Below are 144,179 nucleotides of genomic sequence, written 5' to 3'. Positions count from 1 at the left end.
TGCCACCTGGTGACAGCCAGGTGTTCTTAGATTACAGATCAATTACTCGGGAAATATGCAATATCCTGATAAACCCAACCCACAAATACAAGCGAGGAACCCCCACTTTAAAGAAAACGGAATTATCAGGAAGTGTTGGCCAGCCTTTAATTGGTCCCTGTCCTGATGATTTTAGGAACCTGAGTGAAAAAAGAGTCCCTTTTAACAACAAACTCAAACGCTGAATGCTTAGTTTGCTGTGACCCACTCAACCATCACGGACCCATTCATTTATTTTATACCTTATCTTTTTCCAAACATTATTTGAAGCAGATGTAACAAAGCCGAGAGCCACTCCTTTGTTACTGTAAGACAGACAATACCTTTTACCGTGTTGAGTGAGAGAAGAGGGCGGAGGACGGAAAAGAGGAAGAAAGAGAAGCTAGAATAACTGACAAGTAACTAAGAGGAAAAGAAGAGAGAAAATACCGTCCCCATCCAGCAAGGTCCCGTGTACTAAGCAAACCATCCTTTCTATTTTTCTTTGGCTCTGTTCTGAAAAGGCTTCTGCTGAGCGCCATCGATTGGGAAACTGGGCTACGGTCCCCCTGCCAGGCAGAATTCATCAAGGCTGCTCCAGTACTCACGGGAGCTGGTTTTCTGGCCTTGATAGAGCAGGATCCCAGCAGGATCTTTGCAGGAGCCGGTTTGGGCCTAAGTGTGCCCCTAGGAGAGGGGAAACTGAAGTCAGATCAAAGAAAGGAGGGCGGAGTTGAGATTCACTTCCTCTCCCTACTGCTGGCCACGGAGCTGGCCCTGGGGCCTTGCCCACGCCCGGTTCATTGGAACCCCGCCCGGTTCAATCAGCCAGCCAATCAATTGACCGGTAGGTCTGTCTTCACTGAGCGCTTCTTAAGGTGTCCTGGGGAACACAACCACACTGTGGGGCTTGACCACTGCCTTGAGGCCTGTACTAGAGAGAAAACATTGTCAGATACTTTACGAAGTAGCCACTCTTTTTTTTTTTTTTAATGTTTATTTTTGAGAGAGAGCGGGGCAGAGCGCCAGCGGGGGAGGGGCAGAGAGAGAAGGAGACAACAGAATCCGAAGCCGGCTCAGGGCTCCGAGCTGTCAGCCCAGAGCCCGACGCCCAGATGAAACCCACAAACCCGTGAGGTCATGACCTGAGCCGAAGTCGGACGCTTAACCGACTGAGCCCCCCGGGCGCCCCACAAAGTAGCCACTCTTGAAAGCTGACCACTGGTTTGAAATATTAAAGGACGGAAGGAGGGGCAGGGTGTGACTGTCCCCACGGATTGAGCTTGTTAGGAGAGCTGGCTCAGGGTAGGTAGTTAACATTCGAGCGTTCTGAAATAAAAACTTTGGAAAGCCAACTAACTCTTCCTCTTTAGGAGAAACGGAAAGAAACCAGCAAGGCAAGTAGTGTCTGAGGGGTGGACCCTGAGAAGGGCAGAGTTGTGCGCTCTGAGGTTTCAGGGGACAGAAAAGCCACTGTCGGCAGAGGTCACGGTGGGGGGAGGGGGGGAGCAGAAAGCACGTTTGGGGCACAGAGTCGGGGGCCCAGGCTGGCCAGGGCCGAGCCCGCCCCGCATTTTGGGCCTGGGAAAAGTAAGAGCGCTGTCTGTAGGCGTGCGACGCTGTTAGCTCACATTTGTATGGTGTTCAGTATGCACGTATAGTGTGTTAACTGTGGATCCTCGCAATCCTCTAAGGTAGCTACCGTTTTACAGACAGGGAAACTGGCATAGGGAGAGCTTAACTAGCTCAAGGTCACCCAGCAAGCAGATGGTAGGGCTGACACGTGAACCCAGCATCCTGGCTCCCAGACTCTGAATCCTTAGCGCCTGTGTGAGGCTGTCTCCATCAGCATAATAGAGAAAGGGAGCCAGTGTGTGGAGAAGAGGAAGCTCCCAGCCAATTGGTGATGCCTCCTGGGGCTCCTGAGAGTAAGGCCTACTTGCAGAGGCCGGGATGCCTGAGTCGCCTTTCCGGGCTATCTGACCCTACCCTGTCTGTTGTCGAGGAGGAGGGGGAGCCACTGGAAGGTGACCATTTGGTTTGTTTCTGAGCAGGTCTCTAGGACAAGGTTAATTGTGTGTGTGTGTGTGTGTGTGTGTGTGTGTGTGTATTTACACACGAATATAAAGATGAAAGATATAGGAGACAGATACAGATGGAGAATGGATATATAAACATGTACGTATACATATGTACATATCAGCGGGATATCATCCCTTCTCTCTCGGCTAATAACAAAGGCAGAAGTCATTATGCTGAGCTGATCATGACCAGTCAGAGCATGCTTTTTGTCCACAGAAAAATCAATTGGTCTGAACCAACAGAGAAGAGGAACAGGACAGTCTAAGTGACGAAACCCACTTCTGCAAAAGCTTATACCGTGTAGTTACTCATTTCACCTTTATTTTTTAATTTTTATTTTTTTAACGCTTATTTATTTTGGGTTGGGGGGAGGGGCAGACAGAGGGGAGACAGGGGATCCAAACCGGACTCTGCGCTGACAGCAGAGAGCCGGACGTGGGGCTTGAACCCCTCGAACTGCGTGATCAGGACCTCAGAGGACGTCAGACGCTTAACGGACTGAGCCACCGAGGCGCCCCTACTCGTTTAACCTTTGAAATAACCCCATGACATAGGTATTGCTGTCATATCTAGTTTTTACACGCTGGCACATTTCCCATGGACGAAAGCCTTTTTGGTTAACGCATGCCTCCAGTAGAAAGAGGCCCGGGCCAAGAATCAGGACACAGGACTTGCAGATCCCCCTCTGCCACTGACGAGCATGTGAACGTTGCGTCTTGGCCTGCTCATCCGTACGGTGAAAGCAGGGGCGGAAGCACAGCACTGCTAAGGCTCCTTTGTGCTAAGGCTCTGTGGTTCCATCACTGCTGCCGGGACCCCATCTCTCCGTTGGCTTCCTGGGCTCAGGCTGGCTGTGCAGCTTCTGCCCCACGCTGTCCCTCTTCCCTGCAGCCACAGGCTGGCGGCTCCTCTCCCATCTCAGGGCCTTCGGTGAGCATCTGCCGTTGCCTTCCTGCTTCTTGGCGTGGAGCTGGGGAAGGAGGTGGCCCCTCGCGGTACCTGGCCAAAAGGCAGGGCTCTTCCCTCTCTGACGGAGGAAGGGGAGGGAGGACAGCAGATGGTGAGCAGAGCTGCTCCGCTCCCGGGCCCTGGGTGGCCGTCATCTGCCACTCTCACTCTGGCTCTGGTCTCCCTTGGCTGGCAGCATGCACCCTGCAGCCCAGGCAGTCAGTCAAGTGCCCTTTAGAGACGAAGGGCACTGAGACTCGGTTTTATACGTCCCATCGCTTTTGCTTTTGGAACTGCCCTGTTCATTTAGTGGAATGAGGAAATTCAGATTCTTGTCGGCGTCCGGTGCTCTCTGGCACTGGGTCAGGATCAAAGAGGCTCGCTGGCCCTCTGCCCTGCGTCCAGGTGTCACAGGCCTGCGCGGCAGGGCAGAGTTTACTTTGAGGACTTACCAGAATGATGTGGGCACGGAGAGAGCCACAGCCTGGACTCTGGGACCCGGTGGTTCAGGGTTTTCCTGCCCCTCTCAGGGACCAGAATGTGAAATGGGAGTAGGATGGAGCAGGTGACCTCTGGGGCTCGTTCCAGTTCTCCGTCCCCTTCCTCTACCTCCGAGTTCGTCCATCACAGCCCGTGGGCCAAGGCCAGCGAGCTGTCTGTTTTTGTAAATAAAGTTTTATTGGAACGCAGCCACGCCCATTTGTGGTAGCCGCTTTCACGCTGCAGAGATGAATAGTTACAACAGAGCTCATAGGTGGCCCACAAAGCCTAAAATATTTACCGCTGGGACCTTCACAGAAAAAAGTCTGCAAGCCTCGCTCTCCATAGCAATCGTAACAGTCATAGGGCTGAGTGGGTTGGAAATGCCTGCTGCTCTCCTCCTAGCTGAGGCAGTGTGATAATAATCCAGGTCTCTTGTGGCCAGAGGTGTTCCAGAGCTCGGAACCGTTCAGATTTTAGCACACAGGTACGTAATAAATAGTGTATTATGTGTCACCCACCGTGGGGTTTGAGGCAGCGTGCCAAAATCAAACACGTTAATTTTTTCTGTAGTGAAATACGTACATGGGATACATAAGATTATTAATTCGAGCCAGGTTTCTTTCACCCAATACGTCAGGTCAGGTCAGATGTGACTGCCAAATGAGTTACAAAAATCACTTTTTGTTCTTAGCGCGTCAGGGATGCCAGAATCAACACATTGTGCTGTAATTCTAACACTTCGTTGGGCGGTTGGTAGCGGGGGGTGGGGCAGGACCATAGCCCCAGAGAAGGGAATATGATTATCCTATTTGATGAGATTAGGAAACAGACTCAGAAAAGGCACACGGCCAAGGTTACCCAGACAGTGAAGGACTGAGCCCAGATTCAAGCCTAGAGTTTTCTTCAAAGTCTAATCCTAGCCTCCTATAAGAACTAGAATTAATCCCTGCAAGCCACCTTTCATGAGGCCTTCCCTAAGATCTCCTCCTCTTCCTCCTCCTCCCCTGCCTCCTCCTCCTCCTCCCCCTCCTCCTTCCCTTCCTTCTTCTTCCTCCTCCTCCTCCTCCAAATCCAGCACTTAATTCTCTGCTACATGGTACAGCTGTGCCTGGGTGGTCTCCTCATCTCTTGGAGGCAGGGTGAATTCTGTGAATTCTGTCTTTTCTTATCTCCTCCACAGTGATCAGCACTGGGCTGAGTGCTCCGCACAGCTGTCACTGGAAGAACATCTGGGCTAGGACTCCACTTTCTGACCCTCAGGGGGGCACGGAACGAGGGAGGTGAAAATTGCCAGGTGCGTGGCTTGGAGGAGGGCGGACACAGGAGCGTACTCTACTTGCCTCCCGTGAAACCTTCACACCCCTTAACGGGAGTGGCCAGATTTGGAGGTGCATGACGTGGAATCGAAGCATGCCTGTGTCGTATTTGGTAAACCGTGAAATGTCACGGGGAAGCTGTATGCGTAAAATACAGTTACTGCACGCAGACGCCTCAACGGTCAAGGGCAGCCAGCGGTCAAAGGTGATTGCCCTGCCATGGTTGGTATCAGCAAGGAGGACAAAGTCAGAGTCTGCATTTAGGAAAAGCCTTCGGGTACATCTGTGGGCTGAGTGCTTCTGTGGATAATGCAGATGAATATGTGAGTTTTGAAATGATCACGAGTCTGTCTGATCATCTATCACCTACAAAGATGATCTGGGGGCAACTCACCCTTTCTCTACTGCTGTGAAGTCTAACCTTTCATGAGGGGGGTGGGGACCTGGGCAACAGCCCCACAGTCTTTATCATGATCAGCCATCATCATTGCCAGGGAAAGTTACTGAAATGCCTGCTTATGTACGATGTTTGGCTAAAGCCCTGTCCGGGATAGGACCTGAGTCCTCATTGCCACACTCGTGGTCTTGCGGTCCCTCCCATTTCGGCCGACCTCTAGGACACCACGTTGGGTGGCGGACAAAGCACAGCTCCGGGAATCAGGCCAACCAGCGTGTGGATCCTGACTCTGCCACTTAGTAGCTCTCTGGCTGTTAGCAAATTACTCACCTTCCCCGAGTTGTAGATTCTCATCTAGAAAAAGGGTTGTTAATAATATCTCTCAGAGTTGTGAGATATAATGAGATATCCACTACCGGGGGCGCCTGGGTGGCTCAGTCGCTTGGGCATCCACCTTCGGCTCAAGCCACGATCTCGCGGTTCAAGGGGTTCAAGCCCCATGTTGGGGGATCTGTGCTGACAGCTCAGAGCCTGGAGCCTGCTTCGGGTTCTGTGTCTCCCTCTCTCTCTCTGCCCCTCCCCCCCTTGTGCTCTGTCTCCCTCTCTCTCTCTCTCTCAACAATAAATAAACATTAAAAAAGAAAAAAGAGATCCACTATCAAATATTTGTATAAGCAAATCTTAAGTCCCACCCCTTCCTACTGCTCTCTGCCCTCCTAAGGCAAACAGTAACCTAGACCAGGGAAGGCATAGACGGAGCACACATCGTGCCCACACCCTTCCAGCCCATATGGCAGGCATCAGTAATTAACGACTGCACTGGGCTCAGTCCTGCTAAGCTTACATAAAGCCCTAAATCTTCAACCCAGGGTTCCAAGCTGCACATCCAGTTTCTGAACCACGTTCTGTGCAACTCATTTGGTTCCTCCCTTAATAGTAGGGGAGTCCCAATTTGGGGGACTATCGGGAGACCCACTAGAGATCTATTTCCATAAGGAGCAAAGGAGCCTCCTGGGAAAGAATTTATCCTAAGAGAAGAGAGAAGGGAGTCACGGAGGTTCGATTTAAGGATAATGGCCCAGTGTGCGGGGGGAGGGCGATGTGGATCCTATCGCTCAGAATGACCTCTGCCCAGCCCCACTGGACTGATGGCTGAGCCCTTTTGTGTAGGAAGGCTACAAAAACCCCAGCAGCTTCACAACGATGGTCATGGGTCCTAATGGTCTAAGAGAGCTGCCACTTTGGAGTCAGCAGCTGCTGCCCCAGTGGGAAGAAACACTGTCTCCAGGTTGGACACCTATGCTGGGTGTTAGGCGTGGACAGGTGTTGGGCACGAGTGCCTTCGGCACAAATATGAGAGAGTACCAGCAGCGGGGACCTGGGTGGCGCCCCCAGTGCACCAGGCTTTGCCAGGCACCTTCTGTGGCTGCCGTACGCACCACTGGTGGTAACCAAAGACCTCAGTTCAGCAAGGCAGAACAGAGAGGCAGGCTGCTGTCAGGTGCCCTGCGGCCCCCATGAACACAACGGGTCACCCACTGGGAACCCCCAGAAGTACGTGGAAGGAAGTTTGAGGTGCCACAGAATGGGTAGGAGGCACCAGATAGACATTTTAAAAATTGTGTTCTTAGAGATCCCCTCCAGCCCAGCCCCTGGTGACCTAGGAAGCCTACAGAGCTGGTGCGTGATCTCGAGGCATCATGCATCTTACACTATTTTTTTTTTTTTTTTTTTGAGAAGTATTCTTTTCATGAGCATCTGGTATAGACACCGGAGGCAGTCGCTGGATTTTATGCCTCATGCTGTCTTAGGTAGTCTCTAGAACAAGCTGACGTGAGAGTAGGCCCTCAAGAAAGGCTGGTCAAAGGAATGAATAAAGGAGTAATGGGATGGATGGATGGATGGATGGATGGACGGATGGAGTACCATTCCTGGGTGCCAGGATTGATGGTCCCCTCTCGCCAATCTTTATTTGCCTTTTGTTTTTCTCCCTACTGCCTCTCGCTTTACCTTCCTCCAACACGGGCCTTGCCTCCTTAGTTTTTATTAGTTTTTATCACGTGCGTCTTTGTCTCCGTTGTGAGCTTACCTCTCAGGCCTTCACCGTCCTGAGATCAGAATGAAAGGCTGGGTCAATTCTCCATTAATTAATTAATTAATTAAGTCAATAACTATTTATTGAGCTCCCGCTGTTCCTCCATCCATTCATTCAGGCACTTGACAAGACACATATTGAGCCCTGGCGGTGAGTCTGAAGCGGTGCCAGGAGCTAACCCAGGGGGAAGCAGAAAGATCGAAACAAGATCCTGCTCTCTGGAGTCCAACAATCTACAAGACAAAGCCGAGAGGAACCAGAAACCTCTGGCTCCATGGACCCTCATCAGTTGCCTACCATTTAGGGTGCAGGGGGCAGCCGACCCGCCATATTGCTTTGCCCCTTGCCCACTTGCTAACTGCCTGCTGTGGCCGCATAATTAATACAGCAGATCCAGAGACAGCCGGGCCCTCTCTCCTCATTACCTCCCCGCACCTTGCTCCCCACATCGTCGTGGAGCTCAGAGGGAGAAGCATTGGCCTGCCTCCTTGAAGCTGGTCCCTGGGCGATGGCCCACACCTCCCAGCAGCAGCCTGTGCGCCCCGCGCAATGGTTCCCCTATCCCAGTGCCACTCAGAAACTGAGCTCAAGTTGACCCACTTTGTCCGGACTGCAGAAGTTACAGAGCTCAGGATCATCCCAAGTCATCTTTTGAGCCGCGGCCTTTCCGATGTTGGGATTATAGCTATGATGTTCCTTTTCAGGATTTTCTTTTTGAGAGTAAGTACTTCCAATTCCTCAACTTTTCCAAATTCAAATACGACCTCTAGCAATCCTGGCGAGCTTTCTCTGGACAGACTCTAGTTTTCCTATAGACTTCCCAAAATGTGCTTTCTTCCCAAACTGACTACTACAAAGAGGTCTGCCCAGCAGCTGAGGTCAGCTGGGCTACAGCCGTGTCTCAAGCGACCACTACCCTCCTACTCGTGCACCCTAAATTCACATTAACCACTTCTTCGCATACTATTAGCTCTTATTGAATGGACAGCCAGCTCAAAGTACCCAGTCTTCTCGACCTGGGAAATAGATAGAGTTGTAGGCTAAGGTTAAACCGTAAGAATTATCTAGCAGTCCAAGCCACTAATTTTACAGGTCACTGAGGCCCAGAGAGGTCAAGTGACTCACAGCTTCTGTAGAACCAGGGCAGAGCGGGGACCTCTAATTCCCGATCTCCTGCTCTTTCCCTGCCGTATCAGACTGCCTCCTGGCTGGCTGTCATCTCAGGATCTCCCGCTTTCAAGTCAGTTTTTCCTCATTCAGTGTTTTGTGCTATTGGGTTTTTAAACCCAGCACAGGAGCCTGGCTTTGGTTCTTTTGGGTTTCGTCTCATTCCTTTCGTGCAATCTGCCTAGGTAATTTCCAGCCGTGATTTGGTGATGCATTGCTACGGCCGGTCCTCCCAGCCTCGTGTGGGAAGTTCCTCTAGCTCTGGATGCTTTTCATTTGTGTCCTCTTCCAGCTGGTTCCACCAGCGGCTTGGCGGAGAAGACGCCCTGCCCGAAGCCAGACTCTCCAGGAGCTTCCTTCTCCCCTCACCCACCTGCTGGGCTCTTGCCCTCCTGGTAAGTTTCTTCTCCAGCCATTTGCCTCTCCTGCTGTATATTAGGACCCCCACGACTCCGTTTCAGGCTCTCCTCCCAGCATGGAACTGAGGGGGAAATATGGAAAGCAGAGTTTTGTTTTATTTTGTGAAATTGCTGTTTCTGAGAGTCCATGTGTTACATATAGTAAGAAAAATCCCCAGACCAGGCATGACCCAGACACTGGTTCCTATCACTTTATTTTTCTCTCCTAGTTTTCTCATCTGTATAATGGGAGAATACAGAAACTCTGCTAGCTGCTATGCTAGGGACTTTTACAGTTTGCATGTAGTTTAATCGTCACCACTAGCCTGCACAGCAGGCAATATCCCCATGTCATAGAAGAGAAAACTGAGGCCAGAGAAGTTTATTTACCAAGGCTCATCCAGTTAGTAAATGGCAGTGTTTCCTCCCTCCCCTGTTCTCCCTTGTTGAATAATTGTGCAAATCAAGTGATTTGGTAATGAATGAAAAGCTGCCTTAAAAAGTATAAAGCACTTTGTAAATATAAGGGAGTATACTTTTTTTTTAATTTTTTTTTTTAACATTTATTTATTTTTGAGAGACAGAGCATGAGCTGGGGAGGGGCAAAGAGAGAGAAGGAGACACAGAATCTGAAGCAGGCTGCAGGCTCTGAGCAAGCTGTCAGCACAGAGCCTGATGCGGGGCTCGAACCCACAAACTGTAAGATCATGACCTGAGCCGAAGTCGGATGCTCAACCGAGGATGCTCAACCGACTGAGCCACCCAGGCGCCCCAGGGAGTATTCTTTTAAAAAAATTTTTTTGAACATTTGTTTATTTTTGAGAGAGAGAGAGAGAGAGAGAGAGAGACAGAATGTGAGCAGAGGAGGGGCAGAGAGAGGGAGACACACAATCCAGGGCAGGATCCAGGATCCCAGCTGTCAACAGAGAGCCCAATGCGGGCCTCGAACCCATGAACCGCAAGATCATGACCTGAGCCGAAGTCAGACACTTAACTGACTGAGCCACCCAGGTGCCCCAAGGGACTATTCTTAAAATACTGAGGTGCCTCACTTGCTTTCTTCCCTTCTCCTTTTCTGTCACCTCCCTAAAAAGTAAGCAGCTGCCGTTGGTCCAGACCTATCTAAAGAAATGTCATAAAACCATTTTTCAAAATGTCAAATGCCTGTGTACTTTAGCCCAAAGTAATTAAGCCCTTTTATTTTCACCAAGTCACAATGCAGAACCCTGGGAGCTTCCAGAATGTGCCCTTTCTCCTCCATCCTGAACTAATGGAAATCAAGGCTGAAGGCTGAGCTTGCAGGGATGCCCACGAGAGCCCTTTAGTGTCACCGAGGCCTGGCCTGACATTGGCGGGTCTCCAGCAGTGACCACAGAGTGCTAAATAATAACAAGGGTGAATTATTTATCCAGGGGCCAATGACTCATGATGGCATAGTCCACTTCTGGCAGAGTGCCAGCGTCCCAAGGTCCCCCGGTCCAAGGTGATTGGATGCCAGAGGCAGGACTGAAGCCCTGGTCTCTAGACCACCCTCCCCACTTCCTCCTGCCAACCTACCTCGTGCACAGCAGGCAGAGCAAGAGCATCGTGCCTGGAGGGGCAACTAACATTTCAGTGACATGATTGCATGTTTACGCTGAGCTAGATATTTGTGCATATACTTTCCCATTTCATCTCCACAGCAACGCTTATCGTCTCTATTCTCCCTGATAAAGAAATTGACACTCATGCTTTGGGGTTACGCAGTTGGCAAAGGGAAGAGCCAGAATGGGAGTCGGGTCTGACTTATCGCTAGGATACCATGTGGGCTCTCTCTTAGAATTCCTCCTACCTGACAATTAGCTTTAAAGACCCAATTTAAGAAGTTTATGTGTACCAAGCACAGTCTGGGGGAACGATGGATGCTCCACATGGTATTTAAGACCCTCCGCGATCTGGTCCCACCCCAGCTGCTCCTTATGGCAGACAAAGTGGCTTCCATCATTAGAATCACCTGGAAACTTTAAAATTCAGATTCTTGGATCCCATCCCTAGTTTATTGTAATCATAATATTTGGCGCTGGGATCCTGGAATCTGTTTTTGTTTTTGTTTTAAGTTTTATTTGTTTACTTTGGGAGCGGGAGATCAGGGGGAGTGGCAGAGAGGGAGAAAGAGAATCCCACAGTCTCCAAGCTATCAGCGGGGGCCCGACACAGGGCTCGATCTCACGAACCATGAGATCATGACCTGAGCCGAAATTAAGAGTCAGACGCTTCACCAGCTGAGTCACCCAGATGCCCCAGGAATCTGTTTCTAAGCCTCCCATGTGATTATAGTGACTGGTTGGTTTCGAAACCATTGTCTTACACAAACCTTCCCTTTAGTCCCTCTCGAAATTGCCACCTATAATCCCATTTCTGTGACTTGGCTCGACATCACAGACTTCACTTAGATTGGCTCTTCTCTATTTCTACCCATCATGCCTTTAACTCAGCTCACACTCTGTCACCTCTCTGAAGACCTTGACCACCACAGTTTCCAGGAATGGCCCGCTTACCTGTATTCCAGGAATACCTTTGACCCTCAGCTGTTACATATATTAGTTAAGATGTAAGTTTTGCAACGGTAACGGTGACCCGGAGTCACATTTCTGCCTCATTTAACACGTAGAAATATATGTCTGTCTTCCTTAGCAGTGCAAGAATGATCAGTACTGTGGTGGCCCCAGGGCATCAGGGACACACAAGACTGCTATCTTTTCCCTCATTCTTAGCATAGTGCCTTCATTCACGTGGCCCAAGACGGCTCATCGCTCTGCTTCTATTCCAGCCAGTGGGAGACAGGAAAATGAGTGAAGGGAGAGCAGTGACCTGGAGGTTGCCCAGAACATTCTGATCACGTCCCACTGTCTAGAGCTCAATCACATGCCCGCACTTAGCTGCAACAAAGCTTGAGACGTTTAACTTTATTCTGTGTCGCTACCTAGCCAGTTAAACTTGGGAGTTCTATTAATTGCGTGAGTGAGAAGGGGGAGTAGATATTGGGGAACAAAGTAGCACGTTTGTAATTTTCTCTTTGCGTCCGTGTTCCCAGCTGGACTCTAAGCTCTGGGAGAACTGGGGCCCTGACGTACACCCGTGCGTGATCCTTCCAGGCGTCTAGCGTGTGGGAGGCACGAGATGAGTGCCTCTGGTTGGCGAGATGGGCTGGAGGATTGACAAAGTTCTGGGCTGTAAGTCATATTTCTAGTTTTGCTCTTCGTATTTTAGGGAAAGTTTCCTAACCTCTCTGGGCTTCAGTTTCATAGAACTGTAAAACTTAGTTGCAAGGCACTTCAGAGATTATCTAGGCCAACCCTCTCATTTAATTTTATTTTCTGTTTTAGGGAGAGAGAGGGAGAGTTGCGGAGACGGTCAGAGGGAGAGAGAGAAAAGGTATCTCGTATCCAGAAAATGGGTACAAGGGACAAAGGACCTCCATGCCCTCTTCCAACTCAGAAACGCTGATGCACATACAGAGTCACATCTCCACCCCTCCATCAAATTAAGTACAAACTGGCCCCAACTGGACCCACGGCCCCCTCGCCCCCCGCTGATGTTACCACATGCGGCAGCAGCTTCCGCAGTCATCCGAGAGGCAGAAATGTTCAGAGTTTGGGGTGCCAGGGTCATCTAAGAAGCTAAACCAGTTGGGGGAAAGCAAGGGAGAGAGACTTGGGTGACCCAGCTACCTGGTCACAAGCAGCAAAGTTCCCGGTGAGCTTCTTCTGGAAGGACGCAGCTCTAGGTGCCACGCGGCGGCCGCCCTCAGGGCATCAGGAATCCAGGTCGCACGCGGTTAAACAGCAGTGGAGACGGGCGTGTGTAACATTAAACAGAAGAAATGTCACAGGGCGAACTGGCCGTAATAATAATAAGAGCTTCCATTTATTGCTCAGCTGCAGTGCGCTCCCCACTCTGTGATAGGTATTTATTTTATAGGCTTGATCTCATTAAATTCTCACGACAAGCTTCTGGGATTACTGAAGGTCATACAGCTGGTAAGTGGTGATTAATTGTCGGAGGAGTAGTGTGAAGACAGTAAATTATGGGGCCGTTCAGGAGACAAGCCTGTGGATAGAGTGGTCTGGGAGGGTTCTGTGGGGGAGGAGGGAGTTAAGGGAGACCCTGAGGGTGGGTGGGGTCTGTGGAAGGGGAGGAAAGGGGAAGGTGAGTGCGAGTGGCAAAGGCAGCAAATGTCCGGGGAACATCGAGTAAACAAATTTGCAGGAAAGGTGTGGGAGTAAGTAAACACACGCAACCAAATTTGGAATTAGGGAGCTGGGTTGGGGGGAGAGGGTGGGGGGGGTAGTGGTTGGGGGGTGGGAGGATGAGGCAACCCGTGATCATCCTTGGAGGAGGGGTTGAAAAGCCAGGCGGAAGCCCCGTGGCTCACACTGAAACAGAAACGAGAACATAAAGTGATGGAAAATTGTAAAGGCAATTTGCGTCCAGTGCCTTGTAAAAAAGTATATATCCTTCCGTCCAGAAATCTCCCTTCTAGGATTTCACCTAAAGAAAATTTCAGAGACAGCGTGAAAGCTGGAAAGCACTTGATGTCGAGTGATGGGGGAGTCATTGGATGCACTTTGCCACATACAAGGGGACTAAACGTTACATGGCTTCCACAAAACACAGAATGTATAATAATATCACATAATGTCAAGTAAAGAAGCAGAATGCGAATCAATAGTACAGAAGTTCTTCATTTTTAATTATATATCTTTATTTTTATTTTTTTGAATTACATGGGAATTTACTTGTACAAATTTATATATATACAGATATACACATATATACATATATGTGTATATATGTATACATATGTATATATGTGTATATATGTATACATATATGTATATATGTGTGTACATGTGTATATATATATATGTGTGTATATATGTACATGTGTATATATATATATGACAAAATCAAGTGTGTGTATGCATACGTGTGTGTGCATGAGGACACATACTCACACAAGAAAAAACACTGGAAGGAAAGACACCCAGCATATCTCCTGTGATTATCATTGCGGTATGGGGATACGGGCGATTTAATTTTTTCTTTACACTTTTCTATTTTTACCAAGTTTTCTTCAGAGAACATGCGCTTTTATGGTAATAAAATGCTCATTTTTTAATCTTTTAAAATTTTAAAATCCCTGTTCTCTGCCATGAAGCCCTGTAATAAACATCTTGCTTTGCCTTTAAAGATAATTCATTGTCTCTTCCTTGCGTATGCAGACACTAATATTCCAACCGAATGATCGTTCAGTGATTACCGCATCCGTAGATTTTTTTTTTTTTTTGAAGGTTTATTTAAACCTGATACTCCTGGGTCCCCATGGAAAGCTCCCAGCTCCGTGGATCAGAAACACTAAAGTCTCCCATTAATGTTCTCTGTAGCCATTTAGATAAATTGTCTTCCCCAGAGCCATAAATCCTAAATGAACGACACCCTTATTTCAGGGGACAAGCACCAAAGCCTCTTTCAAACCCAGTGATTTATGAATCTGTGGCTTTCAGAATGTCAGGGGTCCTTCATCAATACCCACAGGGCCTTTCCAGGTAGAGGAACATATCACGGCAGATGGAAAGACATTACTGTATTCAGGTCAATAGTTTTCACCTTTATCCTTCCTGCTTGGTTTGGTTTGGGGGTTTATTAATTTTTTTCCCTTCCATCGAAATAGTTGAGGTATTAGCTGAGTAAGAGAAGCCGTGCATTAAATGTGACTTGATCAGAGTGCCAGCCTACCTTTGCCCTCACTGCTTTCAGGGACAACACAGAGGTTAATAGCCAAGAGAGGACCCCACGCGCTCAACCACAGCGCAGCACCCCATCCCCAAGTGACAATTAGGAGCTCTCCGGGAGCACCAAAGATGGGTGATCAAACAGAGCTTCACCCGCACCCCGGCGGACCTCTGCGTTAGCTCGGCTCTCCATTCATCACTGAGCTGACAGCCTGCACAGCTCGATGCAGAACATGCCTCTCAGTCTTTCTGTGTTACCCGACGAAATGATCTATGCTCCTCGGACCGAGTGGGAGAGGAGCAGGGGAGGGAACGGGGGAAATGAAATAGGCTTGTCTTTGGCATGCTTGGGCAACAGCTCAGAGTGTCTGCCCCAGACTTGAAAAGAAATATCGCAGAATGATCTTGCTCGTCCCTGCTTGCGACTTTCTGGCTCTCAGGCAAGGATGGTCCTGCCTTAAATAGTTCTCTTTGGGGAGGCAGCGTGACAAATTGGAGCGAGCACATAGCTGGCTGGGTGACTGGGGACGAGCCGCTCTGGGCCGGTGATTTTTCATCCAGAGAACAATAGGTTGGATGAGAACAGGGGTTTTCAAACCGGGTTCCTCAATGTCTTACTGGTCCACGGTGGTGCCGTAGAAGCTGCAAGGGCAGGGAGCAGGGGAGGTAAGCGAGTGCCAGGCACGGCCACTTCATGTAAGTTTTTTTTTTTTTTTAATTTTTTTAATGTTTGTTTATTTATTTATTTATTTATTTTGAGAGACGGCGCATGAGCGGGGGAGGGACAGAGAGAGAGGGAGACGCAGAATCCGAAGCAGGTTCCAGGCTCCCAGCTGTCAGCACAGAGCCTGACGTGGGGCTCGAACTCACCCACCGTGAGATCATGACCTGAGTTGAAGTCGGACACTTAACTGACTAAGCCACCCAGTTGCCTCCACGTAAGCTTATTGAATTTGATCTGTAGGCTACTTGAAAATGTGCAGAGAATGATCTTACATACTGATCTAATGCGGTCACAACTTCATGAGGCAGCCAGGACAGATTTTACCTCCCATTCCAAGTTATTATTGCTGCACAAACCACCCCAAAACTTGATAACATGAGACAACCATCTTATTATGTTCACAAATTCTTTGGGTCAGGATTTCAGACAGGCGCGATGAGAAATGTTTTTCTCTGCTCCGTGGTGTCTGGGACCCCAGCTGGAAAGGCTTGAAGGCTGACCGGGCGGGAGGGGGGGGGTGGTGTCTCAATGGCTAACGGCTAGACTCCTCTGGATGTATCTTCACTCACATCTGTCTATGGACTGAGCACCTACCTACACATGGCCTTTCTCTGTGGTTTGTGTCGCATGGGCGTGCTTAAGCTTCCTCACACAATGGCAGCTGAGGTCAAAGAGCTGGTGTCCCGAGTGCAAGGTTTTTAGAATAATCTAGACTCAGAAGTCATGAAATGCTGCTTCTGTGCTCTACTGGTTGAGGCGGTCCCAGGGTTTCAACCACGGTTAAAAAAGAGGACAAGAAGGGATCGAAAGGGAGATAATATTGTGGCCATCTTTGGAAAATACAGTCTGCCGAGCCTTCTTCGTTTGAAAGATGAAGAGACCAAGAAATGGTACACATCTCCTCAGGGCAGAGTTTATTAAGCCAATTCCTTCAGATTTGCAGTCCTATTTACCACGCTGCTTTCGGCTCGGGGTTTTATCTTTCTGAATTAACTGGTCACTACTTTCGTGAATAGACTTGATTCAAATATGAAGCCTCATCGTGGTAATGGGTGACTAGCCCAGAAGAACAATATCTTCTAGTGGATGAAACATTTGGTCTCATCTGTTCTCGGAAAACTGGAATGGAAAACGTACATAAATCCCATTAAAGGTAAAAGGCTAGCCTTCAGCCCAGCATCTGAAGCATAACCGGTACTTTGCAAAAGATTGTGTTGTTGTGTTTTAATGAATCAACATTTGATTTTAAATCCTTCCCAAAGTCAAGGCTGTATAAACAATTCTCTTAGGTGGCTTTGATGCTTCGATCGTTCCTACTTGGAGCTTACTTTTCTCTTCATCCATTCTCACAATACCTAAGTGTATTTACTTCCAACTTACCAGTGAGAAAAATGAGGGCTGAGAGACTAAGAGCCAAGGAGACAGGGTGAAATCTGAGGAAAGAATTAGATGTTGGGGGCAGTCGCAAAACAGAAAAATTTTTCTTCGATCCAGCAGCCATCTTTTGGGATGTGACAATGCCTGGTCCTACGCTCCACACAGAGACAAGTGATGGTCCCAGCCGTCGAAAGCCCCTCAGCCTAAAGGGAGAGATCCCTAAAACAATCAGCACTGACACAGAGCCTGAACAAAAATGCTCACGGAACATGGAGGAAGCAGCAACAGGCACTGCCTGGTAGATTGGAAGCCTTCACAGGGGAGACAACATTTAACCTGGCCTAGGAGGGAGACTTAAGAGCTGTCCAGACAGAGATTGTGGGGTGTGAAAAGTTCCGAACATGGGGAATACACGTAGGAGCACAGAGACATAACAGGCCATGATGTGTCTTGAAAAAAGGAGGTATCTGGTCAGTGTTGGAGGAGGACAGGTGTGAAAGATGGCCAGACAAGCGGGGAGATAAGTGGAGGTCACCTTGTAAAGGAGTACCATTAGCATCCCTTGCTATCCTCCTTCCTGTGAGCTTCCTTTTCCTCGTAGTTCTACCCCAGTTCTGAGATCCTGCTCTCTGCCTCTCCATAATTAAAATCTGCCCTGGGAAGTGCCTGCTATCAGTCATACACACTATAGTATAAATGAGATTATCTATTGCCTATAAGTCAATGTGTTGTTTCTTAGAGAGGTTGTTTTTTTTTTTTTTTTTTTTCTTGTTAAACATTTTATTTCAGGAGTGCCTGGGTGGCTTAGTCGGTTGAGCACCTGACTTCGGCTCAGGTCATGATCTCAACAGTTCGTGAGTTCGAGTCCCACGCATTGGGCTCGCTGCTGTCAGTGTGGAGCCTGCTTCAGATCCTCTGTCCCTCTCTCGCTCTCTGCCCCTCCCCTGCTTGCGCCCTTTCCCTCAAAAATAAGTAAACGTTAAAAAAAAAAAAAAAAGAAAGAAATTGTATTTCAGCGTTTAAAACAAAAGGTTGTGTCTTTCTTGTTTGAAAGAACGTCGTGGAGATAATTCCCAGTCCAGTGAAATCCCAGCCTAAGAGTCTTATGGAGAAACACATCTGCCACTCTTCACCAGAGTCAGAATCCTGGACTGAACTAACCATTTGCCCAGCTCAGTGTGCCTGCACCATCCCTGGTATCTGGGTGTTTGAGCTCCCTTGGTATTCTGGATGAGAGCTCCATTATCCCAAGAGCTGCCAACCATTTCTCCCAATAAAATACAGCGTGCCCCACAATGATCAACCTGTGGAACTCTTACCCTTCACATATGGCAAGTCAAACTCCTAGACATGTGGCAAAATGTAAATGTTAACAGTCTCATAGCTCATTGCCTATAAAAACTCTTTTACGGCATCTAAGTAACCGGTGATTGTCCAGTGCCTACAGTTGGAGTGGTGATCCGACTTCTTACTAGCTGAATGAGGTGAGGGCTGGTTATTTACACGAGAGCAGGGAGGTTAGAGCGATGCTCAGGGAAAGCCAGGTTTCACCACCGTGCTGACACCATTGATTCACGGTGCCGCCAGGGACGAATGAGCGTGTTTCCTTGGGTGACTGGTTTCCTTCCCTTGTTGATTGCTGGCAGGTACTGCCTGACCGGCTGGCTCATCGGTGCCCCTTCTCATCTCCCACTTGTTGCCGTCCTTGAAGTCTACCTGACCTGGTATCAGCAGGCAGTTGACTGATCCTTAAGCTCTGTTCTTGCTGCTTTTTCTCAGATTCTTCTTCTAACTTCCTGTTCCCACTGTCTCTCACTGCCTGATCCCATAGATGGCTTCCTCACTCTTTTCTCACTTCCTGAGTTCTGGCTGCCTGATCTCCCACAGAGCTCAGTGCCTTTTCTCCAGGCTCTGCTGTCCTCTGACTGGTTGCCAAGTCCCCTTTGTGTCCCCCACTAAGCACAGCAGTACCCAGTCCCTCCCCAGATAGCATCACCCCCAGAAGACTGCCATTGAGTCGCCCTTGCTGTGGCCATCGCTTCTATTTCTCTCATGTCCCTGGGCCAGGACACAACTTCTTGCCTTGTTCTCCCACGTCCAAGCCTCTCTGCCTTGTGCTGCGGTCCTCGTCACCAGGCCTATGTCTTATCCTTGCTCAAACTCCTGCCCTGCCCGACTCCTTTCGAAATGTTCCACTTCGTTCCTTCGGAATGAAGGCCCCGTCTTGCCCTCCCTGTGCTAACCAGGTCCCAGAGGCTGGAGTCCAGTGGGAGCCCAAGTCTTTGGATCCCAAAGTGTCTCTCTTATTATACTCAGCAAATGAGTATATGGCTATGGCTGAGTATATGGCTATGGCTATGGCTATGAGTATATGGCTATGGCTGCTAAATCACTTTGAAGGCCCTGATCTGGAATCTGACCTTTTTCCTGTCCACCTTATTTTTCTGGCCACTGCACTTCGTTCCCCGCATACACTTCCTGCTGCCATCTGTCACTGGGTCTGTCCAGAAACCTGCCATATATCATCAGTCAGTGCCAGGGTGGGCCAACTGCTGTGACAAACAACCCCAAATCTCAGTAGCTTAGGACTGAACAGGTTTATTCCTCACTCACATCAGCTCAAGTGTTGACAGTCTACCGAATGGCAGCTCAGGACCGCTCCTTCCATCCGGTGCCCCTCCATCTTCCAGGCCCTTGGAATTTTTAACTGGTTCCTCTGTGTCCAGCCAGCCAGGGAAGGGAAGGAGGAGAGATAGCAAAGGATATCTCAGGAGATTTTAGGGCCTGACCAAGAAGTGGTGTTCATTGCTTCTGCCCTTCATATTGGCTACAACTTCCTCCTGGTTGCACCTAGAAAGTGAAATCCTCCCGTGCGCCAGGAGAAAATGGAATCAAGCAGCATTGTCTCAGCTACGCAGTGGGGACAGCTGTTTTCTAAGGGCCATCCCCTCCCCGTCCAGTTTATCATTCCGTCCAAAGCCTAAGGAGGACTGGACTCCTCAGAAGACATCTCGGAGATGACGGAAAACATGGACAAGGGCTTTCCCCTCGCCTCTAGAAGAGCACAAGGTAGATCCCAGCAGGGGAGGCCTCCCTGCAGAGAACCTCAGGCCCCATATCATCTTGCAAATTGGGCTCTTTTTGACAAGTGCCAGCCTTTCATTTCTTCCAAGAAAAATTCTCTTTCCCCTCCTGGGGACTTGTTCACAGAAGAGATACTCAAGCGATAGGTGCTTCGCAAATATCTAGATGGAGGGAAAAAAAATGGCACGAAGCATAATTTAGACAAAACAATGTAGATTGCCATGGAAACAATCTTTAGAACACACTGGGGAGAAGGAATCATTGTTCACATGGTTCGTATTTTGCAGAGTTATCCAATCACCAAATTCAATTCTGGACCTTTGTGATGGAAAAACAGCTATTTTGAGTTGCTGCTGAGGCATTTCACAGTATGACAACCCTGCTCATACCCAGAGTCTCGATATTTAGTTAGGAACCAGAGCTTAGGATTCCTCCCCCAAGTTTCCTTGGCAGATTCCTGCCCTCCTGCTTCACTCTGCTCTGCTCTGCCCCCCCCGGGGAGTTGAGCCCGTGAAAACTTAGTGGCCTTCACCCCAACTGCCTTATAAGTAACAGGTGCTTGCTACCCTGCTCTCTCATTTCCCACTCGCTCTTGACCTGGGCCCCCACAGCTGTCCTTCCCCTCAGCAGGTCATACCCGCATAGTCTAAACTCAGTATTCTGGCTCTGGCTTCGCAGCACAACTTTTCAATCAGGCTACCTTCAAGGTGCCGGGTTGTTACAACCACAGAGCTCATGGCTGGTTTTCAGGGAGCCTTTTCTCACCCATCTAACAATCTTTAATGAAGATAATGCTTTAATTAAGGCAACTTACGGTCTCCCTGTTGGTTAATTTGAAATCAGTGAAAGGTCAAGTTACCATTAACACGGTGCATTTACTAAGCTCTTCCAGAAGGATTTTTATTCTGACAGCAGAGGCTTATAAGAATATGGCGAAAATATACCTTTAGTGGAAATGTGAACAAGGAAGGTGGGAGGTTCCTCTTTTGTATCGCATGAAAAGGAAGAAAGAAACCATCCTTAATTACCGAAAAACAGTTTGTCTCAGACTCTTCTGCCCCAACATATGTGGGAAAAGTGTCTATAGGTGTGGATGATTCTTGGTCAGTAACAATGATTCAATATCAAATGCTTAAAGAAATACTCTAGGGGTTGCTAACGAACAGGTGCTACTAAAGAAACGTCAGAAGAAAGGCAATGGCTTCTGCAAGTGAGACCTTAGATGTAGAGTCGCCACAGTGCAGGTGCTGAGTCTCCAGCTCGCAGGCATGGAAATGCAATGTCTGTCACGGTTATCTGCTTGCTTGGCTCACAGGGCTCGGTCCCAGCCCATTCCCCAAGCACCCGGCCTTCCTGGGGAAAGGTTGGGTGTCCTCCTCATTGGAAGGCAAAGCCGTACTCTAAGCTTCTGGTCCCAGGAATGAGCTGGATCACAAGCCATGCTCCGTGCATGCTTCTGGACTTCTAGAGAATAGACTTGTCTCTCTTGTCTCCTTTCCTTTCCCCTGGTCTTTCGAATGCATCACATGTGTGGATTCAGGGAGAGAAGAGCCAACGTGCTTGCCTGAAATAGATGCCAAGCCTTGGTGGAATTATGAAGTTTATTTCTTCCTTTCTTCCATTTCTTCCTACAAACATTTGTTGAGCGTGTACTAGGCATTCTCTCTGATGCCTCCAGTGTTTCTTTTTTGTATCTGTCTCCCCCTCTGTGACTTTTCTGCTTCCTGCTTTCCTTCCTCCTGTCCTCTCCCTCTCTTTGACCTCAAAAACCATCCCCAGGGAAGTTCAGCTATCAGTCGTTTGCACCTTCGCGCAAATGTGCTTCTCTTCCTGGAGGAATTAGCATTTGACATTTGATCTTTCCTTGTTGTATCAAATGGTTGCCTGTTCATGAAACTTTCAACATCAGTTTGCAAGCAGGGGAGATACTTGCAAAGTCGAAGACCTTCTGCAAAACCTTAGAGTTGTCTCCCCCCCCCCCCCCCCCCCCCCCCCCGCCTAGTGACCACCCACTTGGAAAATGCATGGGGTTGGTCCTTTCCTTGGCCCCTTTTTATGATCAAGTCAGAGAACGGAATTGACTGATCTCAGAAAAACATGCTAACACGGCTCTCAGGATAAAGCTCCAAATCCTTTTCACAGCACGTAAGACCCTGCATGGTAAAGCCTCCTGCTCAACCCTTTAGGCTCTTTCTACACCTTGGAGGAAAACTACATTGGAACTTCATCAGATCTTTGGTAGAAATCCCTTAGCATGCTTAGCATGCTTTTGCCTGAAGCGTTCTACTTGTCAATCCCTTCCACCATGCTAACTCCTACTCCTGCTGTAGGTCTCCTTTTAAGTGTTGCTTTCTCTAGGAAGCCTTCCCTGACTCCTAAGAACCTAATACGACTGGGATTAGGTGCCCTGATACATGATCTCACAGCACCCGATAATTTTCAGAGCACCTATCGTGATTGTGTTTGGTTGTTTCATGGAAGTATACCTCATTGACTAGTGTTCACAGCTGTCTTATCTATTATTATGTTCCAAGCGCCTGGCAGAGCGCTGGGCTCATAGTAAATGTCTGTGGAATGTATGCATGACCAATCGTAAGGACTCTGTCTCTAAGTCAAATCTCCATCAAGAGTTCCTTTACTATTTGGCAATAAAAAACCGATTTGTTCTGTTCTGCTGGGTGGTCACTTACTATTGAGGTCATCTCATCTTGGGCAGACTCTGCCCTTGGATTCTGCCTAGGTTGTCTCATACCTGGGCTCTCCCCACTTCAGTCCAGCCTGTGAGATCCTCCTGGATTAGTCTTCCCCAAAGACTGGTTTGACCAGATCACTCTTCCACTTAAAAGCCTCTGAAGTAGAACTGGCTACACAATAAAGCTCAGACTTGGCCTGGCCTTCAGGCCTGTCTGTAATCTGATTCTGACCTATATTTCTGTGTCAGCTTGCTTTCTAAAGCGAATTGTTTGTTCCAGCAGACAATTTTCCTCACTGACTCTAAGCTTTTGTTTACATTATTTGCTCCATCCAGAAGCTCCCCTTCTTCTGTTATCAAACTTCTATCCATCCTGATAGGACAGCTCATATCCCACTTTCCCTGTATAATAGTCCCGAGCCACCTGTATTAGGACACTTACCGTTGCAAATAGTGAGGCAAACCCCAAACTGGTTTAAGTAAATATATATATTTTTATACACATATTTATATATATATATTTATTTATATATATATAAATTTATAGATTCATAAGTATAAAAATATATTTATATATTTATACATTTATAATTTATATATTTATTTATATATATTATTTTATACATATTCTGCATATGTACTATATATACGTGTATACATATATATATTAGTTTACCTGATCAATAAGTCCATGATAGACTATAAGTATGACTTTACATAAAATATCATTAGTGACCTTTATCTCTTCTGATTGTGTTGATTCTTCTAACCTGTTGATTTCATTCAGAGTTGGGTGCAGTAGGTGAAACTAAGGTTCACGTGGTAGCCCCGGAAACTCAAGGCTCACATCCTATCATCTTAACAACCTCCGGGAAAACAAACTTCTCTTTCTTAAAAGTTCTGACAAAAGTCCCAGAGAAGGATGGGTCTCGTGCCCATCCTGAAAGCCTACGGCTATGATGCTCTGATTAACCAGGTCTGGGTCATATGTCTACTCCTGGGACCCATGGGTGGGGTCAGCCCTGCGGGCATGAAGAACGACAGTTGGGTGGCTCCCCAAGGGAAAAATGAGATACGGTTACCAGAAGAAGGAAGGATGGGTGCCAGGCAGGCAAAAACAGCCCAGATCCATTCCAACTCTCCAAATGTGAGTGGACTCTCCTGGTTCCAAATTTCTGTTGCTCTTTTTGTCTACCCTATTCATTTATTTATTTCCCCATGGTCATCAGATGGTTGCCAGAGTCCCAACCGCCACAACTCAATGCTAGTATTCCGAGCAGAAGGAAGAAGGGAGCAGTTGGAGAAAGGACTTTTCCAGAGACAGGAAAGCTTCCTTAGAGGCCATCCAAGAAATTTGGATCACTTGGCAAGGAGGCAGGGAAAATGAATATCTGGCAAAGGGGAGTGGAATAGCTGAGGCTGGATTAGCCCAAACACGTTTCATTCCTGGGGCTGAGCACATTGCTGAACAAAAGCGAGGTTTTGTTAGAAGGAAGGAAGGAAGGGGTGAGGTCCTTGCCATCGGCTAGGTCACCAAGAGTGGCTGCCTGGATACTTTTTTTTAATCAGCTTATCTGCTAGCGGTTGAGAACTTACCACATGCAAGGTGCTATATATTTCTGATTCTCATCTAGTCCATACGACATTTTCTGTTTAATGGCAGGAACTATGGCTTATACTTTGCATCTTTACAATGCCTTGCACTTAGTAGCTATTCAATAAAGTATTGGCTGGTTTTTTTTTTTTCTTTCTTTTTCTTTTTCTTTTCTTTTTTTTTATTTTTTTCAATATATGAAGTTTATTGTCAAATTGGTTTCCATACAACAGCCAGTGCTCATCCCAAAAGGTGCCCTCCTCAATACCCATCACCCACCCTCCCCTCCCTCCCACCTTGCCCTCCCTCCCACCCCCCATCAACCCTCAGTTTGTTCTCAGTTTTTAAGAGTCTCTTATGCCTTGGCTCTCTCCCACTCTAACCTCTTTGAGGATTGGCTGGTTTTAAAAATTTGATGGTGAGGGGTTGAGAGAAGGGTCAAGAAGTCAGTCTTGTTTGAAGTCTGGGATCTTGTTTGAAGACTTAATTTTTGCCCTCACTGCTAAAGAAAATGGAAAAGCACCACATCTGTGTCACAGTCATTTGGATCATGGAGATGCGGATGCATCTCAGATATATCTTCTTGGCTGTAAGTTCTCCCTCAACTTGTAAATTACTCGACTCTTTGTACGTATGGCCCATCTATAGAGTTCTTACACATGTAAAATGAATTTAGACAGGCAGTGTATGTAATTTGGCTAACTGGTCTCCTTTTTCTATGGCTTTTCCTCATTTTTTTAATAGGGAAATTGCTCTCCCACTGAATCTTAATTCACAATGTTAAGACTTCAGAAACACAGTTTTTTCATTCAGAGAGAATTTCAATCTTCTTGCTGTCAAACACACTCTACTTTCACACGGGCTCTTAATGGTGTCAGGGTGTCAATTTAATTTTGACAGGGCCCTGATAGATGGAATTTTCAGCTCTTCATACTCAGTTAATATGGATGGGCAAGAGGATGTTTGAGGTCCCCCCCCCCCCCGTTTTCATGGAAACGTATACTTTCCCATAAGACTGGATAACAGTAGTATGTTTGTAAAACACTCTAAGCTTTTGAGAGTGAAAAGTTTCTCTACTGTTCAAGGCCTACTATTAACTGCCTCCAAATGGCACCACAGTTGCTATCACTAACTGCCGTGATGCTCTAAATAGTCTGAAGGCGCTGGAATCTTTGTTCCCACCAAGAAATGGTTTCTTCCACTTTCGTTTGGATCAGCACCGCTTGAGTCGTAGATGTAGCAAGTATAGCTACAAATTCACTGTTCTTTGCTTCTTAGGTGATGTTAGTGCCTGATGCATGGCAGGATGTGAGTTTTTAGATGTTTGTCTGGGAATAGGAGAAGACCAAACAACTCTAGCACTCTTGTAGTAGCTATCTATTGCTGCGTAACAAATGGTGTCAAAAAATGAACTAGCTTAAAGCAACAGACATGTATTATCTCACACAGTTTCTGTATGGAATCTAGGTGGTTCTGGCTGAGAGTCTCTCATGAGGTTATATCAAGGTGTTGGCTGGGGTGGCAGGCATCTGAAGGCTTAACTGGGACTCGGGTTTCCAAAATGGCTTACTCGCCTAGCTGTTGGTTGGTGGCCTCAGTTTCTTGCCATGTTAGCCTCTGGTTGAATGTCCTTATGGCACAGCAGCAGGCTTCCTCCAGAGTGAGCAATTAAAGAGAGAGACCATGAAGCTGCAATGCCTCTTACAACCTAGTCTCAGAAGTCATACACCATCATGTCTGCCATATTTTCAATGTTTATTTATTTTTGAGAGAGAGAGACAGAGTGCTAGCTTGGGGGGGGGGGGTGGTGGGCAGAGAAAGAGGGAGACACAGAATCCGAAGCAGGCTCTAGGCTGAGTTGTCAGCACAGAGCCTGACATGGGGCTTGAACCCACGAACCGTGAGATCATGACCTGAGCTGAAGTCCAACACTTAACAACTGAGCCACCCAGGCTCTTCTGCCATATTATCTTTGTTAGAAGTTAATCATTAGGTCTAGCTCATACACAGGGGGAGGGGAATTGAGCTCCATCTCTTGAAGGGATGTGTATCAAAGAATTTGTAGACATATTTAATTTAATTTATTATATATATATATACATACATACATACATATATGTACGTATATATATGTGTATATGTACATTTTAAGTTTATTTTGAGAAAGAGTGCACCTGCTCACAAGTGTGAGTGGGGGAAGAGCAGAGCCCAGCATGGGGCTCGATTTCACGAACTGTGAGATCATGACATGAGTCGAGATCGAGTTGGACATTTCACTGACTGAGCCACCCCGGCACCCCTGTAGACATATTTTAAAATCACAACTTTCTTGATTTTCCCCCTTTGTGACTGAGTGTCTGCAAAAAACAAACCAAACTCAGGGGTTTAGTACATGGTCAGCCAATAAACAGATAAATATGGCTCCTTTATTCTTGGGGTAATTTATATAAATTTCAGCCTCCAACCTAACCATATAGGTGCTCCCCCAAAAGCTTCATGGAGTGGGGGTTAGGTCTGAGAAAGCCAGATTTCTTCTTCCAGCTTCTCAAACAATGCTGTCTTCTACGCCCCATGAATATGCAGTGGCCAGGAGGTAGCTTTTCCCAGGGCAGTCAGAGAGTGGGACACCAGGAAGGGTAGATTCTGAACAGGGACGGGAGTGTTTGGTTGCACTCACCTGGACTAATAACAGGTCAGATACAGGCAGCAAATGGTAAGAGCTGAGTGAGAAGCTAGCTGGTTCTGTTCTACTGCTGGTTGGCAAAGACCAGCCACAGATGGTAAGAGGGTTGCTGTGAACAGACTCCAGTCCTGGGATCAAGCAAGCGCCAGAGCTCTGCTGGAATCACCCGCAGTACCACCAAGAGATGTGAGGAGTCACGGGCAGAATTCTAGGCTTGGATCTCAAAAACAGAGACCATGGTGGCTCTGGCTCCTTGGCAGCTCTTAAGTGTACAATATGAGGAAGGGAGCACTTGGGACCAGATGGAGAGGTTGAGAGGCAGAGCGTGACTGTCAGGCCACAGAGTGAAGCATCGTGCCATGGAGACAGATGGTAAGAGGGGTGCCCCTGTCTGCAGTGGCTTAGTGCCTTTTCAGTCCTCATCCTGACCGTGTATCCTTCGCGTAGGGCCTCTTCAAGAGCCCCAAAGCATTTGAATTTAGAAGTCAAATGTAAGTATTCCAAGCTGTAGTCCAGGCTAAGGGTGTTTCACCGCTTTTTATCTTTTCTCACGTTTAGAGAAGAAACCCAAGTTTCTGATACACTAATTGATAAGGGAATCATACGATAGTATAATTTATGAAACTGGGCACTGGGGAGAAGATGCCACATAGCAAGAGAGCCGAGAAGCGTTTTCTTTCCAGAATATTCCTGCCATTAAAATAAGCAAGAGAAGAGGCACTAGGAAACATAGAAAACACACAGATTTATACTTCAAGACACAGACCTAATATATATGTCATTAGCCTCCTAAAGAAATTCAGCGGCTCTCCTGGTACCACCTTTAGGCACAGGTGGGAAGGGTCTGCCAGAAGGGACTCTGCTCTGGTCCTTCTCCAGCTGCATCCCTGCATACTGAGCAGGAGTCCTCTGAGCCAAAGGAATGTGTCCATTTGGAGCTGGTTTCACCTCTTCAGATGTTTCTCCGTTTCTCCAGGTAAAACCAGAGGCCAAAAGTCCCTGCCTTCTCCCCTAGATCTTGGGCTTCTCCCCTAGATCTTCTGATATATACTCCTGGACCTGTGGAGTGGCCAAGAAATGACAGTTTTGTAGAGGAAAAAGTGGACATGTGGGCTGGAGTGCCCATGGAGTGTGGGGCCTAACTGGCCGTGGGAAGTGAAGTAGGGAAGGCTGCTGTGTGGACACCAGCTGTCTCTGTTCTCATAGGGAGCTCTGAGAAGTCCCAGAATTCTAAGTTCAAACCCGGTCTTCCAAGTTGTATTGGAAGTATATTTTCTTTCTTTTTTTTTTTTTTTAACATTTATTTATTTTTAAGACAGAGAGAGACAGAGCATGAACGGGGGAGGGGCAGAGAGAGAGGGAGACGCAGAATCGGAAGCAGGCTCCAGGCTCTGAGCCATCAGCCCAGAGCCCGACGTGGGGCTCGAACTCACGGACCGTGAGATCGTGACCTGAGCTGAAGTCAGACGCTCAACCGACTGAGCCACCCAGGCGCCCCTGGAAGTATATTTTCAAGGTGAAAGGATATCTATCTATCTATCTATTTAATATATATTAATATATTAAATACATTAAAATATATAAATATATAATATATAAAATATATAAATATATATTTTTATACATTATATATATTAATATATATCAATATATATATTAATATATATTAAATATATTTTATTTATTTTATTATATTTATATTTATTATATTTATAATATTATTAAATATATATATTTAATATATAATATTTAATATATATTAATATATTAAATACATTAAAATATATAAATATATAATATATAAAATATATAAATATATATTTTTATACAAAATATATATTTATATATTTTATATATTATATATATGTTTATATATATGTTGATGTTAAATATATATATATATATATATATTTTTTTTTTTGAGACAGACAGAGAATGAGCGGCGGAGAGGCAGAGAGAGAGAGAGGGAGACACAGAATCGGAAGCAGGCTCCAGGCTCTGAGCTGTCAGCACAGAACCCAACAGCGGGGCTCAAACTCGTCAACTGCGAGATCATGACCTCAGCCAAAGTCGGATGCTCAACCAACTGAGCCACCCAGGTGCCCAGACATATGTATATATATTTTTTAACTTCACAGTTTGTTAGTTTGTTTTATAACTTTTATGTATTGATTCATTTAATATGTGGGCCTCTAAATGTAGACTTTTTGTGGACCCCACAAATTTTAGGATTGGTTCTGGCTCCCCATTTAATACAAAATCAAGTTAAATCAGCTTGGCCTCGTTTAGAAGGCCTTTTTCTTTTCTTTCTTTCTTTCTTTTTTTTTTTTTTTTTGGTAATGTTTATTTATTTTGAGATGGGGGGAGGGGAAGAGAGAGAGAGGGAAAGAGAGAATCTCAAGTAGGCTCTGCACTGTCATCTCAGAGCCAGAGGCGGGGTTCCATCTCAGGAACTGTGAGATCATGACCTGAGCTGGATGGTCCACCAACTGAGCCAGCCAGGTGCCCGGCCAAGCTACTGTTTTAAGACCCAGCCTCATAGTCACGTAGTCATGTCTTTTCCCACTGGCCTTTTCTAACTGCTTTTATTTGAGCCACTTACTGGCATTCAAAGTGTACAACTATGAATGGCCATTTTTTTCTTATTATGGACAAGATATGGACAAGGAAACACCAATACATAGACATTTTTCAGACCAAGAGGGGGGACCCGCCCCTCACCCCCAAAGGAAAAAAAAAAAAGTCAGAGGAGTAACTAGGGAATCAGAAGAATGTAGTTAGGCACCAAAGGAGGAGATGGCCACCATTGTCAAAAGCTTCAAAGAGGCCATTGAGAAAGGTGCCCCAAATAGAACATTTGCCCATTAGGAAAGAGGTCTTTTGTGACTATTGAGAGAACAGCAGATGGTGTGGTGTGAAAACAACATTGTAGTGGGAAAAATAAGAGATGAGAAAGTGGAGACAGCAAACATACTTTAATGTCTCTCAAGAAATGTGATTCTTAGAAGAGATAGAGTACCTTCAGAGGGTGGAGGAGGTAGGGTGGTTTTGTTCTGTTCAAATGTTGGAGGATACCGAGTGTGTTTGTAGGAGAAAAGAGCTGGATTAGAGGGGAAAATTAATAATGGGGAACGAAAGGTTAGATGATTCAACAAAATCTGGGAATGGCTGAGATCCAGTGCACAGGTGCAGGGGTTAACCTTGATGAGGAGAAAGGGCACTTCTTGCTGTGGGTAAGGGAAGGAGGGCAAGAAGATGAATGAAGGCTACAGGACACGCATAATAATGGAGTGATTGGCCGGACTTAAGGGTGAAGAGATTGGCTGTCATTGTAAAGAAAAGGCTAAGATAGCTTGAATTTTCTGGGGCTGGGCCAGACTTCAAATATTCAAATATCACATCCTCCATTCATTCCTTTCATTTATTCAGTGCCCTGTCTGTATAGACACTGGGGTCTACAGTGATACAACTTTTCATGTAATTTTGGATTTTGTTATACTGGGACTCAAGTGAGATACACTTTTTACTCTTCTAGAAGGCTCAAAGTAGAAATAAATGATCGAATCAGAAGAGTCCTTTGTCAGACCAGATGTCCCAACTTGGGGTTTAGAAAACACGGGCATCTCAACAATGGCGCCCTGTTTGAGGTTGAGAGGGAAGAGAGGCGAGATGGGGGGAAGGGGGATTACACCCGGGTAACCCCAGGAGGGTGCGCCTTCAACCAGGAAGGTGCGAACCTTCTGCGCACTTGGGGCCGCGCTGTAACCAAGGGTAACGGCTTCTAAGCCTACACGGGTGTGCAGACCTGCTTCTTCCCCAAACCAGGGGCGTCTACGGAGGCTGAGCAGGACCAGACACAGGCCAAGCTTCGCCATCCAAAGTGCCCTCCGGCGATCTGCCACCGCCTGTGACTATTTGAGGTCACTGTTACTTTTGCCCCTAGTTAATTGCGAGGGGCGGGGGAGGGGAGAAGCGGTGGGCGGGACGAATCACCTTTTCTATTTTACAATTGGTCGCAACGGGCTCCGAGTCCCGCCTGCTACGCCGCCGCCGACAGGCTCTCCGGGCTGTCACTCGAGCCGCCGCGGCCGCCCCTGGCCGTGGCTGGGATCTCGCGGGAAGAGCGGCGGGCACGGCTGTGGCTTGGTCTCCCGGCTGCGCGCGAAGCGGGAGGGCTCTCCTCACACAAGCGCTTCCTCGCGGAGAGGTTAGAGCTGCGGCAGCCGCAGGCCTGGGCCGCCCCTTCCCTGCCGCCGCCTTCTCTTCCTCCGGGCTTCTCGGTCCGCTCGCCCTCCGGCGCTCCCAGGTAAGGAAGCCCGGAGCGCGTCTCGGCTGCGGAGCGGTCGGGGAGCGGGGACTCGGAGCAGCCGGAGCGGGCTGGCTCCAGACGGGGGCGGCTCCGCGGGCTGCACGGCGCTGCCTGGTGGGCGCGAGGCTTGGTGGAGCTCGGGAGCGCGGGGGGCAGGAGGCGGCGGGGTGGGACCCGGGTGCGGGCGCCCCAGGGCGGTGTGGCGGCTGCCGGGGCTCCTGGGGCGAGGCGGTTTATTGGGGATCTTGGGGCTCTTTCCACTTTGGGGTGGGGGTGGGTGGCGGCGCACAGGGTCCCGCCTCAGGGTCCAGGGAGATTTATCAGGGTCCTGGGGGTTCCTCGAGGTGGTGTAGCGGGGTTCCGGAACATGGGGGGGGGGGGTGAGTCCTCTTACCGCGGTCTCAGGCTCTTTGGGGGCAGAGGATTCAGTTTAGCAGGTCCTAGGTCTCTGAAGGGGCAGATCATTGGGGTCTTCGGGGGTCCTTTGAGCGGGACTGTTTCGCATCCCTGGATGGAGAAGCAGCGTATTAGGGTTCCGGGGAGGGGGTTCTGTTTATCCGGGTCTCCCGGCGAGAGGGCGATGTATCTGCGTCCTGCAGGGGTTGGGCAGCCTTGGTGGGCTGCTGGGGGCGGAAGGGTGTTCGGCGGAGCCCGGCGTCTTTTCTGGGGTTTCTGTTTTGCCCAGAGGGGGGCGGTAACTTGGCATGGTCTTCAGTCTTTTCGGGGGCGACCGGGCGAGTTATCGGGTCTCCGGGTGATCTCGGATGGAGGGCGCGGCTCAGCAGGCGCTTGGGTGGGCTCGGGGGCTCTAGTGGCGTCCCGAGCCAGCCCCGCTAGACAGTCTGTGGCTGGCCAGCATCCTGGACCAGGTCTCTTTCCTAGATGAGATTTACTCAGCGCCCAGTGGGAAGATTGATGCGTGTCGTTTCTTAGTTGGAGAAATCGTGGGTTTGTTCTGCAGTTTGCTTTTCTCTGCCCCGGGATCCCTGTGGGGGCGTGCTCGGTCTTGCTGCTCCGGGAGCGTGAGAGTGGCAGCGCCTTAGGTGGGTATAGACTCTAGGTTCTTTAGGAGGCGAGTGTCCTCAGGTGGAGCGTGCCAGACGCTGAAGATACAGAAGGCTGTGTGGTTTTGGCTTCACTTTCCTAGATAGTCTGCTTTGCTGATCCTGCAATATTAGATCTGTCCTGAAGTCTTGCCTGAGTGCTGGGCAGAATCAAGTAGTGCTGGGAAGTGTGTTCCGGCTTCTCTCTGTCCTTTGAAAAACGTTCGTGGAGAGGGATAGCTTTTAAGTTTGGTCTCCAAGTAATGCATTGAATTTGAGGTCCCAGAGCTAGAGCTCTGCGTCATTTGAGACCTGTAAGCTAACAGCTCTTTTAGAGAATCCTGCTTTAACAGTTTGATTGTGAAGCTTGAGTTAGTCTTGACTCTAATGGAGAGTGCTTGGTAACTAGCCCAGTCTTAGGTGAAATTCAGATAAAATGGCCTGTATGTATGTGTATGTGGTTTTTTAAAAAAATGGTTAGCTTGGAAAGTCTGCATTTGCTTGACATTTCTTCAGGTTAGATAGCTACTTTATCACAGAGGCCTGTAAATGAAGCCTGATGTGGCAGGCAGTGGAGTCCATATTCACAGTAATTTTGTAATTTTGGGTAAACAGACAAATTTGACTTTGCCAAAGCAAAGAATTTTGCCTGCTTTAGCCTTTTTCTTAGTGTCAGTTTTTTTAGATTGACATTTCTTTTTGATCTTAGAACCAGAAAGATTAGGGACAGTGTACTTAATCCTTGAGTTTTGCAATCATTTTTTAAAAAGGAGGGACTCCTACGTAGCAAATATTTAACTCTTTGAAGAGTGTAAGAGTTTTGTTTTGTTTTTTGCTTTAGTTATAATTCAAACCAAAATGCCTGATTGACTTTTATGGCTATCGAAACTGATCAATTGAGCAGATATTTGGGTGGAACTATAGCTAAAAAACCCTAAGCAGACCATTTTTTCCCCCTCATTATTTTTGAAAGACAAATGATAAATTAAGCAAATTTCAGTAACTTTGGAAAAAAAAGCAGCTTTCATGATTTCTAAGTAAACATACTAGTCAGTCAGCAAAATCTTTGGTTATCCGCTAGGTGTCACAACATTGGAGGTACAGTGATTTCCAGCTCACATATAACCTACGTTGAGCGAGAGAAAGACAGCAAATAAAATGAATACATAAAATAATTAAGATGCTGATAATGAAGAAACATTAGGGTTCAGCTCACTTTTTAAAGTAAGCCCTGAGTAATATGATTGATGTCTGTTGTCATAACCAGGAACCAAGTAAGGTAATGATCTATCTTCTGAATTATTAAAGATGGAATAATGATCAGTAGAGTTTGGGTGTTAAATATATATTGACTCTGAGGATTAGTACCTTTTGTTATATAAGCATAAAAGTCTTTAAGGATACATATCAAACTTCAAAGTATTGGGGGACGGATTCTTTTTTTAAATGTTTATTTATTTATTTTTGAGAGAGAGAGAGAGAGAGAGAGAGAGAGAATCCCAGTATGTGCTGACTGCACAGAGCCCGTTGTAGGGCCCGAACTCATGAACTGTGAGATCATGACCTTAGCCAAAATCAAGAGTCAAGACCTTTAGTCAAGACCTTTAACCTACTGAGCCACCCAGGTGCCCCTTTGGGGCATTCTTTAATAAGAGAGCATTGCAGAGTCCTGGAAGAGAGCTGTTAATTTTATACTTTTGTATTATTTGAATCTGTTTCAATGAGTGGACATAACAAGTGGAAACTAAAGAAGTCTAAAAATTAAAATCTTTTGGTCACTATGCAAATTTGTGAAAGGTACAGTATTTATAAGGCATTTTGTCAGTGTTGCCACTCACATTGTGTGTACTAGTGAAGGAAAAAATCTATTTCAAGGATCTAAAATTATAGGGGATGGGGAGCACAACAGAATAAGAAGAGTACTGAGCTCCAAATAAAACGTTAACACATGTTAAAGATGTTAGATGTTTAATTATATAAAAACAAATTAGGGGCGCCAGTCAGTTAAACAGCCAACTCTGAATCTCAGCTCTGGTCATATCTCATGGTTTGTGAGTTCCAGCCCCACATCGGGCTCTGCGCTGACAGCTCCAAGCCTGCTTGGGATTTTCTCTCCCTCCCTCGCTTTGCTCCTTCCTGCCTCTCTCTTTCTCTCTCAAATAAATACACTTAAAATAAAACAAATTAAGGCCTTTCTATTTTAAAATTTAACTATTTCCAAGTTTGAGAAGGGAAGTTTTTATAAACTCCTTAGACGAGAATACTTTGTGTTTCTGTGGATGGAGGTGTTCTTATTGTGGCACAGACTTCAGGAAGAGATTTCTTTTGTCCAACCTATGGACACATCTAATAGATTTGTTTCTCTTCTGAGGCATATGAAACAAAAATAGTTTTATGGTTCATTATTACTATAATTTATTACTATTTATATTTCATTATTACTATAATGGGTTATCATTCAAGATTCTGGAATGATAAATGTGATACACTAAAGCAATTTTTAGAAAGGAAATCGTAAGATATGAATTCCAATCTTCACTGTGCTATTAACCATATGGCCTTGGGTAATTTCTTAGTCTCTTAGGGCCTTAGTTTCCATATATATAAAATTACAGAGAAGTCCCTGTCAATAATCAGTGCAAACTCCAATTCTAATGATTCTTTTGCATTAGTTTTGATGTTGCCCGTCAGCAGTATTCCGTGTACAAAAAGGAATGGGTGCCTTAAAGAGTAGCTGGTTCTCAGGATACATCTAGATCCATGTATTTTTATATATGATACCTAATTTTAGAAACTTCTTTCTTTTTAAGATATATAGGACATATTTAATTTCAGAATATACATTCATGAAGGTACATGATTTTTTTTTTAATACTTTAGATTTATCTGTTAAAGCATTATTATTTTTATTTCTGATTTCTGGTTCTATAATAGAGTATCTGTGTGATAAGGTAATGTACTTATTTAACTTAGGGTGTAGAATGATGTCTCTAGTGGTTGACCCCCTTTAATCCATTCTTTACGCTCCTGCCGAGGTGACTTCTAAAATGCAAATCTGTTCAATGCTTCTTTCTTAAAATCCATACTCTCCTTTACCTACAATACACATTTAGTTCTAACTCTTTATCATTACTAGGCCCTTCACCATCTGGCTCATTTCCTGCATTTCCCCCGCCGAAAATCTGAAGCTCCAACTGTACTAATCCAGTCAGTTCACTGAAAGAGTCATACTGTTTCCTGACTCAGAGCCCTCTCATATGTTCTCCCCACTGTTTAGAATGCCTTTCTTTCTCCCGTCTTGCTGACAAAGTCTGCTGCTTTTTCAAGGTACAACTTAAGCACTATCTGCTTTTTAAGTCTTCTGTGTCCTCTGGTTGTCCCTCTTTCTTACCTCACTGAGTTATGCACTCTCTATGTCTTGTTCATTCATTTTCTTATGTTCACTGGTATGCTGTAATTATTTATGTCTGTTGCTGGGTCCTCCCGGACTCGAAGCCAAGTTTATATTTGTCTTACTACTTTTTGAACCTCTATTGCTTATTTTACACAGTTGGCTCTCATTACAGGTTTGAACTATCTGTGCCAAGATTGACCGTTTTCATAATGTCCAAGTTAAGCCCAAATCTAAGTCTTGTCCTATTTTTCTAAAATTTGGGGCTTTTTAAAATTATCTTATTCTCTTACCCTATGACCACAAACTGATACTAGATCTGTAGTTCTTATCCTCATATTTAAGAAGTGAGATTCCCAGAACTATAGGAGTTAAGGGTTACTCTGTTAAACTTGCAGATTTTGAGGCAACCACTAATCCCTATAACTAAAATTGGTAAGAAAGTTATAAACTAGTTTGGGTATTTCAGATCTTGGTATCAGTGATGTGGTAGGTATTTTTTACCCACCTGGCTGCTTTCTGTATGGGACATGATTGTTGTCAATGCATGTGTGTCTTTATATTGTCTGTTTATTCGCTGAAGATTTAATGCTTGCTCAGGGTCATTATCTACTAAACAGCATGCTATAACTAGATGCAGGTCCGTTGTACTCCAAGTTCTATGCTTTTCCAAATCCTATACTGCTTTTTGAAATGTGACTGCTTATTTAGTGTATTAAAATTATTCATAGATATTTTATTCATTTTATAAATTGAAGAAGTAGGTTGTAATGTTTATTCATTCAGTTTTTTCACAAAAGCTAAAGTAGAGAATTTGAGATTGTTTGGACTTAAGGGATCATTTAATCCAACCCTTCGTGTAGCATATGAGGGAATTGACACAGGCAAGAGTAGTTGAATGACTTGCTCAAGATCGTGCAGCTAATTGGTTAAGATTTTCTTTGTTAAGCTAGTTGTACACATAGGTGTTAAAAAAACCATTACTTGAAAGGAATACCAGGTGCCTCTTCCCTCCTCCCCCCAAGAATAAAAGCCTGGAGTGGCTTTTAAAAAAGTGATGTCGAGGATCTCAGAGTCTTAAGGACACGGCTCAGAGAAAATCCGGACTTTGGATCATGACGCGTGGAGACGCCTTGGTGCCTTTACTCACGTAGTTCCCTAGTCTTTGCTTCTGTCCTTCCTCTTTTTTCTTTTTGAAAATCTATCCTCAGTTTACTAACTTTATGCCTGATGGAGTTGTTATTGGTGTCAGCCTTACCAGTAACCGTTTAAGTGCCATCCACAGGGCAACTGTAGAGATAGAAAAAAAGCAAAAAATCTAGTCACTGCCCTAAGGGGCTTGGTTTATTTGGGAGTGGGAGACAGTATGTATTTGATTGCAAGGTAGTATGTAAAGATGTCATGAGCGATACAGCTGTAGGAGCTCAGAAGATATCAGGGTGGATTGGGCTAGTAGTTACAGAAATTTCTGTGTGAAAAAGATTTGACTTAAGTTAATCTTTTAGAAATATTTATTTATTTAGTGTTTATTTATTTTGAGAGAGAGAGTGCCTGTGTGTGGGAGAGGGGCAGAGAGTGAGGGAGAGAGAATCCAGGCAGGCCCTGCGTTGTCAGAGCAGAGCCTGACTCCGAGCTCTTAACAAACTGAGATCATGACCTGAGCTGAAATCAAGAGTCGCATGTTCTACCCACTGAGCCAGCCAGGTGCCCCGATTTAAGTTAATCTTTATTTTTTTAAACAAACTCCCTGTTTTTATTATTATTATTATTTTTAATATTTGCTTATTTTGGGGAGACCGAGAGACAGAGCGCAAGCAGGGGAGGGGCCGAGAGACAGGGAGACACAGAATCTGAAGCAGGCTCCAGGCTTCGTGCTGTCAGCACAGGGCCCGACATGGGGCTCAAACCCTTGAAGCGTGGGATCATGACCTGGGCCGAAGTCAGACTCTTAACTGAGCCACCCGGGTGCCCCTAAGTTAATCTTTAAATGAGGAGGTGGAGTCAAACTCTTCATTAAACTCTCATTGTTTTGCTTTGTTTTGTTTTCTAATCTTACCTTTGCTTACTTCCCTTCTCTCTGTTTCAGGAGGCCTGAAACATGTTCTTCCACAATCCGTGTCTCTTTCCCTTCCTTCAAGTCTTAGTTAAAATATCACCCCTTCTGTGAGGTCTTTATTGGCCACCTTGTTTAAAATCACAGCATCCTTTCTACACTCTCTTCCTATTTCTCTTCCCTGCTTTGTTTCTTTGTTTTCTTCTTTCTGTTATCCAGCATACTCTATATTTTTATTGTCTTCCTACCCCTAGTATACTATAAGATCCATGAGGGCAGGGAGTTTTACTCATTTTATTCAGTGCTATCTCCCTAGCACCCAGAACAGTACCTGTTACTAAGTAGGTGCTCAGATTTTTATTCAATAAATAAGATAATTGAACTTTAAAGCAGGAATTTGAAAATTATTTGATTTAACTTCTCCTTCCTTTGTTCCTCTTTCCTGGCTGACATAGAGGAAGGGGAATTTTTCTCTTCCATTTCTAAAAAAAATGTATGGGACTTCAAGAAAATCATATACAGTACAGAAATTCTAAATAGCTTAATGAACTTTTACATGTGTAAACATGTAGTCACCAGCCAGATCAGGATATAGAACACTTCTAGGACCTTAGAAACCTTCCTCATGTTCTCTCCTAGTCAGTATTTCCCAACAGTAACCATTATTCAGGCTTCTCTCATAATAGATTAGTTTTGTTTATTCCTGAACTTCGTGCAAATTGAATCAACCTGGTTTCCTTTGCTCAGCATTATGTGAGATTCATCCATGCTTTTTTTTTTTTTTTAACAGTAGCTCATTCTTTTTCATTACAGTGTAGTATTCTGTTGTTTGAGTACATATATTTTTTTCTATTCTTTTGATACATTTGGGCCATTTCCAGTTTTTAGCTCTTAGGAACAAAGCTGCTGTGAACAACTTTGTACCTGTCTTTTGGTGGACATAATGGTTAAGTTTTTGGCTAAATAACAAGGAGTTACTTATCTCCATATATAGCGAGACATACACATAATTCTTAATCCCACATGGTTTTTAGCACATGTTAGATGATCATTAAATGATTGAAGATAAATTATTAACTAATCATGTACTGTGAGATTATCTCGAACTTACTAAAAATATTGGAGAACTGTTTCTGGTCCACACTTGTTTCTTATATCTGACATAAAACATAGCTTTATCCAGGCTTTACACATTTCTCTTTCATCTGGGTTTGCCTTTTTTTTTTTTTCCTAAGCCATATTCCTTATTACTTGCTCTTCCTCCTCCAGAAAATGGGAGAAGAAATATGTGCAGGAAAGAGACCATTCAAATTAATTAATTTCAAGATGTGAATTTCAGAACTGGTTGGCTATTTTTCTATAATTTTTCAACAATAAGTCATTTTTTCTGACATTTGCTTCTTCTGTATATTTCTTTAATATTCTATATGCTTTGAAATCAACTTTGCTAATGCGTTCATAACACGGGTAAAAAAGCTTTGAGTCTGTTTTTTATTTTTGTCATGTGTTAGTTATGTTTTGGGGTATGTCAAGCAAAGGGTTTCTTTGATGGCCTTAAATAATTCTAGAAGTGGCTTTAGTTGGTGAATAGTGCAAATAAGAGCTCCTACAATAATAGAAGAGATCTGGAGGAATGTTTTTCTAATTCTGGAAAAGTTTACAGTTTTCTTTTGAAGTGATTTCTAAGCTGACTTGAAAGACTAATAGGAAACAAGGTGGATAGGATACCTCATAGGGAATGGGGTGAAAGAACACTCCAGGTAGGGAACTGCATTTGCAGAGAGAGAGCAGAGAGCGAGCGAGCAGGGCGGATTTGAGGATCTGCGGGTCATTCAGGAAGGCTGCAGCAGTGGTTTTCAAGCTCTAATGTGCATATGAATCTCCTGGTGCATATGAATCTTCTAACATGCTTACAGGTGATGGAAATGTTGCTGGTTCAAGGATCACACTTGCTTGCAAACTGCTGGGTTAAGATGTAGAAAGAAGGTGAGAAGGAAGGAGTGGGGAGTGAAAGCAAGGACCATCCCATGAGTCTTACAACCAATGTAAGGAATTTGGGCTTAAGGCAGTGGTAACCCAATGAAGAGTGCTAAGAGTAATAGTGAACTTGTGAGTTAAGTGGTCAGTAGTGGTGGATATAATCTTGAGGGATATACTCCATCTACATTTGCAACTATACAGATTAATGTCTGAGAAATGATCATTTGTTCATCAATAACTACTTTTCCCCCTAGCAGACTCTGCTTATTTAAAGGAAAAGTTTGGTTATATTTATTAGTCTATTTTTTTATTTTTTATTTTTTAAAATTTTTAAATCTTTATTTATTTTTGAGAGAGAGACAGAGTATGAGCAGGGGAGGAGCAGAGAGAGAGGGAGACACAGAATTCGAAACAGGCTCCAGGCCCCAAGCTGCAGCACAGAGCCCGATGCGGGGCTCGAACTCACACACCATGAGATCACCACCTGAGCCGAAGCCGGACGCTCAACCGACTGAGCCACCCAGGTGCCCCTGGTAATATATATTAGTTTAGATGTTATATGTTTGTTTAAGGAGTTCTTTCTTTCAGGGATATTATTTATCCTAATAACTATCATTATAATTTAACTCATAATTACATTATTAATCCTGTTTGATGGGATTTAATTTTTGTCCATATTGTGTACCATATTATAGTCTGATGTTTTCTTTTATTTTTCTTTTATTATTATTTAAAAAAATTTTTTTAATGTTTTTATTTATTTTTGAGACAGAGACAGAGCATGAGCAGGGGAGGGGCAGAGAAAGGGAGACACAGAATTTGAAACAGGCTCCAGGCTCTGAGCTGTCAGCACAGAGCCTGACACAGGGCTGGAACTCAGACTGTGAGATCATGACCTGAGCTGAAGTCGGACGCTTAACCGACTGAGCCAGGCGCCCCTTCTTTTATTTTTTAATTGTATTGATTTAAAAATGAGCTAGCTGCTAGTGCTTATTGTATTGAATGGTAATGCTTATTGTATGGTGGGAATGATCTTAAGATACACAGTAATTTGGGTTACTCTTTATTGGTTTCCCTAAATGCTATTAATTAGAAGGTTTTGACTTAATTTGTTTCAACTACTTTTTTTTTTTTTTTTTTTTTTTTTTTAATTTCAACTGCTTAAATACTATATCAGTTTGGGATTCCTGGGTGGCTGGGTCGGTTAAGCATTTGACTCTTGATTTCAGCTCAGGTCATGGTTTCACAATTCGTGACATTGAGCCCCACATTGGGCTTGCGCTGACATGTTGCCTGCTTGGGATTCTCTCTTCTCTCTCTCTCTCTCTGCCTCTTTCCCTACCCCTCTCTCTCAAAATAAATAAATAAACTTAAAAAAACAAAAATAAATACTACATTAGTTTTGCAATATTATAAATTTAAGAATAAAGGTATGTGTTTATGTTTTGTAGGTTAATATTATATTTTCCTCCCGATTTTATAAGTTCTAGGTACTCATTTTAAAAACTTGGAGAAATACAAAAGACAAAAATGTAAGCTCAGCCCAAATATAAGCATTACTAACGTTATGTTATACATTCTTTTTCCTCTTCCGATGATTATTTATTCATAGTGTGCTGTTTATTCCCCACCAAGCATTATATCATGAAGAATTTCCTATTTGGTAAAATTATTTCAAAACCTAAATTTGAATAGCGCAATGTTCTATTGAATGAATGTGTAGTGATTTAACCATTCCTAATTATTGAAAAATTTTTCCTCTGCTGCTAACATTGAAGAAAATCTTTGCATAATTGTTCTCCATACTTATTTTCTTAGGATAGGAATAGAAATTTTTAGTCAAAGATAAGACAAAAAAATTAGATACTGTCATATTGTTTTCTAGAAAGGTTATGACAATTTGTATGCTAGTATTCAGCTTTTCTAATTTGGTAAGCAGAAATGATCTTACTTTAATTTGTATTTTTTTATTATAATTGAAGTTGAACATTGAACATTGTAAGTTGTTTTTAACACAATTACATATTAAAATATTTTAAAAATATCTTAAAAAAATTTTTTTTAATGTTTATTTATTTTTGAGACAGAGAGAGACAGAGCATGAACGGGGGAGGGTCAGAGAGAGAGGGAGACACAGAATTTGAAACAGGCTCCAGGCTCTGAGCTGTCAGCACAGAGCCCGCCGCGGGGCTCAAACTCACCAGCCGCGAGATCATGACCTGAGCCGAAGTTGGGATGCTTAACTGACTGAGCCACCCAGGCGCCCCTAAAAATGTCTTCAAGAGAAAGCCTCATGCATTATTTTGTAAGGCAAAATATTTTAACTGGAATTAATAGACAAATTAATTTTTGAATAGTTTTTACAAAAGCATACAAAATTCAAAGACCCAAACAGTTGCCTGAGAGGCAACCATTGTTAATCACTTTCTTGTATATACTTCCAGATGTATGGTGGATTGTGTGTGTGTGTATTTGTATGCTGGAACATTAGACAAATTATGGAGAACATTCATTAAAATACTGTCTAGTTCAGATGTGTGATTGTGTACTAAATTGTGTACTAAAAATTAGAAAGGGTCTAAAAATGATTAGTATCTGGCCACTAGCCCAGAAGGAAGAAAAGCAGGGTCTGGCAGCATTTGGCAGTAATTTTCTATAAGACAAGTGGCCTTAGCTCTTTTTATTATTGGATCGATTCTTTGACAATAGCACTTCTGTTTATGGTACCAATTCTGTAGCACTGTTCCAAAAAGGAAAGCCAAGTTTTTGAAAATTAGTTGATACCTGAAAGAAACTCTAAAGTACAAAACCTATTTGGAGGTATTTAGGGGAAAGATACTTTCTTTCTTTCTTTCTTTTTTTTTTTTTTTTTGGTGTTAGGATTTTTTTGCTTGAGAGTTAAAGTTTTAGCAGAATTTTCATGACTTTGTTGCTTAACATTGGAAGCTTGAGCTTGAATAATTACAAATAAAATTTATCATTTTCCTAAACTCTTATTTACCTAATTCAGAAACCATGATATAAATCCATGATATAAATATATTTTTAAAGTATAGTTTTTAAAAAGTTTTCATGCTAATGCTACTATATGGTGGTAATTGGTCTCATACATCAAAGATCTTGAGCTTGACTTGAATGTTACTGCTAAATATGCGATTCGAGCAATAAGAATCAGAGGTTTTAATTGGATTGTACAGAGCTTTAATGCTTTAGGCATAAAAATGTTTGCTTTTAGGATAGATTTCTTTTAAGGCTCTTGTTTCCAAAAATAAAATTTGGGGATGGCTATGAATACTAACTGAATACTAACTCTGTGTGGCCCAGGGTAAGTAGGAGTATTATGAGAATTCCTATTTGTTGGAATTCATATCTTCCATTCCAGATTAATTATGAAGTTGTAAAGGCTGCTCAAGAGTTTGCACCTGATAGTGGTTGATAATATTTGAGGAATTTAAAGAAGGAGTTTATCAGAGGTCAGAAAAGATCATCTTAATTTTTAAAATAGGTTTAATTTTGAAGTAGTTATGTATTCCTAGGAGAATTGCAAAGATAGTACAGAGAATTCCCATACACCTTTTACTCAGCTTACCCTAATTGACATCTGGATATAACCATGGTTATCAAAAGTAAGAAATGCATCCTGATTTTTAAAAAGAAAATTCAACAAAATTTCTTTTAACGATCTACTATATATAAGAGTGTTTTAGCTGAAGTATATACAATGTTGGAAAACAAGTAAAGGATGCAGATAATAATAAACTGATGAGTTAGGCATTATTCCTAAACAAATTCTCAGATTAAAAAAAATTTTCTTCTTAATGTATGTTTATTTTTGAGAAAGAGAGTGCAAGCTGGGGAGGAGCAGAGAGAGAGGGGGACAGAGGATTTGAAGTGGGTTCTGTGCTGACGGCAGCAAGCTGTCGCAGGGCTCGAACTCACAAACCTGATCATGACCTGAGCCGAAGTCAACCGACTTCGGTGGTGTCAACCGACACCACCCAGGTGCCCCCAAATTCTCAGATTTTTGAACACACGTGTTGTTGGTACTTTGAAAAGAAGATGCTGATCACTAGGAGCCAGCGTGGGTTCCCAGAGAACAAGTCATGCCACACTGGTCTCACTTCTTTTCTTATAGGGGTAAGTAAACTGGTAGGTACCTCAGGAGATACTCTGCCATTGTACGTCTAGAATTATAGCCACGTTTATTGGATTTTTAATTTTGTGCTGGGCACTGGGTTAAATGCTTTACATAGATTGCCTCATCTAGTACTGTTTTACAAATGAGGTAAGGGACCCCCAAGGTTATACAGATAGCATTTGACAGCCTTTTATGATATCTTTATAGACAAGTTAGAGAAATGTAGTCTGAATACTTGCATAGGTAGGTGGATTTGTGATTGATCAATGGGCTGATGTTAAAATTAAACTGCAATTCATTCTTAGTGTGTCCCTCAAGATGCTGCCTTCCCCTATGTCCTATTTAAAATGTTTATCCATTACTCTCAAAATTACGAGGGTAGTATGTTATGTGACAGAATCAGGATCCTTCCTCTATTAATTTTTTTTTTTTTTTAACGCTTATTTATTTTTGAGACAGAGACAGACAGAGCATGAACGGGGGAGGGTCAGAGAGAGAGGGAGACACAGAATCCGAAGCAGGCTCCAGGCTCTGAGCTGTCAGCACAGAGCCCGACGCGGGGCTCGAACTCACGGACCGTGAGATCGTGACCTGAGCCGAAGTCGGACGCTCAACTGACCGAGCCACCCAGGCGCCCCCCTCTATTAATTTTTAATAATTAGACTGTATCTAAAAAACTACTTGTAATAATTCTATATTTGATATGTCTGGTTCATAGGGACAAAAAAATTCTTACAATTGAATTTTTTTTTTTTTTTTTAATCTGCACAAATACAGTATTGAAGGCTTGGAGGGCTAACAGGTGGGATTTTTTTTGTTTGAAGTAGGTGTGTACCTAGGTGGGTCTCTCTATTTGTCTGAAGTCGATGAGTCAGTGGTTTATTATAACTGCTCCAAAGGCTCACACTCACTTAAACAGCATTATTTTGAAGTAGTTTGTCTAAAACATAGTTGATTATCCTTTTCTATTCTGCCTTTAGCTGAGTTCTCAGTGCTATTTGCCACATCTTGAGGAGGATGTTGATAGTGTATTCAGAAGGAGGATAATCAGAATGAAGCAGTGTCTGAAACAGATACTTGCAAAATAATTGAAACATTTGAGATTTTCAGCCAGGAAAAAAGAAGACTTTAGTGGGGTATATGGGAATGCTTTTCAAGTTGGTAATTGAGTGATCTTTAACATTCTTCCTGACTCAAATGTGTGGTTCTGGTAAACACATGAAGGAATGGCACGTGGAAGAGGGAGTGAAGCGTATCTTTTGTATCCCCAGAGGATAGAACTAGGAAGAATGAAAGTTAGAGGAAGGGAAATATTGGTACATGATGAAGGTTTTTTGTTTTTTGTGTTTTTTTTTTTTTTTTTTTTAACATTTATTTATTCTGGAGAGAGACAGAGCATGAGTGGGGGAGGGGCAGAGAGAGCGGGAGACAGAATCTGAAGAGGCTCCAGGCTCTGAGCTGTCAGCACAGAGCCCGAAGTGGGGCTCGAACTCACAAACCGTGAGATCATGACCTGAGCTGAGGTTGGACGCCCAACCGACTGCGCCACCCAGGCACCCCATAATGAAGGTATTTTTAACAAACAAAATGAAAATAGAGTGGACAGTTTCTCACTGTGGTGTTAAAGCGTGTGTTGAGTAGTGTTTAATCAATGTATTCTTGAAGGACTTTTCCAACTCTGATTTTTAAAAATTTATTTTACTTTTAAGTAATCTTTACATCCAGCGTGGGGCTTGAACCTTCAGTCCTGAGATCGAGAGTCACATGCTCTACCAACTGAGCCAGCGAATACCCCCAATCTTTGTTTCTATTTCTTCATTGGTTATAATTCCCCAGAGTAAAATTTTCTCTTGGGTACATCATTTATTCTCAGAACCTTATGGTCTTATATAGTATAAAGTGTTAGTAATAACAAAGTTAAACAACAGCAGAACATTTTTCACTTGCTAGGTTGATAAAGATTAAAAAGTTCAGTAATACCCCACCATGGCAAGGATGTTTAGAATTGCTCACTCATACACTCTAGGCAGGAATGTAAATTTGTGCAGTTTCTTGGAAGGAAAAGTTGGTTTTACTTATTAAAATGGTAAATTTTCATACTTTTTGACTCAATAATTTTAAAGAATTTATCTTTAAATGCCTAAGCCCTAAATGATTTTTTTTTTGAAGAGAGAGAGAGAGAGAGAGAGAGAGAGAGAGCAAACAAGAAAGCAAGTAGGGGAGGAGCAGAGGGAGAGGGACAGAGAATCCCATGAGCCCCATGCTGGACTTGATCCCACGACCCTGAGATCATGACCTGAGCTGAAATCAAGGGTCAGATGTTTACCCGACTGAGCCACCCAGGTGCCCCCTAAATGATTCTTTATATGGGTTAAATAAATGATTGTACAAGCATACAATGGGATGTCACACAGCCATAAAAAGAAAGAAAGAAGGAGTACTTCCGCATGAATTCATCTTTAACACATTATTGAGTGAAGAAAGTAAGTTGCAATACAATATTTATGGTATGCTGACATTACTGTAAAAAAGTAAGCTGTGAAAAAAATGTAAGTTGTGTGTATGTGGGTGAATATGCAAATATATATGCACACATTAATAAGCACATTTATGCTTCTATGTTAAAGACTTCTCTGGAAGGATACATAAGAAAAGGAGTAGTTTCTTCTGGAGAGGGGCTTGGAGATTGGAAGTGTGAGATCTCAGTAAGACTTTGGTTTGCTTATGTACACTTTACACTTTTATACTGTGTGTGTGTGTGTGTGTGTGTGTGTGTAGGTCGGTCAAGAGTGTATTTCAACATTTTTTTTGTTTGAAGTAATTACAGATTCCTAGGAAGTTCTGAAATTAGCACAGAGAGGTCCCATGTACCCTCATCCAATTCCCATCAATGGTCACATCTTACATAACTATAGTACTATATCAAAACCAGGAAATTGGCATTGGTACAACCCACAGATTTTGTTCAGATTTCACCAGTTTTACATGTATTCATTTGTGTGTGTATATAATTCTTTGAAGTTTTATCACATGTGTGGATTTGTGTAATCAACATTACAACTGAGATACAGAACTGTTTTATCACCAGTAAGATCCTTGTGATCCTTTATAGTCATATCCGTCCCCTTCTGGCAACCACTAGTCTGGACTCCATTTTTGAACTCTGCCATTTCCAGATGATATATAAATGGAATCAAAAAGTATGTAATCTTTGAGACTGACTTTTTTTTTACTCAGCATAATTCCCTTGAAATCCATCCAGTTGTTGGATATATCAATAATTCCTTTTTATTGCTAAACAAAATCCAGTGGTATGCATGTACCAGAGTTTATTTAATCTTCACCCATTGTTGAACATTTGGGCAGTTGCTACTTTGGCTATTACAGCTGTGATCAACATTTCTGTGTAAGACGTGAGATTTCATTCCTCTGGCATAAATGTCTAGGAGTGTGAATTACTGGGCATTATGGTAAATATTTAAGAAAGTGTAAAGTATATTTTAAGAAGCTGTCAGCCCATTTTCCAGATGGTATACCATTTTAGATTCCCATCAGCATTGTATGAGAGGCCTAGTTTCTCGCTCTTCCTTGGCATTTGGTATTGTCACTACTTTTTACTTTAGGTGTTCTAATAGGTGTATAGTGGTAACTCTTCATGGTTTAATTTGCATTTCCTTGCTGACTAATGATGTTGAACATATATTTGCCATCCGTATCCTCTTTGGTGAAATGTCTCACGTCTTCTATTTTTTAATTGATTTTTTTGTTTTACTATTAAATTTTGAGGGTTCTTTATTCTAGATAAGAGTCCTTTGTTATAGAAGTGGTTTGCAAATTCTGTATTTGTCTGTTTAATCTAACTTGTCAAATTTATTGGCATAAAGCTTTCATGTTTTCCTGTTATCCTTCTAATATCTATAGAATCTATAAAGCTGTCACTTCTTTCATTCCTGATATTGGTTGTGTCTTTCTCTGTTCCCCTCATCAGTCAGGTTAGATGTTTATTAATTTTATTGCTCTTCTCAGCGAAATCAGTGGGTTCCGTTCTAGACCACTGCAGTAAAGAGAGTATTGCAATAAAGTGTGTCAGGTGAGTTTTTTTGTTTCCCAGTGTGTATAAAAGTTATGTTTATACTATACTGTAGTCTATTAAGTGTGCAATAGCATTGTGTCCAAAAGAACAGTGTACATACCTTAATTTAAAAATCCTGTAATGCTAAACTTGCAAACTATCATCTGAGCTTTCAGTGTTGTAATCACTAATCACACATCATCATAACAAATAGAATAATAAAAAAAGAGTTTGAAATATTGTGAGAATGACCAAAATGTGACACAGAAGCATAAAGTGAGCTAATACTGTTGGAAAAATGGCACTGATGGATTTGTCTCAACACCACATTGCCACAAACCTTCAATTTGTAAGAAACACCATTATCTGTGGAATATAAAAAAGTGAAGCGCAGTAAGGGGTACGCCTGTACTCTTAATGTGATTATTGATGTGATTGTGTTTAAGTCTGTCATCTTGCTATTTGTCTTTCATTTGCCCTATCTGTTCTTTGCTCCTTTTTTCTTTTTTCTGTCTTCTTTTGGATTAGTTGAGTATTTTCTATGATTTTGTTTTATCACATCAGTTGCCTTTTTAGCTGTAACTGCTTGTTTGTGGTTGCTTAGGGTTTATAGTATATAAATGTTTATAGTATACATCTTTAATTTCTCTACTTTCAAAGTTAATATCATTTTATGTATAATAATATGAACCATAGGAAAGAATATTTTCATTTCTCTTAGTCTTTATGCCGGTGTGATACATTTTACATTTACATGTTATAAACCCTCAGTATACTGTTATTATTTTTATTTAAACAATTTTAAAGAGATTTAAATAATAAAATATCTTATATATTTACCCTTGAAATAATCATTTCTGCTTCATTCCTTTAGGTAGATCCATATTTGTGTCTGGATTTTCCTTTTGGCTAAAGAATTTCCTTTAACATTTAAAAATGTAGGTCTGCTTGTGATGAATTCTTTCTACTTTTGAATGTCTGAAAAAGTCTTTATTTTGCATTCATTTTTGAAGATAATTTTGCTGGGTATAGAATTCTGTATTGACATATTTTTCTTTCAGTGCTTTAAAGATGTTCCAGTGTTTTCTCATTGGCATTGTTTCTGTGAATATGATGTTGTCCTTACCTCATTGTTCTATACATGACATGTCTGTTTTTCCTCTGGCTGCTTTTAAGATTTTCTCTTTAACATTGGTTTTGGGCAGTTTGATAATGTACCTTTGTGCAATTTTCTTAAAATTTTTTTTTTTTTTTTTTGTGGTTGGATTTTGTTGAGGTTGTTTATAAAGCTCTTTTTGGTCTTTACACTACTATTATCATGAATTTTACCTTTATATGTGTTATAAAAGCCTAGCTTAGGCTTATAATTTTCTTTAAGTTTGGAAGATTTCAGGCATTATTTCTGTAAAACTTTGTATAAATTTTTAAAAATTTATTTATTTTGGGAGAGAGTGAGTGGGCATGCGTGAGTGGGGGAGTAGGCAGAGAGAAAGGGGGAGAGAGAGAGAGAGAGAGAGAGAGAGAGAGAGAGAGAGAATCCCAAGCAGACTCTGCAACGTCAGCACCAGAGCCTGATGTGGGGCTTTAGTCCATGAACTGTGAGATCATGACCTGAGCCAAAGTCAGATGCTCAACGGATTGAGCCACCCAGGTACTCCTATTTCTGTAAAATGTAAAAATATACTTTCTTCCTTCTGGGAGACTCCAGTTACCTATAGGTTCAGCCACTTATAGTTCACTTTTTTTTTTTTAATTCTTTTTTCTCTCTTTTTTCCTTTTAGGTAGCTTCTCTTGCTGTGCCTTCAAGTTCACTAATCTTTTCTTCTGCATTGTCTACTCCGTGCTAATGCTAATTTCCTCTAATGTATTTCATCTTAGTCATTGTAGTTTTCATCTATAAAATTTCTGGTAAAAGGGGCACCTGGGTGGCTCAGTTGATTGAGCATCCAACTTTGCTTCAGGTCATGGTCTCGTGGTTTGTGAGTTCCAGCCCCACATCAGGCTCACTGCTGTCAGACTGTCAGTACAGAGCCTGCTTCAGATCCTCTGTCCCCTTCTCTGTACCCTCCCCAGCTTGCACTCTCCCCAAAATAAATATTGAAAAAATTTTCCATTAAAAAAAATATCTTCCATGTCCTTACTTAACTTTTTCACATGTGGAGTATGGTTATAATGACTATTTTAATGTCCTTCTATGCTAATTCTAATATTTGTGTTCTGAGTCTTTTAGGAAGTAATTGTGATAAAATTCGCATAACATAAAATTTAACCATATTTAAATGTACAAATAAGTGAAATTTAATACATTAACAATGTTGTGCAACGATTACCACTGTTTCCAGAACATTTATCACCTCAAAAGGGAGCTTTGTACCCATTAAATCATTCCCCATTTCTTCCTATTCCCTTAGCAACCATTAATCTATTTTCTTGTCTCCATGAATTTGCCAGTTCTGGATATTGCATGTAATGGGATCATGCAATATGTGCCCTTTTGTATCTTGATTCTTTTGCTTAGTGTATTGTTTTCAGGGTTTATTCATGTCATAGCATGTCTCACCCCTTCACTTCTTTTTATGGCTGAATAATACTTGTATGGATATAACACATTTTATCCATTTATTCATTGATGGGCATTTGAGTTGTCTCTACTTTTGGCTATAGTGAATACTGCTATTGCGAACTTTTGTGTAAAGTTTTTTGTTTAAATACCTGTTTTCAATTTTTGGATGTATATATGTATGAATGAAATTACTGTGTAATGTGGAAATTATATGATTAACTTTTTTTTTAAGATTTTATTTTTAAGTAATCTCTCTACCCCACGTGGGTCTCAAACTCACAATCCCGAGATCAAGAGCTGTCCACTTCACTGACTGAACCAGACAGGTGCCCCGTGATTGACTTCTTGAGGGATTGCTATATTGTTTTCCACAGTGACTATATAACATTTTACATTCCTACCAGCAATGTATGGAGACTCTACTTTCTCTACATCTTTGCTGTTATTTCTTTTGGTTTTTTAAATTCTAGCAATTCGTCAATCCTAGTGGGTAGGAAGTGGCATTTCACTTTGGTTTAGACTTGCATTTTCCTAATGACTAGTGATGCAGAGCATCTTTTCATGTGCTTAATTATCATTTGTGTATCTTCTTTGGAGAAATATCTAGTCAAGTTTTTTGGCCAGTTTTTATTTTTATCTTTTTTATTTATTAAAAAAAATTTTTTATTTTTTATTTAAAAAAAAATTTTTTTTAAGTTTATTTATTTTTGACAGAGACAGAGTGTGAGCATGAGCTGGGGAGGGGCAGAGAGAGAGGGAGACACAGAATCCGAAGCAGGCTTCAGGCTCCAAGCTGTCAGCACAGAGCCCAATGCGGGGCTCGAACTCACAAACTGCGAGATCATGACCTGGGCCGAAGTCAGATGCCTAACCGACTGAGCCACCCAGGCGCCCCCCCCCCCCCCCAAAATTTTTTTTTAACGTTTATTCATTTTTGAGAGACAGAGAGCATGAGCGGGGAAGGAGCAGAGAGAGAGGGACATACAGAATTCGAAGCAGGGTCCAGGCTCCGAGCTGTCAGCACAGAGCCCGACGCGGGGCTTGAACTCACGAACGGCAAGATCATAACCTGAGCCGAAGTTGGACTCTCAACTGGCTGAGCCACCCAGGTGCCCCGTCTTTTGGCCAGTTTTTAATTGGGTTTGTCTTTTTGTAGTTATAAAATTTTTTTGTATACTCTGGATACTAGATTCTTGTCAGACATGTGATTTGCAAATATTTTCTCCCATTGTGTAGGTTTTTTTTTTCACTTTACTGATAATAATTTTTTTTAACTTATCTTTAGAGAGAGAGAGCAGGGGAGGGGCAGAGAGAGAGAGAGAGAGGGAGAGAAAGAATCCCAAGCAGGCTCTGCACTGTCAGCGCAAGCCCTATGTGGGGCTCTATCTCATGAACCGTGAGGCTATGACCTGAGCTGAAATCAAGAGCCAGAGGTTTAAATGGCTCTTGATGATATTTCTTGATGCACAGGGGCACCTGGGTGGCTCAGTCAGTTACGTGCCTGGCTCTTGACTTTGACTTGGGTTATGATCTTGCAGTTCGTGGGTTTGAGCCCCATATCAGGCTCTGTGCTGACAGTGCAGAGTCTGCTTAAGATTCTCTCTCTCTCTCTCTCTCTCTCTCTCTCTCTCTGCCCCTTCCCCACTGGTGTGCATGCTCTCTCTCTCCAAATAAATAAATAAACTTAAAACAATTTTTTTTGATACACAAAATTTTTAATTTTGGTAGAGTTCAGTTGATCTGTTTTTTTTTTTTTTTTTGTGGCTCATGCTTTTGGTGTCATATCTAAGAAACCATTCCAAATCTGAGATTATGAAGATATAACTGCATATTTTCTTGGAGTTTTATGGTTTTAGCTCTTATGTTTAAGTCTTTTCTCCATTTTGAGTTAATTTTTATATATAGTATAATAGTATATAGTATTTATATATAGTAACATAATATAATTATATATTGTAGTGTATTTGTATATAGAGGGTCCAAATTCTTCTTTTTATGTGGATATCCTGTTATACCAGCACCATTTGTTGAAAAGACGTTTCTTTTCCTATTGATGGTTTTGGCATCCTTGCCACCAAAATCAGTTTCTCATAGCGTGAATGGGTTTATTTCTGGACTCTCAATTCTGTTATATTGATCTGTAGCTGTGTCTTTATGCCAGTACTTCATGATTACTGTAGCTTTTTGTGGTACATTTTGAAATAGGGAAGTGTGAGTTCTCCAACTTAATTTTGCCTTTTTTAAGATTAGTTTGGTTCTTTCCAAGATTAGTTTGGTTCCTGCAATTCTGTATGAATTTTAGGATCACCTTTCTCATTTCTGCAAAAACAACTATGGAGATTTTGATAGTGATTGTATTGAGTCTGTAGATCACTTTGAGGATTGTTGCCATCTTAATTAACAATTTTAAGTCTTCCTACTTATGTACATATGACGTCTTTGCATTTATTTAGGTCTTCTTTATTTTCTTGCAGTAGTCTTTTGTCCCTTACAGTGTTCCTTGGTCAAATTTAATCCTAAGTGGTTTTTTTTGTTTGTTTGTTTGTTTTGTTTTGTTTTTAATTTATTTTGAGAGAAAGAGAGCATGTGTGAGTGCAAGTGGGAGGGGCAGAAAAAGAGAGAGAATCCCAAGCAGGCTCTGCACTATCTGCTGATGAGGGGCTCAAACTCATGAACTGTGAGATCATGACCTGAGCCAAAACCAAGTGTTGGATGCTTAACCGACTGAGTCACCCAGATGCCCCTATTCCTAAGTGTTTTATTCTTTTTGACACTATTGTAAGTGAAATTATTTTCTTAATCTTCTGTTCAGATTGTTCATTGCTAATGTATAGATACACAACTGATTTTTGTTTGTTGATATACTCTGTACCTTACTGAATTTGTTTATTAGCTGTAATAATTTTTCTTGTAGAGTCTTTAAGATTTTCTGTGTATAAGATCATGTCATCTGCAAATAAGATCATGTCATCTGCATATAGGGATAGTTTTACTTCTTTCTTTCCAGTTTGGATGCCTTTATATATTTTGCCTTGCCTAATTGCTCTGGCTAGAACTTCTCGTACGATGTTTGGTAGGGAGAAAGCTTTTTTTGTTTCTAGTTTGCTGAGTTTTTGTTTTTTTTTAATTGTCAGAAGGTGTTAAATTTTGTCATGCCTTTTTCCATTAATTGAGATGATTGTGTTTTCTTTCATTATGTTAATAAGGTATGTCATATTGATTTATTTTCATATGTTATCTACCTTTGCAAGCCTGGAATAAATACTACCTGCTCAAAGTCTTTTTAATATGCTGCTGATTAAGTTTACTAGTAGTTTGTTGAAGACTCTTACATCTCTGTTTAAAAGGGATATTCATCTGTAGTTTTCTTACGGTATCCTTGTCTGGCTTTGTTATCAAGACAATGTTTGTGTCTTAAAGTGAGTTAGTAAGTGTTCCTTCAAATTTTTTGCAAGAGTTTGAGAAGGATTGGTGTTAATTCTTTGTTGGGAGGTTTTCGATTACTGATACAGTCTCCCATTAACAGATCTGTTAAGATTTTAATTTATTTTTAAGTCAGTTTGGTAGATCATGTCTTTCTAGGAATTTGCTCATTTCATCTAGGCTATCTAATTTGTTGGCATTTCAATTGTTCATAGTATTTTATGATCCTTTTTATTTTTTTAAGGTCAATAGTTATAAGAGACAACTAAAATTTTAGGTGTTTGAGTCTTCTCTCTTATTTTCTTAATCTAGCTTGAAGTTTGTCATTTTTTTTAAGAGTTTAAGAGTTTGTCTTTTAATTTCCACATATCTGTAAGTTTTCCTTCTGTTATTGAGTTCTAATATTATGCTACTGTGTTCTGAGAATATACTTTGTATGATATCAGTCTTTTAAGTTTATTGAGACTTATGTTTGTATTTAGCCTAACATATGGGTTATCCTGAACATGTTCCGTGTGGACTTGAGGAGAATGTTCCAGAATGCATTGTTTTGCTGTTGAGTGAAATGTTCTTTATATATCTGTTAGGTCTAGTTGGCTTATTGTGTTGCTTAAGTCTTCAATTTCCTTACTGATTATCTGTCTGGTTTTTCTGTTGGAAGTGAGATATTGAAGTATCCAGCTATTATTATAGAATGTTTTTTCTGTCACTTCCATTAGTTTTTGCTTTATATATTTTGAGGATCTTTTGTTAGGTCCATATGTTTATATTTGATATATTTTCATGCTGATTTACCTTTTGTTGGTGTATAGTGTCCTTCTTTATCTCTTATAACTATTTTTTACTTAGTCTGTTTTGTCTGATATAAATATAGCCACTTTAGCTCTCTTTTGGTTGGTTAGTTGGCATAGAATGTCTTTTTTCATTTTTTTACTTTCAACCTGTTTGTGTCTTTGGATACAAAATGAGTCTCTTGTAGATAACATATAATTCAGTCATCTTTTAAAATCCATTCTACCAATTTCTGCTTTATAATAGAAGAATTAAACTATTTACATTTCAAGTAACTATTCAAAGGTCTTCTTTTTTTTTCTTTTTTTTTTTTTTTTTTTTTTTTTTTTTCAACGTTTTTTATTTTATTTTTGGGACAGAGAGAGACAGAGCATGAACGGGGGAGGGGCAGAGAGAGAGGGAGACACAGAATCGGAAACAGGCTCCAGGCTCCGAGCCATCAGCCCAGAGCCTGACGCGGGGCTCGAACTCACGGACCGCGAGATCGTGACCTGGCTGAAGTCGGACGCTTAACCGACTGCGCCACCCAGGCGCCCCAGCAAAGGTCTTCTTTTTAATAAAAATACATCCCTTTGTTCCTCAGTTCCTCCATTACTGCCTTCTTTTGTGTTTATTTTTTCTAGTGTATTGTTTCGATTCCCTCTCATTTCCTTTTCCTTCTTACTCTTTTAGAGAAGGATTCTGGGAAGCAACGGTGAAGGGAGAGTCAAGTGGTGGTTAGAGCAAGAATCACCTTAACCAGTTGAGCTAGTGAAGAACATCCCAAATAGAATATCATGGAGGCATAGAAGATACGCAGTGTTGGAGAAAGCAGAAATTGCAGTGCAGTTTTGTAATTTAAGTGTATCCCTGTTTGACATTGTTAGAAAAAATTCAGCTGAGTAAATTTGAAGATCTAATTGGCTTTATTAAGCAATTTATGAATTGGGCAACGTCTTATCTCGCAAGTAGAGGGGATCCCTGAGGGTCTGTACAAAATGGAAGTTTTTTTGTAGGAAGGAAGGTAGGGCAAGAAAGTTACTAGCAAAAGAAAAGAAAGGATCTGTCACCCTCCCTTAGGTGGGAGGACAAGGGGTATTATTAGGTGGATTTCCTCCTCTTTCATTGGGGGAGTGAGTGGGCCCATTGACAGATGACCTCACTGGTGCTTATCAAAAACTTCCTGATTGATAGGTTAAGACTTCTGTTTCTGTGGGAGTTTGAAACTGTGGTTAGGTTAGGTATTAAAACCCTGGTTTGGTTACTTGCCTTGGCCCAAGTAATGCCATTTTGGGCCTGTCGTTTTCTTTTTAACACTGTCTTTGTAGACTTATTTCTTTTAGTAGCACTTAGAATTAATAAGCATTCTCTGTGTTTGGCATCCAGAATTTTTTTTGTAAAAATGAATGTCAGCCCTAAGACCAACATTAGTAGGACACTGGTTAATATTTCCCAAGACTGATCCTGAACCATTAACAAAAATGATTTTTGTTGTAGCCTCCCAGTCACCTCCTCAATTTAGTTGTAGTTGTGGGGAAACTGTGCAGGATAATGACACCTCCCCACCTTGCAAACTCTGCCTCCCTCTAAGTCTTTCAGGAATATCCAAGTCAGGAAAAAATATCAATTATAAAAAATAAGCAAAGAGTTCCATTTCCTTCCCATTATTCTATATATTTTTCCATTTTATATTAATGTGTCTAAATTACCTGCTAATGGAGTAAGTGTTTTTAAAATCTTTTCAAAAATCCAAGAGCTCAGTTTGGTTCTCACACAAATTTTATATAATTCATCAGCTGGATGTATTATCTCAGTGTCTGTTTCTGTCTGTTTCGCTCTGGCTTCTTTCAGCTTTGAGTATCAGAAGGTCCATTTCAAACAGCCTTACACAATAAGGCAGTTTATTAGCTTTTAACATAACTGGAAGACTAGAGGACAGTAGTGTTCAGGACAGTGTTGGTCAGTACCTTCATGAAGACACCCAAGAATTCAGATTCTTTGCATTGTTCTACTCTAGGCTGCGTAGTACTGGCTTTATGCCAAGGCAGGATTTTCTTTGTAGTTATATGATGGTTGCCAGAAAAGAACCATATGTTCTTCTACAAGGAAGAAAAGTCTGGCTTGTGTAGGGGCTGCTTTTAGGCAACAAGCTTGAGTGATGGAAACCTGAGTAACAGAAAATGGCCCACTCTCATCACTGAGCTGAATACAAACAGGCAGTGCAAATAGGCTCATGAAGTTACCCACCTCGAAATAACCATAGACCTAACTGACCAATTACAACCAGGCACAGTTCCTCACATTACCAAAAAATGGAAAATTCTGTCTGTCCCTGTATCCTTCACTCTGCTCTATAAATGTGGCCCGTCACTACTGCCTTGTCTCGGTCTCTTTTGCTCTCTGCGCTACCTGCCCTTGCAGTGTAATCTTGTATCTATTTTATTCTGCCTTGGGTGAATGAATTCTTCATCTGTGCTGCTGGCGTCTACCGGATCAGAGCACCCCACATTTGGTGCCCTCTCCATCCGATTGGATACCCCACAGCTTCCTCTGAACAGAAAGGACAAACTTAACCAGAAGCTACAGAAAGCCTTTTTTTATGTCTCATTGGCATGATTCCCCCTCATTTCTGATTCAGTTTCTAGCAGCGAGGATAGGGATAAGCCCACCCTTGAGCTGAAGTCGGTTTTCCTGGTTGCTGCCACTTAGAAGTTGCAGAATGGAGATTGGAATAGTCACAGTGTCTGCTTTCGTTGTGTCCTAGTGCTCTGAGGTTTCTTTTCCATTCTTTTTCTGTTACACTTTCATAATGAGCCAAAATATGCTTAGTCATATTTTATTGATTTAATTGCCCACGTTCAGAGTTTTCGATCATATAAAGCAACATAGCAATTATTAAGCATTCCTTTCTTTAAAAAGAGAATGTTGAAATAGTGAAAAGATTAGAGATAGTTGGCAGTTTTGAATCTGTATCTCCTTGTAACCAATAACTTTTAACCTCTTTCACCTCCAGATAATTGACTTAGCTGCCATTTACATAGAGACTTTAGTGATTTGATTTGTATCTCCTTTCTTTCTCTCTTCAAAAATTGCCTGGAGCATTGTGATAAAGTAGAAAGTGAGTTGGGTTATGATTAGGGTTCTAATTAATTCTAGCTTCGCTGCTTTCCAGTTATATGTGATCATGGGCAAGTCATTTCAGCTCTCAGACCTTCACCTGTCTTTGTAAGCTGAAGTATCTTTTCACCAAGTTCTTATGGGAGTCAGAATGATGTGAAGGAAATGTGGAAAGTATAGAGTAACACAATTTTAAATTGTCTTAATTTTTACACTAATTAAAGAGTGGGTACATTTAAAGGGAGGAAACCTAAATAACACAGGAGATTCTGGTCCTGAAAAGTGAACAATTGATCTTAGATTTGGAGTATACAACATCTGTCAGTAGAAGATAAGGATGTGTAGCTGTCTTGAAATTAAGATGTTCAACGAGTAAAAGATGTTTTATCAGAAAACAGCTATTTGAATGCTTGATTCGAGTAAGTATCCTAGTAGCAACTTTTCAGGTATTCTCTATAATTTTTTTCATTCAAATTTTTGCCCTGGTTTTTTGGGTAAAGCTGTTTTTAAAGATAGCAGGTGTAGAGTAAAGGTAAACGGTAGTGCTTTATGTGGATTGCACGGTATGATGGATACATTTATTTATTTATTTTGGTTATTGACTTTTCTCATATTCACTTTCTTTTTCTTTCTTGGAACATTATTCTTTTGAAGAAACCTAGGATTTCATACAGAAATGTGGGTGGAGTTTGATTGTTATTGCTAAAGGAGATGTTTAATTTCATTGCTGAGAACTCTGATAAGCAAAAGTTCATATTTGGAGTTGAATGAAATTAAGATAATGGTGAGGAATTTGACTTAAAATACTACTTAATATATTCATCATGCCTTACATTAATGTACATGTGGAATCTGAATATATTAATAAACTATGTTAAATGGGGGCTCAGTTGGTTAAGCAGCCAACTTCAACTCAAGTCATGATCTCATGGTTCATGAGTTGGAGCCCTGCGTCAGGTTCCGTGCTGACAGCTAAGAGCCTGGAGCCTACTTCGGATTCTGTGTCTCCCTCCCTCCCTCCCCTCCCTCCCTCCCTCCCTCCCTCTCTCTCTCTCTCTCTCTCTCTCTCTCTTTCTCTCTCTCTCTCTCTCTGCCCCTCCCCTGCTCGCACTCTCTCTCTTTGTCTATCTCTCTCTCAAAAATAAACAAGCATTCAAAAAGTTAATAAAGAATAAGAAAATGAGAACATGTATTCCACATTAAAGGACAGAATCTTATATTAAAGGTTTTTTTTTTTTTTAACATCAATTCATTTTTAATGGTTAAACCAACTTAGCTTTTCTCGTAAAAACACCACTTGGTCCTGATGCATTATACTTTTCATGTTTAGTTGGGTTTGATTTACGGAAATGTTAAGAATTCTTATGTCCATATTCATGAGAGATTTGGTCTATAGTTTTCTTAGAATGTCTTTGTCTGGTTTTGGTATCAGGATACTGCTGGCCTTGTAGAATGAACTGAGAAGTATTCTCTGCTCTTCAATTTTTTTGGATGTTTTTTAGCTTTGGTATTATTTGTTCCTTATATTCTTGGTAGAATTCACCACTGAAGCCAGTGGGCCTCGAGTTCTGTTTATGGAAAGATTTTAAACTACGGTTTCAGTTTGTTTAAAACTGATTCAGGATTTACTTATTTTTTCTTAAGTGAGCTTTGGTAGCTTGTCTTTTAAGGAATTTGTCTGTTTCATCTGAATTGTTAGATTTATTGACCTAGAATTGTTCATAACATTCCCTTATTCTCCTTTTAACGTCTATAAATTCTTTCTCATTTCTGATACTGGTGTTTTGCCTTTTTTCCTTTTTTTCCCTTGATTAGTCTGGCTAGAGATTTATCAATTTTACTTAGAGAGTCAGCTTTTGCTTTAATGGACTTAAGATTTTTTTTTTTTTTTAAATAGGCTGTGTTTTAGAGCAATTTTAAGTTCCCAGCAAAGTTGAGTGGAAAGTACAGATTTCTCTATATACCCCTTGCTTCCCACACATGCAAAACCTCCCACTACCAACATTCCTCACAGGAGTGGTTTATTTCTTACAGTCAGTGAATCTATACATTGACACATCATTATCAACCAAAGTCCATAGTTTACATTAGGATTCACTCTTGGTGTTGTATGTTCTGTGGGTCTGGATAAATGTTTAATGATGTGTATTCACCATTATAGCATTATATAAAGTAGTTTCACTGCCCAAAAATTGTGTGCTCCTCCTGTTCGTTTCTCCCCCCACCCCCCCCAACTCCTGGCAATCATTGATCTTTACTGACTGTACAGTTTTGTCTTTTCCAGAATGTCCTACAGTATATAGCCTTTTCACATTGGCTCCTTCACTTAGTAATATGCATTTTACGTTTCCTCCGTGTCTTTTCCTGGCTTCATTGCTCTTTTTTTTTAAGCCCTGAATAATACTCCATTGATGTTCCACAGTTTATCCATTCAGCTATTAAAGGAAGTCTTGGTTGCTTTCAAGTCTTGACAATTGTAAGTAAGGTTTATATAAATATTCGTGTGCAGGTTTTTATGTAGAGATATGTTTTCAACTCATTTGGGTCAATACCAGGGAACATGATTGCTGAATTGTGTAAGAATATGTTTTGTTTTATAAGAAACTGCCAAACTGTCTTCTAGAGTGTCTTTACCATTTTGCATTTTACTAATCTGGAAAAACTAGCTTTTTTGGTCTTTATTGATTCTTTTATCACCCCCACCCCACACCATCCACCATCCCCATTTTCTGTTTTGTTTTCCCTATTTTCACTCCCCCACCCCGATCTTACTTTTTTTTGTTTTTAACAGAAAAGGAGAGAACACTTTATTTACTGTTTATGTTTAATTTGCCCTTCTCTTCCTAATTTCTTAAGGTGGAAGCTTAGGTCATTGATTTCAAACCTTTTTTCTTTTTTAAGATCTAGAATAGCATTTAGTTTCCAGACGTTTGGGGATTTTAAAGATGTTCTGATTTTAATTTCTAATTTAATTCCACTGTGATAATAGAATGTATTTTGTATAATTTAAAATCCTTAAAATTTATTGAGAAGGTTTTATGGCTCAGAATGTAGTCTGTCTTGGGTAATGGGTCAGTGTGTTACTTGAAAAGAGTATATTCTGTCAGTGGTGTTTGAATGTTCTATAAATTCAGTTAGATTAAGTTGGTTGATAGTATTGTTCAAGTCTGCTCTGTCCTTACTCATTTTCTATCTACTTGTTCTATCAGATATTGAGACAGGAATGTTGAAATCATTGATAACAATTATGGATTTGTCCTTTGTTGCAATTCTGTCAGTTTTTGCTTTATGTATTTTGAAGCTGTTTAGTTAGATTCTTCTATCTTCTTGATTAAATTGATTTCCTTTATCATTATGAAATGATCTTCTTTATCTTTGGTAATAGTCTTAGCTGTAAAATATAATTTTTCTCATATTAAGATAGATACTTCAACTCTATTAGTGGTAGCCTGGTATATTTTTATAATCCTTTAATTTTAACCTTTATGTTTTTATATTTAAAGTGGGGTTCTCTTTAGATGGCATTTTATACATGACAGTCTCTTCCTTTCAGTCAGATGTTTAGACCATTTACATATAATATTATTGGACTTATGTTTGCCATCTTGCTGTTTGTTTCCTATTTGTCCCATCTCTTCTTTGTTTTTTTAACTCTTCTTTGGAATTGAGTACATTTTAGTGTTCCATTTTCTCTCCACTACTGCCTACACTACTACTGTAACTCTTCTTTTTATCTTTTTCATTGGTTGCTATATGGTTATAATAAACATCTTTAACTTATCACAGTCTTCCTACAAATAATAATCTATCACTTCATGTATAATGTGTGACTTTAAGCATAGTCATTTTTTCCCTTATCCCATCATTTCCCCAAATATTATCATACGTTTTATTTCTATATATTTTACAACCTCATAAGATTATTATTCTTTTAAAGAATCTTTAAATCTTTAATCTTTCTTAAGAAAGAAAAATATTTTATATTTATTCACATATTTACCCACTTTAGTACTCTTCATTCCTGTGAGATTTATGATTTATGCTTTGTTTATGGTCATTTTTTCTTCTGCAGAAATTCTTTCTCACCGTTACTTTTTAACGTTTATTTATTTGTTTTATTTTATTTTTTTTTAAATGTTTTTATTTATTTTTGAAGGAGAGAGAGACCGAGCGTGAGCAGGGGAGGAGCAGAGAGAGAGAGGGAGACGTAGAATTTGAAGCAGGCTCCAGGCTCCGAGCTGTCAGCCCAGAGCCCGACGCGGGGCTCGAACTCACAAACTGGGAGATCATGACCTGAGCCGAAGTCGGACGCTTAGCCGACTGAGCCACCCAGGCGCCCCTATTTATTTGTTTTAAATGCTACTTTTTTTTTTTAATGTTACTTATTTTTGAGAGCAAGAGAGACAGAGCATGAGTAGGGGGAGGGGCAGAGAGAGAGGGAGACACAGGACCCGAAGCAGGCTCCAGGCTCTGAGCTGTCAGCACAGAGCCCGACGCGGGGCCCGAACTCACAGACCGCGAGATCATGACCTGAGCTGAAGTTGGCAGTTTACCCGACTGAGCCACCCAGGCGCCCCTGATGTTAATTTATTTTTGAGAGAGGGGGACAGAGAATCCAAAGCGGGGTCTCTGCTGACAGCAGAGCTCCTGATGTGCAGCTCGAACTCACAAATGGTGAGATCATGATCTGAGCTGAAGTTGCATGCCCAACTGACTGAGCCACCCAAGCACCCATTTTTTTTCTCAGCATTTTTTTTTTTTTTTTTTTTATTGTGCGAGTCTGCTGGTGACAAATTCTCTCAGCTTTAATTTGTCTAAAAAAACTATTTTATCAACATTTCAGAAAGATTTTTTTCTGGCTGCTGAATTTTAGTGTGTTGAGAGTCTCCAGGACTGCCTTCCGGTTTGGCGTTTCTTTAGGAGAACTTTCAGGACTGGGCATGTAGTTTACTCATGATTTATTACAGTGAAAGGATGGAAAGCCAAATTAGCAAAGGGAAAAGGTGCATGACTAAAGCCTGGAGAAAACAAAACACAAGCTTCCAAGAGTCTTCTCCCAGTGGAGTCACACAGGAAATGTTTTTCTCTTAACGGTGAATTGTGACAGCACATGAGAAATGTTGTCTAACAGAGAAACCCATTAGGGACTCAGTGTCCAAGGTTTTTATTGAGAGTTTGGTCACATAAGCATCCTCTGCCTAGCATGCACCAAAATACCAGACTCCCAGAAGGAAAGCAGGCGTTTAGCATAGATCATATTGTTTGCACGAACACTGTAGGCACAGTGAACCACCTGTATTAGCTAGTGAATGTTTTCTAAGGATAACAGTCTTGAGCTTGCTGAGTTAACTCTTCTGTGTACTAGGTTGCCTTGTTTTTATCTTTTTGTTCTTTAAAGATTTTATTTTGTTGTCTTCTGGCTTGCGTACCTTCTGAGTATTGTGGTGATTCTTCTCTTTGTTCCATTGTATGTAGTGTGCCTTTTATTTTCTAGCTGCTTTTAAGACTTTTTGTCACTGTTTTCAGTAATTGGCTTATGATACGCTTTATGTGTATGTGTGAATGTGTGCTTGTGTTTATCCTATATGGGATTCCTTGGACTTCTTGGAACTGTGAGTTTGAGGTATTCAACAAACTGCAAATTTCTCAGCCATTATCTTTTCCAACATTGCTACACCTCTTTTGTTTTCAGGCTTCAGGTTAAACATATGATAGACTGCTGATCTGTTCCTTGCGGGGGGTGGGGGGGGAATATCTTCATTCCCTCTTTACTTTTTTGAGCAGTTTTATTCTCTGGTCTTCAGGTTTAAATACTATTCTTTTGCAATGGCTAATCTATAAATCCCTCCCAATGACATTTTTATTTCAGACATTGTATTTTTCATCTCCAATAGTTACATTTGATTAATTTTTATAGATTTCCTTATCTCCTCATTATATTCAGATTTTCTATTATGTTGTTGAACAAGTATATTATAGTTGCTCTAAGATCTTCATCTCCTAATTTGATCGTCTCTTTCATTTCCGATTCTGTTAATACTGACAGTGGTTTTCTAGTTCATGGGTCACATTTTATTGCTTATTTATAAACCTAATTTTAATGCTGTATGTTATATAATAGGTTTTGATTGTGTGATCATCATTGTTTTGTGTTGTTTCCTGGATTTTGTTGTATTACATTAAAGAATGTTGGAATTTTTATGGTAAACTGCTAAGTTACTTGCAGGTAAGTTTGGTCTTTTCATGGCTTGTTTATAAACAGTTTCGGGGCAAACCCAGACTTGCCTTTACTGTAGGACTATTTTAACCTCACTTCTAAGGCATGGCCCTTCTAGGGTCATTGTTGACTTCTATGTTCCACAAGATTTCTCCACTTTGCAGAGGGGGAACTTTAACAATTCCTGGCCCTTTGTGAGTTCTGGCAATTTTTTATCTAATAGCTTCCTGGTAATTTTCTTTCCCTAGGTTGATTCTGATTTTGCCTGACCTTTTGGGATTTCACGTTCTACATGTACAAATTGTATTCAGCCAAAGACCCACTAGGTTCCCTATGCAGTTTCTTGGATCTCTTTCTTTGTGTAGATCTCTCCTTTCAGCTAGTTGGTACTGCCACACAAAATTCTAGCCGCCTTGGCCTCTTCAAACTTTGATCTGTGTCTTTTAAACTCAGCAGTAGTGCTGGATTCTTTTGGGGTTACCCTCCTCTGTACCATTGCCTGGAAATTACCTCCAGGCAGAAAGCTAGAGGTTTCTCTCATTTATTGCCCTTTTAGAGCAGTAGTCTGGGATCACAGTCTTGTGTTGCCTTTTTTCAGTGCTTGAAAACAGTTGTTTTCCATATTTTGTCTAGGTTCTAGTTGTTTAGGCAGAAGAATAATCCCTGTCCTTCATGTTCAAATTGGAAATCTCTCTATAAACAATGAACTTTTCCATTTACACTATAAACTTTTCCTTTTTCTAAGGCAATTGCATTTCAGAATATGTGCAAAATGTCAAGCCTCTCCTTTTCTTATTCTGTTCAGAAGATAGTCATGATAAATGTGATCAGGATTTCAGACTTTAAATTCTGCTGGGGTGTTTGTTAAAGCCGCAGAATATTCCACTGTGCCTTGAATGAATGAATGAATGAGTGAATATCTCACAGTAGATATATGTGTATATATCTCACAGTATAAAGGGGCACCTTTAATACAAAATTTAAGGAGGCACTCACTCTCAGGTACCAGTCCTGCACTTCCCATTGCCTCCTTAAATATTGTGCTCTAGGTACCTAGCTTGTCTTACTCTATTTCAGGCTTTGCAAGGGATAATCCAGACCAAAGATCGTTTTCATTACTTAGGGTGTAGGTCCCAAATCACTATTAACTATATTACATATTTCTTTTAGAGTAGTTTTAACTTTTTTTTTTTTTAACCTACATAGTTAAATTATTTTAACTTCTCACCAGCCATTACTTTCTTGAAGGAACTGGAAATAAAGTCTGATGTGACATGTCAGTCCCTAGGTATTGGCTGAAATGGAAGAAAGGAGAGTATCTGTGGTAGCAAATATTCTTTCATAGAACCAAACCGTGTGTGGTTAATTCTTACCTATTTTTAGGTTAGTCTGTCCTGGTCGTAGAAAGGAGTGGCTCTCCCTACCTAGGCCAGGTTCTGTTAATTCCTGTGTGCTACTGCCCACTGAGCTTGCAGGCATATTTGTAGTTTGAGAGGCCTGAGTATGCCTGACTTGGCTTCAGAAATGAATCTAGATTTCTACTAGGAGAACTTTTTTTTTTTTAATGTTTATTTATTTATTTTGAGAGAGAGCATGAACAGAGGAGTGGTAGAGGGAGGGAGGGAGGGAGGGAGGGAGGGAGGAAGAGAGAGAGAGAGAATATATCCCAAGCAGTCTCCGTGCTTTCAGTGCAGAGCCTGATGCAAGGCTCGATTTCAAATACAGTGAGATCATGACCATGACCTGAGCCGAAATCAAGAGTCGGATGCCCAGCCGACTGAGCTACCAGGTGTTTCCTAGAAGAACTTTTTCAACATTTTTTTTTTTTTTATTTATTTTTGGGACAGAGAGAGACAGAGTATGAACGGGGGAGGGGCAGAGAGAGAGGGAGACACAGAATCGGAAACCGGCTCCAGGCTCCGAGCCATCAGCCCAGAGCCTGATGCGGGGCTCGAACTCACGGACCGCGAGATCGTGACCTGGCTGAAGTCGGACGCTTAGCCGACTGCGCCACCCAGGCGCCCCTCCTAGAAGAACTTTTAATACGGGTCAGAGACACACAGTTAGGTTCTGGTGATGGGAAGAACAAAGCTTTTAATCTCACACGGAATGTACTCTTTTTTGAGTTCTACTCTTGACCCACTTTTGAATTGCTTTAGGGTACAGCTGGAATGATAAAGGAATTCCTCTCTCTCCTCATCTTAAATATTAGAGGAAACCAGGAAGAAGTCCAGATGAAATGAGTCATGGAACTACTTGTTGATCTAAACCTGAGTTAAGCTGTAGGGGAGAAGGGCAAAAAGAATTCATTCTTCTTATTTTCATTCCAGATTTCCAGGGTTATTCAGATAGGGACCTACTATGAGTTCTAGCCGTAATAAGTGATTTTTACCTGGAATGGCCCCTGTTAAACATCTACCTCTGGCTGAGTGGTATTAAGTATCTGTTTGATAGTTGAACTGTTCGAAAACCTTGATCTTGTGTGCAGAGAATATTAATCTCATCTTACTGCTGCTTTGGAGACTGAGTTTTCTTTACTTGATTTTTATTGGTTCTTGGGCTTTTTCTCCTTTTTTTCCCCTGTAGGAATGTTTGCACATTTGTGTCATCTGCAAAGCATTTTATAATAGGTTGGAATGTGAAAATGCCCAATCCTGAAGGAAGACGCTCTTACAGTCAAGTTTTATAGACTTAGGCAGTGGTACCTTTCTTTAATCACTGGGTGAGGTAATATGTTGTGATAGAAAACAGTAGACTTGGATTTGAAAGAACTTGGTTACAGTCCAGGTTGAACCACGTAAATAGCTTTGTGCCCCTGAGCAAGTCAGTTAATCTCATTAAAACTCAAAATTTTCCATCTGTAAGGTATGTTTAAGTATGTGGGAGGTAGGGGAGAGTGAGCTAATATCTGCTTGCTTCTTGTACATATCAGTATGAAGATCATCATAGAGGTGTGAAGGCATTTTGGAAAATGTGTAAAACATTATACAAATACAAGTGTAATAATATATTATTTTAGCTCAGTCAAGTCCTGTTCTTATCTTTGAGAATCTGTAAGTCTAGTTTCATCTAAATAGTTTGTTTATTTATTTATTTTACCACAGATAGTTTAGGAAAAGGAAAATATAGGTTGGAGTACAGATGGAAAACGTGGTATTATACTAGGCAAAGGTTATAAATTACTTATGAAAAAATTTATAAAACCTTAAAGTAGTTTTTGTTGGTACTAGTAAAATTTGAAATTTTTACCTAACGTCTCCTCTAATCCTACACTTTGCAAATTCTGGACATTTATGTTCTGTGAAATATTGTGGGAAATATTTTCCATTTTGATTATCTATGGAAAATTAGTTCTATTAAAAAAATTTTTTTAATGTTTATTTATTTTTGAGAGAGAGAGAGAGACAGAGCATGAGTGAAGGAGGGGCAGAGAGAGAGAGACACACACAGAATCCGAAGCAGGCTCCAGGCCCTGGGCTGTCAGCACAGAGCCCCATGGGGGGCTCGAGCTCACAGACCGCGAGATCGTGACCTGAGCTGAAGTCGGATGCTCAACTGATTGAGCCACCCAGGCGCCCCTGGAAAATTAGTTTTAAAAATCAATCTGGGTTCTCCTTGTTGTTGAAGATCATTCTGCACTTCTCTTCCCCACATAGTTAGTATGCATCCAGGGGAATGCAAACTAATGGGAGCCCAATATGAATATAATTAGGGAGTTAAAACTTCCAGAACTTACATCACAATGATTGAAATATGAATGTAATATTTTGGTACCTTTGAAATTATTGAGATTATTTCCCTATATTAGAATGGATCTGTGAGAGAATCCCCTTGGTTGGTTCAGTCATTCATCAAACAAAAATATTAATACGATGCCTACTATTGTCAGGCACTGTTCTAAACAGTGTACAACATTACAGAAATTCCTGTTCTTGTGGAGCTTACATTCTAGTGAAGGGAGACAGAAGATAACAGGTGAAATACAAAGGATGGCAGATAGCAATAAGTGCTATAGAGAACAATAAGGGGTGGAAAGGGGAGGGGGAATGTTGGGAGGCATGGGGATTGGAAAGGATCACCACTGGTAGGCAAGTGGATGGCTTGAGGCAGAAATAAATCATTTAGGAGACTATTGCAATAATTTGTGTGTGCTTGGTAGCAGTGGAGATGGTGAAAAATGGTTTGTTTGTTTGTTTATTTAATTTATGATTCTATTTTAAAAGAGAAACCAACAGTTTTTGGATAAGAACTCAGCCGATGGATAAGAACTAAAAGGGAGAGAGAAAGCAGGGCTAACAGTAGACGTTTGGCCTGAGCTAGTAAAAGTTTATAGTATCATTTACTAAGGTGGAAGACTGTGGAAGAGGAGCAAGTTTGTGGGTTGGATGGTGGTGAGGTTAATTAGGAGTTCGGTTTACTTTTTATTTTTTATTTTTTTAATTTTTATATATATTTTTTATGTTTATTCATTTTTGAAAGATAGAGACAGAGCACAAGCAGGGGAGTGGCGGAGAGAAAGGGGGACACAGAATCTGAAGCAGGCTCCAGGTTCTGAGCTGTCAGCACCAGAGCCCAACACGGGGCTCGAACTCACGAACCGTGAGATCATGACCTGAGCCGAAGTTGGACGCTCAACCGACTGAGCCACCCAAGTGCCCCTATTTTTTATTTTTTTTATGTTTATTTATTTTTGAGAGAGAGAGAGAGGGAGACACAGAATCCGAAGCAGGCTCCAGGCTCCAAGCTGTCAGCACAGAGCCCGATGTGGGGCTTGAACGCAGGGACTGCGAGATCATGACCCGAGCCAAAATTGGACACAACCTACTGAGCCACCCAGGCACCCCAGGAGTTGGTTTTGAACATACTAAGAAAGGCATATTAAATGTCCAATTGAAAATGTTGAGCAGAAAGTTTAGATGTATTAGAGGACAATTATGGAGAAAGAATAATTCTTTATCAGTAAATAATTGGGGGAGTCATCAGTTTATAGATAGTATTTAAAGTCTTCAGACTGGAGGAGACCACTTAGGGAGTGAATGTAGATAGAAGTACTATACTATTCTGTACTCAATTCCAGAGTGTGGGTTTTTCCCCACACCAAGCGATTCTTGGGTGTCAGCTGGATATCCTACAAGTCAATTCTGTCTGGAGATAGCATCAGATTCCACAGGTTAAAGGCTCAGTCCTCCTTTCAGATGCCGATTCCAAGTCCAGGTTGCTAACCTGTGATTCTGACCCACCAGCTACAAATCAGGTGTTCCCAGTGACCCCTCCCCACTTCTTGAGTTTGGTTAATTTATGCTAGAGTGACCAACAGAACTTAAACACTTTACTTACAGATTACCGGTTTATTATAAAAGGATATAACTCAGGAACAGCTGGATGGAAGGAAATGCATAAGGCAAGGTATGAAGAAAGGGTACAGAGCTTCTGTGCCCTCGAGGAGCACCCCACTCTTTGCAGATGTTCATGTGTTCACCAACCTGGAAGCTCTCTTAAAACCCTTCCTATTGTATGTTTTATGGAGGCTTCATTACATAGGCACAATTGATTGAATCATTGGCTGTTAGTGATTGACTCAGCCTCCAGCCCCTTGCCCTTCTTGTTTTCCCAGATGTCAGGTGGGTGGGACTGCAGTTCCAACCCTCAGATTTCATGGTTGGTTCTCCTGGTAACCAACTCCCTTCTTTAGGTGCTTTATAAAAGTCATCTCATTAACACAACAAAAGATATCTTTATTGTTCTTGTCTCTTAGAAAATTCCAAAATTCCAGGAGTTTTAGGAGCTTGTGCCAGAAATGGAGCATATATTTCTTATTATGAGTTACATAAAAGAGGTCCAAGGACAAGTCTAGAACATTATGTATTCAGAAGGTAGAGAATAGAGAAATGAGGAACTAGCAAAAGATAATGTGAAAGATGAAAACCAGGACAGTGGGGTGCCTTGGGAGCCATGTTTCTTATGGGAGGAGTTATTGTTTGTATCAGCTGTTGGCCACACATAAGAGGAAGACTGAGACTTAATCATTGTATTAGCAGTGTGGGAGTCATTATAGACTTTATTAAGGGCAAGTTCGACAAATAGGTGGAGAAAGAAGCTTGGTTGAGAGGGATTCAAAAGGAGATGAGAGGGTGAGTATTGGCAACACTTTTGAATTTTATCATAAAGGGGGAGCTATGTACACATGGCATGTAGAGTTAAGGGAGCGGGTTTATTTTTGTTTTTAAATATGGGATGGGAATGATCCAGTAGAGAGGGAATATTTGACAATGCAGTAGAGAGAAGAGGTCATTGCTGAAGCACTTTCCTCGTATAGGTGGAAGGGAATGGGGATCTAGTATACGGATGGAAGGATTGGCCCTGGCCAAGTCCTGTCTTGGAGCATGGATCATTTATTCATAATTAGTGATATTATTCCATAATGGTGTTCTGTAATCTAGTGGAGGTTGAGAGTTTACTAGTATAAATTTAGCATACAATACTAGAGACCTCTTTGAGTCTTATGCTACCTATAAATGCTTGCACATTTTTGAAGTTGGAGGACTAATAATCATCTCTTCCCTCTATGTTCCAGATTTAACAGGTTACATGTAGTTTCTCGAACTGACCATTATATTTCATGCTTACAACTCACATTCCTGTTTTAAAGAACTTCATTGCCTGTGCCCTTCCAAAAACAAACCCTTTCTTATGTCCTTACGGTACCCTGCATATTTTTACTTCTGTCAGAGTGTTTAAAACACTTTATCACGCTTACTTACATGTCCCTTATCCATTACTAGGTTGTTGATACCTTGGTCCTACTCATTATTCAACCCTTGGTTCCTTCAGTACAGTGTTTGTGTTCGTTGCTCTGTGCCTGTATTTTCTGTCTATTGCTGCATAATAAATTGCCTCAAAACTTAGCAGCTCACAACCACATTTACTATCTCACTGTGGGTCAAGAATATAGGAATGGCTTAGGTGGGTCTCTTAGAAGGGTACAATTGGTGTCTTGACTGGGCCTGCAGTCTCATCTAAAAGTTTACTTCCTAGCTCACTCACGTGGTTATTGGCAGGATTCATTTTCTCCTTAGGCTGTTGGTCAGAGGCCTCCCTTGGTCCCTCGTCACATGGATCTTACTGTTGAGTATCCCTCAGAGCAGGAAAGGAAGAGGGCAAGAAAGAGTGCCTGCAGAAGAGAATACTAGCAAGAAGGACATCATTTTTAACCTAATCACAGAAGTTATAGCCCATCATTTTTGCCATATTCTGTTCTTTCGAAGGAAGTCGCTAGGCCCAGACCGCACTCAGAGGAACAGGTAATTACACAATTGGGTGAGTGCCACGAGTGCAGGGATCGTTGGAGTTCTGTTTTCGAAGTCTGCCACCCAGTCCCCAAACCCTGGTTCTATGAAGCGCTTAACATGTTGAGTGGGTCAGTCTTTTCTCAAGCAGCCTCATCACTGGTGGCGTACATTTGTAAGAGGTCTGGCAGAAGGCGGGGACTCTGAGACTGTCCAGCAACAGCCACTCCTCAGCAGTTCTCCCAACCCATGTTTCCGGCCAGTGTCCTTGATGCTTTCCTTCTTTGAAATGAGCTGACATCAGTGAAAAGTTAAAATCCTGTTACACCTCTGTGACCTAAACAAAACCAGGAATGCTATTTAGGAAAACCAGAATACGTGTATGTAATTTAATGGGAATTCAAGAAGTAGTCTAATAACAAGTAGTGTTTTGAGGTAATTCAAGCTTCCCAGTCATTCCCAGTCCATATACTACGTTATGACCTGGATAGACATAATGGTGTATCAGAATCTGAGCAGTTGAAGAGCTAAATTTGATCCCTACTCTAAAATAATCTTTATTTACAAAAAGAAGCTCTTAACAGGCTGGGAAAAGTATCAGATCATGGATTGGATTTGTTGGGGGGTGGGAGAGTTTAAAATTGAGGCAGTTTATTAATCTTTAGGAGAGACCTAAGGAATCTCATCATAGACTCATAACATGTTTGATATTAACAATAAGTTGCCCAGTCTTACCTTTTTATAGATGAGGAAATGGCTACCCAGTCATTGATGTGCCCAGGCTTGCTCATAGCAGGGCCCACTGCCAGATCCCAGGCCTCTGATTCCATTCAGTGTGCCATACCATGCCACACCGCTAATAATCATACTGGAACCACTTAGGGATCTTTAAGAATAGTCATGCCTGCCCCATCCCCAGATATTCTGAGTTAATTGGTATGGGGTATAACTTGAGCATTGGGATTTTTAAAAGCTCCAAGTTTGGGAACCTGTTCCTTAAGGAATTAGTGTGCTTAAGGACTTGGAACCGGAATGAAATCAATAGTACAGACTTCCGTCCATTCTGATTCCTTAATCATATATTTGGCTGGGTTTTATCTGGGCAGTAAGAAAAATCTTTACATTGAGAAATAGCCAAGAGTTCTGCTGAACAATGGCTTTCTTAATAAAGCTGTCTTTTCACTCACTAGTGTGTGTGCTATAAATGCGATAGCCTGTAACAAAATTACTCCTGATCGTGAAATAGGAGAATGGTTCTTTGACACTGATCAGGCAAGGAGAAAGTGTTTTGCCATCTGTGTTGTGGCACACTCTGCTGTTGTTTTAACTAGATAAAATTCTAATTACTGTTAAACAGATTGTTTATGAGGTTGGTTTTTTTTTTTAATATTTTAGAGCAAGTGTATAAATATAAAGAGGCAAAGAAATGGTTCCAGATTTAAAAACAAAAGGCTTTTCCTTCGAAGGTAAGTCAGTCAGGATTTGACATACTGGTTGTTTTAATAACACAGTTCGGTATATGTCCTTGGTACTGCATGTTGCAAGGAATGTGAAATTTGCAGTTTTATTATAACCATTCAGTGGGGGCAGTCATATACTCTGGTAGGATGCTGACTGAACACTGTAACTAGAAAATAGAATTTGTGATTGGTGAACCACACATTTTGTTTCAAGGTATCCCTTCCTTCAAACAAGATATTTCCTTTATCGTGACAAGTATGAGCAGCATGAATAAAAGTTAATAGGAGATTTGATCAGATTGAAGCATTTAAAGATTTTAGATCTTTTGTTGGAGTAGTGTCAGGGTGATGGCAAGAGGACAGGGTGCTAGAGTAGAGGTTAAAGGTGGGGGGTGTATTTTTTTATAGCTTAAAATTTTTTTATTTTAGAGAGCATGAGTGGGGGAAAGGGGCAGGGGGGAGAGAGAGAGAGAGAGAGACAGAGAGAGAGAGAGAATATGAATATGAATCTTAAGCAGGCTCCACGCTCAGCACAGAGCCCAAAGTGGGGCTTGATCCCATGACCCTGGGATCATGACTTGAGCTGAAATCAAGAGTCGGGCTCTCAGGGCACCTGGGTGGCTCAGTTGGTTGAATGTTCGACTTTGGCTCAGGTCCTGAGCTCATGTTTTGTGGGTTCAAGCTCCACGTCGGGATTTGTGATGACAGCTCAGAGCCTGGAGCTGGAGGTAGGATTCTTTTCCTTGCAGTTGTTGGGCTGACATCCCAGTTGTCTTGCTGGCTGTCAGATGAGGACCCTTCTCAGCCCCTATAGATCACCCTCATTTCTTGGCTTGTGGCATTCTTACCTCTCTTCTCAAAGCCAGCAACATTGGTCACCTCTTTCACACTTCTGGTATTTCCTCTTTCCTCTTCTGCCTCACCTCTCTGATGCCACCTTTTGTCTTTCTCTTCCGCTTTTAAGGACTCTTGTGATTGATTCGATTGGACCCACTTGGATGATTTAGGACAATCTCCCCATCTTAGTATCCATAATCTTAATTATAACTGAAAGCCTTTTTTGCCATGTAAGGGAAGCTAGGCTGGGGATAGGAGAGAAAGGAGCAAGGACATCTTTGAAGGGCCATTCTGTCTGTCAAAAGGGGCTAGGTCACCAGAGTCCAGGAAACCAAATGTCAGTATTGACATAACTGTTGAAAGTCTTCATTCGTCCAACAAATAATTTTTGATTTCTTACACTGTGCCAGGCATTGCAGTAGGCACTGGGGCTATTGTGGTGAAAAGACCAGACACATTCCCTGCCCTGCCTATATGTGTACAGCAGTTTACTTATAAAAAAACAAGCAAAACAGATACAGCAGTGCTTTATAAAGGACTCTTCATGTATTTCGTGTTTATGTAAGTTCTTTGAAAGCAGGTCTTAGTGTCCCTTGTTGTGGTCCTTTCCTCATGCCACACTAGAATAGGGTTTAACCGATACCGTTCACGGCTTACTTCGGTTTTCCTTTGCATTGGTAGGAACCTGACTTCTCTCTCTTTTCTGATACTTTCTACTCCAGAAGCAGTGAGGAATTTTGAGTTCATCAATCCAGACTCAGATGACAATTTAAGATTTAATCAGATACCTGCTGAAGAATTTTTTAAAAGGCCTTAAGAATTATCATGTACTCCATCTTTTCTGAGTTAAAACTTCAAAGTGCTAAAGATAGCTTTATAAATGCTGTCATCATCTAAATTGGCACTTTTGCTTTTTTTCCCCCAGGTTTCAACAGCCAGAAATACTTACCCAATTAAAAAAAAAAAAATCAACTGTTGTTTTTTTAAAAATTTTTTTAATGTTTACTTTTGAGACAGAGACAGAGTATGAGTGGGGGAGGGACAAAGGGAGATACAGAATCTGAAGCAGGCTCTAGGCTCTGAGCTGTCAGCACAGAGCCCAACATGGGGCTCGAACCCACGAACTGTGAGACCATGACCTGTGCTGAAGTTGGACACTCAACAGACTGAGCCACCCAGGCGCCCCTCAGCTGTTGTTTTAAGCCCTATATTCATCAATAGACAGTGAATTGCCAACCCAGAAGCACATTAAAATAAATTTCTCAATATGGCTTTTCTGGGGATGGATAGCTTTTTAAAATAATGAAAGAAAAATAAATAAATGAGTAAAAATAAATTAAAATCATGAGAGAGATTGTGTACTACTCCTAGAGCTCTGTCTCCTTCATATACAACTCCCTGTTGTGCTCCCACTATGTGCCAAGTGTCAGTCTAAGTTTTGTGAAAAACCATGGGATTACCAATTGTTCAAAGACTTTTAAAGCCAATTCTTAATTTTTTCAGTGATGGTCAAGGTTATTCTGTGCTATATAATATCCCAAAGCAGCAATGAGGAACTCTAGTAATGATGGATTGGAGTAAGCATAGGTATGTAAGATTTATAGATCATATGCCAGCATTAATTTTAAACTTGATCACCACAGAACTTGTTATCAGAACTATTGGCAAGTGGTTAAATATATTTGTTACACAGGTTTGGACTACAAAGTGTAAATGTCATATGGGGTCTTAGGGCATCTTCTTCATGTCAGTACACAGCTTTCCAACTAAAATTCCTTCATGATTCTTTGGTAATTTAACATTACTTATGGATGATTTCTTATCCATATGACTCTTCGTGTCTCCAAACAAGTAGCCTAAGTATATTTATACAAAGTCTCATTTCTGATAAAAGAAAGTTTGGAACAGTGGCTAGAAAATTCATTTCATTTGCTTAAGTTGAGATGGCTATTGTCCTGTTAAGTTTGAGCGTTATTAATGTGGGTCTAGGTAGGTGATAGCTACTTTTATTTTATAGACGTGGTTTAATGCACTGTAACCTTTTATTTTTTTAATTTTTATTTTTTATTAAAAAAATTTTTCTTACATTTATTTATTTTTGAGAAACATAGTGAGACAAAGCGTGAACAGGGGAGAGGCAGAGAGAGAAGGAGACACAGAATCCGAAGCAGGCTCCAGGCTCTGATCTGTCCGCATAGAGTTTAACACGGGCTTGAACTCACAAACCCTGAGATCATGACCTGAGCCGAAGTCGGCCGCTTAACGCACTGAGCCACCCAGGTGCCCCAATGCACTGTAATCTTTAAAGTATTAATAGATAATGTTGATTTCTGTGAGCTTTTTGTTTTTTTTTTTTTTTTTTTTTTTTTTTGATGCTTCAGTGTCTTGGAAACTGTGGTATCCTATTGGATTTAGTTCATATGCAAAAACTTATTAAATGGAGATTTGAAGAGGGCTGGAAGTATAACACTACAATAATGAAAATGACTGAGGTTCTGCTGATTTTTCTAAGAAGAGGGGGAAAACCCTCCATGGTTTTGGACATGAACATATAGGAGTGACTTAAATACTTGCAATGCCACAGAGATGAAATTTACTGACTTACTGAAAGCTTTTGACAGGTATATTTGCATCTTTAGAAGTCAGACCTGAATTACTGAAGCAGCCTTTGTTTAGTAAATTGAACATTTACTGAGAAGATTACATGGAGGACTAAGCAGACTGATTTGCAGTAGGCACTGTGTCAGTGGGTGTTAAAACTAAACTGGCCTCAGTGAACTATTACAGTGACTGCACACAAATGGCTTCAGTTTGCAAGGATATGGTTCCAGATGTAAGTCATATATTTTTCCAAATGTGTTTCTGGGGAAAATAAACCTAAGTTCTTGAAGCAGGCCATTTCACTTCTAATTGAATGTAATATTAGGGAAACAAAAAGCCTTAAGGCAAAAACTGTTCCTCACAGAAGTTTTTTGTTTTCCACTTGAAATTAGTGCAGTTGGAGATTGGCTTTAAAAAAAAAAAAAAAAAAAAAAAATCTCTGGTTCTTTTAAAATAAAGTATAAAGTGAAATTTATACTTTAAGATTTTATATTTTTAAAATTTTATACTTTAAGATTGTTGCTAAATTTACTAGCACAACTGAGAGCAATTGTATCCTTTAAAACAAGTAGTCAGTGAGTTTCATTTAAATAAGATAGTTGCCGGGGCGCCTGGGTGGCTCAGTCGGTTGGGCGGCTGACTTCGGCTCGGGTCATGATCTTGCGGTCCGTGAGTTCGAGCCCTGCGTCGGGCTCTGTGCTGACAGCTCAGCGCCCGGAGCCTGTTTCAGATTCTGTGTCTCCCTCTCTCTGACCCTCCCCCGTTCATGCTTTGTCTCTCTCTGTCTCAAAAAGAAAATAAATAAAAAATAAATAAATAAATAAATAAGATAGTTGCCAAAATATGATTTTTAAAAATAACACCTGAGATAAACCTAGGAATCAAATAGATTAAATAATAATAAAGGTGTTTTCCAGAAAGGTGTACCTTTTTACTTAGATTTTAAAATTTAAACCAATTGTTGTAGTGGATGCATTTGAATGTTTTGTGCTATGTGTGTGGATGGTATAATGGAAGCTTACAGTAGTACTGTATTAGTTGAGGTAAAACTCTTGCAGAAGAGTAGAATTCTGAAATATTATGTCACTTGATTTATATCCTTCACCACCTTCTTATTCAAATAAAACAATTAATTTTCCCTGATAATAGATGCGGGGACAAATGATTATGTTTTACTCTCTCATTTTTAGAATGTTCTCAATACATTGGAAGTAGAATTAATCCCATTTTTCCCTTCCCTGGAATTCTCTGGCTATAAATCAATATTCTTTTTTTAAATTAATTACTTAATTAATTAGTTGTTTTTAGTTTTGTTTTTTTTAGAGAGAGAGAGAGAGAGAGACCAAGAGCAGGGGAAAGAAACAGAGGGGGAAAGAGAGGCAGAGAGAGAGAGAGAGAGAGAGAGCGAGAGAGAGGATCTCAAACAGGCTCCACATACAGCGAGGAGCCTGTTGAAGGGCTCCATCTCATGACCTGAACTGAAATCAAGAGTCAGTTGCTCAACTGACTGAGGCATCCAGGGGCCCCATAAATCAGTATTCTCTTTAAAAAATTAATGAATGTTCTTTTATGATGCCATTAACTGCACGCCAGGATTTACTCTTCAATTAGGTGAGATTGTGATTGTTGGTAGATCAGACTCCTTTGCAGGTGATGCACTGACTAGAGGAATTGTCTTCTAGGCTATTGATCCCCCAGTGATTCTACATGTTAGGACTGAGCTGAGAAATGTGTCATTTGTTCTATGTTAAAATAGCCAGAATTAACAAGAGGATTTTTACAGATAGTAAAATCCAAACCAAACATCCTGGAAAAATCTTGATGACTTAAAGATGATTTGGTTAAGTATCAGAAATTAATTTTTAAAGTGAGCATGCAGTAAAATTTACTTTGTGAACAGATGATGAATTTTATCGTGTATAAGTTAGTGTAACTGTCATCGCAGTCCGTATCCAGACAGTTCTATTAGTTCATAAACTCCCTCATGCTCTCCCTTTGTACTTGTACCCTCCCGACTCCACCCATAACTTCTAGCAACCACTTTGTCATTTTAGTTTTGTCTTTTCAAAAATGACACTAAATGGGATCATAGAGTATTTAGCTATTTGACACTGTTACACATGCATTTACTCAGCATAGTGCCTTAAGATTTCATGTGAACTAAGTTGTTTTGTATAACATTATTTCATTCACTTTTATTGCTGAGTAGTAGTTAATTGTATGGATGTACCACTATCCCTTAATTCATTGAAGGACTTTGAATTGTTCGAGTTTGTAGCTATTTTGAATAGAGATGTTATAAACATTTGTGTACAGGCTTTTATGAATGTGAGTGTTCATTTCTCTTGGGTAAATACATAGCGGTGGGATTGTTGGTAATTGTATAATTTAACTTCGTAAGAAATTGCCAGTTTCTAAATTGGTTGCACCACTTTGTATTCCCATCAGCCATGTGTGATAGTTCTAGTTCTGTTTGCTGGCACTTGGTACAGTCATTCTTTTTTGTTTGTTTAGTTTTTAATTCATAATCATAAACTTGACACTGCAGTCCACCTAAACTTGGAGGGGAGTAAGGAAAAATATGGAACCTATAGAACGGCAGCAAGAGCACAAAGATTACAGGGTATTTCAAACAGGTGGGGGTGAAGGGGTCCTCTCCTGAGCTACGGAAGGAATGTCTGGTAGTTAAGATAAAACACAAGTGAGATTTATTAGATTCGTCCACAGTCAGCAGTGGTGATCTTCTTGCTAGTCTTGCCATTCCTGGACTCCAAGCACTCTGTGGCTTCCACGATATTCATGCCCTCCTTCACCTTGCCAATCACCACGTGCTTGCCATCCAACCACCTGGTCTTGGCGGTGCAGATGAAAAACGGGGAACTGTTCGTTGGGTCCAGCGTTCACCATGGACAGGATGCCAGGATCTGTGTGCTTCAAGATGAAATTCTCATCATCACATTTCTCCCCATAGATGGACTTGTCGCCAGTGCCATTATGGCATGTGAAGTCATCACCCTGGCACGTAAATCCTGTGAAAGCAGAAACCTTTATTACCACATCCTTTCTCCCCAGTGCTCAGAGCACAGAAGTTTTCTCCTATCTTTAGAACTTTGCAAACAGCTCAAAGGAAACAGCTGGAGGGCTTACCATCCACAATGATAATTGAAGAATGAAGAACATGGTGGGGTTGACTATGACTGAGCGGATGACCAGCTCTGGGGCTGCGGTGTCTGCAAGTGGTCATTCTTTTTAATTACAGCCATTCTAATGGATTTGGAACGATATCTGATAATGGTTTTAAATTGCATTTTCCTAATAGTTAATGATGTCAAACATTTTGTCGTGTTTTTTTGCCATACACATATTCTCTTCGGGTCTGTCCACGTCTTTTGTCCATTCTTTAAAATACTAGAAACTTTGTTTTGGGATAATTTTAGACTTACAGAAAAGTTGTGAAGACAATACAGAGAATCCCCGTGTACCTGTCACCCACCTTCCTGTAATGATAACATCTTACAAAACCAAAACGAAGAAGCCAGTTTTGGTACCTTATGTTACCCAAGTTCCAGATTCTAAACTCAGATTTCCCAGTAGTCTCCTTTTTCTGTTCCAAGGATTCCACATTGCATTTGTTGTGCCTCCTTAGTCTCCTATGGTCTCTGGCAGTTTCTCAGTCTTTCCTTGCTTTTAATGACCTTCATAGTTTTGAGTACTAATACTAGTGAGGTATTTTGGAGAATGTCCCTCAATTTGGGTTTATCTGATGTTTCCTTATGATTACACCAAGGCCAGTGGTTTTAGGGAAGAATATCAAAGGTATGATAGCAAAGTGCCCTCCCTTCTCATCACATCCTATCAGGGGGTATATGATAATATCACTTGGTTAAGGTAGTATTTGCTAGGTTTCTACACTGTAAAATTATTTTTTGTCTTTCCATCATCTGTTCTTTGGAAGTGAGTCACTAATTCTAGCCTGCACTCAAGGGGATGCTTTTTTATCGATGAGGGTCTGTCTACATATATTATTAGGAATTCTTCCATAAGGAAGTTTGTCCCTTTCATTCATTCAGTCATTCATTCAGTCATTTACGTCCTTATGTACACTTATTTTATACATTGGCTTACAGTCCAAGCTGTGTTATTTATTTTGTTGCTAAAATTATTTCATCGTTGACCCCTGTGTCCCTTTGACGTTTTTTGAGTACTTTCTTGACTTCTGGCCCTAGAAGATGCTCCAGACTCATCGTGTATTGTCTCCACCCTACTCCTAGAATCAGGCATTTCTCTGAGCTCTGGTGTAGAGCTGGTATTGGAGAATGGTGTTTAGAGACCAGTGTCGGGGTGTTTTTATTGGGGTGTCACTCTTTCTAGGCCTTTTCAGAGGACAGAGGTAGGAATTAAACATCTGGATGCTAATTGATGCGTCTGTACACACCTTTAATTGTTTCTGTATTTATCCGTTTGTATTATATATTAAGCAGCATATATGTTAAGTTCCTACCAGCGTCTGTGACTCTCATTCAGTACCTTAGGGTTCATTCTAGCTTTCTCCTTTGAGCTTATCTGCAACTTCTCTGAGAACGAGAAACCTGGCCTATTTACTTACTTGTTCCACCCCAGTATACATGTAAAAAGCAAATTCAGAATTAACCAGTACTCTCATGAGAAATAAACTTACCAACTAGACTACAGTGTTTATGTATAGGCCCTTTTGTATTTGGCCTTAAAGTTTCCACTTAAGATGTGGTTTTCCAAAGTTACTTAAATCAGCTCATTTTCCTCCTAAGCTCTTCAGTGGGGTTTTGCCATTCATTTGCAGTACCATCAGATTCATTTGTCACAGACTGCATTCTATCTTAAGATTTCCCTAATATCGTAGTGGATTTTTAAAAATTCGCATACATTAAAGTTCACTTTTTGCAATGTACAGTTCTGCGGGTTTGGGCAAAGGCACAGGGTCATTATCCGCTTATCCCAGTACCATACGGTTTCATCACTCTGAATATTCTTCTGTTAAAAGGTTCTGGACCTACTTGCAACTTGTGTATGTGTGGGTGTGGAGGGCAGAGGAGTTCCCCACACCAACAAGCAGTTCTCAGACACCAGGCTGGGTGACTTACAATTCAACTAAATTCTGACACCATCTACCCGGAGGTAGCATCAGATTCCACAGGTTGAGGGCTCAGTCCCATCTGACTGGCTGCCACCCCACACCTCAGTTCACACACACACACCAGTTGCAAGTCTAGGTTGACACCAGTGATTCTGAGCCTCCAGCTGTAGATCAGAGGTTCCAATGACCCCCTCCTTTGGGCTTGATTAATTTGCTAGAGCACCTCACAGAACCCAAAGAAGCATTTTACTTACTAGATTATTGGTTTATTAAAAAAGAATATAGCTCTGGAACAGCCAGATGGAAGAGATGCCTAGAGCGAGATATGGGAAAAAGGTGCGAAGCCTCTATGCCCTTTAGGAGCATACCACTCTCTCCAAACACTCTTGTACTTACCAACCTAGAAGTTCTCTGAAACCGTTCCTGGTTTTTCTTTTTTCTTCTTCTTTTTTTTTTTTTTTTTTTTTTATGGAGGCTTCATTACATAGGCATGATTGATTTAGTCATTGGCCATTAGCAGTCCATTCACCTCCAGTCCCTATCCCTTCCCTGGAGGTCAGGCCGGAGGTGGGGAGTGGAACTGAAATTTCCAACCCCCTAATCACGGGGTTGGTTCTTCCAGAAATCAGTCTCCATCCTTACTCAGTTATTTTATGGAAGTCACCTCATTAACACAAACCCAGTTGTGATGGAAAAAGGGGCCTGTTCGAATAACAAGGGACCAAATATAACAAAGGATGTTCCTGTTGCTCTTATTGCTCAGGAAGTTTTGGAACAGTGAGCCAGGAACCATGAAGGCAAAATATATGTGAGAAATATACGTTGGTCATCTGAATGACCAAGTGTATGTATTTGTTATAAATCACAAAATTGCACTAAAGTTCTGATACCATCTGCCTGGAGATAGTAGCAGATTCCACAGGTGAAGGGCTCAGTCCTATAGGGCTCCCCAGCCCACGACTCACTTCACATACCTGCTCTGTAAGTCAGCCATTCCCACATCCCCCCTTCCCTGACAACCACTAATCTCTTTTATTTTCACGCTGTTTTGCCCTTTCCGGTGTGTCATACACATGCAGTCATATGCTATGTAACTTTTTGGATCTGACTTCTTTCACTTAGCAAAGTGCATTTAAGTTTTCTCCATGTCACGTGAATCAAATGGTTCACTCCTTTTTATTCCTGCAGCGTATTCTGTTGTAGGCATTTACCACAGTTGTTTTATCCCTTCATCTCGTTGAAACAACTTTCTAGGCCCGAGATAGAGCTGTTCCTGCTCTAGGTGCCACGTCCGCAAACCTGTGTCCCTATGAAAGCTCCGCTTGACCAGAAACACGGTATCTCTAGTCAACCAGTCCCTGGTGTTTACCAGGCCACCTCTGGGCCTTCTCACCCCAAATGAGGTTGACTGTGTGGCTCTAGCCAGTCGGATATTTTCTGTTTCTCTCTTCCTTGTTCTTTATTCTTTATTCTATAAAAGCTTCCTGCCTTCTGCCCCATTTTCAGTTGTTGGAAGGATGACTGTCTACCTCATAAAGTGTTAAATACAATTTGTTTGTATCACCTAAATTATTTCCTTTAATCATTTTCTTTTTAAACAGCCCATTGAAGGACATCTTGGTTCCTTCAGTTTTGGGTGATTTTGAGTAAAGCTTCCATTAAACAATTGTATACAGATTTTTGTGTGAATATGCTTTCAGTTGGCCTGAGTAGATATCTAGGAGTTTGACTGCTGGGTTGTGTAAGTGTAAATTTAACTTTATAAGAAACCACCAAACTGTTTTTCAAAGTGGTTTTGCCATTTTTCATTCCCACCAGCAGCGCATGTGAGTTCCTGTTGTTCTCCATTTTTGGCAGCATTTTGTGTTACCATGTTTTTTTATTTTAACCATTCTGATCAGTATGCTTTTTGTTCATATTTAAATTGGATTGTTTTCTTTCTTTCTTTCTTTCTTTCTTTCTTTCTTTCTTTCTTTCTTTCTTTCCTTCTTTCTTTCAAATTGGAGTGTTTTCTTACTGCTGAGTTTTGAGAGTTCTTTATTATTCTGGGTACAAATTCTTTGTTGCATATTTAATTTACAAACATTATCTCCCTGTGTATAGCTTGTCTTTATATTATGGTAAAAAAAAATTTCCAGAGCAAAATTTTTTAATTTTGATAAAATCCAATGTATCCCTTCTTGTTTAATGGGTTGTATTTTGTTGTCATGTCTAACAACTCTTTACCTAGCCCTAGGTCACAAAAATTTTGTCCTATTTTGGGGAGGGGGGTAGGTAAAAAGTTTTATAGTATTATATTTTACATTTAGGTTTATGATCCATTTCAGTTAATTTTTATATAATATAAGAGGTTTAGGTAAAAATTCATTCATTCTTTTTTTTTTTTTTCTTGCATTTGGACACTCAGTTGTTCCAGCACAGTTTGTCAAAAAACTATCCTTTTCTTATTGTATTATCTTTGCACCTTTACCAAAAATCAGGTGGTTGTGTTTGTGTGGAGCTATTTGTGGGCACTGCTGATCCATTGGATTGTATAGTTCCTCCAACTTTTTTTCTTTTTTTTAAATTTGTTTTTTGATAGTTTTGGCTATTTTAGATTTTTTGCCTTTCCATATTAGTTTGAAAATCAGCTTCTCTACAACAACAAAAAATCCTGGGATTTTTATTGGAATTGAATTAAATATGTAGACCAGTTTGGGAGAGAATTGACATCTTTACTGTTTTGAGTCTTCCAGTCTGTGAACTCGGTATGTCCTTCTACTTACTTGCATCATCTTTGACGTATTTCATCAGCATGTTGTAGTTTTTAGCATACAGATCCTGTACATGTTTTATCAGATTTATACCTAAGTATTTTGTTTCTATGGAACTATTTTAAATAACATTATTTTAAAACTTTGGGGGTTCTGAATTGTTCACTGTTTAGTATGTGTAAATATAATTGATGTTTACCTTCTATATTTTGACCTTGATAACCTCATTTATTAGTTCCAGGAGGGTTTTGTTTGTTTGTTTGTATTCCTTGGAATTTTCTAAGTAGACAATAATGTTTTTTGCAAATAGGGACAGTTTTATTTCTTACTTGCTAGTCTTATCAGTCTTATTAATCTGTTTTTCAAATATTTGGTAGATTTCATTAGCGAAGACATCTGGGCCTGGAGAATTTCTTCTTTTGCAAGTTTTTAACTACAAATTCAATTTATCTAATAGTTACAGCCTGTGCAGCTTATCCATATTAATATATGTGAATGGTAGTAGTTTATGGTTTCAGGGAGTTGTGTGCATAGAGACTTGCTCACAGTATTTCCTTGTTATTCTTTAAATGTTTGTACAGTCTATTGTGAAATTTCCCCATTTGTACTGGTACTGAGAATTTATGTCTTCTCCCTTTTTGTCTTACCATTCTTGCTTGTCTTGATCTTTCACAGAGCTAATTTAGGTTTTATTGGTTTTTTAAATATTAATTTCAATTTCATTGATTCCTGCTCTTTATTATCTCCTTCCTTCTACTTGTTAGTTTGCTCTTCTTTTTCCAGTCTCTTAAGCTGAAAGCTTAGATTGTTAATTTTAGATTTTCTTTTTTCTAATGTGTTTTAATGCCAAAACTTATCCTCTAAGGATTGCTTTAGCTGCATTCCACAAATTTTGATATAGTGTCTTATTTTTGTTGATTTCAAAGTATTTTCTATTTTGCCTCTGATCCATGGATTTCTTACAAGTGTGTTTGCAATTTCTTCCTCTTGGGAGAATATCTTGTTATCTTTCTGTTACTGATAATTTAGTTTAATTTTATTGCAGATAACATCCTTTGTATGGTTTTAATTTTTTTTTTTTTAAGTTTGTAGAGGTTTGTTTTGTGATCCAGTGCATTACTTTTCTGTTGCTGCTTTAACAAATTACCACAAACAGTGGCTTAAACAGGACAAATTTACTGTCTCACAGTTCTGAAGCCAGTTTCACTGGGCTAAAGTCCAGGTGTCCGCAAGACTTTTGTTTCTTTCTGAAAGCTCTGTGGGATAATTTGTTTCCTTGTTCTTTCCACCTTCTAAAGGTGCTCACTTTCCTTGGCTCGTGGCCCCTTTTGTGAGTGGCTCACTACTTATGACATTGTATTTAAAGAATGCTTCTTTCTACTATTCTTTTTTGATTTTCCCTTAATTGATGTGTTTGGATCTTTTACATTTAATGTAATTATTGATATGTTTGAATTTACATTTACCATTTTCTTTTTTTTTTTTTTTTTTTTTTAATGTTTTTGTTTATTTTTGAGACAGAGACAGAGCATGAGCAGGGGAGGGGCAGAGAGAGAGAGGGAGACACAGAATCCAAAGCAGGCTCCAGGCTCTGAGCTGTCAGCACAGAGCCTGATGCGGGGCTTGAACTTGCGGACTGTGAGATCATGACCTGGGCTGAAGTTGGACGCTTAACCGACTGAGCCACCCAGGCGCCTCATACATTTACTGTTTTCTTATTCTTTCTTTCCATTTGTTACCCCTGTTTTTATTTCTCAATTTTCCCTTTCCTGCCTTCATTTAGAGTGTTTGGTGTGTGCGTGTGTGTGTGTGTGTGTTGGTGTGTGTGTTTTGGTTAGGTATTCTATGATAATTTATTGATTGTTTTTAATTATATCTTTTTACGGTTTGTTTTTTAGTGATTGCTCTGGAAGTTACAACGTGCTTAACTTTTCAGTCTACTTAGCATCAAGATTTTGCTACTTTATGTGGCTCATAGAAACTGTACCATCATACAGTCAGTCCCTTTACTGTGCCCTCCACTTTATGCTGTAGTTGTGTTATATATTGTATTGTATGACATACATTGAAAGCTCCACCACAGAAGGTTATACTTCATGCTTTCAACTATCAAACATATTTAAAGAACTCAAGAGGATAAGAATAGTCCATTATATTTAATTCGATATTTAACAGTTACATTGCTCTTCCTTACTGATGTTTCAGTTTCCTTATGGCGTTATTTACCATCTGTTGGAAGAATTTCCTTTAGCAATTCTTTTACAGCACTCCTGCTGTCAAAACATTCTCTAAGTTTTCCTTCATCTAAGAATGTCTTTATTTGACTTTCATCTCTGAAGGATATTTTTGCTGGTTATGGAATTCTGGGTGGACAGTTCTTTTCTTTCAGCACTTTAAAAATGTTCTACTTCCTTCTGGTCTGCATGATTTCTGAAAATAGATTCACAGTCATTTGAACACTTTCCCCCTCTAAGTAACGTTAAATTTTTCTGGCTGCTTTCAAGACTTTTTGTCTAAAGTTTTCTAAATGTGGCTATTCATGGATTTCTTTATATTTATTCTCTTTGGGGAGTTGGCTGGGCTGCTTGAAACTCTAAGTTTTTGTCTTTCAACAAATTCAACAAATACTGAAATCCTCTCATATTAGGATTTTTTAAAAGTTTATTTATTTTTGAGAGAGAGCGTGTGTGTAGGTAGAGGGTGGGGGGGGCAGAGAGAGGGAGAAAGATAATCCCAAGCAGGCTTCGCACTGTCAGCACAGAGCCCAACACAGGGCTTGATCTCATGAACTGTGGTACCATGACCTGAGCCGAAATCAAGAGTCAGACCATTAACCGACTAAGCCACTCAGGTGCCCTTTGTTGGGATTCTGGTGTCATTAATGTGGGATCTGAGGCACTCTTCCTGTTTTGTTTTGTTTTTAATCTTTTTCTCTGTTCACAGAGGATAAATTCTGTTCCTCTGTATTCATTGACTTCATCTTTTGTTATCTCTTTTCTACTGTTGAGTTCATCTAGTGAGCTTTTAATTTTGGTTATTGATACTTTTTCACTGCTGAGATTTGAGTTTGGTTCTCTTTTTATATCTTCTGTTTCTTTTTTGGGACTTTCTATCTATCCATTTGTTTCAAGAATGTTTGCTTTTACTTGGTGAAGCATTCTATGATGGATTGCTTTAATATCTTTAATATCTTCCTCAATTCTAGCAACTGTATTTCCTTGGTGTAGGCATCTTTTCCCATGCAAGTTGAGATTTTCCTGGTTGTTCATTTGCCAAGTAATTTTGGATTATATCCTGGAGAGTTTGACTAGTATGTTATGAGACTTTGGGTCTTGTTCAGTTCCTGTGCAGAATGTTGATGTATTTGTTTTAGTAGGCAAATAGCCCAGTTTGGTTAAGGATGCAAGTTCCTGTGAGTTGTGACTACAACATTAGTTGGATTTTCAGAGCCTTTGCCATGCTCTATGGATCTGTCCCACATGTGCATGACACATGGGCCATTCTGGAACTTGGGTAGTGGTCTATATCATAGTTAAGTCTCAAAGTCTGTGCTTGTCTGGGTCAGATACACACATGTGCTGCTTGAGATGAGCCTGGGAGTCCATAAACAACTTTGAAGCATTGCTTTCCGAAGCTGCTCTTCTTTGGGATCTCCCAGTAATTTCTGATTCTTCAGGGCTCCCCTTTTCTCTGACCAGAAAGGTGGAGCTTTATTTTTTCTTCTCTAATGTGCAGTCCCTACAACTGTGCCCATATCCAGCGCCAAGTGGCAGAATAACAGAGAGAAAGCAACAGGGATTCTCCACATCCTCTTTGGACCACAGCTCCTCTAATCAGAGGGAGGTTTTCCCTTCCTCAGAGTTTTAGGGTCCTAATGGGCCTCCATTGCCAAAGCTGCTGCAGGAGGCTGAGCTTGAGGGAACGGGGGAGGGATTTCCACACTTTCCTTTTAGTTGGAAGATCCCTTTCCCTCCCCTAGAGCCAGCACTAATGCCCACTTCTAGTTTTGGGGTGGTATTAGGTTCAGGCTAGAGGATACCTGAACTGGAGGTTTACATACTGGAAAATGATGTTTCAGTGGTACTTCAAGTTCTGGTCTTCTGACCCAATCTTTGTGCTCCTGTTTACTTTTCAGAGTTCTAAAGTAGCTGTTCCAAGGGGCGCCTAGGTGGTTTAGTTGGTTAAGTGTCCAACTTTGGCTCGGGTCATGATCTCACGGTTGTGGGTTTGAGCCCCGCGTCAGACTCTGTGCCGACAGCTCAGAGCCTGGAGCCTGCTCCAGATTCTTTGTCTCCCTTTCTCCCTACCCCTCCCCTGCTCACACTCTGTCTGTCTCTCTCTCTCTCTCAAAAATAAAAAAAAATAATTATAATAAAACAAAGTAGCTATTCATGTATTCTATCCAGGTCTTGTAGCTACCTTTACTCAGACAGGTTGGAGTATGATTAACCCATTTTATCTGGAACTAGAACCTGACTTAAAAGCTTTAAATTTTATTTATCTAGGAATCTGACCAAAAAACTGAAGTTTTGATTAAATATATTTTGAGTTTGAAACCAGACATGTAATAATAGAGTTTAAATTCTTTCATTTGATTAATGTAAGATTGCTTGGTTAAAATTAATCATATCCCCACTATACATTTTGAAACTTATATTTTAATGTGCGCTCTCTATTAGCACATTTCTTCAGTTTATCTGAGATTCTGACCTCAACGTGTTTTAATGATTTCTTTATCATATAAATAACTGATGTTTCACTTCTAGACTTAAGAGGACATAATAACTTTCGGAAACAAGGGAACATGTGATGATTTGTTTACTGAGGGTATTATATATTGATAATCAGATCTGTTTGCCTGGTTGCAGGAATCAGCAAACTATGGCCCACAGGCCACTCACCTATTTTAAATAAAATTTTATTGGAACATAGTCACATCCATTCATTATGTATTGTCTGTGGCTGTCTTAGCACTACAGTGGCAGAGTTCTCTAGTTCCAACAGTGTCTGTAGAGCCTGCAAGCCTAAAATCTAGCCCTTTAAGAAAAGTTTGTTGACCTTTGGCTTAGAAAACTGAATCGAGAGTATCTTAACCGTGCTGTGTAATCATATGTGAAGTGACAGACAACTGTATGAAAACTAATTAGAGATTATTTTTTAGAAAGAGGTGTTAATTTTCTGAAGTAATTGATTTTAAAAATAAGACAATGCTGTGAGCAGTTAAATGCCAAGTTCTTATTTCCAGTAGAAGTCTTAATTTTGCTTACGTTTAAAAAAAATTAAAGTTTATGTATGTGATAAAGGTCAAGCTACTTCCTGCTCTAAAGAAAAAAAATAAAAGGCACACAAATGTTTTTAATTCTGTTTTCTTTCCTAGTAAATTTAAACAGAACATTTTGGAAGTAATCATTATGTGTTTTAATATCTGTCCTAGTAACAGAAGTATTTTAGAGTACATAAATTTTTTAATGAAATAAAACTGATTCTAATATAAAACTGTGTTTTAGTGGTTAAAGTTGGAATTAGTTTCTCTGAAATTTGTATTGAATCGCTTATACTTGTTTGTGATTCCTGAAATTATGAGTATTTTAAAAATGGAAGATAGAAGGAAAAATTAAAATATGAGCCTACATAGTTAATAAAATGTTTTCTAGGCTGCTCAGGAATCTCTTGGCGAAAGAAAGACATAATATTTTGTTTTAATGTTTATTTTATTATTTTTGAGAGAAAATGTGTGAGCAGGGGAGAGAGGTGTGGGGACAGAGGATCCAAAGCAGGCTCTGTGCTGACAGCAGAGAGCCTGATGTGGGGCTCGAACTCATGAACCGTGAGATCATGACCTGAGCCTAAGTCGGACACTTAACCAACTGAGCTACCCAGGTACCACAGAAAAACATATTTCTTAATACGTGGACATATAAATTTGAATTTCCAAGCAATATCAAAGGGATTTTCCTTTTTTGGAAACCAAAATCTGAAAAATAAATTCTTTTTTGCTATTTTCTAGGTAATGTTAACAAAATACGTTTCTAAAATCTTTATATCATAAGAACTATTTGATTTGAAGAATAGTCTCTTTTATAACATGCATAAAGCTGAGATACATTTGACTTTCTAATAGACTTGTGTGAGGTATCTTTGCTTATGTTCTTATAAAATGAATTTAAAACTTTTAAAATTAACTTTTAAAGGAGGAATCTGGAATTTTATCTGAAAGAGTGTATTTTGCATTATTTTATATCATTTTATACTTCAATCAGTATAGACTTAGAGTACTTACCCATTTGAATTATGAAGGATGGATAACATTAAGCTACAGAAGAATTGATGGGACTCTTGGTAGCTTGAATATGTGAATGAGGCCATCTTAGTATTATGCGTGTTTAGCTGTGGTCTACACTGAATTGGTTTGGGGAAGTACCTATCTGATTCATAGATTGAGACTTATGAATAAGAATTCCCTTTTAAATGATGGATGATATAACCTCTATCAAAATCATATCTTAAGATGTCTTTTTTTTTTTAACTTCTCTGATTTATGTTTTGTCATAGTCCTTCCATACAGACTTAGATTAGTTAGATTTTTCTGGGTCAACATAAAATATTTCATTTTAAAAATCAAATACTGAGCCACTGTTAATTTGACAGTATCACTGCAATTAGATGCATGGGTTGAAGACACAGAATTTCTTCTTTAAATGGAATATGCTGCTTGTTTTTTAGAGTATATGTGTCTGGAGAAGAAAGGTTGGGTGGACAAGTTAGGAATTTTTTTTCTGAATGTCAATATCAGTCCATTTGGGCTGCTGTAACAAAATAACATAAACTGGGTAGCTAATAAACTATAGACATTTATTTCTTACGGTTCTGGAGGCCGGGAAATTTAAGACCTGTGCCAGCAGATTTAGTTTCTAGTAAGGACTTGCTTTCTGATCAGTAGACATCTGTCTTTTCCCTCTGTTCTCCTCATGTAGTGGAAGGGGCGTGGGAGCTTTCTGGGACCACTTTTATAAAGGCACTAATCTCACTCATGAGGGCTCTGCCCACATGACCTAATCACCTCCCAAAGGTCCCCCCACCAAGTACCATCACATTGAGGGTTAGGGTTTCAACGTGAATTTCCAGGGGACAGAAACATTCAAATTTTTAGTTTTGTAGACCCTGATAATGTCATTGTATAGCCTTTAGGGCAGTAAAGACAGTAATTTGGAAATAAACCTTTAAGGTTTATCCTTATAGGAGATCATGCAAAAAATGTTACTATATTTGATCATTATGGGATCTTCTTCAACTTGTTATTTTATAATAATTTTAGGTGTAGAAATAAGTCTAAAGATAGTATATAGTTTTTGTATATTTTTCACGGGATGTGGTCTCACCAGTCGTGAGCTGAAATCGAGTCCAACGCTTAACTGAGCTACCAGGTGCCCCTGATTTGTTTTTAAGTAGGTGTGGAGCCCGTTGTGGGGCTTGAACTCACAACTGTGAGATCAAGACCTGAGCTGAGATCAAGTGGTGAATGCTTAACTGAGGCACACAGTTGCCCCTCCTTTGATGGTTTGATGGTGATTTTCTATTCCACTTCTTTCTCTTACATTTATTAATTTTATTTCTTCTGTAAGAAAGAGTTGTCCTTCCCCACATTAACTTATTTTATTTGATCATTTGTTTATATCTATACACATTCTTGGATTTTTATTTTATTCTCTGGATTAGAAACAGTACTAGTGTTGATTGCTTTTGTTGCTCAAATTGTTTCAGTTTTGGCCCCTGGGAGCCTTTTGAAGTTTGCATCTTTGTCCTTTCAAAGCATCTTTTTTTTTTCCCCCAGCAATTTCTTACTCTATGGCTCTACACAATGCTCTAGGCTCATTTTATATTTTTCCTGCCCCAGGCCTGAAATCACTCACACCTCCAAGGAGCCCAGGTCCATCTGTTTGGAGAATAGTCTTTACAGACCAACATCTGGGTGCTCGGTGTGCTCATTGCTACTGTGTGCATGTATACTAACACACACACACACACACACACACACACACACACACACACCTATGTTTATTTCTGTATGTACACTCTGTGTGTGTATATATATATATATATATATATATATATATATATATATATAACATTATTTGATACTGATACTTCCAACTCCAACCTAGCACCATAAGGATTATTCTCGCATTTCCTTTTGCTTATTTGTGACTTATTTTGCCCACAGTGAGAAACCTCTCATTATCGGCAGTTTAATTATGTATTTGCTATCCATGTATGTAGTAGTTTCAGAATTGCTCAGTCATATACTTCTGAGAGAAACACATTTACTAAATAGAATACAGTGTTTGTGTACAGTTCTTTTTATCTTTATTCAAAGCTCGCTAAGTCAGGTCTTTTCTCCCATATCCCCTTCAGTCTGCTATGTCATTCATTTGTAATACAGTTAGATCCAGTTTTTCACAGTTTGTTTCCATCGTCAGTTTCCCCGACACTCTGGTTTTTTTTTTTTTTTAATTTATATTCAATAAAATTCACTCCTTGTGTTGTACAGTTCTATGGAAATGCATAGAGTCATGTATCTACCAGTAAGAGCTCCATCATCCACAAAATGTCTTCTGTTGCCCTTTCATAGTCAACCCTTTGACTATAGCAAGCACTTACGTGTTTTCCATGCCTTTAGTTAGTTAGCTTTTTCCAGAATTTCATATAAATGGGATCAAAGAATATTTAGCCTCTTAGGACTGGCTTCTTTCACTTAACAAAATGCATTTAATATTCATCTATCTGTTACACAAATCACTAGTTTGTTCCTTTTTATTGCTTAGTAGCATTCCATTGTATTACCAGAGTTGTTTATCCATTTACCTGTTGAAGGACATCTGCGTTGTTTCCACTTTTGGGTGATTGCAAATAAAGCTACATTTACATGAAGGTGGTTTTTGTTTTTATTTTTGTTTTTGTTTTCACTTGGGTAAATACCTAGGAGTGGGATCACAGACTTTATTGTAAGTACATATTCAACTTTCTAAGCAACTGCCAGACTTTTTTCCAAGTGGCTATACAATTTTGCGTTCCCGCCACCAGAGTATGAGAGTTTCTCCTGCTCTGTATGTATCCTTATCAGCACATTGGTATTGTCAGTCCATTTTTGTCTTGTATCTGTTCTAATATCTGTGTGGTGGTTTTAATTTGCGTTTCCCAAATGTCCAGTAATGTTAATATGCCATCCATGTTTGTAAATGGGTAGCTGGTCCCTTTTATTTCTCTTGATTTTCTTTTATGATCAACCCGGTGGATAGTCTTTTCCAATATAGTTTTGATTTAACTGGTTGCTATTATCTTTGACAATTTGGCTATATTTTATAATAAGTGCACATTTCCATTATGAGTTTTGGCTTTCTGTACTTAACTACAGTGGAACAAATGTGTTTATGTAGCTGAGTATTTGAATGATAATTTCATTGTTGTCTAAAGCTAGATTGTTTTATAAGAATCTACTCATAGATTACATCTGTAACTACATAGACATGCAAGGTAAGGTAAAACATAATAAATTCTCTGCTAGTGCTAAAGGTTGGCTTTGGATTGACAAATGTCACTGTAGAAAAAGAAATCTTAGGGTCTTTGGTGAGATCTTTTCCCCTTTGACTATCAAATGAACAAACAAACCTGATACTGTCTTGGGATGTCTGTCAAGATATGCAGCCTTTGTTATATTCTTATAAACTCATCAGTTAATATTAGGTGAAAGAGATTAGAAGTGAATGTTTTTAAATTTGCCCCAATTTACATAAACATTTAAATTGACAGCTTAAAAATAACATGTTGCTTCCTTGAGCTGAATTAATAAAAATGTGTGGAATACTCGTCACCTACGTTCTTGCATTTCAAAGACTACTGCTGAAAAAAGCTGTAATTCAGTAACTAAATTCTTAGTTTAAATTTAGCTTCTATCAGAATGAAGTAAAAACATATAAAGTTTTATTGAGTGATTTTTACCCTATTGAAGCTTTGTATTTACTGTTTCTGTTTTGCAAAGGCCTGTATTTGATCTATTAGACTATATGCAGGGATGCCAGATTATTTAAATAGATTTTTCTGTTTGTTTGCTGTATAAAGTCCTTTTAAGAACTTAGTATACTTCATAAAATGTATGCTTAAGTTGGGAAAACAATTATGTAAGCCTTAAAGGATAATATTGCTGTCAATCACTTGGTTAATTATGATGATTCTGTTGATATGGATTTTTAGTTAACAAAATGAATTATCCCCAGTTTCAGCAGAAAAAGCCAACTTAAGCAGTATTTTATTTACATATGCAGATTATGAAAATAATGTTATTATTAGAACTTATTACAAATGGAAAGATGCCTTTCTTGTCTGCTTTAGAATGAGCCTTTTCTTTCTTTTTTTTTTTTTTTTTTAAGTTTATTTTGAGAGAGAAATAGAGCATGAGCAGGGGAGAGGCAGAGAGAGAGGGAGGGAGAAAGATTATCCCAAGCTGACAGCATGGAGCCCAGTGTGGGGCTCGATGCCATCAACTGCGAGATCATGACCTGGGCCAAAATAAAGAGTTGGATGCTCAACTGACTGAACCACCCAGGCACCACTAGAATGAGCCTGTCTCTTTAAATATCCTGTTTGATAGTGTGATTACATTACTGATGATTCTAGTAGCTGAACCTGGGTTGTTGTTGTTAATATGATCATGGCAGTTTGAATTTAAACCAGCAAATTTTTTAAAATTAATTTATTTTGAGAGAGCAGAGGAAGAGCAAACAGAGAGGGAGAGAGAGAATCCCAAACAGGCTCCATGCCTAGCATGGAGCCTGATGCTCAACCCACTGAGCCACCCAGGTGCCCCTAAACCAGCAAAGTTTAAATTGGAAATTTTAACCTTTCTATAGTGGCTGCTCTGGTCACTGTATATTACTTATATTGACCTACCTTTTCAGACTTTCTTTGTAAATAAGTTCTAGATAAGAAAAAGCAGCCTTTTGTGTGGGGGGTGTGCTATATATATTTATGCTATAAATATATTTTATTTCCTTCTTTCCATTTTCCTTGGAACAGCGGGGAAAAAAGAGGAAGGGGGGGTTGTTTTCTAATGTTTTGATGGTAGCTTCTTCCTTATTTACAGATTAGGAAGGTGAACTTTGTGACTTCGGTTGATTTTGCTTTAGATTCCAAGAAGTGGCAGCCACAAGCAGTTGTGCATGTGTGACAGTTGACAGTATCAGCTTTATCTTCCAGTATCGAAATCACGATTTCAAGCGCCTGGGTGACTCGGTTGGTTAAACCTCTGACTTTGGCTCAGTTCACGATCTTGAGATTCGTGGGTTCAAGCTTGGGATTCTTTCTCTCCCCCTCTTTCTTCCCCTTCCACTCTGTCTCTCTCTTTCAAGGTAAATAAACTTAAAAAAAAAAAAAAAAAGGAAAGAAATCACCATTTCTGAATTTGGGGAATTGAGGAAGTATGGACTTTCACTTTTAAAAAACAAATTGTTAATGTTTATTTTTGAGAGAGAGAGGCAGAACACAAGCAGGGGAAGAGCAGAGAGAGAGAGAGAGACACAGAATCTAAAGCAGGCTCCAGCATCCAAGCTGTCAGGACAGAGCCCGACATACTTGAACTCACATACCATGAGATCATGACCTGAGCCAAAGTCAGACGTTTAACCAACTGAGCCACCCAGGTGGCCCCCTTCTTTTTTTAATTTTTAATGTTTATTTATTTATTTATTTTGAGAGAGAGAGAGAGAGAGAGTGGGCACAAACAGGGGAGGGGCAGAGAGAGAGGGAGAGAGAGAATCCCAAGCAGGGTCTGTGCTGTGGGCACAGAACTCACGAACTGTGAGGTACGACCTGAAGCTGAAATCAAGTCGGGAGCTTAACCAACTAAGCCACCCAGGCGCCCCCATAGTTTAACTTCTGAGCAGCTGTTCTTTGCTTGACTCCAAATCAGGTGCTGTAATTTCCACGTTATTTAACTTAGTCCTCACAATAGCCTACATGGTATGTATAATTACCCACATTTTAACAAATAAAATGTATCCAAGGTAACAGCTAATAGTGGCAGAGTCGGATTTTGAACCTTTTGTTTTTTGAGCTAAAAGCCTATGCTTACCCATTATACTGCCTCTCCTAAAATGAAGAAAATAATGGAAATTACTAGAAAATCTCTAAACATTTAAACCTCTGGGAGAGAAACTAATAATTAGGTAAGACTGAGATTACCTCAACCTTGGTAGTGTTTTCTTCAACCTTAAGGGACCTCGCTTTTGGAAGACTTATTTTATACAGGTTATATGAGGGAACTGCCGGCATAATACATGTTAATTAATACATAATACATGTTAATACATAATACATGTTAATACATAAAACATGTTAATGCTAATGACGATTGAGTCTCCAATTTATGTCTCAAAAAGGATTCTAGTGATGTTAGTGATAATTAGCTTTCTTGATAAAAATCGTGTGTGAATCAGAAATAATACGTGTATGAATTGCTTAGTAGTAAAAAAAAAATTATTTCAAAACCTCACTCTTCTAGTAACTAGTAACTTTTTAGTGGTCTGATTAAACTAGAAATGATACTTAGTATAACATTTGCAAAACAAACTGTTGTATAGCTTGCAAATAATGCTTTAGATTGTTTGGTCAATAAATTCATTTTATGGCAGATCAATAAATTCCATTTGTGCAGTGATTAAGCTGTCTTTATCTGAATGGTATTTTACCCCGTAGTGATGTTATACTGTCAAAATTAACGACTATATGTAGAATTGGTGTCAGTTGTAAGAGTTTTTCCTTAACGTTTTCATTGTATTAGTGATCTTATTGTACATTTAGTGTAAATCCATCTATACGCCAGTCATTAGTTATTTAGTATTTATTTCTAGCATATTAAAATTCTCAAATCAATAAATATAGAAAATACTTCAAATATGATAAAATTGTATGGGAAATTGTTTCAGTATATATAAGCAGTCAGACTACAGACCTTTTGTTAAAAGTGCTGTTAGTTGACATCTGGTAAGAATTCATTATTCTTTTGTTAATATTTTAGGGAAAAGTATAATATTAAGTAGGATGATGTAAAAACATTACTTGTTTATTTACTTATTATTTACTTATTTGTTTTGGTGTTACACGAAGATCTATACAGGCAGTAGGTTGAAAAGGAAAGTACACCATTAGGAATCAGCACAGTTGAATTGTAATGTTGGTACAGCCAATACTAATCGTGTGACTTTGGACAGAGCATTAAACTCCTCTAGATCTTAAATTCTTTTGTCTGTAAAGTAATTAGACTGTGGGTTCTTTTAAAACATTTTTTCTCTTAATTTTTTTTTTTAATGTTTATTTAGTTTTGAGAGAGAGAGCGAGAGCACAAGAGAGCCTGGGAGGGGCAGAGAAGGAGGGAGACTCTGAATCTGAAGCAGGCTTCAGGCTCCGAGCTATCAGCACAGAGCCTGACGCGTGGTTTGAACTCATGAACCTTGAGATCATGACCTGAGCTGAAGTTGGATGCTTAACCAACTGAGCCACCCAGGGGTCCCTAGACTGTGGTTTCTAAGATTAATTCCACGTCTGTGATTCTTAGGCCAGAAATTATGTCTGTACTAAAACTAATGTAAATGGTATAGTTGGTCTACTTTTCTTTTCTGGTTCTAACCAATAAATGGGGATTTTTGTTTTGTTTTTTTTGTTTTCAGAATGAGCAGCCCAGCACAACTATGCTGGTGAATTTAAGTGCTTAGAGTACTCTATATACCTATAGTAATACAGTACATGTAAAAAAGAAAATATGCTTCTTGCCATTAGGAATAAAAGACTATAACATTAGCCAAATATTTTTAACCTTTTTTTTTTTTTTCCTTTTTTGCAGGAGGGAGATAGGGAAGGGTTAGATTATTTGGACCTCTCTATGCTTAGCATAATGTGGAGTAAGCCCTTAGTACTGGGAATGCCTGCGGTACACTAGGCACCTTTGTATCAGCTCTCATGGAATTCCCTGTCATCTTAGTCAAGATGTATGTTCTTTACCACAGAGTTCAGCATCTGATTATATATGGTCTAATTCTCTAAATAATTTGTTAAAATGATTATAAGGTTTTGGGGCACCTGGATGGCTCAGTCGGTTGAGCATCCGACTTCAGCTCAGGTCATGATCTCACAGCTCAGGAGTCCGAACCCTGCGTCAGGCTCTGTGCTGACAGCTCGGAGCCTGGAGCCTGCTTCAGATTCTGTGTCTCCCTCTGTCTCTATCCCTAACCCACTCACATTCTGTCTCTGTCTCTCTCAAAAATAAATAAACATTAAAAAAATTTTTTAAATATGATTATAAGGTTTTTAATAGCAGTTGTAATGCCTCTTGTCTTTATGTCCAAGTGCCTAGTAGGTGTTCAATAAACACTGTTGGTTGGATCGTCATGTATAAGGAATAGTAATGTTTTGGGGGATGATAAAGGTTTTGAAACTTTGGTAGACATTAGGTTGAAAGTATATGAACAACTTGCTGTGAGGTTTAAAATTTTGAACTTTGACTTTTTTAATTAAAAATTCTTTTTCTCACTTTTTTTTTAAGATGGTGGATTGTGGTGGATTTATTAACATTTATTGAGTACTTTCTGTGTGCCTGGCATTGATCTAAAGCCCTTTACATGCATTAACTCATTAATCCCAATCTATGAAGTAGTTTTGTTTTTTTTAATGTTTATCTATTTTGAGAGAACACGCGAGAGTGGGGGGAAGGGGCAGAGAGAGAGAGGAGAGAGAGAGAATATAAGCCGGCTCCATATTGTCAGTGCAGAGCCCTATGCAGGACTTGATCTCACAATTTCACGAATCATGAGATCATGACGTAAACCGAAATCGAGAGTTGGTTGCTTAACCAACAGAGCCACCCAGGTGTCCCTGAAGTAGTTACTCTTTAAACCCATATGGTGTGTGAGGAAACTGATATGTAAACAAGTTAAATAACCTTCTTAAATACAGAGTTAATAAGTGACAGGGTAAGATTCAAACCCATAAGGAGCAATTGGAAGCATACATCCTTAATGACTATGCTATACAGCTTCCCAGTGTTATATATGTGAAGTTTCAGAATTTTGTTGGACTTCGGGCTTTAAATTCATCAGACCTCACACACACCCATTTCAATTCTTTGTTATTATAGTGATTAGACAGTCTTGTGGTTGTGACCGCTAAACTCCTTATCTTTAGGTGAGTTGGATAAAAATTGGGTCTTTGACACAAATAACACTTTCGTTCCAAACTATTAACATTTTAGAACTATTTCATGAGTAATAAACTTGATTTTGGCAAAGTTCCAAACACTGCTATTGTTGGAACTGTCAAGCTAGATAGAATTTTGGATACTGTACTAAGATAGACATTGAAAATAGAATATTTTTCTAAAGATCTCATAAGCCTCCTAGTCTGTATAAGCCCTGTCTGTCCCACAGATAGATGTACAATGCAGAAGATAGGAAAATCCAAGGCAATTATATAGCCAATCAGTCCCTTTAAATGTAGCGTTTTTTCCTTGTCCATAGTGTTTATTGCATAGCAGTATAGAAATAATGGGGTCTTTGGAGTAAGGCTAAATTGCCAAGCAGGAAAGTTTATACTACGAAGAATCCCAACTCCTTAGTGAAAATCCAAACATGGCTGCATAGAAACTTTATAAGGACTTCATGTTCATGTATATTCCTAATCTGTAAATCAAGACTTTAAATATAGATTTCCTGTCTTCAGCCAGAGTAAGCATGCCAACTAATGAGTATATTCTTGAATGCATGTCAATAGGAAAAAAAAAAAGACACACACACACACCTCACATGTAAAATTATTGCTTACTTAAATCAGTGGTGATTGATTGTTTAAATGTAATTTGAGTTAGGAGACCATGTGTGAGCAAGAAATAAATTTGTTTTGCTAAAGTCATTAAAAGTATCAAGAATAGTTGTTACTTCCCCCAGGCCTTGATTATCCTGACTAGCTTAATTTGTATGTTCTACAGTAAGGGTATCCAATTAATCATTAGGGGCCCCCTATTTATATATAAGCATACTTTGGAGAGAAAATACCAGTATTAGTGAAGTGTTAGTGAAGCCCTATAACAACACAACTCACTAGTCTTAAATATTAATTGCTCGTTATAGAGCTGATACTAGAGTAGGTATTGCAGAGGAAACTTCTAAAAACACAGCCAATAGAATGAACTGTTAGGTAGCTTAATCAGGGCAGCCAGCAACTTATTTTTTCTAAGACACTAAAAAAAACGGGATAACTTTTTCTTTCTTTCTTTCTTTCTTTTTTTTTTTTTTTTTGAGCAAAGACTTAGGACCAAGCAAAGTCTTGTAAGAAGCAATCTGTGAAGAATGTTGAAAGCAGACAATAAAAGTTAGAGCCAAAATTAATAAAGTAGAAAACAAAAGTACAAAAGGGAAAATCAACACAATCACTACTTTTAATAAAAACAGTAACTTCCCCCCCCCCCCCAGAGTATTGATGAAGGAAAAAAATAAAAGCATAAACAACTACTTCTTCTTTTTTTAAAGAGAGACACAGGGAGAGTGTGTGTACCCATCAGAGGAGGGATCAGAGGGTGAGAGAGAAAATCTTAAGCAGGCTCCATTCTTATGGTGGAGACTGTTGCAGGGCGTTGCAGGGCTTGAGCCCATGACCTTGGGATCATGACCTGAGCCAAAATCAAGAGTCAGATGCTCAACTGACTGAGCCACCCAGGCACCCCTAAACTTCTAGTTTCAGGAATGAAAAAGGGACATTTTAGCAGATACTTCACATGTTAAAAAAAAGAAGAAGATTTTTAAAATAACTTTATGCCAATGGATTTGAAAATTTAGGTGAAATGGACAAATTCCTAGGAAAACAGCACTTACTAAAACTTTCAAAAAATTAGAAATCTGAATAGTTTCATATTAATTAATGAAATTGAGTCTATAATTTGGAATGTTTCCGCAAATAAATTTCTAGGCTCAGATGGCTTCACAAATGAATTCTTCCAAGAATTTTCAGTAGAACTAACATCAGTATTACTAAAACTCCTTCAGAGAATAAAAAGAAAATATTTCCCAACCTGTTCTGAGGATTGTATAACCTTAGTATCAACACCTGATAAGGACATTATAAAAAATTTCAAGTCTATTTTTCTTGTAAATATAGGTGAACGAATTCCAATAGATTAGTAAATCAAGTCTAAGTAGATAGATAGGTAGGTACAGAAGTAGATGTCATGACCAAGTTGAATTTAATACGGGAGCACAAATTTGATCTAACATTCGGAACTCAGTGAATATAACCAAATTAACAAAAAAGAGAGAGAATTACATCATCTCAATAGGTTTTATCAAGTGGAAGCATTTGATAAAATTTATCTGTTCATGATTTTATTAAATGCTTATAGTAAACCATCAGTAGAATGTTAATTCCTTAATCTCATAGAGAGTTCTACCCGTGCCACCCCCAAAATCTATAGCAAGCGTCACATAGTGGTAAAATATTGAAAACATTTATCTCAAGATCAGGAATAAAACAGGGGTGACTGCTATAACCATTTGTGTCCACCATTATATTGGCGATCCTAGACCTAAGCTGTCTAATACCTTATTTTGCAATTGAAATTTCAATTAATTAAAATTATAGGTCATCAATCAAACTGGCCTCATAACACATCTAGGCACATGTGGCCAGTGGCCACCAAACACAACAAATATAGAACATTTGCATTACCACAGAAAGTTCTGTTGGACAGTGCTGGCCTACTCAGTGCACTAAGGGAGGAAGCAGAGAGAAAACTAGTTATTTACAGATGACATGATTGTTACAAAGAAAATTCAGGAGTCTACAAACTAATAGAATTAAAAAGTGAAAATTTTGCAGGGTTGACCAGATACATAATTGACATAATAAAAATCAGTTTTAGGCCTGAATACCAGCAATAAGCCAAAAATGAAAATTTTTAAATGTTTCCCTATCAATATATCAAAAACACCAAATATCCAAACATCTAACAAAAGACCTCTACACTTCTCCCCAGGTAGATTCAATGCAGTCTCTAACAGAATCCCATATTTGTTTCTTAGTTTAGTTTTTTTTTGAAATGGAGAAGCTGATTCTTAAATTATGGAAATGCAAAGAGCCAAGAATAGCCAAAATCATACTGAAGAATAACAAAACTGGAGGATTTATATTACAAGATACCAAGACGTTATAAGGTGACTATAATAATGACAGTGTGGTTCTGCCACAAGAAAAGACAAATCAATAAAACAAAACAGAGCCCAACAGATATATGCATGTATAGTCATTTGATTTATATTAAAGATAACATTGCAGTGCAGAAGGAAAGGATATTCTTTTTAATAAATTATAGTGGGTTTATTAGACATACACGTGGGGAAAACAAAAAGATGAATCTTGACCTTGACTTCAAACCACACAAAAAAATAAATATAGATGAGTTAATACATATGAAAAGTAAAACAATAAAGTTTCTAGAAGAAAACATCTTTAAAAATTTTTAATTGAAATGTAATTGATAAATATTAGCTTCATGTCTATAACATAGTGATTCAACATCTGTATACATTAAGAAGTGTTCACCATGGGGGTGCCTGAGTGGCTCAGTTAGTTAAAAATGTCCTACTTTGGCTCAGGTCATGATCTCATGGTTCGTGGGTTCGAGCCCCACGTCAGGCTCTATGCTGACAGCTCAGAGTCTGAAGCCTGCTTCGGATTCTGTGTCTTCCTCTCTGTGTGCTCCTCCCCACTCACGCTCTGTCTCCCCCTTCCTTTCTCTCAAAAATAAACATTTAAAAAAAATGTTCACCATGATAAGTGTAGTTACCATCTGTCACCATACAAAATTACTACAAATTATTGACTATATTCCCTATGCCTTACTTTACATTCTTGTGGCTGATTTATTTAAAACAATTTTTTTTAATCGTTCATTTATTGTTGAGAGACAGCATGAGCATGAGCATGGGAGGGGCAGAAAGAGGAGGAGACACAGAATCCCAAGCAGGCTCCAGGCTCTGAGCTCTTAGCGCAGAGTCTGGCGCAGGGCTCAGACTCACAAACTGCAAGATCATGACCTGAACCAAAGTTGGATGCTTAACCTACTGAGCCACCCAGATGCCCCTGTTTGCATCATTTTTAATTTCTTTCATCAGTGTCTGATAGTTTTCAGAGTATAGGCCTTCTTCCTCCTTCCTCCTTCCTCCTTGGTTAAATTTATTGCTAGGTATTGCATTCTTTTTGATGCAAGTGTAAATAGGATTATTCTGGCAATTTGTTATTAATGTCTAGAAACACACATTTCTATATATTAATTTTGTATCCTGCAACTTTTCTGAATTTACATATTAGTTCTCATGTTTGTTTTTTTTTTTTTTTTTTTTTTTCTTTTTTTTTGGTGGAGTCTTTAGGGTTTTCTATATACAGTATCATGTCATCTGTAGGTAGTTACAGTTTTACTTATTTACCAATTTGGATGCCTTTTATTTCTTTTTCTTGTCTGATTGCTGTGACTAGGACTTCCATTGTTATGTTGAATAAAAGTAGCAAGAGTGGGCATTCTTGTCATGGTTTTGATCTTAAAGGAAAAACTTTCAGTTTTTTACCATTGTGTATGATGTTAGCTGTAGGTTTGTCATATATAGCCTTTATTATGTTGAGGTATTTTTGAGAACTTTTATACCTACTTTATTGAGAATTTTTTATCATGAATGGGTGTTGAATTTTGTCAGATGGGCTTTTCACATCTATTGAGATGATGATATGGTTTTTATCCTTTGTTTCATTAACATGGTGTACCACCCTGATTGATTTATAGGTACTGACCCATCTTGCATCTCTGGAATAAATCCCACTTGATGGTGGTGAATGATCTTTTTAGTGTATTGTTGAATTCAGTATGCTAATATATTGTTGAGGATTTTTACATCTGTGTTTATCAGGAATGTTGGCCTATAATTTTTTTTTTTTTTTTTTTTTTTAGTTTTGGTAGTGTCTGGTTTTGGTGCCAGGGTAATGCTGGCCTCATAGAATGAATTTGGTAGCATTTCTTCCTCTTCCATTTTTTTTACAATAGTTTGAAAAGGAGAGGCATTTACTCTTAAGTGTTTGGTAGAATTCACCTGTGAAGCCATCTGGTCCTAGACTTTTGTTTGTTTCAATTTCATAGCCAGTAATCTGCTCAGATTTTCTGTTTCTTCCCGATTCCGTCTGGGAAGATTATATGTTTATCGTTATGTAATGCCTTTATTTGGCTCTTGTTACAATGTTTGTTTGCAAGTCTGTTTTGTCTCATGTAAGTATTACTCCCCCAGCTTTTTCTTTTTTTTCTTTCCTTTCCTTTCCTTTCCTTTCCTTTCCTTTCCTTTCCTTTCTTTTCCTTTCGCATGGAATATACATTAAAATTAAGAAATTCTGTTCACTGGGGCACCTGGGTGGCTCAGTTGGTTAACTGTCCCACTTTTGATTTCAGCTCATATCTTGATCTCAGAGTCATGAGTTCAAGTCCCACACTGGGCTCTATGCTGGGTGTGACACCTACTTAAAAGAAAAGAGAAAAAAGAAAAGAGAAAAGAAAAGAAAGTAATTCTGTTCACTAAACTACAGTTAAGATTGAAAAGCAGACCACAGAGTGAGAAAAAGATATTTGCATTTGGAACAAAAGGTATTTGCAGAATACTCCGCCAGAATATATTAAAAACTCCTATACAGCAATAGGAAGACAGACAACCCAATAGAAAAATGGGCAAAACCCTTAAATGGTCAATTCGCAGCAGAAGGTCTTCAGAAAGCATACAGACATATTAAAAGATCCTCAATCTCATTATTCATTTGCAGTGTATAAATTAAACCCATGATGTGATATCGCTGTCTATCCTACAGAATGGCTAGAATTCAAGGACTGATGCTGTCAAATGTTGATGAGGATGTATTGTATTTGCAACTCATTTTCCACAGCTGGTGGGAATATAAATTGCTTTAACCACTCTGGTTAATACTTTTTTTTATTTTTTTCTCACTAAAGCTGAACTTAATCATGCTTATACCACATGACCTTACAATTTCACTCTTAGGTATATATCCAACAGAAATGCTAACATATGTTCTCCAAAACACACGTGTAAGAGTGTTCGTAGAGCAATACCCATACAGTCAAAAACTGGAATCCATCCAAATGTTCAAAGCCAGCAAACTGGATAACTAAATAGTGGTATTATTTGTACAATGGAATACCATACAGCAGTGAGGATAAATGAACTATTGTGGTACACAGCCACATGGATAAGCCTCAGGAACATAATGTTCAGGAGAAAAAGCCAGTCACAAAAGAGTACACATTGTGATTCCACTTAGTTCAAAAATAGGCAAAACTGATTTATTGTGTTAGAAGTCAGGAGAATTATTTCTTTGGGGGAAAGATGTGACAGGGAAATAACAGGGAATCTTCTGTGTATCTGGTTAAGAAAGTTCTATTCCGATAGTTTGCTCTAAGCATTTTTAATAAAATACTGACTAAATTTTATCAAATGCTTTTATATGATAAAAGCTATTGACATGGTATGGGTTTCCTCTCTTTTTCTTTTAATTTGAGTTCTGAATGTTAAACCAGACTTGTGTTCTTGTACTATATTTCTTGATCTGGGTATTGGTTTCAGAGGCACATTAACTTCATGAAAATTAAGCTATTCATTACTATATTATACTGTGATAAAAAGTTTATTTAAAATTTTTAATAAAAAAATGGAAATGATACTTGGAGAGTTAGCCAAAAATGTACATGTTCAGTTTATAAGATGAGATAAAGAAAACTTTGCATTTCCATGGAAGATTCTTTCTCAGTCATGCTTGATTTTGAATGTATTTTGTAGGAGCACCTGGGTGGCTCAGTGGGTTAAGTGTTGGACTTCAGCTCAGGTCATGGTCTCACGGTTCATGGGTTCAAGCCCCATGTTGGACTCTGTGCTGACAGCTCAGAGCCTAGAATCTGCTTTGGATTCTTTGTCTCCCTCTCTCTCTGCCCCTCCCCTCTTCTTCTCCTCTCTCCCTCTTTCTCTCTCTGTCTCTCTCAAAAATGGATAAACATTTACAAAAATAGAATGTACTGGGGTGCCTGGGTGGCTCAGTTGGTTAAGCATCTGACTTCAGCTTAGGTCATGATCTCACGGTCTGTGAGTTCGAGCCCTGCGCTGGGCTCTGTGCTGACAGCTCAGAGCCTGGAGCCTGCTTCGGATTCTGTGTCTCCCTCTCTCTCTGCCCGTCCCCTGCTCTTGTTCTGTCTCTGTCTCAAAAATAATTAAAACATTAAAAAACATTAAAAAAAAAAGAATGTACTTTGTAGAATAATAACATTTTATGAGATAGTTTAGTAATTAACACATGCCTCCATGAAGTCAGGTATAAATACAAGTGAGGCTTTTTATGTTGGAGCAAAGCAATGGCATAATTATCAAATAGAACGTATTAATGGTAAGAATTGACTTCTCAACTTCACTTCTTTCTTAGTTGTGGTTTTTCACATACTGGCTAAAAGTCAATCCAGGATAATGATCTCTGAGAGATGGGGAAATGAATGCGGGTGAGTCCACCGTGTTTCCAAGCCACAGTGCTGACAGAGGGAACCTAAACAGCCCAGGAGCCTCACAGGATTGGGTTTGGGGTTCAGAGAGGACAAGCTAAAATTTTAAGGCAAAATATTGGAAAGGAAAGAAGTATAGAAATGGAGAACCCCAGGGACCTGGAGAGTGTCTCTTCAAGTCTTTGGCTATCAATCTGTGTATACATGTGAAGTAACTACTCAACCCTAGGAAAAGAACCACTGGAAGGAGTAGGAGAAAAAGCCCTCAGAGATCACAGAGAGTAAGTTGGCCACATTAGCCAGAGTGGAACGACCTCCTAATAGGCACTGGATAAAGTCTCAAGGACACTGCTCTAGACCAAAAGCTACAGTAATAGCCCTTCCTTATCTGCGGTTTTACTTGCTGTGGTTTCAGTTACCCATGGTCAACTGTGGTCCAAAAGCAGGTGGTTCTGCTTCTGAGGTATCCTCAGAAGGTTGGCAGTAGCCTAATGCTACATCACAGTGCCTGTGTCAGTCACCTCACTTTATCCCATCACATAGGCATTTTATCATCTAACATCATCACAAGAAGTGTGAGTATAGTACGATATTTTGAGAGAGGCCACATTCCCATAACTTATTACAGTATATTGTCATAATTGTCCTATTTTTAGTTGTTGTTAATTTCTTACTGAGCCTAATTTATAGATTAAACTTTAGCAGAAGTATATGTGTTTAGGAAAAAACACACATAGTTTTCGGGACTAAGCTCAACTTCAAGCATCCCCTGGGTGTCTTAGAAAACATCTCCCACAGATGAGGAGGAACTGTTGTACTCTGGTCCCACCTAACAAAGTTTAAAAAGTAAACCTTGAAACTATCAAACTGTTTCCAGGCCATTGAACTACACCCAGAACAAAGCTCAACAACACAGGAATTCAGAAAAATCCAATACCATATGATCCAGCAATCTCACTTCTGGGTATTTACCTAAAGTAATTGAAATCAGGATCTTGAAGAGAGATTTGCACTTCTGTGTTCATTGAAGTATTATTCACAGATGCCAAGAGGTGGAAGCAACCCAAGTGTCTCAACAGATGAGAATGGTGATATGTATGTACAGTAGAATATTATTTGGCCTTTAAGGAGGAATTCTGTCAGGCAGCAACATAAATGAACCTTGAGGACATTTTATGCTAAGTGATATAAGCCAGTCCCAGAAAGACAAATGCTGCATGATTCCTCTTACATGAGGTATCTAAAAGTAGTCAAACTCAGAAAAACCGGAAGTAGAGTAGTGATTGCCAGGGGCTGGAGCTAGAGGAAAATGGGTAGTTGCTATTTAATGGGTATAATGGTTCAGTGATGGAAGTTGAAAAAGTTCTAGAAATCTTGTGTACAACATTGTGCTTATGTTGTACTATACACTTAAAATTTTGTCGTAGACAAAAAAGTAGATTGCACAAATTCATTTGTCAACTCATATTTTCTATAAATACCATTTTCTGCTTTAAAAAACATGCAGTAGTGAAGATGAAGCATGAAAGGTAAAAATATCCATAACAGATTTGAAAAAATTTCATTACCCAACAATTCTTAATGCCTTGCATCCTATAAAAAATTACCGGACATGCAAAGAAGCAGAAAATGTGACCCAAAACCAGAAGAAGAATCAACCAATAGGAAGAGAGAAAGACAGCACATATGATCAAATTAGCAGACAAGGACATTAAAGCAGTGATTATAACTATACTCCGTATGTTGAAGAGAGTAAAGGAAAACAAACATGTCAATGAGAGAAGTGGCAGTTGTTTTTCAAAAGAGAGACCCAAATAGAACTTCCAGAGATGAAAAATAAAATTTCTGAAGTGGAAAATACAGCAGATGAGATTAACAGACATTGCAGGAGAAAAAGATTAGTTAAAACCTGAAGACATAGCAACTATCTAAAATGAAATACCAACAGAAAAAAAATAGTTGGAAAAAACCTATCAGTGAGCTATGGAACAACATTAAGCTATTTAACACAAGTATAACAAGTTTTAGAAGGAGATCGGGAGACAAAAAAATATTTCAAAAAATAGAAGGCAAATATTTACCAAGTTTGATGAAAACTGTAAACCCACAGATTATGGAAGTTCACAAATTTCCAAGCGGAAGAACCAGGCACAAAAATTAAATGGTTGAAACTAGTGACAAAAATCTTGAAAGAAACCTTAAAAGCAGCCAGAGGAAAATATACCACCTTAAATAACAGATGAACAATAACATAAAAATCACTACAGACTTGTCAGAAGCTATGCCTGCCAGAAATGACATCCTTAAAGTACTAGAAGAAGAAAAACAAAAACTCAACCTGGAACTCTGTACCTGGCAAAAAGGATGTTTCCAAATTGAAGGCAAAATAAAGAGTTTTTTAGATAAACAAAGCTGAGAGAATTTGTCACCAGCAGGCTTATACTATAAGATATGTTAAAAGAGTAGTTCTTCAGGCAGAAAGAAAATAATCTCAGATGGAAATTTGTATCCACAAAAAGAAATGAAGAGTATAAGAAATGGTAAATATGTGTGTGGATATAAAATTCTTTTTCCCCTCATATATTCTTAAAGACAATTGTTTAGAACAAGAATAACAACACATTATGGTGTTTATAAGTAGAAGTTAAAAACAAAAAAAAGGAGGTAGAGCTAAAAATGGTAGAGCTAAAATGGAATCATAAAAAACACCAAAAGATGGAAAGAAAGAAAGAAAAAGAGAACAGAGATAAGACAGATATAGTAAAACAGAGTTAAATCCATCCATATTGGTGATCACATTAAATGGTCTATATGCCCCACTACCTGATTAGATGTTTTAAAAGTAAGATTCAATTACATACTGTCTATAAGAAAGCCACTTTGAATATAAAGATACCCGTTAAAAGTAAACAGAAAAGATAACACCGTGTAAACAGTAATCACAAGAAAGCTCGAGTTCCTATATTGATACTGGATAATGTAGATTTCAGAACAAAAAATAGGAAAATTATTTCATAACGTAAAAGGGGTCAGTTCGTCAAAAGGCTATAACAGTCCTAGATCTGTAGGCATCTAATGACAGGAGTTTCAAATAGATGGAGGAAAAGCAGTACAACTAAAAGAAGAAGTAGGCAAACGCACATAGTTGCAAACTTCAGCATTCTCTCAGTAATACATGTTTGACCTATAGTCTACCGTGAGAGGCATGATTTATTGCTGTTTTTTCGTTTTAATGTTTTCTTTGATTTGAGACTTTCTGTCTTGTTAACCAAAAGATTATGCCTCCCAAACCTGATTATCAGAGTAGTATTAAGGTGCCGATTCTGTGTAAGTATCCACAACCAGGGATCAGTAAAAATAATTACTGAGACTTACGAATTGCTAGATGTATTAGGTTTCTATTTCTGTTGTAACAAATTACCATGTAGTGGCTTTAAATAACACAAATTTATTAATTATCTTATAGTTCTGGAAGTGAGAAGTCCAAAGTGGATTTCACTGGACTAAAATCAAGGTATCGGCAGAATTGCATTCCTCTTGAGGCTTTAGGAATTGCCTGTTACTTGCATTTCTAGCTTCTAGAGACTATCTATGTTCTGTGGCTCAGGACTCCCTTCTAAAATAAAAAAGCCTGTATTTCAGATGGAATACTTGATATATAGATAATTCAAGACAGCGAATATAAATATTTGAAAAAGCGAACAAATGGTCAAGAATTCAAATCCACTTTGCAGTTCTGACAAAAATCAGTTTTCTCCTAGTGCTCTCTTTGGGTGTGGATAAGTAGACAGAGAGAGACAGATTTTATTATACTTTAGATTTTTGAAGACAAAACTATCTAAATTTTACCAAATTTTTCCAAGGAGACGGGTTTTGTTTTTGCTTCTACCATTTATTTTCCAGTTATTCCTAAAAAATCAGGTGAATTGGTGGAGTATTCGTTGAACTCTTGAAACTCACAGCAAATGCCCCCATTTCATATTTATGTTATTAGTATTCTCTGTTCTTTAGCTCTTGAAAGACCTTTTCAATATCTTTATGTATGCCTTACAAGTTTTTCTTATTTAGGGTATATAGGTGTTTCTGCCTTTCATACAAACCTTTGAATGGAATAAAACAGACTGTTGACAGAGTGATCATAGTTCCCTTTTATCTGCATAAAAATAATATTCTAATTATTTAAGCTAGAGGACAACTTCCTATATGTATCTAGTATGTTGGTATGTCAAGCCAATAGTATCAATCTGATAGGAGAGTATGGTTGAACAGTCATTAATGCTTTTCTAACAGTCAGTAGCTGATCCAGGTGTAATATTATATTCTGAATAATCAGTGATATTTCAGAGCACCTGGATGGCTCGGTCAAGCATCCGACTTCGGCTCAGGTCATTATCTCACTGCCCGTGATTTTGAGCCCTGCATCGGGCTCTGTGCTGACAGCTCAGAGCCTGGAGCCTGCTTGAGATTCTGTCTCCATCTGTCTGTGCCCCTCCCCTGCTTGTTCGTTCCTTCGTTCCTTAATTCCCCCTCCCTCTCCCTCTCTCTCTCCCCCTCCCCCAAATAAATAAACATTAAAAAAAGAAAGAAAATGCTAAAAATAATCAATGATATTTCTAGGCAGTAGCATCTTAGATGAGATACATAATATTGTGCTATATTACAAAATGTTTTTCCAGGTAAAGATCTTGATTTATCACTTGGTACATTGGGATTGGTGTGAGTGCATGAAGCGTGTGTGTGTGTGTGTGTGTGTGTGTGTGTGTGTGCGCGCGCGCGTGTGTGTGTGTGTAAACTCATGTGCCCATTTTCCTTCCTTCCTTTTAGGTTTATTTGTTGTGAAAGTAGAAATTGCTCAATTGTACTTTTATCTTATTCTGCCAGTTGTCTTAAAGATTTCAAAATACTTTTTTTTTTTTTTTTTAATTAACGTGTTGATTTTTCAATGTGTATTTCATTATTGCAGAGCTTAGGATCCTTTACACTTCCCAAACTGGCTACTTCTCCTTAGGTGGATATTTAGGATGAGATAGCAAAGTAGAATTTGAGGTGGGAATTACATTCATAGGAATTTATCCAAATGTATTTCAGGAATAATTAGGCTATTATGTGGAAAGAAAACTCCTAGGCACTTTGGCAGGGAGAAAAATCTGTTCACACATGGTTTCTCCCCTCAAGGACTTAATTTTCTTTTTCTTTCTTTCCTTTTCTTTCTTTCTTTCCTTTTCTTTCTTTCTTTCTTTCTTTCTTTCTTTCTTTCTTTCTTAGAACTTTATTTTCTGATATAAATGCAACAGCAAAGGTATATAAGAAATTCATCCTTGGAGAGTTACAAACTTTAGTCCAAAATCATAAATTCAGAGTGTTTCTGTTTTGGTGGAGGATATGCTGCAGTAGACATTAAGGAATGAGGCAGAGGATATACAAATGAGAAATAATTTTCTAATAATGTAAAGAAATAACTTATTTGATATTATTAAAGATTGTAGGATATCCATATTGGGGCATTTTAGGGTAATTTCTCATTTTCCTGGAAAGACTGCAGGAAGATATTCTGGTTTAGAATTTTATGAATTCTCTTAAGGAGTTCCTTATAGAAAAGTATGTTCAGGTTGGACATGTTTATCTTTAGGGTGCTCCATAACCTCAGAGAGTTTAGGTCTAAAGTATATGGAAAACATGTAAAAGACTCCATATGACCCCCAGAAGTCTTGAAGCCCCCAAATTCCTATAACCCCCTTTGCTCCGTTGTGGAGCACTAGTCACTTTGTGACTAAAGTGGAGAATGAGAAATAAAAGTTTCAATGACCTTGTTTGTTTTTAGCTTACAAACAAAGTCCCCTTGTTTCATTTCTGCATTCAGACCATATCAATTTATACCAAGAAACTGCCAGAAGAATTTTTCAGTCAAGAAATAGTTGCCAATAACAAATGTGAACACCTTCTCTCTTTCGTACCCTAGGCAGTAAATAGTAAGGGGGTAGAAAACATTGGTATTATGTCTTCAGATTCAGTATATAATATTAAGCTTTTAAAATTCACTCTGTTTCTGGGGCATCTGGGTGGCACTCAGTCTGTTAAGCGTCCGAACTTGATTCCAGCTCGGCTCATGATCTCACACTTCATAGGTTTGAGCCCTGCATCAGGCTCTGTGATGTCAGCGTGGAGCCTGCTTGGGAGTCATTCTTTCTGTCTCGCTCGCTCTCTCTCTCTCTCTGTTCCTACCCTGCTTTTTCTCTCTCAAAATATACATGCCTACATAAATTCACTCTGTTTCCCAGAGATGGAGTTTAGCACTAACAAAGAATGATCTCTATCCTTATTACAAATGTGCATCATAGGACATGATAGGAAGAGATTCATATTGGGTTGTTGGAAGGCCATCTCTGCTTTATGGTTGGCTGAAGAGCAAAGGGAAAATTTGTGTATTATCTTCATTTCTTATTCTTGAATCAGTATTTGCCACGCTTTGAAACCTAAAGCTCATGAGACGTTGGATAATACTTTAAATTCTGTTCTGAAGGAATAATTTTTTAGAAACATGAAGCAGCGTGTGCTTCGGTATACAGTAGGCTTTGTTGCCAGAAGAAAAAATATATGTATATGAAATATACATAATAAACATATATATGTATATGGAGAAAAGGATTTTGATTTGGGGAAAAAATCCTAGAAGATGTAATTTTCTTTGTTAAGTATTTGTAATTCAGGTTTACCATCATAAATGATCCTAGTGCCAGGATCTGAGACTTTACATAATTGTTAGTGAAAAGTTAGCTTCAACCCTTAGAAAATGTATAGAAATATATTTTTGTGCATTAAGAAATACTATTTTGGATAAGTTTCATTTCTACTCCAGCCACCTTATTTATTTAGGTAAATGGATTTCTTTGTGGTAATTTACATTCATCTCAGTTTTAAAAACCACCAGAAAGTATCCATACCCTTTGCTCAGCATGCAGTAAGGTCTTAAGTAGGAGTTAAATGAAAGTTCCTACAGTGCTGAAGTTAATTCAATTTGGTAACCTTCCTGTTTGCTCAGAAAATTGTACATTTGGGAAACCTTAGCTTAAATCTTACTTAATTCACATTTGTTGCTGATAAAATGTATTTTCCTTACTAATATATCATTCTGTTTGTTTCTTGATTGCTGTTCTTACCAACTTTCATGAGATAATAAAAATTATAGAAACTTAGAGAACGGTGTTCTTTTCAGGGGGAGGGACATATACTTATCTCTTTTTTCATAATGCTTATTTGGGAAAATGGTGACTTACCATATAATAGATGTTTAACAAATAGATGCTGATTAAATGAACTGATACAGATAGATGAAACTTACTCTTCATTGACTTCAAAAAGAGGTATTGCTTCATCCATTGACATTTTCCTTTCTTTGCCTGCTACGCGGTGGGAACCAAATTAAGTGTTCATTTAGTCTTACAACTGCTTTATAAAGTAGAAGGTATTATCTCAGCTTTACAGATGAGAGAATTGAGATTACCTGGTCCAAGATTGTCCAGATTACCACTATTGAAATCTAGGAGTATTGGGCTCAAAAGCTTGTTTCCCCCCCACCCCCCAAATACAGTCTCTCCTTTTGTTTATGGCCTATTTTGTAAGTTACTTCTGTATATTCATAGCATTTATTACTCAAAAAAAATGATAGAAATGTATTAATTCTTTTTTAAAAAATATTTTTTTTTAATGTTTATTTGGGGGAGAGAGAGAGACAGCATGAGCAGGGGAGAGGCAGAGAGAGAGAGAATCCCAAGAAGATAGTGCAGAGTCTGACGTGCGGCTCAATCTCATGAACTGTGAGATATGACCTGAGCTAAAATTAAGAGTCAGATGCTTAACTGCCACCCAGACACCCTTTGAAATGCATTTATTCTTGACTAATTTTATAAATTACAAGTTTTAAAAGTCAGATTTATTGAGATATAATTTACATGCAGTAAAATGCACTCCTTTTAAGTTTTTTTTTTTTTAATGTTTATTTTTGTGGCAGAACAGAACGAGAGTGGGGGAAGGGCAGAGAAAGAGAGGGAGACACAGAATCTGAAGCAGGCTCCAGGCTCCAAGCTGTCAGCACAGAGCCTGGTGTGGAGCTCGAACCCACGAACTGTGAGATCGTGACCTGAACTGAAGCCAGACACTTGACCGACCGAGCCACCCAGGCACCCCCAAAATGCAGTCCTTTTAAAGTGTACAGTTAGATAAGTTTTGACAGATGTATACAGTCATGTAACCTGTACCAGAACAATAAAAATCTAGAACATTTCCATTACCCCTCAAAGTTCCTAGTGCCTCTTAATCCCTTGCCACCACTACTTACCTAATTTTTATCCCTGTAATTTTGCTTTTTTCCAGAATGTCATGTAAATGGGATCGTATATTAAGTAACCTTTTGTGTCTGCCTTCTTTCACTTAGTAAAATGCTTTTAAAGATTCATCCATGGGGCGCCTGGATGGCTCCGTTGGTTAAGCGTCCAACTCTGCGTTTTGGTTCAGGTCATGATCTCATGGTTTTTAAGTTCCCTGCATCAGGCTCTGTGCTGACAGCACGGGGCCTGCTTGGGATTCTCTGTCCCCTCCCCCTCCTCCTCCTCCTCCTCCTCCTCCTTCTTCCCCCCTCACTCTGCCCCTCCCCTGCTCTCACTCTCTCTGTCTCTCTCTTTCAAAATAAATAAATAAACTTAAAAAAAAAGATTCATCCATGTCGTTGCAGATATCAGGTATTAGTTTATTACTGAGTTGTATTCCATTATATGGGTGAACCACAGTTTCTTTATGTAGTCACCTGAGCTCATGGACATTTGGGTTTTCAGTTTTAGAATATTATGAATAAATGCTGTAAACATTCATGTTAGTAACCTGTTTAGTTTTAGAATTTCTGTGTTACTATGACATCATCTTGAGTGACATGGCTTTCTCTTGATACTACTTCATAGGTTATTTAGTCATGGATAACATAAAATATGAGATACCTCATTGGAGGGCTCTGAGCCCTCTGTTAGAAATCAGGGGATGAAGAAAGTTGTTGACTGTTTTCAAAATTTGAAGGGTACTCTGATATTTGGGACATACTCTTTTTAATGTAGTATGCCGTAGTAGTATGAAGATAAAGGATATGAAATGAAATATAATGAAAATGTAGTAAAATGGCAAATTGGTTACTAGTCCTTTAACCTGGTTTGTTTCCAGCTGTGTATGTCTTACTATACTTTGGACAGATTGTGACTGAACAAATTAGTAATTACTCTGCAAGAAGGAAGATGGAACTAAGGTTTCCACATCGTTTAGATGTATATGTTAGCTCATTTAGACACCCTAGGAGGTACCTATGAGGTAGATTAGTACCAGTCCTATTGCACTGATGAGGAAACTGCGAATCACAGAAATGAGGTAACTAACAGCGGGAGCAGAGCCAGTAAGGTGCGTGAGTCAACAATTGACTCCCTATCTCAGTTTCCTTATCTGGAAAATGAAGATAATACCCACTTTTGTAGTTGTGAGAATTAAATGTGAGTATATTAATAAGGACTCAGACTTGCCAGTCTCTTCCTCTCCTTCCCCCTTTTGTAAAAATATTTTAAATGTGTGGGGTTTTTTTGTTTTGTTTTTGAGAGACAGAGACAGAGACAGAGACAGAGAATGAGTTGGGGAGGGACAGAGAGAGAGAAGGAGACACAGAATCTGAAGCAGGCTCCAGGTTCAATCTGTCAGCACAGAGCCTAACGCAGGGCTTGAACCCACCAACCGTGGGATCATGATCTGAGCCAAAGTCAGACGCCTAACCAACTGAGCCATCCAGGCGCCCCTCTCCTTCCCTTCTTATAAAGGTCCCACTTTCCCTGTCTCCTGCCCTGCACTTCTGTTAACTGTTTATTCAGAGAAATCTAAAATAGGGGTGCTAATCTTACAATGTCTTTTTAATTGCAAAAGATTATATAATATCAGAAGGCCAGTATATTGGATGTTTCTTTTTATTGTAAACATTAGAAAAACACAAACTCCGCTAGCAAATAGAATTCACAGTACAGCCCAACAGCCTGGCAGATTGTTCTCACATGATCCTTTTAGCACATTCCCTTAATCATTTTTTTCCCAAAGTGATACATTCTGCATTACTTGTGAAGTAACTCAACACTGCATTCTAAGGGCACTGGGCAGCTGGCTCAGTTGAGCATCTGCCTCTTGATCTCAGCCCAGGTCATGATCTCAAGATCTGGGGATTGAGGCTCCATGCCGAACATGGAGCCTGCTTAGGACTCTCTCTCTCCCTCTTCCTCTCTCCCCTGTTCGTTCATTCCCTCTCTGTCTCTGTCTCTCTCTCTCAAATTATACACACACACACACACACACACACACACACACACACACTTGTATATATATACTTGTATATATATATATATGTGTGTGTGTATATATATATATGTGTGTATATATATATATATATATATATATATATATATATATATATATATATATCATCTGGGGCCAATGTCCACATATGATTTCTTCCACATACTTTCTGCATGGCCAAAAGACTCTATCTTTATACCTTTATACCTTTAAAATTGCTATAAGCAAGCAACTTGATGAACTTTTCCCCTTCTGTCATTTCTGTTTTGCAGGGGTGCATCAAACTTGATAAAAAGTTATTAGCAGCTATTCTGTAGAACTTCTTAGGATAGTTCCACCAATCTGTACTGTAAAATCCCCGTATGCATGAGCCATGCAGAGTAAACACATCATTAGGTTTTCTTTCTCTTGCTTTCCTAATGAGGGGAGAAATGTTACACAGCTGGAGAAGCCTAGGACTCCTTTCTGAACTGATTTATTTACATAACATATGCTGAGTTTGACACATTGCTCATAAGAAGCAGTTTTTTTAGTTAAATATTATACAGCACTTCAAAGAACATTTTAGCTATACTGTAGCTGTTCAACTTTTCTGGGTACAAAAGCTGCTGCTCTTTGCTCCTTAAAAAACACTGCTGCCCTAGTTCTTTATATTATTGCTTTCAATGTTAGGGAGAATTAAGCTGAATACATTTAGAACCTCTTTTCAGAAACAATTTTTAGTTTCAAAAGTTGCTGCATAGTGTCAGTAGTTTAAGATGTCTGCACAAACTAAGGGCAAATCATTCTACTCTTCATCTAGTTGGTGAGAAAGTAAATAGTGATTTGGAAGCAGATAATAGGCTATTGTGCTATGATAAGAAGAACCTAACACTCTGAAGCCAGATAAATCTAGGTTTCAATCCCACTGTGTGCTTGCTAATAATTTGTCTTCTGTAGAGTTTCTTCAGCTATATGATGGTGATAACAAGAACTCCTGCTTAGGGTTTGATTTCAGTAACTGAAATATGTATAGCACCTGGCATATAGTAAAACTGGTCTTTAAATGTTTCCTTTCCCTGTAGCCTTTCCCCCTACCCCCTCAAAAATCAGCAAACTTCCTTTCTCATTCAAATGTAATTTGGTGTTTGTTTTAAGCCTAAGTATGTCCCATGAAGGTTTGAGGATAGATGAGGTGGCATGACTGACCTACCCATCAGTGATTGCTAGTTAGTGATAATTTTTAGCACAAGCTATAGACTGTGGGAAGACTAGGTTGCCACGTAGGTTACACAAGCCAATAGATTAAATTGAAAATGTATGCAACCATAAACACTGTGGTTTTATGTGTGACTAGATCAGTGTGACTGAGTTAGGCACTTTCTGATTTAATATTTGTGGAGTACTTCCCATAAGTGGGTAAGACGTTCTACTGAGAGATACCCTCTTTTGCCCTTCTTTTGCCTTTCTCTCTTCTTTCTGGGCCACAACACAGCCATGATGCCCAATAAGACTTAAGATTTCTACTTTGTTATACTCTAACTTCTTTTTTTTTTTTTTTTTTAATTTTTTTTTTAACGTTTATTTATTTCTGAGGGACAGAGAGAGATAGAACGAGAGCAGGGGAGGGGCACAGAGAGAGAGGAAGACACAGAGTTGGAAGCAGGCTCCAGGCTCTGAGCTGTCATGACACGAGGCTCAAACCCATGGATGGCGAGATCATGACCTGAGCCGAAGTCGGATGCTTAACCAACTGAGCCACCCAGGTGCCCCTGTACTCTAACTTCTTATATTAATGCTAGTCACACTTCTTATATGCTGCCACCTTGGGGGTGTTACGACATTATTCTCAGAGCCTCAAACTAACGTGGACTGATAAAACTGTTACTAAGCTCCATTCCTATCTCTAGAGAAAGGTTTTGCTTGGACAAGTGATCCCAGTATATCATAATAATTATTAGCAGAGATGAGGTATTGTAATGCATTTGTGAGCTGTTGCTAGATTTGTGGGGGCAATGGGGATCCTATTTTCATGGGCTTAATTATTCTAATGTGGAGAGCAGATAGCTTTATTGGATGATATATACATAAATATTCATAATTCTGACTCATTTCTATTCTGATATTAATATGTCATATAATTATACTGTTAGATTTGAAGAAAATTCAAAATTCTGGTAGTTTCATTCAAAAATACTAATAAACTTTTAGAATAACTTTTCCTAAAATTGTATTTTACCGATGCAAATTATTGATTGAAGATCAAAATTCAGCTCTGTCTAGAATAAGACCCATTGATGGCCGAGTTCAATTCACAATGGGGTAACCTGTTATAAATTAGAATATCTTCTGGGGAAGGATAGTATTCAGCTTCTGGAATATAATGTATAACTGCTCAAAGATACCTTATGACCTGTCAGAGCACAGGGTTGGGAGTCAGACAAACAAACTTGAGTTCAAATTTCAAGTGAACCATCAAATAATCATGTAACTTAGGGTAAATTATTTAACATTACAAGGCCTGTTTGTTTCATCATCCGTAAAATAAGAAAGAACACAATGTTTAACCATGTTTAAGTTCTCATCTCTCTTGGCTTTGTTCCTGTCCTCTTTAGTGAATCTCTTGTGGGCTATGATATCCTAGTCCCTTCATCTGTAAAATGTGAATCATGTAATATAGGCAGGCATACCTCATTTTGCATTTCGCTTGATTGCACTTCTCATATATTGCAGTTTTGGTTTTTTGTTGTTTTGTCTTTCACAAACTGTAGGTTTGTGGTAACCCTGCATCGAGCAAGTCTGTGAGTCTCAGCAGCATTCGCTCACTTCTTGTCTCTGTGTCACATTTTGGTAACTCTTGCAATATTTTAAATGTTATCTACTTATTATGGTGATCTTTGATCTTAATCTTAAAATTGTTTTGGGGCTCCATGAACCCTGCCCATATAAGACAGCTAACTTAATAAATGTTGCATGTGTTCTGACTGCTCCATGGACTGGCCATTGTTTCTTCCTCTCCTTGCCTCCCTATTCCCTAAGTCACAACAATATCAAAATTAGGTCAATTAAAAGCTTGCAATGGCCTCTAAGTGTTCAAGTGAAAGTTAAGAGTCACACATGTCTCATTTAAATCAAAAGCTAGAAATGATTAAGCCCAGTAAGGAAGACACATTGAAGGCAAAGAGAGGCTAAAAGCTAGGCCTCTTGCGCCAAACAGTTAGCCACATTGTGAATGCAAAGGAAGAGCTCTTAAAGGAAATTAACAGTGCTACTCCAGTGAACACAAGAGTGATAAGAAAGCGAAATAGCCTTATTGCTGATACGGAGAAAGGTTTAGTGGTCTGAAACAAAGATCACACCAGGCACAACATTTCCTTAAACCAAAGCTTAATCCAGAGGAAGGCCCTAACCCTTCAATTCTACGTAGGTTGAGAAGTGAGGAGGCTGCAGAAGAAAAGTTGGAGCAAGCGAGTAGAGGTTGATTCATGAGGTATAAGGAAAGGTCTCCATAACATAAAAGTGCAAGGTGAAGCAGCAGGTGCTGATACGGAAGCTGCAGCAAGTTATCCAGAATATCAGCTAAGATAATTAAGGAAGTTGGCTATCGTAAACAATAGGTTTTCAGCGTAGATGAAACAGCCTCATATTGGAAGAAGATGCCATCTGAGACTTTCATAGCTGGAGAGAAGTCAGTGTCTGGCTTCAAAGCTTCAAAGGACAGGCTGGCTGACTGGTTAGAGGCTGACGCAGCTCATGACCTGAAGTTGAAGCCAGTGGTCATTTACCATTATGAAAGTCCTAGGGCCCTTAACAGTTATGCTAAATCTACTCTGCCTATGGTCTATATAGAAGAGTAAAGCCTGGATGACAACACATCTATTTACAACACAATTTACTGAATTTTATATTCAAGCCCACTGTTTAGACCTGCTGTTTGGAACAAAAAGATGCCTTTCAAAATATAACTTCATTGACGGTTGCACCTGGTCACCCGGGAGCTCTGATGGAAGTATACGATGAGATTAATGTTGTTTCATGCCTGCGAACACAACAACTATTCTACCGCCCATGGGTCAAGGGGTAATTTCAACTTGTAAGTCTTATTATTTTAAGAAATACATTTTAAAAGGCTATAGCTGCTGTAGTGATTCCTCTGATGGATCTGGACAAAGTAAATTGAAAGCCTTCTGGAAAGAATTTAGCATTCTGAATGCCATTAAGAGCATTCATGATTCTTGGGAAAAGGTCAAAATACCAACATTAACAGGAGTTTGGAAGAAGTGGATTCTAACCCTCATGGAGGACTTTGAAGGGTTTGAGGCTTGCGTGGAGGAAGTAACTAACTGCAGGTGTGGTAGAAATAGCAAGAAAACTGGAATTAGAAGTGGAGTCTGAAGACGGGACTGAATGGCTGCAGTCTCAGGATAGAACTTAATGGATGAGGAGCTGCTTCTCATGGGTGAGCAAAGAAGGCGGTTTCTTGAGATGGAATCTACTTCTGGTGAAGACGGTTGAAATAACAACAAAGGATTTAGAATATGACATAAAGTAAGTTAATAAAGCAGCGTGGCAGGGTTTAAGGGAATTGACTCCCAATTTTGAAAGAAGTTCTACTATGGGGAAAATGCTATCACACAGCATCACGTGCTACAGAAAAATCATTCGTGAAAGGAAGAGTCCATCAATGCGGCAGACTTCACTGTTGTCTTATTTTAAGAAATTGCCACAGCCACCCTGCCCTTCAGCACCCACCACCCTGATCAGCCATCAACATCGAGGCAAGACCCTCCACCGGTACAAAGATTATGACTGAAAGCTTATATGATGGTTAGCACTTTTTAGCATTATTTTTTAATTAAGGTATGTGCGTTGCTTTTTTAGACATAATGCTGTTGCACACTTAATATACTGACTGCGTTATAGTCTATTTAGCATATTAGTCTATTAAACAGTGTACTCTATTAAACTTATATGCACTAGGAAATAAAAAACTTATTTGACTTGCTGTATTTTGATACTTGCTTTATTGCACTATTCTAGAACCTAACCCACAATATCTCCAAGGTATGCCTGTGTACTGCATACCCCCTACTCAGTTTCTTGGGGATATTTGCCTAGAGGTATAATCTTACTTGAAGCATCGTGAGCCAGTTGTATCAGAGATTATTTTAACTTTGATATTTTTTTAAAGTTTTTTTTAATGTTTTTATTTATTTTTGAGACAGAGAGAGACAGAGCACGAGCAGGGGAGGGGCAGAGAGAGGGAGACACAGAATTGGAAGCAGGCTCTAGGCTCCAAGCTGTCAGCACAGAGCCCGATGCGGGGCTCGAACTCACACACCGCGAGATCATGACCTGAGCCGAAGTCGGATGCTCAACCGACTGAGCCACCCAGGCGCCCTTAACTTTGATATTTTTAAAAAATAGGATGGCAAAGTTACCTTCTCACTTTGTTCTTTATAGTGAGAGTACTGTTTTACATTACTGGAAGAGTCCTGACCACGAAAAATATTAGGCATTTCTCTTTTGTGTTAGAGCTGTCACAGAGTACTTAACCATTTGACTGTGTAATTTAAGTCTTGGTCTATCAAGCAGTAAACAGATGGAACATTTCTAACAGGAGTAATTAAGTTGTAAATCTGTTTTAAAGAGTTGGCCAGTATACAGCATCACAGTCCATATTCTGTTGTCTCAGTTACGTTCATTTTTATTTGGATTATGATTTCAGAATACCCAAATATGGGAAAGAAAACAAAGTTGTCTATCATTTTTTAAAATTGCATACTTAACAATATTTGTTCATTCAGCAAATCTCTATTGAATGCCTAGTGTGAAGCAGACATATTTCTAGGCACTGGGGATCCAGCAGTGACCAAGAGAAGCAAAACCCAGCCCTCATGGAACTTAGATTCCGGAGATGGATAATAAGCTTAATATGTATGATATCAAGTATGATAAATGCTATTAAGAAGAGTAAAGCTGAGCAAAGACCTAGAGAATGTTGGGGTAAGAAGTGCTGTTTTAGATAAGGTGGTCAGGGAAGCCCTCTCTGATACATTAACACTTAAGCAGTGACCTGAAGAAGTAAGGGAGCAAGCCATATGATATCTGGGGAAACGGTGCCAGGCAGAGGGCATGGCAAGTTCAGGTACTTGATCTGGGAGTACGCTTAGTTGTCAGTATTCTATTCATTCCACCTTAAAGCTTTCCTTAACACCTTAAAACATTAAGGGGGAATTACAGGCCGCCTCCTCTGTGTAGGATCCTGTGTAACTTTTTTCGGTTGGTATCTCAGCATTATTGTTTTTGTGCACATATCTCCCAGTAATCTGGCTTTTAGGGACAGAAGTAGTGCCTCACCTGCTACATAGTAGGTGCTGAACGGATGCTGATTGAACAAGTCAGTTAGTTTATATATTGCACAACTACTTTTCTTCCTACTTACTTGGTACCAGAGAAATACAAATTGTTAGATATGTGAGTAAATAAGAGAAAATAATGATCAGGCAAGCCTTGGTCTGCATTATTCAGAGGAAGAAAATTTCTTTCAATGAAATCTTCTACAAATTTATTTAAATGTTCTTATCTGAAATATGACCTTCATATTTTAAAAGCTCATGGTGATATCCATGATTTAATGTTTACTGAATGACTTGGTTACTTGAAATATTCAGTTAGAAAAATGAATTTAATTTCAGTAAAGTATCACACAAGAGTTCTTAGAATTGCAAATCGTTTTAGAAGAGAACAATTTGCTTTCCCAAAGGAAAACTAAGGCGTATTTTGTTTTCCCTAATTTTTGACCATTTCTGCAGAGAAATTATTCCCGTTTCTTTATGATGCTTACTGAATGTTATTTTCTGTTTTAGATCTCCAAAGGTACTAAAACCAATTTTTATTGGATAATGTTTCTAATGAAATAAATCTTCAGGACCTGCAGTAGATGAGGTTTCAAGGTTTTGGAATTCATTGATTTGGTTAAAACTTTTTTTTTCTTTTTTTAACTTGAAAGGTTAATCTGGTTTATAGATGTGGCAAAAGCTTTAAAGTAAGTAGGAAGCTTATCAACAGTCAGCAGAAAACCCTGGTTTGGGCTGTTACAAGTACTGTTGTTATTGCACTAGCAAAATGTCAGTGCAGTATACTTTCTGAAATTTTGAAGTTTCTGCTTAGTTTTCTATAATCTGAGCAACACTATAATAAAATCATCATGTTTACCTTTAGGTAAATCTATTTAGTAGTTAATAAATAGTGCATGTCGATACTCAGGGTTTTCTTTTTTTCCATCTTCCTTCTTTTTCCCATATTTCCCCTCTCTCCTGAAGAGACGTCCGTGCCTATTTTGAAAACTATATTTATAGACATTTTTAAAGTTAAATTTTAGATTTACTTTAATATTTTAACAAAAGTGTTTGACCTTAATTTTCTATTTTAATGATTTAAAAAAAAACCAGTAAATATAGTCATGGGAAATGAGAAAATAAAGACCTATGTATGCATTGTTTACTAAAGTGAGATCATTCTGTGTGTGCTGTTTGTAACCTCCTTTTTCCAATTTACAATCTCTGTATGTTCTTCTGTCTTCATGTCTTATCAAGTCCACAGTCTGATTTCCCAGGGAGGGACTATGTCTCACATCTGGTTGTCATATCCCAAAAAATTTGACCTAGTCCCCTTTTTCTTTTCATACCACTGGCTTATTAAAGGGACAGGGCCAGCTCTCCTGCAGGATGTCTTGCCTTCTAGATTTGTCTGGTTGTATCTGCATTTAATTTGTTCCTCTGTTTCTTGTATATCCTATTAGTTACAAGTCAAATTGTAAAGCCTAGAGATCATGTTAAACATTTTTAGCTGGGATATATAATAGGTTATTTACTTTTTCTTTTAACTCATCAAAAGCCACAGTATCTGGATGAGTCAGCATTAATGAGACTGCATTTGAGTACTGAATTAGGGTAATGAATCTGATCCTCTCATTGTAGAGTCTCAACTTTTTCCTCTTGCTACTAGAAAATAATGTATTTGGTGTTACCTTGAGTACTATGAATCACTAGGTTCCTGTCAAACATATACCTGAATATAATACTTGTCTAAATTAGTAAATTTTGTGAGGGATCACAATGCAAATTTTCTGATGTTTTAAAAAATTTTCTTCTACATCATTAGCCACCCTTTTTCTGTAACAGAATTCTTTATTTTCTGGGGCTATTGACTTCTTCTCTTACAAGGCCAGATAGATAAATAAATTCTTTCATTTAGTTACCAGTTTTCACCAGCCCAGTCAGAAGATGACATTAGTGTTTTTTTCTGGCTTTCTCCTTTTTGAGTATCATTGTAGGCTCAGATTTTTCTGGTTTCAGTGTGTTTCAGTTATGATCAGTCATAATTCTCACAACTTTGACTAATGGGGAAAGGGACCTTTCAGGGTGATTCTTGTCTTGTATTTTTTGCTATGATACTATTCTTTTTCTTTTAACAGAAGTGTTCAAACAAACGAAAGTATAGAGAATAATGTAGTGAACCTTCAACATATCTTTCAGTTTCAACATTATCGGTGTTTCTAATCTCATTTTATCTTTCTCCTACTGCTTTTTTTTTGATCCCCTGGATTATGAACCCATTGATACTTTTAAGTTTTCTTTATTTTCTGGCATGACAAGGACCTACACCTGGAATCATCCGTTTCTCTAAGAAGCCCTCACTGCTTTTGTTAAAGAATGGGATCAGATAACAAAATCCGTGCATAAAGATTATTGAAAGTTTTTTATTTTTATTTTTTCCATATTTTCCCATGATGCATCTCATTATAATGGTAGCTTACTTCCATAGGCGGGTTTACTCTCATTTGAGTCGTGAAGGAAGGGGCACTTCTCAAAGATGGGATAAAATCTGTATATTTCTATTTTAATTGGTCTAAATGTTAGGTAGAGCTGACAGATGATTGAAATGTTGACACGTAAGTGCTTTTAACAAAGGACTTCTTTTTAAAAATAAACGCCATTTAGTGTGTTGGTTTGCTGGTACTATAATACAAGGAAATCCTTTGTAAATATATGACTTCTAAAGGTTCGCTTGTACCACGCTTTGGTTTTTTAGCATTCAGTACATTTTCGAATAGTAATAATGTGGATGATAAAGTGTTATTGGATTCTGGCTCTTAAATCTGTGTATGATTTCCAAGATGGACCAAAACCCTGTCTTTGCCTACTTTCCCTCCTGATGCCCTACTGAAATAAAATGTATAGAAACAAGAAATGAAGAAACCAATAACAATAAATAGGAAGGCTACCAAAGAGTGGTAATTGAACAGATTTCTGGGTCTCTGCTCAAGTACCAGAAGGCTCTCATTTCTCCTTACTGCTCTCCTCCCTGCACTTAGACTATTGATAGCAGGCACAAACCCCAGGCAAAACATCAAACAGATTTTGTTTAGAGAAATTGGGAAAAGCTAAGGCTTTTAAAGTACAAGTTATATCTCCAGAACAAAAGGGAAAAAAAGCCATCTTTATTTTTTTAGCAGGTCTGCTGGTCCCCACCCATGCATCCTAAAGGAACACTGCCAGTCAGCCTGTACCTACCCCACACAGAGCCCTCCTCAGGAGAGCAGTCCGACCAGAAATCAAACCATCTTCACAATGATAGAGGAAATCTGTGTTGGCTAAAATGAATCATTCAGATGTAAATGCGAATGAGTAACCAAAGATCACCAGGCATGTGAGGAAAACTGATGGCGTGAAAGACTAAAATAACCAGAAAAATTGCTACTGGAGAAAATAGAGCTAATCAGAGAGAACTTAACCAGAAAGGAACTCTAATATACTCAGGGCTGTAGGGAGAGAACTTCACGCATTAAACAAAAATTGGAGAACACACGTTTTCAGATGGAAAGGGCACAACAAGTGCTGAAATAGTGAGTCAAATATCGTAATGCAATACATTCTTGGGAAGCTGCAGAATTCTAAAGATAAAAGATCCAGAGGAAATTCATGTACAAAGTGACAAGTATCAAACTGAAATCAAACCTCTCATCAGTAATTCTTTAAAAAAAAATTTTTTTTTAAGTTTATTTCTTTATTTTGAGAGGGAGTGAGCAAGGGCGGGGCAGACAGAGAGGGAGAGAGAGAATCCCACGCAGGCTCCGCGCTCCCAGCGCAGAGCCCGACTCAGGGCCCAATCTCCCAAACTGTGAGATCGTGAGCCTGAGCCTAAACCAAGAGTTGGACACCCAGCCAACTGGGCCACTCAGGCGCCCCTCTCATCAGTAGTTCTTAATGCTTTAAGACAATAAAACATTGCCTACAACTTTTCAAAAGAAAATAATGTGTAACCAGGGATTCTATATCTTGCCAAACTATAAATCAAAGGAGAGAGCAGACTGAAGTTGATTTTAGACATATAAGAACTCAAAGGCACCTTCTTTTGGAATTAAATGAGTGAGGGTGCCTGGCTGGCACAGTTGGTAGAGCATGTGACTCTTGATCTTGGGGTCATGAATTCAAGCTGTAGATAGATAGATAGATAGATAGAGAATTACACATTCACCATCAGCTTTCTTTTTTTAAAAATTTATTTATTTTTGAGAGAGACAGCATAAACTGGGGAGGAACAGAGAGAGCGGGGGGACAGGGGATCTGAAGCAGGCTCCGTGCTGACAGCAGAGAGTCAGATGCAGGGGTTCAGACCCACAAACCATTAAGATCATGACCTGAATCAAAGTCAGATGCTTAACTCACTGAGCCACCCAAGTGCCCCTCACCATCACCTTTCTTTAAAAAATAAAAAATTATTGTCTAATTTCTCATTAAACATTTTCATTTTGGGTTTTTTTTAAAAAAAATCTCATTGTGGGGCACCTGGGTGGCTCAGTCGGGTTAAGAATCTGACTTCAGCTCAGGTCATGATCTCACGGTTCATGGGTTCAAACCCCACATCAGGCTCTGTGCTGACAGCTCAGAGCCTGAAGCCTGCTTCTGATTCTGTGTCCCCCTCTCTCTTTGCCCCACCCCTGCTTGTGCTCTGTCTCTCTCTGTCTTTCAAAAATGAATAAACATTAAAAAAAAATAATAACAACATAAAAAATCTCATCGCTCCCAAAAGGGTGTGTGGAAAGAAAAAAGGGGATGAATAATTTCAAACAGTAAAATAAGTAGTTGTGGATTTACACCATAAAATGAATTATAGAGCTACTGTAGCAAACACTAAGGAGACTAATCCCATAATTTTCCATAGTTCCCAGTGACCTCAGCAACAGGTAATTCGGGACTATTTAATTGCAGTCACAACTGGCTAGTGTATTATATGGCAACAGCATCAGATTCCTTTCCCATTGTGACTAGAGTGACATGATCTGGCTTACAATTTAAAAGCATCATTCTGGGGCACCTGGGCGGCTCAGCCAGTTAAGCATCCGACTTTTGACTTCGGCTTAGGTCATGATCTCGTGGTTTGTGAGTTCAAGCCCTACATCGGGCTCTGCACTGACAGTGCAGAGCCTGCTTGGGATTCTCTCTGTCTCTGCCCCTCCCCTACTCACTTTATCTCTGTATCTCTCAAAATAAATAAACTGAAAAAAAAAAAGCATCATTCTAATGGCTATGTTGAGAACAGACTTGGGGTAGAATAGTAGAGCAAGGATAGAAATAAGAAGAGACCAGTTTGGACATCATTGTAGTATTCTAAGTGAAAGATGGCAGTGGCTCTGATGTGGTGGTAATGGTGGAGTTGGTGAAAAGAGGTCAGATTCTGGGTATAATTTGAAGGTAGAGCCAACAGCATTTCCTGACTGATTGGATATGGGGTGAGCAAGAAAGGAGTAGAGGTTTCTGGCCTGAGCAATAGGAAAAGAGAAACAGATGGGGGGAAAGATGAGGAGTTAAGTTTGGGGTGTTTCAAAAGTTCATTTGGTCTCCAAGTAAAGATGTCAGCTACTTGGATTGGTACTGAGATGTATGTGCCTGCAGTTCTGGAGAAAGTTCTGGCTTAGAGAGGAAATTGTGAAAGTAGTTAGCATATAAAGTGTATTTAAAGCCATGGGATTGAGTGAGATCGCCTAGGAGTGAATAGAGGTCAAGAAGAGGTATGAGGCCTGAGACCCTAAGGCAAGCTAACACTTACGGTTCAGGGAGGTGAGAAAGAATGGTCAGAGATGACTGAGGAGGAGCAGCCAGTGGTGTACAAGGAAATCCATGAGAGGATGGTGCCCCGGAAGCCATGAGAAGAAAGTGTTTCCAGTAGGAAAGAGTCATTGACTATTCACGCTGCCGAGAGAGCAAGTAGGAGGGGCACCGAAAATTCACTGTTGGGTTTGGCAGCATGGATATCAGTGTTTTTACCTTTACAAAAGCCGCTGTGTTTTTTCCGACAGCTACTAACTTGTTCAGACAAAAATAATGTATTAAGCTATTTGGGCCCAAGGACTTAATAAATGGAACTGTCAGGTATTTCTTTTGGCCTAGGGACTTTGAAACAATTAGTAAGATACCAAGAGAGCCACAAACAGAAAGTTTGAGAATCTCTACTTTAGAGGATCGTGCTAAGTATTTTAAGAGGGGGGAAGCTCCTCTTGCCTTTTCTTTGTCTCTGCTGAGAAGTTTGAGTTAGTCATTTTAAATCTGATCAGATTACTGCAGTGAATAAAATTGCCCTGATGTGGTTCAATATAAAAAACTAAGGAAAACCTTATCCTATGAAATGTCTGCAGTACAGCTTTGCATGAATTTTTCTTCTTGCCTCCATAGGTATGGTCTGAAATATGCGTTGCTTGGCAGCTCGGGTCAACTATAAGACTTTGATTATCATCTGCACACTCTTCACTTTGGTCACGGTACTTTTGTGGAATAAATGTTCCAGCGATAAAGCGATCCAGTTTCCACGGCACTTGAGTAGTGGCTTCAGAGTGGATGGATTAGAAAAAAGAGCAGCAGCATCTGAGAGTAACGACTATGTGAACCACATGGCCAAGCAGTCTGAGGAGGCATTCCCTCAGGAACAGCAGAAAGCACCCCCTGTTGTTGGGAGCTTCAACAGCAATGGGGGAAGCAAGGTGTTAGGGCTCAAATACGAAGAAATTGACTGTCTCATAAATGATGAACACACAATTAAAGGGAGAAGAGAGGGGAATGAAGTCTTTCTTCCATTCACTTGGGTAGAGAAATATTTTGACGTATATGGAAAGGTGGTTCAGTATGATGGCTACGATCGGTTTGAATTCTCTCATAGCTATTCCAAAGTCTATGCACAGAGAGCCCCTTATCACCCTGATGGCGTGTTTATGTCCTTTGAAGGCTACAATGTGGAAGTCCGAGACAGAGTCAAGTGCATAAGTGGGGTTGAAGGTTGGTATCTGTCTGCTCCACTGCCTTTTTCTCTCTTGATTGTGTTGAGGAATAAGAAATTGTAGGTGTTAATGATATAGCAAGTACATACATAGCTTACTGTCAGGAGACCATTCATCACTCTGACTTCGCAAGGAGGACCGGGTTAAGTCTAAACCTGAGGCATCATTCTAGATGATGTGATATGGGGGCTGCGAGATGATACCTGATCAAATAGGATTATTCCACGAACCCGCCTCAGAATCTAAAATTATCACCTCTAAAGTAAGGGCACAGCATCTCCAAAAATTTTGCATTAAAATATGCAGTTAGTGCCCTAGGAGAGGAGACCAATAGACCTATGTACCAATGCAGTCTTACTACCAGATTAGCCAGGTGTCATCTCTGGATGGAGGTTTAAAGTCCTCAGAACAAGACACCATTTTCTCTGAACGTTTACGCTACACTCCTATAGTCTGTTGCATATTGTCTTTAAAACCTGAAGCAGTAGGAGCTCGTTATGAGTGTCATTAGTACATTTTGGAATTTGTATGTCAAACCTAAGGTGGATCTGAAAGCCAAATTGAATTTGACTTTAAAATACATCATTTAACCCGAGGAAAGAACTTAGTGTGTTTTCAGATTGCTTTGCTTAGTTTTATTTTATTTTATTTTCTTCATTCTATTAAAAAGTGATTTTAATACAATATTTTAAGTTTTTTATAATATCTTTACCTAATGTTCAGAAGAGGGAAGGGCCAAGTTCACTTATATTCATACCACTTCAAGATAATTGTTACCATTTTGTATATTCTCTGGAGGTCTTTGTACCTAGGTCTATGTTTTAACATAGTTTTAATGATACTTAACCATACAGTGTCCAGGGTGGTAATGTTTTCTTAGAGATTTCAGAGACACCCATCGTCAAACCCTTTCATGTAAATTATGTAAAATGTATAAAAGTAATAGAGGTTTGGATGCTAAAGAAAAAGTAAAAAGCACCCATAACCGCTGTTAATATTTTGATGTGTTTTCCCGATCTTTTTGTTGTTTTTTTAAATAAATTGAGATCATACTGTGTAGTCAATTTTATATTCTCCTTTTTTCATCTAAAATATATTGATTATTCCCCCTTGTTATTAAATATTTACCGAATATTTTAACAACTACTATCCATAGTGAGAATATGCCATGATATGTGTAATGTGTTCAGCCTTTCTCCTTAGTTGGCCACTTAGGTCACTTCCAGTTTTTTTTGCTTTTATACATAATGGTCTAGATATTTATAGTTAATCATTTGCTGTTTTAATTATATTCTAAGAGTAGTTTCCTAGGAAATAAACTGTCACTCAAATGATAGAAGTTGATCTATTTAGTTACACTGCTTTTTCCAGAAAAGGTTGAACTACTCATGTTTCCAGTAGCAGAGTGTGAGGGCACACTTGTCACCCAGCTCTTGACATCGTGGAACATTGTTTTTTGTTTTTATTGTTTTTTTGTTTGTTTAATTTCTTAATGTTTATTTATTTGCGAGAGAGAGAGAGAGAGAGAGACAGTGTGAGCGGGGGAGGGGCAGAGAGAGAGAGAGAGAGAGAGAGAGAGAGAGACAGAATCTGAAGCAGGCTCTAGGCTCTGAGCCGTCAGCACAGAGCCCAGCGTGGGGCTCGAACTCACGAACCGTGAGATCATGACCCGAGCCAAAGTCAGATGCTTAACTGACTGAGCCACCCAGGGGCCCCAAGGAACATTGGTTTTTCTTTTTTTAATCTGTTGTTTACAAAGGATCTCATGATTTGCTTTCTATAACAATTAGTGAGGTCAGATATCTTTTTCATATGCTTTCAATCATTATAAAATGATCTTCATGTTGTTTCCCTCTTTCTCTAATTAAGTGGGCTTTTAAAATATTTATGTGAACTTTTATATATATAGTAAGGTTAATAATACTTTGTTGCACTTATTAAAGATATTTTCTTCAATTTGGTTATCTTTCATTTTACTTATGATTTGTTAGTTTTGGAAGTTTTTAGTTTCATTTACTAAACTTACAGACCTTTTTTTTTTTTTTTACTTTTATGGTTAGAAAGTCATTGCCACATTGTGGTCAGCTGTTCATCTGTACTTTCTCTTAATAGTTTTATTAGGGTTTTGGTTTTTTACATCAGGCTTTTTAGGCCAGCTTAATTGATTTATATTTTGGTAAATGGTACAAAGTCAGGGTATAATTTCAGACTCTTCCCCTCACATGTATTGAATAATCTTTTGTCCCCACCAATTCATGATGCAGTCTTTATATTAAAAGCATATCTGTAGCCTAGGTTTCTTAGCCCTTATAGCTCCTAATTCCTTAAACTGTTTTGAAACTACATCACACAGTTTTGTAGGTTCTTGGTTTCTGCTATGTCCATCTGATGTTGATCAAATTATTTTAGAACTACAGAAAGGAGTTTATTTCTAAACACATAGACCATGAGGCAGCAATACAATATTCTGTGCAATGTGGCATTATTGTATTCCCCGTGTAAAATTACTAAAATAAACACTAATAAACATCTCAAAGTTTTGCTTAGAACTTTACAAGAGATCATCCATTAATGAATTATGTCAGAAATCTCTAGTTAGATATACAACTTTAACTCATTTAAAAAACACGCCTCATTCTCAAGAGTCACATTTTGACATGCCGGATATGAAGAAGAATTGCAAACTGCGTTTATACTTGAAGTTGCCTGGTCATACCCGGCTCCTTAAGCAAATACTTCAACCATCAGCTGATATAGTTAGACCACATCTTAACATTGGAGAGAGAGAGGAGTAGGTTACTAACTTGAATGTGAAGTACAAACATGTAAGAAAATTTCAGAGTTAATATTTTAGGATAAACCTGTGGTAACATTATCTACATGTATTGAAATTGTACAAAATACGAATGTATGAAACGGGGTTTTGAAAACGGGACGTCTGTAGCTCTGTAAAACATCAGTTCTTAAAGGGTTTTCTACTACACTGCATTGCTGTCTGTCAAATACTGAACAAGAGTGAATAAGCCTCAATTTTGTTTTTCATGTCTGATTGCCTCATTACTAGTTTTTAATCATTATGAAAGTAGCGTAATACCAAAGCTTTAAAGCTGCCGATAACCCTGTAACGTGCCCCAGAGGTAAAGCAGTGGAGAGCGTTGTTCAGAATACGCTTGGAAATGTCCAGATGTGGTTATTTATTTAGTCTCTCTATTTTGTAGGTGTACCTTTATCTACACAATGGGGACCTCAAGGCTATTTCTACCCAATCCAGATTGCACAATATGGGTTGAGTCATTACAGCAAGAATCTAACTGAGAAACCCCCTCATGTAGAGGTATATGAAACAGCAGAAGACAGAGACAGAAACAGCAAGCCGAATGACTGGACTGTGCCAAAGGGCTGCTTTATGGCTAGTGTGGCTGATAAGTCTAGATTCACCAATGTTAAGCAGTTCATTACTCCAGGTAAGTGATGATTATTATATGTGTCTGCTAATTTTATGTTGATTTATGGTACCTGATAACTCCTTTAAAATTGCTTTTATGGTTTTAAAAAGCACATTAGCAGACCCTTTATATTGTATCTATATAAAAAACATGGTGTCACCCAAGTGAAATCCCTAGAAAAAGAACAGCTAAAAATTCAAGGTTATTAAAAAAAAAAAAAAAAAACTGCGTGGAAAACCAAGCCATAGATTGAATATTAAGATCCAGGTTACTACATGGTATGTGTCTCCTTCCAGGGATCTATGTCCCATAGGAATGACCCTCATTGGTTTATTTTAGTATTTCAGTGCAGCATTTATTCTTTAACTTTTAAACTGTTTTGCATTAAGGTAGAAATTTTTCTTTATAGAGAGCCATCCTTTCCTTTGTCTGGTTTTTACCAGCATGGTTTTTTTTTTTTGTTTTTTGTTTTTTTTTTTTTTTTCAAAATATTATAGCATTAGCAACCAGGCCTGCTTCTCGTATTGAGTTTTGTTAATGTACTAGATTGTCTCAAACTTCATATAAAACCATTTCATTAATAAAAGCATTTATAAAATCAAATTAACTTTATGCAACATTTCCCCTTTTAGTAAGACAGTCTCATTAATTAGGATGTAATGTATTTTTCTCCTCTAATCAATATCCATGAGAATTAATGAGTCGATTACTTAAAAAGACAATGAAATAATTTCAGTTAGCACCTCAGGCTTAATTCTCTATGGGGGAAATGTTGTCAAGAACAGAACTGATTCCCCCCTCCCACCAACCTTGCAGTCGGTAAATAAAACGAGAGAAAAGGTTATAAGACCTCTTCTGTATTCTCTCCTTGTCCTTTATTGATGACTGTGTAATTCACAGACCTTGAAAGCCACAATACAAATCTACTCATTCTAGATGACCTTAAGTAATGGATTTATGAGTGCTTAATGCAGTGCAAATAATGAATGACCTTTAGTTTTCATTGTGACTAGAACTTCTTTTCTCCTATGGTGTTCTGTGATATTCCAGTACACAGAGCATCTCTGCTTATTGTAAAACCACAGGCTTGACTGGTGAGAAAGTACATGGAGATGTTCAAGAGTATTTAGCTTGTGATACCAAAGAGGTTATTGTAGCAGGAAATGATTAGACTAAGCAAAAGGACAGTTGTTTTTGTATGTACCCAAGGAGCTTACTTTTGCACTAATTGGTAATGTTGTCTGGATTAGGGTGAGAAACGGCTCTCATCTTGATCTCAAATGTTGAGAAGTCGTCTAGAGTGGTCTTCTGAACTCTATTCTATTTAGAGCAGTAGATTTCATTGCTCACTTTGGATGCCCTGGGTGATACAAAAGATAAGTCTCCTCATACTGTGTGAGGGACCCTCACGTCAGCTCTTCATTCTGCAGCCCGTAGCTAGAGGTAGAACTGCTTCCTAAGGTGGTTTTCATATATGGGGGGAGAGAACTCTGGGACACTCTGTCAGTGGCACACAAGCTACTCACAGTTGGAACTCCGTGTTGGTGGAGTGTGCTAACTGGGAATGGGGCCCTTGTTTTGCTATCTTGGGCGTGCGTGGAGGTGTATTTGATCTAGGGTATGAGGGCAAGTGAGTTGGGTTACATGGAAGTTGTTGCTCAGCGCAGGAGAAGGAAATCAAAGCAGTGAGACTGTTGTATTTGAAGCGCAGGATGGGGAGATGAGGCTTTTCAGAGGGTATAGACCTCCTGGGGGATCAATTCAGAGAATCCCTGTTGAGAAGAATTTGGAACTTGTGTATAGAAACATTGGCCTCAATGAGGTGAGTCTCAGAGGACCAGGGGCTGAATGCTGTTGGCCTTTTAGTTTTTCTTTTGGGGACTTTAATTTTTTTCCTTGAAAGGAAATAAAATTAAAATCCTCTAGAAGAAAGAACCAGAACATGGGTCTACATCATATTTTATTGTTTTGTTTGTTGAGTAATGTTTGAGTTCCTCTTCCTAATTTTAAAATTGAATGAACTGAAACTATACCTGTCATACTCCATTAAATTAAATTAGCTTTCCCTTTCCTGATGTACTTTCTTCACTTCATTTGCATGACCTCACTTTCTCCCCTCTCTCTGTGCAGCCATTCTTTCTCAGACTTCTTGTGAGCTTCTCCTGTTCTGCCTGGCCCTTATCTCTCACTGTTCCTCAAGGTTCTGAGTAGGGAGGGCCTCTTCTCACTGAGCTTATTAGTATGTGGATTAAAATGAATGAATGATGATGGTTTGTGTTGTATGTGAAAACATTGATTTAAAGACTGTTCTTAAGTGTTTATCATCCTTTTTTGGCCTAAAGGACACATACACCAAGAATAAACACTTCTAGTAACTCCTAGGCTTAACTGCTCAGAGAGAGGATGAGTATGGATTTCAAAAAATGGGAAACCCAGAACTTTCTACTAATAGATTGAAAGTAGGCATCTCTAGGTACAGAATACCTTCAGTAGAGCTCAGACCTTGCCTGCTGTATTTCCAGAGTGGTTGCCACAACCACACTCACATCCCTTTTGCTACCATTTGGATCCTTCCGAGTGGTGTTGACAGGTTATGTAACCACTCTGTATATCTATAAATTGGGAATTAAAAGACTTGGAAGATTGTTGTAAAGACTACCATTTTTTGTTTGATTGATTTATGTTGGGAATTGGGACTTCTTCTCTTCTTCTGTGTGGCTCAGTAGCTCCCTCTGGTGGTGATAGTGTTTTAGGAAAATAGTCTTTTTTTTTTTAAAGGTTATATCCCATGACATCAACTAATCTGTTACAGTGAAACAGCAGGTAATTTTGGCCATATCATTTCATTAGATTTATATTGATAAAGTGAAAGAAGGGAATTCTGGGAGGAAAATAGATAGTTCTTCAGCTTCCTCCCATTTTGGACTTTTTAAATTTTAAAAATTTTTATTATTGTTAAGAAAGAGAGTGCAAGTGGGGGAGGGGCAGAGAGAGAAGGAGATACAATCAGAAACAGGCTCCAGGCTCTGAGCCGGCAGCACAGAATCCGATGCAGGGCTTAAACCCACAAATCGTGAGATCATGACCCAAGCCAAAGTCAGTCACTTAACCAACTGAGCCACCCAGGAGCCCCCCATTTGGACTTCTAAAGATGGATCACTGTTACTCAGTTTCATGAGAATGAATTGGTCATACTTAATAATATTGTCTTATTAATGAGGCATTACCCTAAGAATGAAAAAATAAGCACTCAAGACAGTCTTCTCTGCTGAATATAATTTAAACTTGAGTGATTTGTCAGTCAATTTAGAACCCTGCAGTGTTTTGGGAATGTTGTATTGAGCATCAGATTCCATTTTACCGTAGATGTAGGAAAACAACTAGTAAAGAGAGAGATTGCATGTTGACATTTTTCCAGATAAAATGGATCTTTATTAGAAATATGCTTCTGAAATCCCTTTTTAAAAAGTCACTCAAGACTTTAAGAGACAAAACAGACGAACATAAAGGAAGGGAAACAAAAATAATATAAAAACTGGGAGGGGGACAAAACAGAAGAGACTCATAAATATGGAGAACAAACTGAGGGTTGCTGGAGGGGTTGTGGGAAGGGGGATGGGCTAAATGGGTAAGGGCACTAAGGAATCTACTCCTGAAATCATTGTTGCACTATATGCTAATTTGGATGTAAATTTTAAAAAATAAAAAATAAAGTTAAAAAAAAAAAAGTCACTCAAAGCATCATTTGACATGTAAGTCTATCAAGATGTTCTCATTCCTTATACAATTTCCGTGATTGTCTGTTCCATCAAATGAAATAATTAAGAGCCCCGGACCAATTATGTCCACACTGGTAGAGTCCAGTGTTGGGAGAGTTTAACAGCCAGCTCCACATGCTAGGGCTCTCCAGGCTAATTACTCTTGTATACACCATCATCAGTCCACACTTCATCTTTGCCCCTGGTGATATACGGAAGATTTCTTCAAAGGACTCCTCAAAGCAGATCTGATTCTGTAGCTATTTTGAGAGAAATAACTCTTCCAGCGATTATGCTCATGAGGATGCCATTTCCAATACCATTTCTTTTTCATAGTCTTTGATCTTGGGTCCAGGAATCCTGGTTTCTGGTCCCTACTCTACCACGAATTGGCATTTGGCTCTGAGCAAACCTTTTAACCTTGCAAAGCCTCCGTATCTTTGTTCCTGAAATGGAAGTAGTAATTCCTGCTCTACCGGCCTCAGATTATTATAAAGATCCTGTGAGATAACACATGGGAGTGTAAATTCATATATAAAATCTGCAGTACGTATATTTTTGCTGGTGGTGGTGGTCGTGTTGCTGCTGCTCTTTAATATGCTCTGTTTCTTTTCTTGGTAGATCTAGACCAGCCATATTCAGAAAGGCAACTTTTTGGGAGTCAGCTGTCATTGTACTGTAGATACGCAAGAGAAATCTCTTATTTGATGATTTGCCAGATAAAACAGCTGTTACTGTTTTATCAGCCTCCGAAGGCCAGTGGCTTCAGGGTAATAATAATCATAATCACTATCAATTTTTACTTTGTTCCAAGCCACTATCTTTTTTTTTTTTTTTAAGTCCTCACAATTACCTTGCAAAGTATTACTTAACATGCGAAGAAACTGAGGTTCAAAGAGTTATATCGTCTTGAACATCTCAAAGCTAGTAGGTGGTAGAGTAACAGTTCAAACAAGGTTTGGTGGGGTTTTAATTCTATGCTTCCCCCTCGACCTCCCCCAGTTTCCCTCCCTTTTTGTGGGCTACATGAACCCATCACTTAATTTTCAGAAATTTTATTCACAACTCCAGCAGATACCTGGAAGCAAACCTATCGTTTTCAGCATCAGTTAGCAGCAGTTAAGAGTGTATATTGTAAAGGGAAGCCTGACTGGTTCAGTTGGCAGAGTGTGCAACTCTTGATCTCTGGGTCGTGACTTTGAGCCCTATGTTGGGCCTAGAGATTACTTAAAAATAAACTTTAAAAAAGAAAAATGTGTATTGTGAAGCCAAACTAGGCAACCTGAGTTTCACATTTTGTACATCAGGCAAGTTACTTAACTTTCCTGTGTCTCAGTTTGTCAACCATAAAGTAAGAGTAATAATAGCACTATTCTTGTTACAAAGATTAAGTGAGTTAAGACTAGTAAAGCACTGGGGTGCCCGGGTGGCTCAGTCGGTTAAGTGTTCAACTTGGGCTCAGGTCATGAATTCACGGTCTGTGGGTTCAAGCCCCACGTGGGGCTCTGTGCTGACAGCTCGGAGTCTGGAGCCTGCTTCCGATTCTGTGTCTCCCTCTCTCTCTGCCCCTCCCCTGCTTGCACTCTGTCTCTCTCAAAAATAAAATAAAAACATTAAAAAAAAAAAGCGACTAGTAAAGCACTTAGAACATAGTAAATACTAAATGTTAATTAGATTAAAAAATTTCAATTCATATGCAGCCATTCTTCTAACATCTCACAATATTATGTGCTAAGCCTATTTTGGCTATTTTTTTCTCTTTATAGAATGGGTATATTAGGGCAGCCATTGATTATCGACCAGCCAGCATTCGATCTAGAAAAGGCAGTTTGATCAACAACACCTTAATCATTTGCTCTTAGCCCGCTAAACTAGACAGGCCTGCCTGAAACTCATGAGCCATCATGGATGGGCTCATCAATTGTATCATTTGTTTTTGGTTACTTCAGTAAAATGATGATGATGATGATGATGGTGATGATGATGATGATGATATGGTTAACCAAAATATCGAAATGCTAATTTTGTATGGTTAGTGGTTATCAAGGAGGAATTGTGATTTATTTTTAATACAAAGAGCTTTTATTCTAACCAGTCTCTGTTGGTATATTTTCCCCCTACAGAAACCAGTGAAGGTGTATCCTTGCAACTGGGGAACACAAAAGATTTTATTATTTCATTTGACCTCAAGTTCTTGACAAATGGAAGTGTGTCCGTGGTTCTAGAGACCACAGAAAAGAATCAGCTCTTCACTGTACATTATGTCTCAAATACCCAGCTAATTGCTTTTAAAGAAAGAGACATATACTATGGCATTGGGCCTAGAACTTCGTGGAGCACGGTCACAAGGGACCTGGTCACTGACCTCAGGAAAGGAGTGGGTCTTTCCAACACAAAAGCTGTCAAGCCAACCAAAATCATGCCCAAAAAGGTGGTTAGGTTGATTGCAAAAGGGAAAGGCTTCCTTGACAACATTACCATCTCTACCACAGCCCACATGGCTGCATTCTTCGCTGCCAGCGATTGGCTGGTAAGGAACCAGGATGAGAAAGGTGGCTGGCCAATTATGGTGACCCGTAAGTTAGGGGAGGGGTTCAAGTCTTTAGAGCCAGGGTGGTACTCGGCCATGGCCCAAGGGCAGGCCATTTCTACCTTAGTCAGGGCCTATCTGTTAACAAAAGACCATTTATTCCTCAGTTCAGCTTTAAGGGCAACAGCCCCTTACAAGTTTCTGTCCGAACAGCATGGAGTTAGGGCTGTGTTTATGAATAAACACGACTGGTATGAAGAATATCCCACCACACCTAGCTCTTTCGTTTTAAATGGCTTTATGTATTCTTTAATTGGGCTGTATGACTTAAAAGAAACTGCAGGGGAAAAACTCGGGAAAGAAGCGAGGTCCTTGTATGAGCGTGGTATGGAATCCCTTAAAGCCATGCTCCCCTTGTATGACACCGGGTCAGGAACCATCTATGACCTCCGCCACTTCATGCTCGGCATTGCCCCCAACCTGGCCCGCTGGGACTACCACACCACCCACATCAATCAGCTGCAGCTACTCAGCACCATCGATGAGTCCCCAATCTTCAAAGAGTTTGTCAAGAGGTGGAAGAGCTACCTTAAAGGCAGCAGGGCAAAGCACAACTAGAGCTCAGAACCAAAATCGTCTTTCAGCCTCTGTCATACACAGCTATGGGCTCTACGTCAGCGGAGCATAGGCACATTTTGAAAGGTGGTATACTAGGTTTTTGTGGATTACATCAAAGTGATAAATGAAACCAGTCGTCGGAGATCATTGCATTCTGTGGGTTGGGTGTTTTGAAACCTCGGTGGCCCCTGGAGCAGAAAAGTGTTAGTCGATGGCTGAACAAAGATGTTCAACTTTGCCTTGCTTATCACGTGATCTTCTGCGGTTCCACAGATAGTCCCATCCCTCTGGGTTTGGGAAAGACACTGGTAAGTGGCTGTTAGTGGCCAGCTGTCTAGTGCTTACCTGAAAACTTAGTATGGGCCTCTCTTAAAATGTGACTATTTATGTTTATGTTGGAAGCAAACTTTAAAAAATTATGTGCTGTAATACAGTAAGTGTGTACTCGCAGCCTGAATAGTGGACTGTGTGCAACTTTTTAAAATGATGTTTCTTTTCTATAGATTAATTTCTGGGCAAATTTCGTGTTGCGTTTGTTGAATTTGTTATATATGGAGAATATTTTGAATGTATGGTTTTCTTGAAACATGTAAATTAAAAACACAGCCAGTGTTCAGGCTTCACAGTTATATAATGTAAGCACAACTAAAATGAAACTTGTTGACTGCACAAGAAATCACAAAAATGTTATTCTGTTTTATGAAACTCGATCTACAATCAGTAAAGATTTGATAATCAGTCTATCCCTCCCCACTCCCCCTGTGATGGTTTCTTTTTGTCACTGTCTAGAATTCTGTATTTCATTTCAGACTACACTTGAGAGTTTTATCTGTTTTGGGGGACATTTTGGAAATTTTCTTTAAGGAGCTAGTCCCCTCCCACTGCCCTTTCAGGGTTTTTTTTCCCCTCTGTAAAGAAACGTACTCTGTCAGATACTACACACAAGAACCATAGCAGGTTTTTTCCCTTCTTTTAGGTCATTCTTGGTTGTCAACTTTCCAGACCATTGACTCTGCACATCAGTGTTTTTCTTTTGCAATTTTAATTTTAAATTATTTCAGCTGTTGGGTAGATGCTACCACATTTGCTGTATGTGTGTAACCAGACCTTTCTTTTGGTGTTATATCCTACCATACCTCACATAAATAGGTTCACAGCCCTCACACCCTGGGCAGTGTCTGCTAGAGGGCTTCCGGCATTGTCAATATCAAGCGAGGTTGATTTTGCTGTTTTTGTTCTAGTGTGTGACGAACACCAAGTCACTACTGTAACTTACACAGATTGAAATACGAGACCCCACACTTTCAGGAGACTGAGTCTGACAAACACAATTGCAATTTGTCTGTGACCTGTATTAAATGCACATCAAGAGCCACGAGGGCACTTGCCCACATACTGCATCTTAAATTGAACTCAGCCTACCAACACAACTTAGAAGTCAGAAAATATATACATGTGTATGAGTGTAATATAAAGGCAAAGTATACATATTAGTGGCAAAGGGAGCAGGAGCCGAGAAAACAATATAGATCTACGCTGAAGACGACATTACAGAAAAGTAAGCTTCAACTCCCAAGTTATGCGGCCACAACTCTATTTTGCCCACAACAGAAGAGCTGCGGGTTATTCAGTTTCCCCCTAGCATTTGACTTTTGTAGTTCTACATTAGATGTCTCAACAAAAATATCTGGACTCCCTTTTTTTTTTTTTTTTTAATTTCAGTGCTCAAAAAATAAACTTTCTCCAATCTGGAAACCCTTTTTACTTCATCTTCTCTGTTATTATCTAGAGCGGTCCAGACTTCTGCCTTGTGTTTGCATACTGGTACTTCAGACTAAGGGAATCAGCAAAAACAGCGTGGTATGCTTCCGTGACAGATACCAGTGCCTTAACCATGTGGCTGTCCTTTTCCACTGAAAAAGGAAAGACATTTTGATCTAGAAATGGCATTGCTGTTTCATTGCTGTTGGTTTCACACTGCCTTCCACGTTGCAACAGCAACTTGATTTTTCTCGTGGTCCCAGAATTTTCTAAGAGGATGAGTTGAACCTGCGACCGCCCCGCCAGCATATACCGGTGGTTCTCAAACTTCAGGGTGCCTCAGCATCACCTGGGAGCTTCCTGAAATTCAGATGCCGGTTACTCACTAAATCTGCCCGTGAAGCATGAGAATCTGCATTTTTGACAAGCATTCGGATAATTCTCATGCAGGTGATCTGTGGGGCAGACGTGGAGGAACACTGCCCAAGACCATCGATTGCGTTTTTGTTCCGAAGCACCTACAGAGTTTTCTAGGGTTTTAAACCATGTGAAACGTTTACTTGTTCTCAGCTTAGAAGAATGGGGAAGGTATTTTAGTTTTGTTTTGTTTCTTTTGATTTGTCTTTGTTTCAAGATAATGGGTCTTTGTTTTTTGCATTCATCTTGAGTTAGCTCTGATGTTAAATTAAATCTATTGCCACTTCAGTTGTAAAACCAGCCAAAAGTTTCCAGATAAAGGTCAAGTTTGGCCCTTTAGGATTATTGTACATAAAGGCTTCATCCAAAAACCACCCAGTGTCTGTGAGCAAATACAGAAGTGACACACAAGCACAACTTTCCAGATGTGGCAGAGGCCTTTTCTTTGTCGGTGTGCAAACTTTCACTGAAAGCTGCTATTTTCATCCTTGTTGTAATTGTTTTTCTTGTTTCTCCTCCATTGTCCATGTGGGTTAGATGCCATGTGTTAAATATGCAATAAAGTGTTTACAGGACGCCCTTCTGAAGGGCGGTCCTTTGTAAAGCTGTACAGACTTGGCAATTTAAGCACAATGTGCACATGTTAGTTTTCTATACAGCAAAACTGGATTTTTTGCAGATGGAAAGGTATTTTGTTTCTATACAAAGTAAATGGATTGTTTGTGCTTAATGTAAAGCTGCTTTATAAAATTGTAAAATAAAGTTTTTATCTTAAAAGGAATATCTCTGGAGATTTCTTCCTTCTCTAATCTAAGATTTTTTGAACCCAGCAAGTGGATTTCTGAGGATTTTCTGTTCAACCGGTGACAACTAGGCAGTAAATATTCATCAAAGGTGTATCGGGCCCTTTAAGACAAAGTGGGGAAGGGCCTGTCCCGTGGGTCTTACCCCTAGGAGGTTTATTGTACAGGGGGACACAGTGTCCACAGAACAGTTTCAGAAAAGTAAACTGCCAGACTCTGGTTGGTCAGGAAAGGTGTTGTGGAGGAGACAGTGCCTCCCTGGGGGCTTCAGTTCCCGGTGCCGAGTCGAAGAAGAGGAAAGGGCAACGAGCAAAATCAGGGTGCCCTTTGCCATGCTGATTCAGGCTGGTAACCATTTTTGTCTTAGATTTATTTGAAAGTTTGTCCTTCCTGTATTTTCTGTCCTTGCCTCTTCTCCAGAACAATAAGCATTATTGAATCTCCACCCCTCCCTTCTTCTCAGTAATGATATACCCTCCCCAATACATGTAAAACCAGAGACCAGTCCGGGTTTATGTTGTGTTTCACTGCACATTATCTTTTGGGTTAGACACATTGCACACCGTTTGTATGACGGAGTACC

At 39.7% G+C, this 144,179-nt stretch overlaps 1 protein-coding gene and 1 pseudogene across 3 annotated transcripts; one reads left to right on the top strand and one right to left on the bottom strand.

The window, feature by feature from the left end:
• Positions 1-30,942: 30,942 nt before the first annotated feature.
• Positions 30,943-143,574, top strand: GLCE (glucuronic acid epimerase). Of its 3 annotated transcripts, none has more exons than XM_060618171.3 (5): positions 30,943-31,138; positions 110,050-110,097; positions 129,665-130,261; positions 133,482-133,727; positions 139,591-143,574. In XM_060618171.3, the coding sequence occupies exons 3-5, from the start codon at positions 129,679-129,681 to the stop codon at positions 140,613-140,615; spliced, it is 1,854 nt and encodes a 617-aa protein (XP_060474154.1). In that variant the 5' UTR covers positions 30,943-31,138; positions 110,050-110,097; positions 129,665-129,678; the 3' UTR covers positions 140,616-143,574. The 3 variants fall into 3 exon arrangements, with proteins under 3 accessions (XP_060474154.1, XP_060474156.1, XP_060474153.1); XM_060618173.3 differs by lacking the exon at positions 110,050-110,097 and adding an exon at positions 69,249-69,315; XM_060618170.3 differs by lacking the exon at positions 110,050-110,097.
• LOC144616596 (peptidyl-prolyl cis-trans isomerase A pseudogene) lies at positions 78,741-79,273 on the bottom strand (annotated as a pseudogene).
• Positions 143,575-144,179: the final 605 nt, after the last annotated feature.

Source organism: Panthera onca, chromosome B3 (assembly GCF_046562875.1).
Source record: "Panthera onca isolate mPanOnc1 chromosome B3, mPanOnc1 haplotype 2, whole genome shotgun sequence".
Taxonomy (NCBI): Eukaryota; Metazoa; Chordata; class Mammalia; order Carnivora; family Felidae; genus Panthera; species Panthera onca.
Note: the sequence above shows the minus strand (reverse complement) of the source record. Positions and strands in the feature narration are given on the sequence as shown.

Coding starts and splice junctions, on each gene's coding strand:
- GLCE (XM_060618170.3), top strand. CDS start 129,679: ATGCGTTGCTTGGCAGCTCGGGTCAACTATAAGACTTTGATTATCATC. Junction 130,262..133,481: donor GTGCATAAGTGGGGTTGAAG/GTTGGTATCTGT, acceptor TCTATTTTGTAG/GTGTACCTTTATCTACACAA. Junction 133,728..139,590: donor TAAGCAGTTCATTACTCCAG/GTAAGTGATGAT, acceptor TTCCCCCTACAG/AAACCAGTGAAGGTGTATCC.